Source organism: Muntiacus reevesi, chromosome 2 (genome assembly GCF_963930625.1).
Source record: "Muntiacus reevesi chromosome 2, mMunRee1.1, whole genome shotgun sequence".
Lineage (NCBI taxonomy): Eukaryota > Metazoa > Chordata > Mammalia > Artiodactyla > Cervidae > Muntiacus > Muntiacus reevesi.
This window is the reverse complement of record NC_089250.1, coordinates 246,876,665-247,008,525: the sequence shown is the minus strand read 5'-3', so window position 1 is coordinate 247,008,525 and position 131,861 is coordinate 246,876,665. Positions and strand designations below refer to the sequence as shown.

The window sequence follows — 131,861 nt, the reverse complement described above, 5'->3', positions numbered from 1 at the left end:
AACCCTAGACCCCACTTTCCTTCTTGGGTGCCCCAAACTTCTTATCAATTCTTATCAACCTATGTAGAAATTTACTCTCTGAACTCTACAGACAATTGTCCGCAAAATGATGTTTCTGTGTTGTAATACACCAATTAGGTTTGTCATAGCTTTCTTTCCAAGGAGCAAGAGTCTTTTAATTTTGTGGCTGCAGTCACCATCTGCAGTGATTTTGGAGCCCAAGAAAATAAATTCTGTCACTGTTTCCCCATCTATTTGCCATGAAATGTTGGGACCAGATGCCCTGATCTTAGTTTTTTGAATGTTGAGTTTTCAGCCAGTCTTTTCACTCTCCTCTTCCATCCTCATCAAGGGGCTCTTTAGTTCCTCTTCACTTTCTGCCTTAGAGTGGTATCATCTGCATATCTAAGGGTATTGATATTTCTCCCAGGAATCTTGATTTCAGCTTGTGATTCATCCAGCCTAGCATTTCTCATTATGTATAACTTCACATAGAAGTTAAATAATCAGGGTGACAATATATAGCCTTGTTATATTTCTTTCCCAATTTTGAACCAGTCTGTTTTTCCATGCCCGGTTCTAAACTGTTGCTTCTTATTCCAGATACAGGTTTCTCAGGAGGCAAGTAAGGTGGTCTGGTATTCCCATCTCTTTAAGAATTTTCCACAGTTTGTTGTGATCCACACAATAAAAGGCTTTACTGTAGTCAATGAAACAGAAGTAGACTTTTAAAAAATTCCTTTGCTTTTTCTGTGATCCAACAGATTTTAGCAATTTGATCTCTGGTTCCTCTGCCTTTTCTAAATCCAGTTTGTACATCTATAAGTTCTCGGTTCATATACTGCTGAAGTCTAGCTTGAAAGATTTTGAGCATTATCTTGCTAGTATGTGAAATAAGTGCAATTGTGCAGTAGTCTGAACATTCTTTGACATTGCCCTTATTTGGGATTGGAATGAAAACTGACCTTTTCCAGTCCTGTAGCCACTGCTGAGCTACACTGCTGGCATATTGAGTGCAGCACTTTCATAGCATCATCTTTTAGGATTTGAAATAGGATCTGGAATTCCATCACCTCCGCTAGCTTTGTTCATAGTAATGCTTCCGAAGGCCCACTTGACTTCACACTTCAGTATGTCTGGCTGTAGGTGAGTAACCACACCAAAATGGTTATCTGGGTCATTAAGACATTTTTTGTATAGTTCTTCTGTGTATTCTTGCCATCTCTTCTTAATCTCTTCTGCTTCTGTTAAGTCCTTGTTTCTGTCCTTTATTGTGCCCATCTTTGTGTGAAATGTTCCCTTGGTATCTCTGATTTTCTTGAAGAGATCTCTAGTCTTTCCCATTCTGTTGTTTTCCTCTGTTTCTTTGCATTGTTCAGTTCAGTTCAGTTCAGTCGCTCAGTCATGTCAGACTCTTTGCCACCCCATGGACTGCACATGAGGCCTCCCTGTCCATCACCAACTCCCGGAATTTACTAAAACATATCCATTGAGTCGATGATGCCATCCAACTGTCTCATCCTCTTTGGTTCCCTTCTCCTCCTGCCCTCAATCTTTCCCAGCATCAGGGTCTTTTCAAATGAGTCAGCTCTTGGCATCAGGTGGCCAAAGTATTGGAGTTTCAGCTTCAGCATCAGTCCTTCCAATGAATATTCAGGACTGACTTCCTTTAGGATGGACTGGTTGGATCTCCTTGCTGTAAAAGGGACTCTCAAGAGTCTTCCCCAACACCACAGTTGAAAAGCTTCAATTCTTCGATGCTCAGCTTTCTTTATAGTCCAACTCTCACATCCATACATGACTACTGGAAAGACAATAGCCTTGACTAGATGGACCTTCGTTGGCAAAGTAACATCTCTGCTTTTTAATATGCTGCTTAGGTCGGTCATAACTTTTCTTCCAAGGAGTAAGCACCTTTTTGTTTCATGACTGCGATCACCATCTGCAGTGATTTTGGAGCAGAAAAAGATAAAGTCTGACCCTGTTTCCACTGTTTCCCCATCTATTTGCCATGAAGTGATGGGACCAGATGCCATGATCTTAGTTTTCTGAATGTTGAGCTTTAAGCCAACTTTTTCACTGTCCTCTTTCACTTTCATCAAGAGGCTCTTTAGTTCTTCTTCACTTTCTACCATAAGGGTGGTGTCATCTGCATATCTGCGGTTATTGATATTTCTCCCGGCAATCTTGATTCCAGCTTGAGCTTCATCCAGCCCAGTGTTTCACGTGATGTACTCTGCATGTAAGTTAAATAAGCTTATTGTTCACTTAAGAAGGCTTATTTTTTTAATCTCTCCCTACTATTCTTTGGTACTCTGCATTCAGTTGGGTATATCTTTCTGTTTCTCCTTTGCCTTTTGCTTTTCTTCTTTTCTCAGCTATTTGTATGAGCTCCTCAGACAGCCATTTTGCCCTTTTGCATTTCCTTTTCTTGGGGGTGGTTTTAGTTCACTGTTATGAACCTCCATCCATAGTTCTCTGTCTATCAGATCTAATCCCTTGAATCTATTAGTCACCTCCACTGTATAATCATAAGGGATTTGATTTAGGTTATACCTGAATGGTCTAGTGGTTTTTCCTACTTTCTTCAATTTAAGCCTGAATTTTGCAATAAGGAGCTGATGATCTGAGCCACAGTCAGCTCTAGGTCTTGTTTTTGCTGACTGTATAGAGCTTCTCCATCTTCAATTGCAAAGAATATAATCAATCTGATTTCACTATTGACCATTTGGTGATGTCCATGTGTAGAGTTGTCTCTTGGGTTGTTGAAAGAGGGTGCTTGCTATGCCCAGTGAGTTCTCTTGGCAAAACTGTTAGCCTTTGCCTTGCTTCACATTATACTCCAAGGCCAAACTTGCCTGTCACTCCAGGTATTTCTTGACTTCCTAACTTTTGCATTACAATCCCCTATGATGAAAAGGACATCTTTTTTGGTGTTAATTCTAAAAGGTCTTGTAGGTCTTAAAACCGTTCAACTTCAGCTTCTTTGTCATTAGTGTTTGGGGCATGGATTTGGATTATTGTGATATTAGTGGTTTGCCTTGGAAATGAACTGAGATCACCCCGGCTGGTGATCCCTGACTGGGAGGGACCAGAGATGAAGCTGCACAAGCCACGAGGGGGCGTAAACACACTACAGGAAGCGCCTGAGCCTCCCACTTAGCCTAGTTGGTGGAGAGAGAATGTGTGTGTACATGCATGCATCCTTCCATAGAGCTTAGCACCAGGAACTGACAGTCAGTGGTGGAGAGGTTAAATGCCTTTTAAGGAACTTAGAGAGTGGTGCTTAGCTCTGGATGTTGGCCAATCCTGGTCCCAGCAATTCTTGCTGTGTGCCCCAGAGCAAGCGTCTTACACAGTCCTTATCCTCAGTATCTTATCTCCCAAATGAGAATAAGAATGGTCCCCACCTTGGACTTCCCTGGTGGTACAGATACTAACACTCCAATGCTCCTAATGCAGGGGACCCAGGTTCAATCCCTGGTCAGGGGAGAGGTTCTTACATGCTGCCCCCATGCCACAATTAAGACCTGGGGCAGCCAAATAAATATGAATATTTTTTTAAAAAGAAAGAATGGTGCCCATCTCAAAAGGTCTTGAGTTTAATTAAATGAGCCAGTTCATGGGTTGTGTTCACTGGTTGGTCACACCACAGGCACATGGAGCATGTTCTCAGGGGCAGCAAAGGAAGGTACTTTAAAACAACTCGTTACTTAGTGTTTTATTAAATAAAAGCATAATGGGAAAAATCAGAACTTTAACTTCTTTATTTTAGTATCAATTTAGTATCATATTGTTTTTATATCTAATTACACAGGTGCACATGTGCTTAGTCGCTCAGTAGTGTCCGACTCTTTGCAACCCATGGACCCATGCCCACCAGGCTCCTCTGTCCGTGGGATTCTCCAAGCAAGAATACTGGAGTGGATTGCCATTTCCTTCTCCAGGGGATCTTCCTGACCTGGGGACCAAACCTGGGTCTTCTGCATTGCAAGCAGATTTTTTACTGTCTGAGCCACCAGAGAAGCCCCAGTTACACAGGTGAGGGTCCTGTAATCCTTTTGATGTGTGGCTTATGTGGGTTTTTCAGCCCAGGACAGTCCCCAGAGGAGTTACTGATGATGGGGCCACCTATGTCTATTAGGGGGTTTCACTTTCTGTGAGGCCCAGAGCAGCTAAGCAGACATGCATGCAGGGCTCAGGAAAGTAGGTACTGGCAGCATCCTCTGAGGAAGGAGTGGAGATGGGTAGCAAGGTCCACATAGGTCCCCAACCCTCCATCCCCAGAGACCAGCCTGCACCAGCCCCACCTTAGGGATCCCATTGGTCCTCTCATCCCTGCCCCCACCTCCTTCAGGTCATGCCCAACATTCTACCTTGTGCTTCCCTTGCCCCTCCACCCCACCCCCATGGTTCTCTGGCCCCCAGAGGACCTCCCCATTTGTCCCCTAGACTTGTGATGCCACCTTAGAAAGCATTTGGAGAACCTGGGGGTAGTTGTCACATGGTTGAGGAGACCCTGGCTTCTGGGACAGTCAGGGTCCTAGGAGTCCTACAGGACAATTCATGCCACAGAGGACGTCTGAGCCCTGCCGCACCTTCAAACATCTCACCTAGATATTCAATCAAGTGAAGAAACTTTATCTACATCAGAGCCTACAACCTTGTACCGTTTTATTTGGAAGTTCAAAGTAAGGCTTGCACAGGTTTGATATGCAGCAAATTATCATACTTTGTGTTGTTTGTAATTTCACCAGGAGTTGTTCACTAAATAGGAAAATCTCCCCACGATGGCAATAATATCATGTTCCTCTGCTTGGAATGTGTGTGTGGCCGCCATGTACAGGGCTTCTGAATATGGACACAGACACATAGGAAAACTTCTTCACATCCTTGTGCCCCTGCATTTACATACTGACGCACATGATATTTTTATTGAAAATTACATATTTGTATATATAAATATATCTTATTATGTATTATAAATGACTGTCCTTTATATCAGTGGTCCCTAAACTTTTTGACTCCAGGCACCGGTTTTGTGGAAGACAATTTTTCCATGAACTGGGCCGGGGGATGTTTTAAGATGATTCAAGGGAGCTTACATTTATTTCTATTAATATGACATCAGGTCCACCTCAGATCATCAGGCATTAGATCCCAGAGGTCGGGGACCCCTGATTTATTTACAACTAAAGTGTTATGCTGATTTTTTTGAAATTACATGTAGATGTTACATTTTCTTCCATTTTCATTGAAGGCTCATAATGGTAAGTATGGCATTTATTATTTTAGAAAGTAGGTTCTGAGAATCTCACAAACATACTATAAGCAAAACATCCAGAAACCACAGATGTTTCTGAAATAAATGAGTTTATTTATTCAGAGCCCAAAACCAGACAAATGCAGTTTATGCTATTAGAAGTCAGAATGGTGGTTACTTTGGGGAGATAGGAACTTGATGAGGACTTGTGTCAGGAGCTGCCGGGATGCGCCCAGTCCGTGACAAGGTCACGGGACAAGAAAGGAACCTGCAAGGCAGCTCTTCCTCACACGGGGCTGCCCTGGGGGCCCAATATGTCCCCTCGGGAATCACCGGGACGTACCCAGGCCATGACAAGGTCACGGGACAAGAGAAGAACCTGCAAGGGAGTTCTTCCTCTCGAGGTTGTCCCGGGGGCCCGGTATGTCCCGTTCTTCTTTCTGTCTTACTGTTGTTGAGCTTTCTATTAATTTTTGGAAATATAATATATAGTAATAAGGCCTCCCTGGAAAAGTCCAAGCCTTTTTGGAAATGCTCATGATTGCTCTGGCTCAGGACACGACCATAAACATCAAGTCAAAAAAAAAGAAAAACGCCACAGGTATAGTTTGGCTGCTTGCTTAAAAGATTATAATGTTCCAGAATAGAAAAGAGTAGAGGCATTTAGATTTAGAAGTAGATATACTGCTTCAGTTTACTTACTCCTTGGTTGAGAGGGTTTTCATTATTGCTATTTCTTTGCTGCTATTTGTTCATTGTTTCCCTTTCTTTAAACAGCATGGGATATTATGGGTATTTTTGTAAAATTAGAAAATGGGGTACATAGGATTTCAATAGATTTATATTAACCAGCTTCACTGCCATTATCTCACTATTAATAGAGGTGTTTTGCTGCTTTAGACGTGTTTTGCCGCTTCACAGTTAATCATTGTAGACTTGGTAATTTCAGGTAAAGAAAAATATCAGGGTTTTCACATGGTACTATTCTCAGAAATGTCAAACATGTTTTTCATAACCCTTCCCATGTATTGTTTTATTACCCAAAGAATTCATACTATATCTGGAGTCTATGGAACATTGTTTTTGTTAGAGTGAAAATGTTAGACCATTGAGGCAAGAAAACTACGTACGGGACATTTAAGAAAAAGCCCTGTAATCGGAAACGTTCTGGATGAATGCATAGGGGAAAAACATGGGGAAGAAAAATATTGACAGAAGCACGAAACCAATATCTGATGTAATATGTGGTGGCTTAAGGGGGAGGTAACGTTCATTCTTTGAAAACTAAGCTGTCCTAAAAATGAAAGAAAGCTACCTCTTCTATGCAACCTTCTGTGTGTGTCTGTCTTGGCCGACGCCACTCATCCCTTGGGTATTCCTGGACCCGCTGGGGTTGGACCCCGGCAGACTTGGGGGTTTGCAGTGTTGGAAATGTATTTTTGTTGATCTGGGTGCCGTTTGCACACGTGTCTTCAGACTGTGAAAGTTCATTGGGTGTATGTACTTTTCTGTATATACCCTGCATGTATGTGTGTGTTGTTAGTCGCTCAGTCCTATTAAACTCTTTGGGACTCCATGGGATGTAGCTCTCCAGGCTCCTCTGTCCATGGGATTCTCCAGGCAAGAATACCTGGAGTGGGTTGCCATGCCCTCCTCCAAGGGATCCTCTCAACCGAGGCCTCCGAAACCAGGTCTCCTGCACTGCAGGCAGATGCTTTACTGTCTGAGCCAACAGGGAAGCCATATATACATTATGCTTCCATGAAAAAACAATAACAGAAAACAAAGTTAACATCACCAATAATGGGACAAGCTAGCAAAATCACCCTAGCAAAGCGATGCTCAAAATTCTCCAAGCCAGGCTTCAACCGTACGTGAACTGTGAACTTCCAGATATTCAAGCTGGATTTAGAAAAGGCAGAGGAACCAGAGATCAAATTGCCAACATCCGCTGGATCATTGAAAAAGCAAGTTCAATTCAGTTCAGTCGCTCAATCATGTCCGACTTCTTGAGACCCCATGAACTGCAGCACTCCAGGCCTCCCTGTCCATCACCAACTCCCAGAGTCCACCCAAACCCATGTCCGTTGAGTCGGTGATGCCATCCAACCATCTCATCCTCTGTTGTCCTCTTCTCCTCCTGCCCTCAATCTTTCACAGCATCAGGGTCTTTTCCAATGAGTCAGCTCTTTGCATCAGGTGACCAAAGTATTGGAGCTTCAGCTTCAACATCAGTCTTCCCAATGAAGGATGAAAAAGCAAGAGAGTTCTAGAAAAACATCTATTTCTGCTTTATTGACTACACCAAAGCCTTTGACTGTGTGGATCACAGCAAACTGTGGAAAATTCTTCAAAAGATGGGAATACCAGACCACTTGATCTGCCTCCTGAGAAATCTGAATGCAGGTCAAGAGGCAACAGTTAGAACTGGACATGGAACAACAGACTGGTTCCAAATCAGGAAAGGAGTAAGTCAAGTTGTATATTGTCACCCTGCTTATTTAACTTATATGCAGAGTACATCATGAGAAATGCTGGACTGGATGAAGCACGAGCTGGAATCAAGATTGCTGAGAGAAATAACAATAACCTCAGATATGCAGATGACACAACCCTTATGGTAGAAAGTGAAGAAGAACTAAAGAACCTCCTGATGAAAGTGAAAGAGGAGAGTGAAAAAGTTGGCTTATAGCTCAACATTCAGAAAACTAAGATCATGGCATCTGGTCCCATCACTTCATGACAAATAGATGGGGAAACAGTGACAGACTTTGTTTTTTGGGGCTCCAAAATCACTGCAGATGGTGACTACAGCCATGAAATTAAAAGACACTTGCTCCTTGAAAGAAATGTTATGACCAACATAGATAGCATATTAAAGAGCAGAGACATTACTTTGTCAGCAAAAGTCCATCTAGTCAAAGGTATGGTTTTTCCAGTAGTCATGTATGGATGTGAGAGTTGGACTATAAAGAAAGCTGAGCACTGAGGAACTGACGCTTTCAACTACGGTGTTGGAGAAGACTCGTGAGAGTCCCTTGGATAGCAAGGAGTTTCAACCAGTCCATCCTAAAGGAGATCAGTCCTGAATATTCATTGTTAGGACTAATGCTGAAGCTGAAACTCCAATACTTTGGCCACCTGATGCCAAGAGCTGACTCATTTGAAAAGACCCTGATGCTGGGAAAGATTGAAGGCAGGAGGAGAAGGGGATGACAGAGGATGAGATGGTTGGATGGCATCACAGACTCAATGGACTTGAGTTTTAGTAAACTCCAGGAGTTGGTGGTGGACAGGGAGGCCTGGTGTGCTGCAGTCTATGGGGTTGCAAAGGATCAGACATGACTGAGTGACTGAACTGAACTGAACTGGATGGGACAAGTCAATATCACATGCTGAAGACAATATGGGATTGATTTGTGATATTCTCATGAAAGGTATATAAGTCTCCATGAGGAAACACTTGACAAACCCTAACTGAAGGATACATCAGTATCCCTAGTAGATGTATTCCTACTACATCACTGGCCTGTGCTCTCCAACCACGGCAAGGCTGTGAAAGAAAAACATATGGGGGACTGTCCAGAGAAAAGGAGACTTAAGGGACCGGACAACTGAATACAAGGCATGGTCTGGGAATTTGGGGGGTTCACAAAGACATTATGGGGACAATGAGCAAAATCTGATTGAGGTACACTGATTAGATAACAGCAACATATCAATGTGAATTTCCTGATTTTGATTCTTGTATAGTGGTTATGTAAGAGAATGTCCTTGTTTTTAGGAAAAACTGCTAAAGTACTGAGGAGTGAAAGCGTATCATGACCAAAACTTATTCTCAAAGAGTTTTTTTAAAATGTGCATATGAAGAACGAGTGGGAGAGAGCAAATGTGACAAAACCAAGTCTGAGTGGCTAACCTATGGGTATTCAATGTATTTTTCTCAACGTTTCCATAAATCTTAAGTTATGCTGAAGTAAAACATGGGGGTTAAGGGGCTCCAGGTCTGATAGTAGAACCCTAAGCATTGGCTCTTCCTTTCTCTATTCCTATGACCACCTTCTCTATTTCCTTGCATTCTCTATTCCCAGTTCTCATGGGTGTCAGTGTGAAGAGAGGCAGAAAAAGAAAGAAGTGAAGCCTGGCATTTCCTGACACGGAGGCCAGGGCTGTGTGCCATAGGTGCTGAAGGCCCATCTCTAAATGTCCTAACCTACAGCAAAGCTTAGTGAAGTTGGCTGGGATTGGCAGTTCTTGCCAGCTGCCTGCCACCTGACTTCCCTTCCTCAGCATGACCTCTGACCTCAGGGGACACTAGGATCAAGGCAGGTGCCCCAAAGACTGTAGAGCTGGCTGCTGTGCCCTGACCCGTTCCCCCAGAGTTGCCAGAGCCACCCCCGGCTCCAGCTAAAGCAGCCAGGTTGGCACTCAGCACTCTGGACCCAGCCCAAGGTCAAAGGACGCATGTGAGCAACCCTGTACCTGGCAGACCTGAGCTGCACGGGCTGAGGAGGCCCCCAGTCTCCTTTGCTGCCCCTAGAAACCACAGGCTGAGTGTGGGGGCCAAGGCTTCTAAGGCTTAGCTGCCCCCAGATATTTTTTCAGCTCACCTGCCCCTGCCTGAAATTATACCATTAGAGCTCTGTTCTCCTAGGAGAGACCATTTCCAAACACTGACTTCTCCTAAAGTACAGACCTCGTGTTATAGGAGGTAATAGTTCATGGACTTGGGTAAACACATCAGATGCCTTTATTTTTCATAAATCAATTGAATCTACCTCTAAGCTCCCATTACATTGGGCTGGGAGGGATTTCAGCGCAGGTATTCTCCTGGGTTGATGAGCGCTGATGAGAAAAGCCCTGGGGGTTTGGGGAGGCTCTTTTGATCATCTGTCCCTGCAAGTTTTGACTCAGCACTATGTCCACTTTCAGTGTAGGGAGTGCCTAGGGCGACCCACATCCTGAAATCCAGAGCTATCTGCCCCCCAGCTCAGACACAGACTAACTCTCCCCCTGGGGACTCTGTTTTCCCTCTTCTCTCAAGCTCTAACTTAGGCCTCTTGGGCCTTTCATTGACACATTTTACAGATGCAGAGACTGAGGCCAAGTGAAGGGGTTGCAGAGCAGGCTGAGAGGAGGTGGTAGTCATTACCCCATAAAGTGTTGCTGTGTGCCCCTTCCAGGGACACTTGCCTTTCCTCAGAGGACCTTTCTCAGCTCTGAGCACTGTAGCTCAAACGGCAGGATTTCAGGCTCCACGACAGGTGTGCGTGTATCCTCAGTCAATTCAGTCATGACTGACTCTCTGCAACTCCATGGACTGCAGCCCGCCAGGCTCCTCTGTCCATGGGGGTTCTCCAAGCAAGAATACTGAAGTGTGTTACCATGCCCTTCTCCAGGGGATCTTCCCGACCCAGGGATCGAACCCACGTCTCTTATTTCTCCTGCACTGGCAGGTGAATTCTTTACCACTGTGCCACCTGGTAAGCCCCCATGACAGGCAAGCAGGAATTATTTGGCATGGGGGAGATTTTTCTGCTAGATTAGGCTCTCATGATGGGTGAAGAGCATAGCACTGGATGTCATAAATTTTAGATCTCCCACCAACTCATTTGAACAGACGCTGTTCCCTCTCTGAGCCTCAGTTGTTCTATCTGTAGAGTGGGGTCAGACCAGGAATCCTCTTGACCTGGATGCCCTAAGATTCCCTGAGCAATTTATTGATCACTGCCATGGCTTCCTCTGGCTGAAAAAGGCGTTCCCCTAAAACTCTACTCCTGAACACTCAGGAGAAGAAGCAACCACAGCAAAAATTCACACGCCCACCCCTGGTTCCCCTGGAGGCTGGAGAGACAGGGAAGTGAGCCCTCTGGGGACACCCATGCCCAGAGCAACAACTTGTCACTCAGAGCAGGTGCTGAGAGAAGGAGCAGGAGAGAGAGTCCCTTTCTGAAGATCCAAGGGATCTATGGGGGCCCAGCTGAGAGCAGGGCTCCTGTGTACCCATGCTGTCCCTGCAGGGCTTTTCCCTGGAGGGCAGCTTAGTGGGAAAGAGCCATCTGCTCACCCTCACATGCCACTAAAGACAGGTATTTGGGTTGCAGCTGGAGAGATTTAGATTAGACTCACAGACTGCCAAGCCAGGAACTGCCAGGGCATGGGCATGAGTCCATTTCCAGGAGCCAAGGAGAGGCAGCAGGAGGAGCTGATGAATCGCACCTGCCAACATTTGCACTTGAGCCTGTGTTGGAAGGTGAATTCAGGCCAAGATGCCCAGTGCTTTCTGAACCTCAGAGAGTCCTCTTCCTCCGATCTGGGAGCCCTTTAGCCCCTGCTCTAGACCTCCCAGTAGCTCCTCTTGGCCCCTGGATGTAAGGGTAGACTCCTGCCTGGCATTTGTGCCCTCCAGAGCCTGGGGACCTCTGTGTCTGCAGCCACACATCTCCCCTATGTTGATCCATGCTGGGCAAGAGCAGACCTCCCTTCTTTCTGTCTCGTAGGGCTCGCTGCTGCTGAGGCTTTTGAGCCTCCACTCGGATTCCGGATTCCGACAACTTTGCCCTGGCCCCCTCTTCCAGGAAGCCCTCCCGAACGAATCAAGTGTCCTCAACCAAGCCATGACCCTTCTCAGGGGCACTCCCACCTCCCCCCAGTCTCTTGCTATTTGTTCCTTCTTGAGGGTCTTGATCTTTTTCCCAGTGGAACAGCAAGGGTCTTGCATGGGGTGTCCTGGGACAGGGCCAGCCAGGCCGGACTGAGGAAGGAACTTAGGTGGTTTCCTAAAGGAGGGACGTCCTGACAGAGAGAGCCAAGTTGGCATCAAGTGTTCTGAGACTGCCCTTGTTGAGGATAGAGGCTTGGAGCAGATCTGACTCATGCCTGCCATTGCCTTATCTGACTCTGGGCCTGGCCAGAGGGCCTGCTTGGAGACCTTGTTAGCAGATGGCCCTGTAAAGAGTGGCATCTGTTTCGGGCTGTGCTATCCAGTATGGTGGCCGCTGGCCACATGTGGTCTTGGATACTTGAAATGTGGCCAGTCTGAGCCGAGATATGTAGAAAGATATGTAGAAAGTGTGAAATAAACACAGGTGTTCAAGAATTTAGCACCAAAAATAATGTGAACTATCTCATTAATTTTTTATATTGATGATATGTTAAAATGATAAAGTATTTTGGATATAATTGAAATATATATATTTTATTATTTTATATATATGTAAATATACATATTTATATATACATAAAATTTATATATTTTATGTATATAATATATATTGAAATACATATCTTGAAATATATTGAAATATATAAATATATATTGAAATATATATTATTATTTTATATATGTATATTTATATAAAAATTTATTTTTAAAATTTATATTAAAATTTCTATAATATATAATTTATATTAATATGTAATATATTGATATTAAATATATTATATATTAATATATTATAATTATTATATAGATTTTATAAATATATTTATATATTTTAGTGTATAATATTATATATATATTATATATATAAACATACATATTACATATAAATATACATATAAAATATATTATATAACATATCTATAATATATAATATATAAATATATATATTATATAAATTTAATATTTATATATAAATATATTTTATATATATTTATAATATATTTATATATTATATATTATATATATAACATATTTTATGACATTTTTTATAACATATTATATTTTTATAACATATTTTTTATAACATATTTTATAACATATATAACATATAATATATTTATATATTATATATATAACATTTTATAACATATAATTTATATATTGTATATATTATATATATAACATATTTATAATATATAATATATAAATATATATAATTTATATAAATTTTATATAAAATTTATAAATATATATATTTTATATAAAATTTATATTTATATATAAATGTATTTTATATATAATATATACAAATATTTAACATTTATATTAAATATAAATAATATATAAATATAAATTATATATAAAATTATAATATATAATATATGACATATTATATATAATATTATATTATTTATAATATAAATATAATATTTATACATCAAGTTTATATATTTTATACAATATATTATATATTTATATATAATTTATATTTTATATGTATAATATATATTGAAATATATATTGTTATTTTATATATAATTATATAAAATAGATATATTACATTATATATATAACTAAAATATAGTATTCAAGTTAAATACATTTTTATTTTATATAAAAATTGTATTCTTAAACTTTATTCATCTTCCAGCTTTATTGAGATATAGTTGGCACACAGCATGATATCAATTTAAGAGGTACAACATAATGATTTGACTTTATACATGAATTGATGGTCACAATAAGTTCAGGGAACATCCTTCATTTTGTGTAGATAAAAATGTAAAGAAATGGAAAAATTTTTTTTCATTGTGACAAGAGCTCTATGGATTTATTTTCTTAACAACTTTCATATATGACCTATAGCAGTGTCTTCATCCGATTCCCTCTACCCCCACACCCTGCCTCTGGTAGCCACAAGCTTGATCTCTTTTTTTGTTTATTTGTTCTTGAAGTACAACTGACCTACAACACTACATTAATTTCTGGTACCCAACATAGTGATTCCATATTTCTATACATTTCAAAATATTCACTACTATAAGTCTGGTTACAATCTGTCATCACACGAAGATATTACATAATCGTTGGCTGTTTCTCATATTGTACATCTCATACCTGTGACTTATTTATTTTGCAACTAGAAGTTTGTACCTCTTGATCTCCCTCACTGATTACTTTCTTCTCCCCACCCCCTTCCCCTCTGTCAACCATCTGTTCTCTGTATCTATAATTCTGTTTTTGTTTCTTCATATTTGTTCACTTGCTTTGCTTTCTAGATTCTACATATATGTGAAATCATACAGTATTTGTCTTTCTTGGATTTATTTCACTTATTTCATTTATTTCACTTAATACCTCTCAGCCCATATCCACATCATCACAAATCAAGACTTCATTCTTTTTTATGGCTGAGTAATATTCAATTAAATATAAACGAAGTGGTTTCTTCCATATATTGGCAGTTATAAATAATAACTAATGAACGTAGGTAGGGGTACATAAATGTTTTCTCAGTAGTAATTTTATTTTCTTCAGATAAATACCCAGAAGTGGGATTGCTGCATCAAATGGCAATTCTAGTTTTGATATTTTGAAGAATCTCCATATGGTTTTCTGTAGTGGCTGCACCAACTGACATTTCTACCAACAGTGTAGTGAAGGTTCCCTTTTCTCCACACCCTTGCTAACACTTATTAGTTGTCTTTTGATAATAGCCATTCTGACAATTGGGAGGTAATACCTCATTGTGGTTCTGATTTGCATTTCCCTGGTGATGAGTGATGTTGAGCATCTTTTCAAATGTCTCTTGAGCATCTGCCTGTCTTCTTTGGAAAAATGTCTGTTCAGATCCTCTGCCTATTTTTTATTTGGGTTATTTGGTTTTATTTTTTGTCTGTGTTGGGTCTTCTTCACTGTGCATGGGCTTTCTCTAGTTGCAGTGAGTGGGGGCCCTTCTCTAGTTGTGACCTGTGGGCTTAACTGCCTTATAACATATGGAATCGTCCCAAACCAGGGATTGAACCCATGTTCCCTGCATTGACAGGTAGATTCTTAACCACTGGGCCATCAGGGAAGTTCTATTTGTTTTTTTTTTTTGTTGTTGTTGTTGTTGTTGTTTTTGATGTTGAGTTGTATGAGTTCTTTTTACATTTTGTATCTTAACCCCTTATTGGATATATTGTTTGTAAATATCTTCTCCCATTCAGTAGGTGGCCTTCTCATTTTGTTGATATTTTCCTTCACTGTACAAAAGCTTTTTAGTTTGATGTAGTGCCATTTGTTTATTGTTGCTTTTGTTTCCCTTGACTGAGGAGACATATCCAAAAAAATATACTAAGACCAATGTTAAAGCAAGTACTGCCTCTGTTTCCTTCTAGAAATTTTAAGATTTCAGAACTTATTTTTAAATCTTTAACCCGTTTTGAGTTTATTTTTGTGCATGGTGTGAGGGTGTCATCCATTTCAGTTCTTTTCCATGTAACAATCCAGTTTTTTTAACGCTATTTATTGAAGAAATTGTCTTTTCCCCACTGTATGTTCTTGCCTCTTTTGTCATAGATTAATTGCCCATCTAAGTGTGGGTTCATTTCTGGGTTCTCTATTCTGTTCCATTGCTGTATAATCTGTTCCTGTGGCAGTATCATACTGTTCTATATGGAGTATACTGTAGCCTTGTAGTGTAGTTTGAAGTCAGGGAGTGTGATGCTCTTAACTTCTTCTTCTTTCTCAAGATTGTTTTGGCTATTTGGAAGTCTTTTGAGTTACCATACAAATCTTAGAATTATTCATTCTAGTTCTGTGAAAAATGCCACTGATAGGAGTTGCATTAAATCTGTAGATTGCTTTGGGCAGTATGGTCACCTTAACAGTATTAATTCTTCCAACCCATGAACATGGTTTATCTTTCCATCTGTTTGTGCCATCTTCAGTTTATTTCATCTGTGCCTTATAGTTTTCTGAGTACAGATCTTTTACTGCCTTAGGTTTATTCCTAGGGGTTTTATTCTTTTTGATGTGATTATAAATAAGAGTGCTTTCTTAATTTCTTCTTCTGACAGTTCATTGTTAGTGTATAAAATGCAACTGATTTCTGTATACTAATTTTGTATCCTGCAGCCTTACCGAATTTACTGATGAGTTCTAGTAGTTTTTTGGTGATGTCTTTAGGATTTTCTAAGTCAAGTATCATGTCATCTGCTATAGTGATAGGCTTATTTCTTCCTTTCCAAATTTGGATTCCTTTTATTTCTCTTTCTTTTCTGATTGCTGTACCTTGGACTTTTTTTACTTTTAAAAATAGAGCTACTAGAAAATTTTTACTTACATATGAAACTCACATTATATCATTTCCATTTTACAGAGGCGGACACAAGCATCAGAGGGCTTGAGTGACGTGTGATGCAAAGCCAAAGTGCGGAAGTCAGTGAATCTGCTTTAGAGTTTGTGAGCAGAGAGGACTCCAAAAGGACGCATTCCCTGGGCCCTTTGGCTGTGGGATAAATACTAGAACCCTCCATGCTCAGTCACATTCCCCTCCTCCTGGGAATCTTAACCAACCAGTAGTATATTCTGCCTTTGAGGGTGGGCTTGGAGTTGAAGCTGTGACCCATGGCCATGGGAGGCTCCCCAAGATGCCCAGCCTGAGCAGATACCATTAACTGACCTCCCTCCCCAGTTCCAACTGCAGCGGGCCGGCCTCTGCCCTGCCCCAGGCCCCATCAGCTTGAACCTCAGTGTGGCCCCTCCCAGACATCAACCCTATCAGCTACTCTGTCAGGTTATCTTACACCCTCTACCTCAGACCCACCTCTGTCCCTGTTCCCAAACGTTGCTCAGGCCGCAGACCACTTTCCTCACAGTTAAGCATCCTGGCTAGTTGTTGTTCCTGGCCAGTCCATAGTGGGACCCATTCCCTGGCCCCTGAGGCAACAGATGTAGAGAATGACTTTGGGTTTGGGAGCAAATTCTTGGCAGTCTGGGTCTTCACAGCCACCCCCCCCCCTCACCTCCTGAGATGGGGTGAGGCCAAGAGAAGGGAGATGCTCTGGAGCCCAGGAGGTGCTTCGGGGGGAAGATTGTGCCCCCTAACCTGGGCACAGGTTTGGCATGCTGTGGCCACTTGCCTGGGCCCTGCAGTCCAAATCTCTTAGAGGGTCAACCTGGCTACCCTGGGAAGGGGTCTCTGGGGTCTTGGGAGTAAGCAGAGCCCATCTTGTCTTGGGTACCCTAAATGTGCCCAGCAGTGCCTCCAGGAGGCAATCTTGCCACGGATGAGGATTCAGGATCCAGTCCTGTGTCCCTTGAGGTCAGGTCTGCTGGAGGCATTTGGGATCCAGCTGGGGCATCCCATTTGGATGTTAATAGGGTCAAAGCTTGCACTGTAATTATAGCAGAAGGAGGCCACTTTTGGTTTTAAAATAGTTTTAAATTTAAAAAATGAATTAAGTGGAAGGATGAAAGGCGTGAGGAATCTTGGCAGCCTTGGGATAATTATTTTAAAACCAGCTCCCATTTCTCAAGTCCTCCGCAGCACCAGGCCTGTGGTGCTGCCATCCCTGGGAGGGTGGCCAAGATCTCTGGCAGGGCCGTTGATTTCAGGCCTATTGTACCGCCTCCATGTGGCCACTGCTCTGCTCATCCCTCCTTCCCTCGGGCCCAGCTGCACTGGCAAAGAGCAAGCTGGACAAATCCAGCTTCAAATTCTGCTCGGCCACATGCCTATTTAACCTCCCCCAGCCTAATCTTTCTTATCTGTAACATGGAGGTAATGATAGCTCTTAGGTCATAGGGAGAGAGTCAGACACCTGCCCCAGGCCTCTTACCTGCCTTCAGAGGCCCATCACTAGCATCACTTCCCCCAAGCTGAGCAAATGCTATTCTCCAGACACCATCCCTTACAGTTCCGTTCAGTTCAGTCCCTTCAACCATCACCAATGTGGAGGGAGAAAATGGTCCCTAGATGAGGCCAGGAGCGCCTGCAGGAGTTAAACTGTCTGACCCTGCGCTGGAGCAGCCCTTGGCGAGGGACCCTGTGCCTCCCTATGCCCCAACCCACTGGGGAGAGGTATGCCCCGAGCTTACCTCTCGGGTGGGTATGCTCAACATACCCTCCCGAAAGGGGGATTGTCAACAGAGCAAACCTCTCCCTCCCCTGCCTCCCTGGGCTTGCAGCTAGAGGTTTGAGGCCCAATTCCACCCTCTCCTCATGGCCTCAGCCAAAGCTCAGAAGTGCCCCATGACTTTGGAGTGCCCTCCTGGTATAGTGACCGTGACAAGCTGTGGCCAAAGTGAGTAGACACAGAGGCACCCCCGGCCCCAGAGTACCTGCAGGTTGGCCTCCTTTCCAAGGATGTTCAGGCACATCCTGAACAAGCCTCCTTCCCAGGCATGCCCTGGTCCATCTCTCCACAGCCCTTGACCCTGCGTCCCCTCAGCTCTCCCTTCACAACCTCGTGCATACATTTGCTGCCCCAGTTTTACTGCCCCCCACTCCTCAGTGCCCCCACTGTCCACCATCCTCCCTGCTCTGGCTCATCTGGGGCGCAGTGATAGCTGGGTCTCCAACCCTCCTGGACTTGGGCTGGGACTACCGTGAGTCCAGCAAGGCACTTCAGGTGCACATTTAAGGAAACGGGCACTGTCAAAGTCATTCAGATGCAGAGTTGGTACCTGAGGGTGAGTGCCTCTTTAAATTTTGCAACCTGAGAGATCACTTCTCTCACCCCAGCCCCGCCCTGCGTCAGACCCTCCAACCCCCCCACACCTTTCCAAACACTCTCATTAGGTGTCTCAGACCTCACTCTGTGGCTTTCCCCCTCAGCAGCATCTCTCCAGGGTTGTGCACTGGTTCTGGGCTGGATCTCTCACTGAGTACCCTCCCCCTCCTGCCCCTCGGCCTCTCCTACCACCTTGAATGAAGATGCTCCAAACCTCCCTCCACCCTCTACCTCTCTTCTTGGCTCAGACCCCAACACCCCACTCCTTCCTAGCACTCCTCTCCAGGGCTCCACAAATGCCGTGTCCCTCCTGGTCTCCTCTTGCCCAGGCTCTCCTGTCACCTCTCTCTACCCAGGGACATACTCTGCACTCCCCCCACCCCCCTCCCTCATAGATCACTAAATGCTATCTAAATCTCCCTCATTCAGCCCCCTGCTCCCAGCCTCCACCACGCTGTATTCTTTCTCCTGGCCACTGGCCAACATCTCCCCCTGCTGCCATTCCTGCCTGCCCCCCAACACTCCCCAGGGATCTCCCCCTTTGCACATCTGGCCTCCCCTTCCTTTACTCCAGATCCTTCCTGACTCCCACTAGCCTTGGAGAGAGTTCCAGGCCCTCCCCCAGGGCCCCAGCCCCAATGGTGCTTCTCCACTCTACAGACACCCTGGGCTCTCACCTGGGAGCTGGCACCCCTGCTCTTTCTGCTCAAACACATTGTTCCCATCTCTCTGCCTTGGAACACTGGTTGGAATTTAATTCCTTCATCAGATGAAGATATCACAGTCTGAGCTCAGTGCCCATGGCCCTGAGCTTGACTCATCACCATGGCCTCTCCAATGTCCAGAACGGTACTTGATAGAACACAGGCACTCAGTGGGTATTTGCTGCATGAATGGTTGAATTTATTAATCAGTGCATGGATGGATTGTCATGTAGGTGGCTTTGGTGGCTGGGTGGGGATGAAGGGAGATACTACATAAGCTGTAGCCAGTGCCTGCCTACGGCAGCAGGTGGCTGGAAGGAGAAGGCCACGTCACCTGCAGCAGGCTGAGTCCGTTTTAATGGCCTGGCAGTGAGGTGCGTGCATGGCGGAGGCCCGCAGAAGAGGTAATGCTGAGAGGGCAGCTCTGCCCACTCTTCTAATTATTGCTTGAGTCTTTCCAGGAGTGCCAGCTGCCTGCCCCAGAGAGTTTGGTCTCATCCGTCACAGTGTGAGCTCGGGGTAGGGCTGCTGCCACTGCCGGTGGGGAAGACAAGAGGAGGTTCCCAGGGGCCTTTGGGTCTTGGAGAGCAAAGGCAGCCTCAGGCTTGGGCCACACTCGGCTCAGGTCCCTTCCTGTCCCCAGGGTGGCTGAAAGGTGTCCCCTGGCTTGAGGGTCCCGTCAAGAAGCCTTCAGCGTGGCCAAGGAGCAAGCCAGCTGAAGGAGGGTCCACAGCAACCCCAGGCAGGGAGCCTCGGATGGTTTGGTGTCTGCTGACATGGAAGCCCTTGGGAAGATGGTGCCCCGGTGACTGACTGGACAGGTAGGCAGCTCAGGCCCGGAAGGAGGCCTTGACCACACGGCCCTTCAGTGGCTGTGGCGGCCGGAAGTTGTTCACCATGTGGATCCTCTCATCCTCCTCTGAGGTGAAAAGCAGGCTCCGGAATTTCTCCATCTTAAGGCAGGAGAGATACTCAGGGCAGAATGGGGGAGCTGCGGTCCCCTCTGACCCCAGACACATCATCTGGCATACCCTGCCCAGCCAGCTCTGCCCTTCTCTCCTCCTGCCCCGAGGGCTTGTCCCTACTTCTCCCCACTCATTTCCTGTTGGGACCCCTGACCTCAGTGACTTATTCACTAAAGAGCCTCTGAACCTAGGTCCTGCTCTGTGTAGCTCCAGTTCCAATCTTCACTCCAGCTAAGAATCGTCCACAAATGCAGCATTCAGATTCTAGCACGCTAGGGGCGGTCCCAGCATCCAGGGATCTCTCCTTCTAGCCTGTGCCCAGGTCCTAATGACTAACAACCAAGCTGACCCCCACCCAAGAATCTGAACATTTATTAGCAAAACATGGGAACCTTGATGGTGGGACCGCAGGCTGTGGGCTGCTATGGTCACGCTGCCCAGGTGTCCCTGAGTGTTGCCTCCCTCCATCTGCTGCTCTGGGAGGACTCACCTGCCTCTCAGAGATACGGATGGGCTCCCGGAGCACAATCCAGGTGACGCTCTCGCTCAGCGGTGGTGTCGTTAGGGACCCGGGGTAGGTCCAGTAGTGCCGGCTGGCAGGCAGGAGGCACTTGGGGTTGAAGCAGCTGAACTGGGCCTTGGTGCCCTGGGGCAGGGTGGGGAACCCAGGAATCAGCACAAACCTCCCACCAGGATGAGAGCAGCATCCTCCCTGCCCATTTCTGTCAATAGGATTTAGGCTTATATGACCCACTGAGGCAAACTGTGGGCAAATGTCTGCGATCCCAGAGGCCATCTCCCAGCCTGGCCAGCCCTCTTTACCCATCCTTTTGCATTAGAAAGCTGTGGTTCCTAAGCTCTTGGGGCATCATGTTCTCTCCTTTGCCCTCGACAAACCTCAGTGGTGCTGCCTGTTGGAGGACCATTAAAGTGATAAGCATCTTATGAATCCTATACCAAACCAGACCGCATGCTGGGCGTACAGTGGAGCCATGGACCCTGATGACGAGGAGTCAGTCGCAGCACCCCACAGCTCCGGACCTGACCCTTCACCTCTGCAAGGGTCTGCTGCCAGGATGGAGGAGTGTGAGGGCCCACACCACAATCTAGCGTGGTCCTCCCTCCCCTCCCAGGCTGCTCTGGATCAAGGGCACCGACCCCTGGTCTCACCTTAAACCGAACCATGTAGAGCGCATCTGTCAGACGGTTCATGCTGGGGTGCTCATCCCCCGTCTGTCAGAGAGAAGGCAGCGTGAGCCCAGAATTCACTGTGTTCTGTGACTCGGGGTGGCACCAGGCCTCCCATGGCCCTCTGGGTCCCCGGGAACCCTCTCACCTCCAGGAAGACACCGACCACAGCCAGGCCATCGGGCGCCGAGGCCGCCTCCCCAAAGGTGCTGTACTTCTTGGCGTTCCAGTGAACCAGGTGCAGCTACAGGGCAACAACAGGCCTTTAGTGCCTCCCACGGTCCGTGAGAGTTCAGGGCTAGGCTTCCCTCACTCCCACAGGACTCCTGGCCCCCCTGCAGGAGGGGCTCCTCTGGGAGCCATGGGTCAAAGAGCATTTACCCTGTTCTAGGTCTGACCCTTTCCTGAGCCCCAAGGGACCAAAAAGCTCCGGCTCTGCCCTCCATGAACTATGAAATAGATAATGACCATCTAATGTGACACCTCCCTGAGGAAGTGGATCCTGCAGCTGAGGCCAGAGAATCAGAAGAGGGTTACCCGATGGAACTCTCGGGGCAAGGCATTTCAGGCAGAAAGAACAGCATAGGTGAATGCCTAGAGGCATGAAAGAGCCAAGCTTCCCAGGTGGCTCAGTGGTAAAGAATCCGCCTGCCAATGCAGGAGACACAGGAGATGGGGGTTTGATTCCTGGGTCCAGGAGATCCCCTGGAGAAGGAAATGGCAACCCATTCCAGTATCCTTGCCTGGAGAATCCCATGGACAGAGGAGCCTGGCGAATTATAGTCGATGCAGTTGCAAAAGAGTAGGACAAGACTTAGCGGCTAAACAATAACAACGGCAACATGAAAAAGGCAGGTGCAGGCAGGGATTCGTTACATGGAGGTCAGTATGAGAAGAGGTCAAGGTGAGATGAGGCCAGGCAAAGCCAGGTCATGCAGGCCCTTGAAGGCCAGGCTTAATCCTTGAAGGGTTGTTGCAAGGCTGTGATGGGACTGGATTTGCCCTTCAGAAAATTCTTTCAGGACACACAAATCAGCACAACAGTGGGCCAACTTCAGGTGGAAGACCCTGTGCTGAGGGTGGGTGGAGGTCCCCTAGGGGACTTCACTCCCTCCAGCGCCCCACACTGGGCACCTAGCAAACCCTTGGCCCCCAGTACCCCCACTCCTTCCCCCATCAGGCAGAGGAGGGTCTTACCTCGCTGGGGAATGACTTGCCATCCACCGTGTGCTCCGAGCCCACACCATGCTTCTTGCCCCAGTGGAAATGGAACTGCTTAAGCCGGTAGGGCACATCCAGGGGGCCCCCAGACACCACTGCGGGGAGAAGGGGGACCTGTAGCAAGTCGTGAGAGACCCCACACTGCCTGAAGGCAGCAGTACTAGCATCGGGGTAGTGCCCAGGAGGGGGATAAACTTTTCATTTGGAACATTCCTGGGGCTAAGTGGACTTGGATCGGTCCCCACGCAGTTCCCTTATGCCTTTGACTGGGCCAGGGCAGAAATCCTGGAGGCCTGTAGGTGGCAGAGGAGTCTGGTACTGACAGGGTACATCCTTCCATCAGGCTGTCCTCCCCACTCCTGCCCACTTTCCAGTGGAAGCTGGGACTTTGCCTCTCAGACCCTCTTTGCCACTAATGGTAGACGTCCCATGCCTGCAGCCCTGACTCAGAGCTGGGTCAAAGGATTCTCTTCTTTAGTCTTCATGGTAACACAGAAGGACAGAACCTATTATTATTCCTATTGTATAAAGGAGGAACCGAGAGACAGAGAGGGCAAGGTCTTTGTCCAAGGTCACACACAGCAAGGCACTGAGCTAAGATATAAGCCCACATCTACTTCATGTGAGTCCAGAGCCCAAGGCCCTAATCACCAGGCTGTGTTGCCTGCCCAGAAACTGGTGGCTCCCCAGGGCCTGATGTCCAGAGGCCAGCTCCTGAGGGTCCCCACTCCAAGGGTCAGGCCCCTGTCTTGATCAGAATCCCACCCTCATGGCCTCTTTGGCAGGGCCAGTTTATGCTGGTTTTGTGACTTTCCTACTCTGATACCCAGCGAGCAGAGGCCACACACAAGGCCTCCTGGGACTGATTAAATTTCTAGCTGAAATAGATCTAGCAGTGGAGGGAGCCCCCGCCAGGTCTGAATGTGAGCTCCTGGATCAGGTGACGGCCCGGGGCTCAGAGTTCCACTAGGCCCGTCCAGGATGGGTGACCGGGGCAGGGCCCTGACCCCTGTGGGCCCCTCAAGGAGGAGGATAATGGGACACCCCAGAGGCCCCGTCTCACTGTCCTGCCTCATGTGAGCAGCAGGTCTGTCCATGGCAATGCTGGGTGGTTAACTGAACCTGAAGGTTGTGGCTCTGGGTTGAGGCCCAATCAGGATGCCCCCATCCTGGGGAAGGTCTGTAGATTGAGCTTCTGATATGGACTGTGGAGGCTCACTCCTCCAAGCATGCCCCACCTGGGACTCTATAGTGTAACCTCTTAGAGAGTGACCTCCCTCCCTAACCCTTGAGCTTGGCTTCCTCAGTCTGCTCTCTGCATCCTGACCACAGAACACACTGCCATTCACGGTGTACTTATTATGTGTTCAGGCACTCTGCAGACATCAACCCCCACAGTGGCCTAGAGGGGGACACATTGTTACCTGCCCTGGCCAGATGTGGGACAGAGGCTCGGAAAGATAGGTCTTTTGCCCAAGGTCACACAGCTGGGAAGTGGCAGGGCCCCAACTCTCTCACTCCTCAGCTTACTTTCTTTCCACTGGGCCCCTTAACCCCTCAGGCCTGGGCATTCTATTAAGGGAGGGAACTCCAGCCAGGCTAGAAAGTGAGCCCCTGGATCCATGGTCCAGAAGAATGCTCACTTGGGCCTCCCCTACCAAGAGTGGCCTTCACTGAGCTCCTTATGTCTGAATTGACCCCTCAGTGTCCTCTGAAGGTTATTCAGAAGGTCCAGTCCCTTGAAACTACTCCTTCATAAACTGTGATCTTAGGTGCTTCCCTGGTGGCTTAGTGGTAAAGAATCTGCCAGTGCAGGAGATGCAGATTTGATCTCTGGGTTGGGAAGATTCCCTGGAGGAAGAAATTGCAACCCACGGCAGTATTCTTGCCTGGGAAATCCCAAAGGACAGAGGAGCCTGGCGGGCTACATTCCACAGGGTCGCCTGTGAACACCCTGTTGGACACGACTTAGTGACTAAACAACAACAATGTCATCAAGAGCCCCATGTCCCTCCCCAAAGCTCTGGGTGACAGCCTTTTACTTAGAATTCAGTACCAGGAATGCTGTGTCTCTCTTCGGAGGATCTGTTGGATTTCCTCCCTTCTGCAGCAAGAATTATAACTGATCCTCTTTCCCTTTTTTCCTAACCTAAGAGAGAACTCAGGACTAAGCAAATAAGATAATTCCTATCTGGCTTTCCTCCTCTTCTCTGCCTTTTGATTCTCTATTTGAAATCTGAGTTCCCCTGAGTACTTTCATTGCATGTATGGCAGGCAGGGGTAGGAGACAGAGGGGCAGAGTACCAGTCACTTGCTTATGTAAGAAACTTTAGCAGGTTCCCCCCCTTGTCCCACTCGACCCCCTCACAGGCTTGGTCATAAGGACAAAAATCCCTATACTAAGGAACACTCCCAAGCCTTCTGTCTAGGAATTTATCATGGAAGAATCCTCTAACCCCAGGGCAAAGAGACCCTGGAAGGAGCTGCCACAAGTTCCCACTAGGTTCTCTTTGGTCCAAGATGGTTGGGATTTGAGGCTGTAGGTGGGCTGGAGACTTCGGAGTAGGACCAGGCAGGTTCTGGTCTTCCCCAGTTCACTAAGTTTCTGCTAGCCCATCTTACAGGCAAGTTCTTGAGAGGAATGAACCAACTGCTTATGACCTTAACAAGGGGCCTGGCACGCAGAACATTTTAGCTCCGTTCTCTTTCTGCTGGGCTTAACCAGATCACACAGAGAGGAGGGCTTGGCCTTAGGCCACACAGCAGGTCAGTGATGAGGCAGGGAGTGGAAACAAACCTGACCTCAAGCACTAAATGAAAGAGAAGAAAGAGAATTAGTGTTTCTTGTGCATCTACTACATGCCAGCACTACAGACATCACTCCAGGTTTTTTCGTTTTTCCTCTCTGTGACCCCAGGGAGGGAAACAGGGTCTTAATGCCCCCATTTTATGCATCAGGAGACTGAGGCTTCACAACTGGTTAAAAGTGGAGCCTTCCTTTCCCAGCATGGTGTTCTGCCCTTCTTGAGCCTACCCCAATCAGGTTAGGATTCCAGGGAGAAGAGTGCCAGGGGCCGGCAGGGGCCACTTACCAGTTCGGTCATCACTGTCATTGAAGTCCACTTGGACAGAGTGGCCATTGTTGGCGATGCTGAGGGATGTGCAGGACTCATAGGAGATCTCCAGTGGCTTCAGGCTGGGTGAGTACACAGCCTGGCTAGATACGATATTGATTGGTGACTGGCGGTCTCCCTGGGCAATGGGATACAGCTTGTGCCAGTGTGAGGGGCCTGCAGATGGCGGGAAGAGGGCAAGGACTCAGGCCAACCCAGATCTCAGGGCTGCAGATGAGGGCATCCGTGGGGGATGGTCTCCATGCTATATACTTTCAGAGGTTAGCCCCTGCTCTGGAGTCACATGGTTTGGAGCGTCACTCCCAGCTTTGCCACTTCCCCTCTTAGCCTCCACTTTCTTGTCTGTGAAATGGCCTCCCCAAAGCTCTCTACCCATGGCTGATAGGAGATGCAGAGAGCTAATGTGCGGAAGAGAGCACACAAAAGCTACAGGCTCAGGGGCAGTCTGGGGTAGCAGGTCCTCCCCGACACCCAGGATATGTTTAGAGAGGTCCCCAAAGCCCCGAGGTCATTGACCCGACCTTACCAGGTGTCTGGCCTCTTCTTGCATCTGACCAAGTTCCAGTCAGTGTTCGTAATAATGATGACAAAAGCTCACATCAACTTCACTTTGGCTCTATGACATGCATTTGCTTCTCACAATAGCCTTGTCAAGTAGAGACAAGTGTGATTCCCATTTCACAGATGAGGGCACTGAGAGTCACTTGTGCACGTGCGCATGCACACTTGGGTACAGGAGTAAACACACAGTGTGTGCATGCCTTGCCCCCTAGCTGCCGTCCTTGGGCATGTGCAGGTCCAGGGAGATTTTCATGAGTGCAGACATATGTGCACAGTGACCTGGGCTCACCGCATCCAGAGTGGGCAGGCCCAGTAACACATGTGTACAAATGTGCAGCTCTTCCAAGTATCTCTGACACACATATATGCACCCTCACATGTAGATACCCCCTGTTGCAAATCCAGGTCTGCACTAACAGACTACAGCAAAACACATGCTCATGCACATACATGCACACCTGTGTGCACACCCACGAGCACCCACCACCTGCCTCCCAGAGATTCCATCTGCAGCCGAGAGGCTCGGCATCTCCCTGGGGAACATCCTGAGATGCAGCCTATTTTTAGAGCCACTGCCGGCTGGTGCTTCTCCCCGTTTTTGGCTTCTTAAGTTTTCCTGAGAAAACAGCAGCAGGTGCCGACAGAACTGTGTCCCCAGCGGATGACTCAGAAGCGTGGCCCAGACCCACTGTGGGTTATTTTTGAAGTCCTGTGAGCATGCCGCATGCCGGCACCTCCATCCTCTGTCCTTCCCACCCTCACTGTCCCTTGGCTGCGTGACCCAGGACTGGGTGAGGCACAGCAGCTTCAGGGAGGCCAGCTACAGGGCAGACCTAATGCAATACTGGACATTCAGTGCTGGTGGTCAGGACTAGCAAGAAGGCTAAAGTCAGGGGACTTGGACTCTGGGGGAGGCACCCAGAAGCTGGCTGGAAGCAGGAGCTGGGGATGGGGGGAGAGAATCTTCTAGGAGGGTCCTGTCAACCTGCCCCTTCTCTGCCTCTCTCTGCATCTCTGTGGATCTCTGTTGCCTTTTTCTGAAAATCTCTTTCTAGCTTTTGCATGTCCAAACAGGGTTTTCCCCTTCAAAATATGCTCCTCTGTGCTTGGGACCTCAGAGCGGGGGCAAAGACCCCACAACACCTCCCTAACTCTCTCTGACCCAATTGTAAGCCCCAGACCCCCAGACTTGGTATCCAGGACCCCCATCCACCTCTCACAGAGTGCCTGCCTCTCTGCAGATAAGTAGGGATGGGGTTGTTCCTCCCACCAGCACTCCCCTTCTCCCACCCCCACCTGCCTTGCCTTGGTTTCCTCTGGATCTTGGTTCCTCGGGGAAAGCTAAGAACTCTTATCCCACATCCCCATCCCAGCTTGGTAAGAAATAGCCTCAAAGGAACTGCCCTGCCGCAGACCCACACTCAAGTGGTCTGGCTCTCACCTTCTGCCTCTTCTCCCTTCTTCTGCATTTTAAGAAAATTGAGGCAGGATCGAAGAGCTATTCTCCGGGTCAGACCAGGAGGCTGATGTGGGCCACCGGCTCCCTTGTCTCACACTGGGACGTGCTCAGACATCCTGCCAGAGGCAGACACGCAGACACATCCGTGCGCCCTTAGATGCTCCCTTCCTTCACATACCTGCCAACTCGAAAGCTTGGACACTTCGACGGGCAAACTCTGCCAGGGACACCGCGCCCTTGCCCACGCGGAGCCCAGCTCCCGGGAGGTCACCGCACACCAGCCGTGCGCGCTCCCCGCACAGACACCGCGCAGCGCGCTGCGTTCGGACCGCCCCCAGCTGCCCTGGGCTACCTCCACCCGCTGCGCACTCCGGCGGGCATGAGTGAGTGAGTGTCCGGCCAGGGTCCCAGCGAGCTGGGTCGTCAGGGGCTGCGCGGAGGAGGAGGCAGGACGCGCTTGGCTCGCTGGCGGCGGGGCCGGACGGAGAGCAGCGCGCACTTTGCGCCAGGTGCGGGGGAGTCAGGGCTCTGACCCAGCGGGTGGGCCGGGCTCTGGGGGGTGGATGGGAGAAGGGTCCCCATCTCGCCTGGAGGATAGGGGGCTTTCAGGTCCCGCTGGGTGGGAGGGTCAGGGACGAGTCCCAGTGGATGGGGGCCGGCTGGGGTCTGTGCCTACCGTCGTTCTGGCCGTAGCCCCAGCCGTGGTGGCCGGTCATGCCGCTGCCGTCACCTGCCGGCTCGGCTCAGTTCTGCTCGCTCGGGCTGCGGCTCCGGCCCCGCTCGCTGCTGCGGAGCAGCCTCTTAAAGCGGCGGCAGGCGGGAGGAGCGGTTCCCAGGGGACCCGCCCCCCCCACCCCCTAGTAGGGCGAGAGAGGCTGGCCCTGCCCCGCCCTGCCCTCTCCCACCCACCCCGCAAGCCAGTTGAGCCCTGAGTTGAGATGCGGGCTGTGTGGGGGGTGTCAAGGGGACCTAAACCCCACCCCCACCCTGACCCTGGCCGAGCCCTATTCCTCCTTCCCTCCAGCACGTGTACAGCCTCTGGGGCAGGAGAAGCCACCCATCGAGGGCCGCCTCCGTTTCTCCACACCCCGTCCGTCCCCCAGGCTTGTCCCTGGGAGGTACGTTCCACCACCGGAGACCTGGGCTCTGGGTTCCGAGTCCTCTTGGACTGGGGCCCCTTGAAACTGCAAATTGCACTGACCATCAAGTGTCCAGGAATGAAGTTTCCCCTGTTTGGGGAAGGATCCAGGTGCTGGGCCAAGCTTTGGATCCTTCCTGTTTCCTAACCCCCCTCGGCTTTCCTACAGCAAAGGGTGGTATACTTCCACTAGCCTGATTGCATAGAGCAGGAGACTGAGGCCCAGAGAGGTGAAGTGACTTCTCGCTGCAGATCTTCTAGCTAGAGACTGAGGGCTTTACTCCCCATTGTCTCACTCCTGGATTCTTGGGCTCTTTCCTACTTTCCCCTGGTGTCAGGGTTGGGCGGGCGGGGGCGGGCAAAGGAGTCCTGTGGTTGTGGGGGTCTGGGAGCCCTGGGGTAGGAGGAGGGCTTAGGCAGTACCAGGGTCTCATAATGGGAGTGGGGAGTTTGGACTTTAACCACTGGGCATTAAGGCAGACAGACCCCAGGGAACTTCCCTGGTGGTCCAGAAGCTGAGACTGCGCTCCCAATGCAGGAGGCCAGGGTTCAGTGGATCCCTGGTCAGGGAACTAGATTCCACACACCACAACTCAGGATCCCACATGGCGCAATGAAAACTCGGCACAGCCAAATAAATACTTAAAAAGACAGGCCCACAGAACACCAGCTGGCTCACCCCATGGAACTAAGTATGAGGCCCTACCTCCACCCTCTCCTTCTCTCCCTTGCTTCCTCCACTGTCCCGGTCTCTTTGCCTATTTCTTTACAGCCCACTGTTTGTCCCTCCTTTCCTTGCCTCCCCATGACCTTCGGCATACCTGCTGGGAGCTCAGGCCCTCCACCCTGCACTCAATCTCAGTATCTGCCCTGGCCCAACATTTTCCCATCCACAAGCCCTGGTCCTTGCTGTGCCCTCCGCCTGGGATGTCCTCTGTCTTCCACCCACTGGCTCCAACCGGCCCAATCTGATTCATCTGAGGATGTGGCCTTATGCCAAGGATAGGGCTTGTCTCTGGCTAGGCCTCAGCAGGCACTTTTGGTAAGACAAACAGATGGGTGGATGGAAGGAGAGACAAATGATCCCACCCAGGGATTTGTACCCAACCAGAGTTGAAGGACCATTTGTGAAATCTCTGCTGGTCTGACCTCTACCAGAGGGAGACTATTTCAGACCCTTTTGTTGGCTGACCTTGTGAGGGAATCTGCCATCTTGTCTGCCAGGCTCCCCTATATCTGTGTGGCTGTCTTGGTTTCCCTCTCTTAGGCCCTGAACCCCTCAGGTCCCCGAGTGGAGCTTTGGAGATTAAGTGACAACTGGTTGGCTGGGCCAAGGTCAGTCAGTGACCTCCTAGCACTGCCTAGACGCCTCTCCTTGACCCAGGAGCTGAAGGGGCCCTTAATAAAAATCTGACTCTAAGACAGGGGGCAGGGGATCATAACAGACATGCAGAGGGTAGCCCCCAAGACTGCCTCTGTTTATCTCCCAGAAGAGCCAGCCACCTTTCTCCTGGGGGAGCTGCAACACTCTCAGGGCCTGGGGTTGGGCCCAAATGTGTCTACTTCATTGACCTACTTCCCCCTCGCTGTGACCCAGACATTTCCATATTTATAGTACTAAAAAAAATGGAATTACTTATAAAGCGTTGAATCAAGCTTCATTCTCACAGTAGCCCCACTTTGTAGATGAGGAAAGCAGGGCTCAGAGGAGTGGAGTTAGGGTGCACTGTGAGTGACAGAGCTAAGATAAAAATCCAGGGCTCTGAGTCCCTCCTTTGACATGTCTAAAATCACCAGGAGAGGGGAGGAAGTGGATTTGAAATTTGATTGTCATTTGTGTAGACAGGTAAGACTTCCTCCACAGTGACTGAAGAGAAGCTAGGGAGAGTGTTTGCCTCCTGGGTGGAGACTGGGAGCCCGGAAGGGCAGGAGAGGGTGCAGAATGGGAGTGGGAGGGACACCCTTTACTGCTCACTCCTTCAGAAAGAATTAAAATATTGCCTCTTTAACAACCAAATAAAAGCTGATCCAATTCTTTCCTTCCTGCATCCTGTCTTTAGCAGTTTTCTCTAGGTGCTGGAGAGCTGGGAACTCAGGTAGGTGAGAGGAGCTGATAGAGCCTGCCTGTCTGAGGTGAAGCCTCAGTTGCCCCTGTAGCCCACTCAGGTCAACTTGGGAACGACTGTGCCATTCAGGCACATCCTGTCTCAATTACACGCTGTCTTTAAAACGGAACTGGGGACTTCCCTGGCAGTCTAGTGGTTAAGACTGTTCTCCCAATGCAGGGGGCATGGGTTCGATCCCTGGTCAGGGAACTAAGATCCCACTTGCCATACAACTCAGCCAAAAAAAATTAAAGAAAAAGTGGAATAAAAAAAAGAATTGATTTCACTTCTCTGGAGCTTATTCTTTGGTCTCATTGGTGTCAGTGGCCTCCTGGATTTCGCTCTTTCTAGGGGAGAGGAAGTATAGGGATGTGAGAGCTATGAAGAAGGGCTGGGGGAGGGTTGTATAGCCACACCTCATTCATCCTGACCTTGACCAGATCTCACTTCCCCTCTCAAAGATACAAGTGTCTTTGCTCTACAGTAACGAGGTGATTAGGGCATCATCCCTGCCCTACCCAAACTCATGGGATCCCTGTGAGTTTCAGTTGAGACAAGAGTTGTCCAGTGCTGCACCAACAGGCAGAATCATGCCTGCTCTTCACTGTGTGTTGTGTCCAGGGCCAACAGGCCAGACTGGAAGCCCTGTGACCTTGAGACTCTAAGATCAAAATTACAGCTTCTTAGGTTTTTTTCAAAAAATGTCCACTCCAAGTATATAGAAACAATGGAAACGGTGAGATGTTAGTTTCTTGGGCTCCAAAATCACTGTGGATGGTCACTGCAGCCATGAAATTAAAAGACGCTTAATCCTTGAAAGAAAAGCAATTACAAACTTAGTGTATTAAAAAGCAGAGACATTACTTTGCCTCCAATGATCCATATAGTCAAAGCTATGGTTTTTCCAGTAGTCATGTATGGATGTGAGAGCTGGACAATAAAAAAGGCCGAGCCCCGAAGAACTGATGCCTCCGAACTGTGGTGCTGGAGAAGACTCTTGAGAGTCCTTGGACAGCAAGAAGATCCAACCAGTCAATCCAAAAGAAAATCAACCCTGAATATTCATTGGAAGAACTGATTCCAAAAGAAAATCAACCCTGAATATTCATTGGAAGAACTGATGCTGAAGCTGAAGTTCCAATACTCTGGCCACCTGATGCGAAGAGCCGACTCATTGGAAAAGGCCCTGATGTTGGGAAAGATTGAAGGCAAGAGAAGGGGGTGACAAAGGGTGAGATGGTTGGAATGGCATCACTGACTCAGTGGACATGAGCTTGAGCAAATTCCTGGAGAGGGTGAAGAACAGGGAAGCCTGGTGTGCTGCAGTCCATGGGCTCGCAAAGAGTCAGACGCGACTGAGTGACTGAATAACAGCAACAAGTATGTATGTGTGTGCACTCACATGTGGAATGAATCTGGGCTGTGAACTCAGCCAGACGTGGTCCTGGCTCCCAGCATCACTAGCTGTGTGATCTGGAGCAAGTTGCTTCTCCTCTCAGCCTGTTTTCTGATCTGTCAGATGCGAACAGAGAGTCAAGAGGGCCAATAGGATGGTTGGGTGAGCATATCTGTGAGACTCCTAGAACAAAGTATGTACTCCTCAGACCTCTGTTCTTTCCCCTTTTCCTTAGCTTTTCAGGGAAATTTAAAACCCCAAATATTCATTTTCCAGTTACAGTAGTAGTACCTATAGAAAATTCAGGAGAATCAGAAAAGCATAGTAAAGAAAATTCACTGGTCATATTACCACCCAAGAATCACTAGTGTAAACACTGTAGTGACCATCCTGCCAGGCTTTTTCAATATGTATTGTGCTCAGTCATGCAGTCATATCTGACTCTTTGAGACCCTATGGACTGTAGCCCACCAGGCTCCTCTGTCCATGGGATTCTCCAGGCAAGAATACTGGCATGGGTTGCCATTTCCTCCTCCAGGGGATCTTCCTGACCCAGTGGGTCGAACCCATGTCTCCTGTGTCTCCTGCATTGGCAGACAAGTTCTTTACCACTAGCACTACCTGGGAAGACAATATATATTAGTAGTACTTAAAAAACAATCAGAACCATATGTGGAGTTTTGTGACCAGGTATTTGTCACTTAATGCCCTATGGTAAGCATTTCCCTGCTTCATCAGTCTTGGAGAACTTAACACTTAATAACTGCACAGTACTCTAGTATGTGGATTTTTCCATTTTTCACTATTGTAAGTGTACTGCAGTGGACAGCCTTAATTATACATCTTTGTGTGGGTGGCTGATGATTTCCCTGAGAAAGTGGATTAACCAAATCAGATGATAAACACATTGCTGGTAAGACATTTTAAAATGTAGAAGGCATACTTCCCTGGTGATCCAGTGGTTAAGAATCCACCTTGCAATGGAGGGGACGTGGGTTTGATCCCTGGCTGGGGAACTAAGATCCTGCAAGCCATGGAGCAGCTAAACCCGAGCACTGCAACTAGTGAGCCTGCACATCACAAATAGAGATTCGATACACCAAAATGAAAGATCTTGCCTGAGTCAACTAAGATCCAACACAGCACCCTGGGAGCGTGTCCAACATTGTGATTCATTCTTCCTGGCTGGTTTCCCACAGATTATAACCTCTTCTAGGGCAGACCCTGATGCTGGGAAACACTGAGGGCAAGAGGAGAAGGGGGCCACAGAGGATGAGATGGTTGGATAGCATCACCAACTCAACAGACAAGAGTTTGTGCAAACTCAGCAAGATGTTGAAGGACAGGGAAGCCTGGTGTGCTGCAGTCCATGGGGTCGCAAAGAGCTGGACATGACTGAGTGACCAAACAACATGAAGGGCAGAGCTAGCCCCACACTTCCTGGCAGCTCAAGGATCTGGCCTCCTCCAGCTGAGACCAACCAGGATGGGTAACACAATAGACTTGAATTGGGGTCTGGCCAGATCTGTAGTGTATTTGTTTCTAATCCCTGTGCCACCTTTTAATAGCTGTGAGAGTTTGGAATTTTACTCACCTCTCTAAGCCTCTACTCTCTTAGGTATAAAATGGGGTGAATAGTAGTATCTATTGCATTGGGTGAATACAGTGAGCACAAAATGGTGATGTGTGTCAAGGGTCTACCTGGCTCAGAGTCTCAGTAAATGGGGGTGGTGTATGGGGTTTAGGGCTCAGTTTTCCCACCTGTTCAGTGGGAGATTGGCATAGGTCAGTGGTTCTCAAACTTGAGCATGAATCAGAGTCACCAAGAGTCTTATTAAAAGTTTCCTAGGCCTCACCCCAGAGTTTCTGTTTCAGCAGGTCTGGAATGGGACCTGAGAATTTGCCTTTCTAACAGTCTCCCAGGTGATGTTGATACTGCTGGTTCAGGATCACCTTTAAAAAACCAGTGGTCTAAATCAATGAAGCCATGCTTTCCTGGTCTGATACCTTTGATTTCCTGTCTTCTACAAAAGGAAAAACCTGTGAGGAGCCCTGAGTTCCCAGGTGGTAGGGCTTGTATTGGGTCATCCCTGCATATGGCTCCAGCACAGCACTTTTTACACGCTGTTATGGCTTGAACTAGATGCCCCGCCGAAAGTTGTTAAAGTCCTAACATCCAGGACCTTTGAGTGTAATCTTATTTGGAAACATGGTTTTTGAAGCTTTAATCAAGTTAAGATGAGGTCATGGGTTTCCCTGCTGGTTCAGTGGTGAAGAATTTGTCTGCCAATGCAGGGAACATGGGTTCAATCCCTGGTCCAGAAAGATGCCACATTCCAAGGGAAAACTAAGCCCGTGCACTTAGAGCCTGTTCTCCACAACAAGAGAAACCATTGCAATGAGAAGCTTGTGCATCTTATCTACAGAGTAGATGCAACTAGAGAAATCTTGCAAGCAGCAACAAAGACCCAGTGCAGCCATAAATAAATCTTTCAAAAAAAGATGCAGTCTTTAGGGTGGGCCCTAATCCAATGTGACTTAGAAGAGAAGAAATACAGAGACATGAGGAGAGAATACCATATGATGATACAGGTGGAAACTGAAGTGCTACATATGGCTGTGAGCCAAGGATTACTAGCCAACCACCAGAAGCTAGGAAGACCAGGCCAGGTTCTTCCCTTAAAGGTAACTTAAAGTTCAGAGGGAGCACAGTGCACACACTTTAATTTTGAACTTCCAGCTTTCACAACTGTGAGGCAATGAATTTCTGTAGTTTGTAGAAGTTTGTGGAACTTTGTTATAGCAACTCCAGGAAATTAATACACTGAAGTATCTTCTTTTACAGGTTGCCACCAACACAAACCTTTTTCAAAATCATGTATATCTTCATAGTCAGTATGACTCCCCTCCGCCAAACTTGGGGATGTTTCTATTCATGCAGTCCATGATTACACTGAACTCTCACCTGTCATCTTTTGACCTTCCCACATTCCCTGGGTGTATTTTATTATCTGTTATATTTCACCTGTCCAATTGGAGGGCATGTGACAGAAAAAGCACATGACAAGCTGGGAGAGTCTCCTGCCTCTGTTTCCCATCAGTTGTGTTCCATGGTGCTATGCAGGGGCCAGGGAAGTCACGAGAGGGTGTGCCCCAACCTGATCCTGCAGACAGCACCCAGGGGGAATTTTATCCATCATTGCTACATCGTTACTGTCAACTGTGCCCCTTACCCAGTTCCCATCCCAGGGTGGGTTGGGGTGGAGATCCGTGCTCACTTTCACCTTATTTGAGGTAATCATTAACCTGAAGATGCCTGTAGTGTCTGTGAAATAGGAAGGAATCCTCATGATCCTCCAGTCCGCTCTCTCCCCACCTTCCTCATGGAGTAGCACCGTTCCTTGGCAGCCATCCCCACAGGGATGGTTCTTTTCAGGAAGTGCAGAGCTTTAAATTCCTCCTTGATTTTATGTTCTCAGTCTTCACAACCTGGCTCCTACCACCTCTGAAACTTCCTCTGACCACTCCCTGTTGTTGTTTGGTTGCTAAGTCGTGTCCAACTCTTTTGCAACCCCGTGGTCTGTAGCCCCACCAGGTTCCTCTGTCCATGGGATTTCCCAGGGGATCCAGGGGATCTTCTCCACCCAGGGGTCGAACCCGGACCTCCTGCATTGGCTGGCAGATTCTTCACCACTGAACCACCTGGGTGATCACTCCCTACCCTTCACCTAACTACACCACACCAAACTTCCTTTAGTGCCTCAGCCTGTCATGCCTTACCTCCCAGGGATGACATCTGCTGTTCCTTCTGCTTAATACATTCTATATTGCCCATATCATGTGAAACGTTCCTGGAAGAGGGGGAGTAAGTAGAGCTCCTCTGCTCACCTCTCAGGTCCTCAACTTCCCTCTACCTATGGGAGGCTCATATTGTCTAGGGAGTACTCGTTTACTGTCTCTCTCTTCTTGGGACATTGAACTCCCCAAGAACCGAGTCCCGGACTTATTCCTCTTTGCATCTGAAGCCAGGAGCAGCTAGCTTTGTGGTTGGAAACAGGCGCTCACTGTGGGCTTCTTGCCTGAGAGGATGGAAGAAATGGGTGAATAATAATGAACATAATAATGAAAGTTCTTCTTCCGATAGGATTTTTTTGTGAGTCCTGTGTGTTCAAAATCTCACTTAAGGTTAACAGAACTCTGTGACAGAGGCTCATGTATCCCCATGACACAGAGAGAAAAAAAACAGGATTTGAGAGGTAAAGAGCATATTTCACAACCAGTGAGTGGTGAAAATCTAAATCTGCCTGATTCCAAAGCCCAAGTTCCCCACAACTACCGAGCGTGCCAAGTCACGTATTGGTCGACCAGAAGGACTGCTGCACGCGTAAGGCGCGACCACCGCCCCCGTGGTCACTAGACCCATTTCTGAGCTTTGGCCGCAGACGCCCGGGTGTACCCGCGACGCGTGCGCAGTGCAGTGGAGGCGCCCCCTGCCGGCCGCGCGCAGGAGACGGCAGCGGCAAAGGGCCGCTCAGTGCGCCTGCGCGCTCGCGGAGGTGGTGGCAGTTTTCGGTAGTGGCCCGGCGGTTCTCCGTGGGGCGGGCTCGGCCATGGCGCAGCCGGGGAAGCTGCTTAAGGAGCAGAAGTACGACCGGCAGCTGAGGTGAGCCAGGGCTCACCGGTTCGGGCGGGCCAGCGGGTTCCTCTGCATCCGGGCCGGGCCTAAGCGAGCGGGCGGCGCGGTTGGGCCTCTCTCGGGCCTCCCGCCGGGCTGGGCCGGGCCGTGCGTCCCGTGCCCAGGGTTCCGGCCTGGGGCCCCGGTGCTTCTCGGGGGCCGGCACTCGCCTTCCCCGAGGGGCGCGCCCGCCCGCTCGCCACGCGGTGTGCAGGTCGAGGTGCACCGCCCCCAGCGCCCGCCGAGTCACCGCGGCGGCTGCCGGTTCCGCCTCGCTCTGCTCCTGGTTTTGCGGAATGAGGGGCTCGGGACTGCCCCATCTGGGCCGCCGAGGGCAGCCCCGAACGTTAGGTATTGTTCTAAGTCGGCGCTGTCCAGTAGAAATAGAATGCCAGTCTCATGTGAACCACACACGTAGTTATATATGTGTGTCTATGTATATGATACATAATATTTATATTTGTAGTCACATTAAAAAAGGAAAAAGAAACAGGCAAAAATAATTTTAATCATTCAGTTTATTTTGTTTAACCCAGTATGTGCAAAATATTACTATTTCAGCGCATAATCAGATAAAAAGTTATTAGAGATATTTTACCATTTTTTCATTCTGTCCTCAGAATCCAACATTTTACACTTCTGGTGCATCTCAGATTGGACTAACCTTATTTCTAGTGCCCAGTAGCCACATGTGGCTAATGGACTAATGGATATCTACTTAATGGACTACAGGTCTAAACCATCGGGCTAGTCCTGGACTACTTCCTCTCCCATGCCTTTTCTCCTAACACTCCCCATTCCTTACTTATTGAGTATTTTCTATGTGGTTAAAGGGCTTCCATGGTGGCTCAGCCGTAAAACATTCACCTGCAGTGCAGGAGACCATCTACAAAGCAGGAGATGTGGGTTTCATCCCTGCATTGAGAAGATCCCCTGGAGAAGGAAATGACAACCAATTCCAATATTCTTGCCTGGGAAATCCCATGGACAGAGAAGCCTGGCGGACTGTCGTCTCTGGGATCACAAAAGAGTCGGGCATGACTTAAGAGACTAAACCACCACCAAAGGCAGCAGAAATAGCACCACTGTGTGGCCCCTCTCCTTTCTGAAGACCCGCAAGCCAGACGTTCCAGCATGTCCCTAAGGACTGGAACTCCTTTGCACCTCTGGGTTAATGCTTTAGGGGCTTTATGCACTCAATTGTGAGAGCAGTCTTGAAGGCAGATATTCTCTCTGCTTTATAGATGGGAAAACTGAATTTTAAAAGTTTGATAACCTGCTCTGAGTCTCCCATGTGTTTGAACCAAGATGTAAATTGGAGACCTTCTGGCTTTTCCAGAGCTGGTACTCTCTGCTCCCTGGGGAAAGGGAAAGGAAAGTTTCCGGGGAAAGAAGCAAGGTGGTGGAGACAGTAACCAGCTTGTGTTCTCTTGTAAATGCTTGGAGATCCTTGTGTTTTGAAGCAGAGGTAACCATACATGACAGAGCTGACAAAATATTTTAGATTACTAAGTAACTGTGACAAAAGAGAGTTTTTGCTGAATCCAGTCCATTTAAGGAACAAACAGTGAGAACTGTTTATTGGTTTTGAAGTGTCAGAGGGAAGCAGTTACAAGCAAGATTGTACCTCCAGCTAGCAGTCAGCCCGCCCTGCCTTCCTTAGCCAGCAAGAGAATGGAGAGGATTGATTTTTGTTTGTGCCATTTCTTGAAACATATTACCTAGAGATGCACCAATATTCTCTTAGGCTCTTTCTCCAGCTACCCAAGATCCACCAGCCAAATATGCCAAGTGTCTTCTGTGTGCCCTACTTTCATAGGAAAAAAACAGGTTTCCAGTCTATCTGGTTCTTCTAGACTCATCCTCCATGCATTTGACAGCTATTCAATGATTATTTATCCTGGGCAAGGCACTGTGTCAAGCACTGGGGCTTCAGTGGTGAACGTAGGGAGTGGTTTGTGCCCTTACAGAATTTAGAGTGGAATGGAGAGATGGATGTTCAGCAGATAAAACACCAGATGAGGCAGTTATCGTTGTGATTTGCTCTGGAGGACGTACAGGCTACATAATAGGAAAGGATCTGCTTTAGACAACGGACAGGAAGCAGCTTAAAGTCTCTCAGTCCTCCAGGCTACGACATTTTTTCTAATGATTTGGGCTTCTCCTGTGTTTCCTATACTTGCAAAAAAAGATACATTAGGCTTTCTGGGCAAAGGTAGCTACGTTAGCCTGGCTGTCATGATGCCTGTTTGGTCACATATCTTACCCTGTTAATGATATGCTGGTGTGACAAGATGTAACATATATTTCAGGTTATAACACATTTCTAATCCTTATTACATCTTTTTGTTTGTTAATACATGCATTTACGCGTCATGCTGTTAGAATTGGGAATAACATTTTAAAGCACTCCTGTAGTCAGTGTGAAGGCTTTTCAAGATGGTACTTCAGTTTTCTTGGTAAAGCTTTTCTCACTCTTGAAAGTGTCATGGTGGATCAGTCTTATGTTAAGATCTTAAATTATACTGGATCCCTGTAACTCAAGGAGAAATAAACTAGAGGGTGCATGTGTGCTCAGTCGCTTCAGTCGTGTCCGACTCTTTGCGACCCTGTGGACTGTAACCCTCCAGGCTCCTCTGTCCATGGGATTCTCCAGGCAAGAATACTGGAGTGGGTTGCCATGTACTCTTCCAGGGAATCTTTGCGACCCAGGGATCGAACCTGTGTCTCCCGAGTCTCGTGCCCGGCAGGCATATTCTTTACCCGTTGAGCCACCTGGGAAACCCAAAATAGAGAATGTTGTTCAGTCACTCAGTCGTGTCTGACTCTCTGCGACCCCATGGACTGCAGCACACTAGGCTTCTCTGTCCTTCACCATCTCCTGGAGCTTGCTCAAACACCAGTCCACTGAGTCAGTGATGTCATCCAACCATCTCATTCTCTGTCGTCCCCTTCTCCTCCTGCCTTCAGTCTTTCCCAGCATCAGGGTCTTTTCCAATGAGTTGGCTCTTTACAGGTGGCCAAAGTATTGGAGCTTCAGCATAAGCACTTCCAATGAATATTCAGGATTGATTTCCTTTAGGATTGACTGGTTTGATCTCCTTCCAGTCCAAGGGACACTCAAGAGTCTTCTCCAGCACCACAGTTCAAAAGCACCAATTCTTCGGTACTCAGCCTTCTGAGAATAATAGGTTTTAATAATAACAGAGAATAATAGATTTTAAATCTAAGGTACTTCTGTAATGTTAATGAATATAAAGACTTTCTGTTCTGTTAGTTGTCTGACTTGAAAAGAGTAATGGACTAAGAGCTGAAAGACCAAGTGTCTAGTTCTAATTTGACCCCGCCTTTAACCATGACAGGCTCAAGCTAAGTCTCAGGTTACTCAGCTGTGAGATTCCCATAACACCTCCTGCTGCTCCTGTCTCACATGTGTGCCGTGCTGGTCTCATCAGTTGTTCGATGCAAGAACACTTGAACGATCACCTTTCAAATAAAGTTGTATTTTCATGGAAGTTTTTAAAATGTTAAATTTGTGTCTTCTTTTGTAGATTGTGGGGTGATCATGGCCAGGAGGCTCTAGAATCTGCTCATGTTTGCCTAATAAACGCAACAGCCACAGGAACTGAAATCCTTAAAAATTTGGTGCTACCAGGTATGATAGTTTTATTGTTGTAAATTTACTTCTTTAAGGTTTTTAACTGGAAACATATGTTCTTGACGGACTCTGTTTTGTTTCCCAGGTATCGGTTCATTTACAATTATTGATGGAAATCAGGTCAGCGGAGAAGATGCTGGAAATAAGTATGTTCTATTCTTTTCAAATAGATGCATTAGGGAAGGCAGTGCATTGTCATGGAGAGCAAGGCCTAAATCCCAGCTTCACCTCCTCAGTCAGGGTGACTTGACTTTCAGGTGGAAAGTCAAGTCAACTCTGTGTTTAGGATTACAGCAAGGATTGAGTGAGTTAATATAGGTAAAGTGCTAGCAAGGTGTCTGGCAAATAGGCTGTTAGTAAAAGATAGTCATCATTACTGTCTTTATTGATGTTATTAATGCAAAGAGTACTCGTTATTCCTTAAGTTGTGAAATCTGTGTCCTTCCTAAGTCCTTGCCTTGATTCCTAGGTATTTGTATGTAATTAGCAGTAATTATATTTTGGGATTATAAGAACAATAAAAACTGCCTTTTATTTGTGGTGTCTTCTAAACTTGGTCCAGGTATATCTCCTTCTACACTATATTGTCTCTATAAAAATGCCATTTTAAAGTTGGCTTGTATATCATTCTTTAAAGATGATCATATATAGCCTCTCAGGGCATTCCCAAATTTGGACTTCAGGCTTCCCTTTTCAGGAACTTGGAATCTGGGTTCTCTTATATTTGTCAAAAATCAACAACAATGAGTAAATACAAGGGAAATCAGATTTTGGTTCATATTGAGCTTGGTTATCCTCTCTTTGGGTAGAGTACCCTGACTCTGAGAAGCAGACTCAGATCTGGGCCTTAGGACATGATAAGGGTATGTGTGGGGGGGAAGCCCGAATAAATCTGTTATAGTTACCTACAAGAGCAGACTGTTCATTCTGGCATTTCCCAAGGGTGGGTCTGTGGAAGTTTGGTTCTAGGAAACATTTATAGTTGTTAAACGGGCGTATGGATTCCATGGTCAAATTATAAAGTATTTCCTTAGTATAAGATTTTAATATTGTGTATTATGTATACTATTAATTTCCAAGAGAGGATATAACACATGGTATTTCCCAAACTTTTTAAAGCCAGGGAACCCTTTTTTTCTCAGAGCATTTCAACATTTGAAATGCTATGAAATTCATATTCTATGGCACACACTTTGGGAAACATTGATTTATTAGCCTGTCTTTGGTTATAAGTTTTCACTCAGCTTTCTTCCTCTAGGAAGTCTATTACAGTCTAAAATTAAAATATAGTTTGTTTTAAACTATGAATGAAGTGCACAGGGTATTACACGTAACCTTCCCTTTATAGTCAAGCCATTAAAATTTTTTTTTATTCTATTTTAGTTTTTTCCTTCAGAGAAGCAGTATTGGCAAGGTAAAAAATCAGTTTGTAATAGAATATAGTTGTATTTGAACACCTAGTGATGTCACTATGTTTTGATTGCTTGAAAAGCTTTACTTTGAAGGAGGTTAACTGTTAAATTGTATTAAAATCATTATAACCTGTTTTTAAAAAAGATTATTTCTCTGAGAAAAAATTTAATTATCTCATTTCTTTCTGATCTTATAAAGATTTATGTGCTTGGTAGCTTAAGAACTTAGAAGTTTTAGATTGTATCCTATATTAAAGCTAAATACTGAGTAATGTTAATGGTCAGAAGTTGGGGTATTTGGTTAAGATTTTTGCATGAGTTAGAATGTGTCTTATTTTTGTATTTTATATTAAAAATCTTACAAAACCATATGGTCAACTTATGTATATTATGTACTACATAATGTATTATATAGTATTATGTATGTAGTTTCCTTAATGACTGACCTCTCTTATACCGGATTGTAAATGTGGAAGGTCAGCATAAGTCTAAACATGACTTAGAATATCCTTGCCTGCTACCCAGAGTTTTCTGGTCATTTGCCTAATCAGAAAAGTAGAGTGCAAATCATGTAGTCATGTAAGAATTCTGAATAATGATGGTTTAGCTCTGTTTTAAATAATATTATGGTTTAATCTCAGTTTTTAAACACTATGAAAAGCGGACGTTTCATGTCTATACATGAAATTTGGGTTGTTTTACAGTCTGTTTGCCTGATCTGTAAATTAGGGAGTTACATTTTAACCAAATTTTTTTCTAATTGAAGTCAAATGCTTTGTTTTTTAAAGAACCGAGCTCAAGCTGCCATGGAATTCTTACAAGAATTAAATAATGATGTCTCTGGGAGTTTTGTGGAAGAGGTATATATGTATATATGTTATTATTTCTGTACAGAAATATAATTTTTTAGTAATTCGGAGCCCTAGGAATTTAGAATTTTTCATCTTTATATTTTTATGTTGAAAGTTGAATTATTTTAACATTGGAGTCTAGCATTTGCCTCACTTGTTCTAAAAAAGCTTAACCATTTCTGTCATGTTTAATATGATTGTGAAATTGTTGGATTTTCTTTCCCCTGTCCTATTTAGAGTCCAGAAAACCTTCTAGACAATGATCCTTCATTTTTCTGTAGGTTTACTGTTGTGGTTGCAACTCAGCTTTCTGAAAGGTAAATGTTTAAATTAATTTGTTTTTAATTTAACATCTTATTAGATTTGCATAGTTTGTTTTCTCTGCAGAGTCTATAGTCTTTAAATTCTTCAATTCCATAGAAACCTTTAATTAGAAGTGGTCTAATTAAAATCTCCAGCATTAAAAAGATAAAGAAGAGAAAAACACTGAGATGTGAAACTTAGAACAGTTAAATTGAACGCTGGTTATTTTTTTAGTGGAAAAAAAACCAGAATTAATTATAGGGAGTACTTGGGGATAGATAAATAGGTTTTATAAATATTTTCTTCTTTATTATAGAAATGTTTTTCAGTAACATTCTCCCTAATACAAAAGACAAGGCTTTCATATCTCTCTAGTCCAAAAGATATACTTACTTTGCAACTGCTGCCTTGTGGAATTGCTTGGTTTTCAGCCTATCTTTATGTAAATATGCTATTGATGTGAATGCAATAGATGTATCTTTGCATTTATTATTTAGTAAGGAAGTTGCTTCATTTTAAGGCATTTTCATGTTGGGCATATATCCATTTGTTTATGTTCGTGTCTATTATGCCTTCTTTTACAGTACGTTACTACGTTTAGCAGATGTCCTCTGGAATTCCCAAATCCCTCTTTTGATCTGTAGGACATATGGACTCGTTGGTTATATGAGGATCATTATAAAAGAACATCCAGGTAAAATTGTTGCACATATGGGGCTTCCTGTTGGTTGTTTTAGCTGTAATTTTAGGAACTTGATAATTTAGAAAGTCAGCTTGAAATCACGAAGTTAATTTATAGCAGCACAACCCTGGTTACAGGTTCAAAGTGCTAATCAGAATCAGTAGGCTTTTACCTTCCTATTTCCTTTACTAAGCATTATAGAAGAATACAAAGCAGGAGATAAAATAGGTGCAGCTTCTTCATTTTGTTAGGAGGCTTGGCAGCTATGCATGTACCTAGCTTTTTCTGCCTCTTAACTTACATAGGGCATATATGACTGTCACAGGCAAGAGCCAAGGTATGTGGGTCACACTGATACAGAGAGGTTACACTACCTTTTCCCCACCAGTTTTCTATTCTATTCTTACATAGGCCTCAGGCTCCCCCAGTTCAGGTGTAATTCCACACAACAATCAAGGCATTTGATTAACTACTGTTCCAAGGAAACTGTTAGTAGTAGACTAAAGTCATTCAAAGGCAGGCTTGCATCAATTCAAGTCCCTTACTTACACAATTTTGATCTTAAATCATCGTAAGATTTTCACTCAGGACTCATGCATTACTGTAAGCCAGCTTGTCTGTTAGTGCAGTGATAGTCATCACTGAAGAATGATGTCTGCTTGGGAAGCTAGGGAGTAGCTTTTGGGGATAAGCTTTTGGCAGTGGGGTTGGGTCATTTTAAGAGTTGTGGGAAGAGTGATAAGGTAAACATTCTGTTTTAAATGGGTCACTCTGAAGCCCGGTGGAGAATGAATGGGTTTGGAGGGACAAAGGCTGGAGGCAAGGATTGCTTTTAGGAGATTTTCAGTGGTCTAGGTCTGAGAAAGAGAGACAAAAACAGAGAGAGCGTCCTTGACTGAGGGCAGATGTTATGAGGATAGGGAAGAGGGGAGAGATGATAGTGAAGTTTAAGCTTGCTAGCTGTGTGCTGGCCTTTGTGTGGGTTTCATTTACTCTTTTCCAAATCCTTATAAAGTAGATACTATTGTATCTGCTTTTTGCAGATAAGGATGCTGAGGCATACAGAATTTAAGTTATTTGCCTAAGGTCATACAGCTAGCAAGTGACAGCACTGAGCCTCGCTCTAAACACTCACTGAAATTACACACTTCCCCGTACTCTCCTATATGGAGGGCTATGTACGAAGTGACATCAGGATGTGGGGAATGACAGATAACTGGGCCATAGGAGCTCGAAGTCAGGGAAGACCATCACATTCCTAAGGAAGAGGTATAGGTACATGGTGATGCTGTCTGTTGAAAACCACAGGAGGAAGAAGAGTAGGTTTTTGGGTGCCATCTGAACACATTTTCATCTTTTCCAATTATAATAACAAGAAAATTCTGCACTAAAGGACTCTTGGTTTTATTTTTATTAATACTGTAGTCCACTTATGATTTGTGCATTTAGTAAAATATGTTTATATGTATATGTAAATTAAACTCAGTAATGAACAAAACAATGAGAAAAACCTGTAGGCCCTATGTCCATTTAAAAATTTCAGATTTTGTGCATTTAGTAAAATATGTTTATATGTATATGTAAATTAAACTCAGTAATGAACAAAACAATAAGAAAAACCTGTAGGCCCTATGTCCATTTAAAAATTCCAGATTTCCTAAGTTCCTGTAGTATAGATGTTGCCAGCAATACTGCTAAGGAAATAAGTTTATCTTTCGGGATTATTTGGTTCACAGTAATAGAATCTCATCCAGATAATGCGTTAGAGGATCTACGACTGGATAAGCCATTTCCTGAACTGAGAGAACATTTTCAGTCTTATGATTTGGATCATATGGAAAAAAAGGTTGGTAGTGTGTGTGACTTTTCATTTATAAGTATACTGGAAACCTTTTTTTTTAACCTAAGGTTTTTGAATTACAAAGTGAGAAAATATAAACCTCATCCAAGTCACACAGTAACAACATTGTACCTGATTTATTTTAAATAAATCTATCTTTCCCCCAAATTTAAAAACTTTTTTATTGAAGAAAAGGACATTAACTGGACACATCTGTGTAATCAACACTCAGGTTGAGAAATTGGACTCTGTGTGTGTGTGTGTGTATTTGCCTGCCATGCCGCACGCAGGATCCTAGTTCCCTGGCCAAGGGCTGAACCTGTGCGCCTGCAGTGGAAGCATGGAGTTCTAACCATGGGACTGGACACTGACATGTACCAGAAGCCCTCTTCATGGTTCTTTTCTCCTAAACAATGAGATGTACTTTTTAAAATAGTTTGAATGTGAGGTGGGTGTTTGTTGAAATTGACTCCTGTTGAAACTTATTTTTAGAGTTCGAGAATTACCAAGGCAACTGCATATTTCATTATAGAAATAATGATATTTATAACAGGCCATGTAATTTAAGGCATGTATATGTATTTTCCTACCTACACACTAATTAAAATGCAGGTATTTGGTTCATCAGCAAACACAGAAAAGATCCCTTGTCCTTAGTCTAGGCTTGTTGTCTGAAATCCAGATGTGAAAGTGAAAGTTGCTCAGTCATGTCTGACTCTTTGCAATCCCATGGATGATACAGTCATGGAATTCTCAAGGCAAGAATACTGGAGTGGGTAGCCTACCCCTTCTCCAGGGGATCTTCCCAACCCAGGAATCGAACCAGGGTCTCCTGCATTGCAGGAGGATTCTTTACCAACTGAGCTATCAGCGAAGCTCTACTTGAGCTTTATTTCTGAGTGGCAGTCTCTGAGACTGTTTGCTGAATGGTAAAAGGGGACAGTCGTAGTATATACCTGCCTTACTAGTATTAAATTGGACACTGCCTCGAAAAGCTTTGTTAAGCAATTTTTATTAACCCAGCTCATTTTTCCTCCATTCATTATTCCACATATACTGAGAGATGCAAACATGGTGGAATAATTGCATAAAATATTGTTGAATTGAAAATGATACGGTGTAGTGAAAAATAAATGTTAACTAATACTGATATTTTCTTTGATTGTTTTATTTTTAGGACCATAGCCACACTCCATGGATTGTGATTGTAGCTAAATACTTAGCACAGTGGTATAGTGAAGTATGTCCTTTCTTTCTTTTTTTTTTTTTTTCCTAAGGTTTATTTATTTATTTGACCGTATTGGGTCTTAGTTGTGGCATGTGGGATCTTTGTTGGCACACGGGACTTCTTGTTGCTTAAACACAGGCTTCTTTAGCTGTGGCATGGGCTTAGTTGTCCCACGGCATGTGAGATCTTAGTTCCCTGACCAGGGATCGAACCCACATCCCCTGCATTGGAAGGCGGATTCTTAGCCACTGGACCAGCAGGGAAGTCCCAGTATTTAATTTTTTGAGAAAGGACATTCCATATGTGACTGTATTTTTTCCATTTATTAAAAAGAATTTCATTGGAGGGGATGGGAGACTGATATTTTTTCCTTGTGGGGTTATAGGAAAGGTTGGTGTTTTTCAGTTTGAATCTAGCATTTTCTCTTTTGATACTGACATTTTTATTAACAAAATGAAATTTGAACAAATGTCATTCTGAAACTGGCAGTGAGGAATGAATGTAGAGAAATGGCCCACACTTTTCGTTTTTTATCAAGTCAGCTGGTTTCACTGAGGTATCAATTTGCTGATGCAGTCTCATGTGGATGGGAAGATGGGGGGAACTGGACTTTTAATTTCCATATCTTGAGTTTTTACAACTATATTTAAATTTATTTAACCCAATTTAGACCAATGGACGAATACCTAAAACATATAAAGAAAAAGAAGACTTCAGAGATTTGATTAGACAAGGTAATTTGGGATTTGATTAAACCTCATATAAAGTTTAAAAAGATTGCTTGAAGCTAATTTTACTGGATTTCTGTCAGCACTTTTGTTGAATGATGCCATCCTGAGCTTTTATTTTCCTCAGGGGAGGTTAAGGAACCACTCCTTGTGTAATTTTAAGAATGACTAATGATAAGCTGTATTCCTTCTTAAGGTTCAGTATCCAATCCTCCCTTCCGAATCTGACAAGGTTATTTCCTTAATGTTGGGGAAAGAGAAGGAATGAAAAGAAAAGAGCTGTCCTTTGCTAATCAGTTTCTATTTTAATAGGAATTTTAAAGAATGAAAATGGGACTCCAGAAGATGAAGAGAATTTTGAAGAAGCTATTAAAAATGTGAATACAGCACTAAATACAACTCAGGTATTAAGAGCTACTGAATTATTCACCAGTGAAAGCTGTTTTCTGAAGTCCTCATAGGTGAAATAGTTGATTTTAGGTTTAATTTAATATTTCTTACATTGTATAGTTGGTTAGAAATTAATATTATAATACAGCTTTAATCTTCTTTTATTAGATTCTGTATTGTCCTTGTTAAAATGGACGTCAGAGCTTCAGCATATAATATTTATGCAGTGATTTACATAAATTAATTGTTTGAAGTACATGATTTGTGAGTAGTAAGGTTTAGGGGTAGGAATTATATAATGAAGGTGTTATTTTGCTGGTCCAAATAGTGTTGCCTGAAAAGCTAAATCTTATTCTGCATTTGCTTTTATTTTTTTGCATTTGCTTCTAACAGTAATTATTTGAATACATTGGAAGATGTTCTTAATGATATCATATACCTTAAAAATTACTTTGAGGACTTTATTGTTGAAGTCTGACCAGTGAAGTTTTGGGGGAACTTGGGAATAACACAATTGATAGTTTAAGTTAGAATTTTCTTATCGTTTAAAACAGCAAAAAACACTACCTTTCAAGTTAGGAAAGCACTTAAGGTGTCATTACAGACTTTCTGGAGACAGTGAGGTAGTGTTGCTGAGTGATTAAAAGTATGTGCTCTGTGAATCACACAGTTTTCTGGGGTGATGGAAATTTTCTAATGTCTCAATTGGAGTGATGGTTAAAACTGTATGTATAGTTACAAGAAAGCATCAAATTGTCATTTAAGATTTATACATTTCACTGGATGTATAATTTACCCCAATTGAAAAAAGCCAAACAAGGTTCTGTGGTTGGGGGACAGTGAGCTAAGCAAACAGACATATGTACTAGGTGCTATGAACAAAATTAGAGCAGAACAAAGGGGTAGAGCATGAGGGGAAGGAGGAGGCCTGGGATCGGGAGGGACCAGGGAGACTTGAAGGAGATGTGTTTAAGCAGAAGCCTAAGTGAGGTGTGACATGCAGAGGTCTGGAAGGAGAGCTTTTCAGACTGAGGAAGCACAAGTACAAAGGCCCAGAAGTGGGATGACGCCTGGCATTTGTTCAAGGATGGGTATGAAAGCCGCTGTGTTTGGAACAAAGTGAACAAGGGAGAAGGTGGTGGGAGGAATTTAAGTTTGGAGAGGCAGAAAGGGCCCCATCATAAAGGCAGTGCAGGCCACTGAAGTGTTTTGAGCAGAGGAATGAAGTGACCTGATTTATATTTCTAAAAATGTTATTCTGGCTCTTTTGAGGACAAAAGACTAGAGGACTGGGAGTGGAAGCAGAGAGACCAGTTAGGAGTTTCCAGTAAGAAATTTCTTTTTTCCACATAACAGTAGAACCAAAGCCTACAATTTCTATAGTTTTTATAACATATGATATTCTTGCTTGCATTAAAAGTTCTTAATTTAACTGTCTTGCTTTTTTCAGAGTGCTTGTCTCCTTCCACCATCACTAGTTAGGGTATACAGGTTTCAGATTTTTTACAAGCTGAAAAAACATGGAAGGATTACAAATCTAGCTTGGGATTAATGTCTGTTTTCTTCATTCTGTCCTCAAATATAACTGTAAAAAGATTTACTCAGGCTCCATCTTCACTCCATATATGATGTAAGAATATAGGTCAGTCTTTAAATGCTAACCGGAGTGGGCAGGAGGGGACTTTCTTCCGTTCTCTCTTTCCCCAACAAATCTCCATCTGGTGATAATTCTGAATAAAAGTCCAAACAAATCAGAAGTTTGTATTTGAACTTGTTTGGAAGATTACAGTTAAAATAAAGGTGGGCAAATTCTTAGTATAGGTAAATGTTTTGTGTTTCTTTATTAGATCCCAAGCAGTATTGAAGATATATTTAATGATGATCGCTGCATAAATATCACCAAACAGGTAACAACAAAAAAGTAAAATTAATGCCCCTTAACCTTCAGGTCATATTGAAATGTCAGTTAATATAAATTTTTTTTTCTTTTTTTTAGACTCCGACATTTTGGATTTTAGCTCGTGCCTTAAAGGAATTTGTGGCCAAAGAGGGTCAAGGAAATCTACCTGTTCGAGGCACAATTCCTGATATGATTGCAGATTCAGGCAAATATATAAAACTTCAAAATGTGTAAGTCACCGGTCTTCAAGCTATGTAAGAGAAAAGTCCAAATCTGTTTATATTAGAGAAGAACATGTTTTATCAGTCTACCAGAAATCAGAAATCAAATGAAAGTTTGTTATAATCTCATTGCTTTAAAAATAAGCTAAAAAACTTAGAGGGCAGATGTTTTTAAAAATTTATTTTATTTTTAAGAATAATTTTAGGTTCACAGCAAAATTGGGCAGAAAGTATAGAGAGTTCCCACTTGCTTTCTGGGCATCAGACTTTTTCTTGCATATTTCAAGATAAAGTCTAACATTTGAACACTTAACTCTGTGCTATGAACTGTTCTATGTATTAACTAATTTAATATTCACAAAAATCCTATGAGAGAGATACTGTTATTGTTCCAATTTTACAGGTGAGGAAACTAAGGCATAGAAGAGATAATTTATTCAGGGCAGGACAACTGGTAAATGGTAAAGCCAGGATTTGAATTCATTAAACCCAGATCTGTACTCATAACCATGGCCCTATACTCTTTTATCTGTAATTTAAAGCTTTCAATATTTTAGTTTTTGATGAATTTTTTGTCATTAATGTTTCATAATTTAAAGAGTTCATGACTATAGACAGACATGTGCTATCCAGTGTCATAAGGATGGGTCTCAATAGATATTACCCTTGTGTATCTTTGGGCATGCTGCGGATAAATGCAGGGCCACTGGCCTGGCTTCTTCAAGGGCCAGATGATGTCACACAGAGAAGGTCTCTATTCCATAGACAGATTGCACTTTTCATCTCAGTCTTTCTCTTAACAAATCTTTGTTGCCCTAGCCTAAAAGTTCAACTACTTAAAACTTGGGAAAGTCAGTTGAGAGAAAGAAGTATGACCTCATCAGAGGTGATCAGCTAAATGTTGATCTCTAAGGGTGACCATCTCAAGTTTTGCATGCATTTGCTAGATGGCCGGTTTTGAGTGGTTTAACTTTCCTTGGACTCGACTTCAAGGAGATTGGAAAAGTGAAAGTGAAGTCTCTCAGTCGTGTCTGACTCTTTGCAACCCCATGGACTGAAGCCTGCCAGGCTCCTGCATCTATGGAATTCTCCAGGCAAGAATACTGGAGTGGATTGCCATTTCCTTCTCCAGGATATCTTCCCAACCCAGGGATTGAACCCGGGTCTCCCGCATTGCAGGCAGACTCTTTATCATCTGAGCCACGAGGGAGCTTAAGCATGTTCTTTTGCAGCATATTTTGTTAGGTCCTCTATCAGAGAAGCATGGGTCATGGACTTCTCCAGGAGGGCAGGTTTTAAGTTAGGTGCTGTTAATTACTCAGAGAGCCTAGGTATTAGTGAAGTCCCAGAGTCCATCACCACCCACTAATAGGTGCTACTGGTAGCATTTCCATGGCATTGTCACATTTCATATGTTGCCAGATCAGTATTTTTTTCATGAAAGGGAAAGCCATTTTTTTGTTTGCTTCATGGTGCTATTTAAATCTGGCAATTTAAATATTTTTTAATAGTAGTTTTTTGTTGTTCTTTTCCAGTTACCGTGAAAAAGCAAAGAAAGATGCTGCTGCTGTGGGTAATCATGTTGCCAAATTGCTTCAGTCTGTAGGCCAGGTAAGCTGCTGGGCGCAGTGCCTTTAGCAGACAGTGCAGCTCCACATGGGCCAGATTGCATTGCATAAACCCAGCCAGGAAGGGCTCAGAGAGAGGGCGTGGCACTGGCTCAGACCGCCTGCAGAGGGTCTTTTCACTCGCCTGCCTAATGAGCAGGCCTGTCATAGTGACTGGCTTTGTGCTGCACCCTCTGTTGATCTTTTACACTGGAGCAAAATCTGCATTTATCTCTTTACAGGCACCAGAGTCCATTTCAGAGAAAGAATTAAAATTACTCTGTAAGTCACCTTGACTTAAATTTCCTTATTTTGTTTGATAAAAAATGTGACATGGGAAATGTTCCCAGCAATTTTAAATGGTTGAAATTAAAATTTTTCCATGGTCTCAGTGGTATCGATATAGGTAATTATTGGGTAAGGTTTTTTTCTCTCTCTCATAATGAAAGAAGAGGGTATTCTAAGACTGGTCAGAGACAGATCATATCTATATCGATACATTGAAAATTATCAGTAGTGCAGAATTGTTTTCTGCTTATTAATTTTAACTAACTTGGAAAAGTCTTATCTGAAGAGTTTGGGTATCAAGTCTTGAGTCACATGTACGTTGACAAGATTGGTTTAAATACTAATTTTGATCAGTATTTGATCAGACTGTGATAGAATTAGGAATTTTGCCATTTAGTTTCAGAGTGGCTAGGCTCCTCGGGTCTTTTTGGTAACTCTTGAGTAGGCCCAGAGTATTTAAGAGTTAGTTTAAGAATAATAAAGTCTGTTTCATATGCCATCTGAGAATTTTTCCCTGTAGCTATGACCTCCCGTTTCTGGAAAAGCATGTTTTGTGTGTTACCCATTCTTAAAATATATGTATCCAAATTATCCATTTTAAGATTCTTTAGCAATGTTTGTTTAGGCTTAGATTTAATGTTTTGTTCCACTACTAATCTTGCACCTCGTTTATGCATTAGTGTTTGTTCTACTACATTATATACCAGATTAAAAGCTGGATACTGGGTATTTGAGAGTATTTGAAGGTATTTGGTATTATTTTGGTCTCTACTGGAATATGTTTGAAAATTCTCATAATACAAAGATTTTTGTTTTTAAAGCCTTAACATATACTCAGAGCACACTATATATACCACTCTCCTTCAGGACTGCTTATCCAGAATAATAGTGAAAATTACTGTTCATTGAGCCCTGTCAGGCTTTCTGCTAGGTATATACTTTATACAGTTGCCATTCTGATCCACAGAACAACTCAAAGTTTAAAAATATATTTCTATTTTACAAATGAAAACTGAGGCTCAGACAAGGACCGTCACCCACGTACTCAGTGCTGAACTGATTGTAACGCCAAGAACATGAATTTAAGATGGCTTGCGTTGTAGTGCCATTTCTGCTAACATTAGAGCCACTTCATATTTCTATGTCTGTAAAGAGGATACACAAAATTTTCTGTTCTTAATCAGGATATTAGTGTATCTTAACCATTTACTTCCATCATACCTTTCCTGTGTTCAGGCAGCAATTCAGCATTTCTTCGAGTGGTGAGATGTCGATCCTTAGCTGAAGAATACAGCTTGGATACAGTTAACAGGGATGAAATTAGTGAGTAATAACCTTTTGATGCTAGGTTATTAATTAATTTTAAGGATATGATAAGAGTGTATGATGATAATATAAAGGATAATATAAATATTTACTCTAAATTTTATTCTATAAGCCTGTCCAAGTGGTTGTAATTTCAAAATAGAAAACTCAATGTGCTATGTGGTGCTTAGTCGCTCAGTTGTGTCAGACTCTTGTGTCTGACTCTCTGCGACCCCATGGACTGTAGCCCACCAGACTCCTCTGCCATGGGGATTCTCCAGGCCAGAATACTGGAGTGGATTGCCATACCCTCCTCCTGGGGGTCTGCCCAACCCAGGGATTGAACCCAGGTCTCCCACATTGCAGGTCGATTCTTTACCATCTGAGCCATCAGTGAAGCCTATAAAACTTAATGTATCTATATATAATCATATTTATGTCACTGAGTAAGTGGTGTTATATGTAGAAGAGCTAAATTTAGCATTTTACTACTATATTAAGAGATTATGTGACCATAACTATCTATAATACCACTGGGTTTTATTTTAATGTTTCCCTTTATTTTACTATTATGTATCATTTTCTATTTTATTATCACAAAATATTTAAATTTTGCAATAGAATTACCTTGTATTCTGGAACTTGAGTATATAGTAAATTCAGTTTTTCCTTGTTTTTAAATCATGAATTACCCAAATTATACTGAAATGTTTTTCCTTTCAGTTTCCAGCATGGACAATCCAGATAATGAGATAGTATTATACTTAATGTTACGGGCTGTTGATAGATTTCATAAACAGCATGGTAGATATCCAGGTAAGGATAGCAATTAAATTGTCAAATACAGTGAAAATATTTTTTTTGGCTTCACAGCATGGTTTGCGGGATCTTAATTCTACCAGGGATTGAACCCAGGCCAGAGCAGTGAAAGCTCCAAATCCTAACCATTGGACTGCCAGGGAGTTCCCAATAAAATCTTAAATAAATACTTAAATGGAATGAAATCTTAAAGGGATCTTGGGGTATTTACAGTAGTACGATGCTTGAATTCACACTGTAAACAGTTTACACATGGGTAATCTCGGTGAGGCCAAACGTAACCAACTGCAAATAGCATTTGATTCTGAACTATTACAGGAGACTGTTGGTTGGTTGCGTATGGGATAAAACTTTTTTCTGCTAGTTTCTGTAGTTGACTTCTGAGATTCACACTGAGTTTGATTTGGTAGAATGGGAAAATCACAAGTATGCCAGTGACTTCTGAACTCAAAACTCTAAAGATGTTTCTTTGCTCAGTAGCTATTTTTTGTTATCTATAAATGTAGTAATTGGGGTATTGGCATATGCTCAAAGGTCTTCAGTTGTCCAGGACATCTTTATGAAGATGATAGTTTTAATTGTGCAGGATTATTGCATAGCAGCACCTTCTGGGTGTGTCATAAAGTCTGTTGCCCCAGCCGATGTAGTATACCCAACGAGTTATAATCTTAATGGGCACGCTTACCAGAAAAGGAAAAAGAATAAAACACCAAATAAATGTACTGCTTTATTTGTATTGTTTGCTTAGAATGTATTTTTTGTTATCTTCTGCATAACAGACCATCCCCAAATTTAGTAGCTTAAAACAATCCATTATTGTGTCTGTGACTTAGAGGATTGGCTGGGCTCAGTTAGATAGTTCTCACTGGGGAAAGGGGATCCCATGGAGATGCATGATGCCTAGGGCTGGAGTCATCCAAGAATGGAGGTGCAGGACACCTGGGGCTGGAGTCGTCCAAGAAGATGTACTCACTCACACGTGTGGCACTTCAGCCAGGATATCTGGAACTGCTGGGGGCTGCTCAGGTACCTCTCACCCCGTGGCTCATTGGGGCTTCCATTCAGCATGGCAGTTTGAGATTTCTGACATAGTGGCTGCCTTCCCCAGAGTTAACAATTCAAAAGACCCAGCTCGATAGCACAGAGCTTTTTATGACGTGGCTTTCAAGCATCACTTATGTCCTATTGGCTTCGCAGAGTCAGCTTAGATTGAGTGGAAGGGGGACCACATGAGGGCATGAAGAGGTGTTCACTGGGGAGCCATCTTGGGGAATTAGCTATTACATAGAGCTGACTTTGGAGTTAAACCTAGGTTCAAATCACTTCTTGGCTTCTTGATCTTGGGTGAGTCATTATTTCCTTCCAAGTCTCAGTTCTCTCAGTATGGAATGGTGACAATAATAACTACTCTGTTGTTAGATTGTTAGGGTTAGGTACATGATGTATGAAAATCACTTAACACACTGCCTAGCTGTTTATAAGTACTTAATAAAGGGTAGATGCTGCTATTTTGAGGACAACGAATAATGATAGTTTTTAAACTAGAGGGGTTAAAAGCTAAACTAGAGGGATTTAACAGTACTTGGATATTATGGCAATTACATTTTTCCTTCCAGTAGTAATAACAACAGCTTCCCTTTGGCGACATCATAGTTTGATCATTAAGAACTGTCTGGGCTCATATCGTACTTTTGCTACTTATGAGCCAAGTAACTCAGGCAAATAACCTGATCTCTCTGTGCCTCAGTTTTCCCATCTGTAAAATTAAGAGAATAATAGTGTCTGTTTCACAGGGTTGTTGTGAGGAATAAATGAGTAATATATAGATGGTATTTAAAACAATGTCCAGCATCTATTAATGCTCCATAAGTGTTACTTATTATTATAGCTTTATGTCCTTAGTGTCATTTAATCTCCTGGAAAGGGTAATAAACACCAGAATTTTTATAAAGGGTGTGTGTGTGTGTGTATGTGTGTGTATATATATATATTACTTTCTCATTCATTCAATTCTATCAAACAATTATTGAGCACCAACTATGTGTTAGATAGTCTTCTAGATACTGGGTATAGAGCACTGAATAAAGCAGATCTGTGAAACTCAAATGTTTAATAGGTTTTTAGATGGTTTCTTTGTTACAGGTTTGTGATAGTTGCAGTTATTGGTCTCATACTTTGCATTATTTTTGTTCTTATTTCAGATTTATAGTTTTGACTAAACAGCTAAAACTGGATTAAATAGAAGAAGCAGTCAACAATTTTGAATCATGTATTTATTTCAATGAAAATTAATTTTTTTATATATATATATTTTAGGGGTGTCTAACTATCAAGTTGAAGAAGATATAGGAAAGTTGAAATCTTGTCTCACTGGCTTCCTTCAGGAATATGGATTATCTGTAATGGTGAAAGACGATTATGTCCATGAATTGTGAGTACTTTTTTTTTAGGGAATTTAAGAGACAATACTGTTGTGTCATATGGTTAATCTGTGTTCCTGTCTCCATTCTTTCCTGTAGCTGCCGATACGGAGCTGCTGAACCACACACCACTGCTGCATTCTTAGGGGGTAAGTTCCAGAGATGAGAAGACTGTCACCTGTTGTTATATGGTACACTTGTGAAGTTTTGTTTTCCTAGGAGGTCAGTGTAGCACAGTTGGTTTCCCTGCTTTCCATCTCTCCCACTGCTGTCCTGAAGCGCAATTAATCTTTCTGAGGCATAGATCTGATTGTTTCTCTCACTTAATGAACCTTCTGACCTGCCAGTACACACATACACACTATAGTAGTCCTTGGAAAACAAATCCAGAGTCCTTCATGCTGTGTTCTGGTTTTACCCAGCCTTTCTTTCCTTGTTTTTTTCAAGTTACTTGCTTTCCCCCTAGACATGCCCTTTGATTTCCTGCTTCTTGAATCTTTACCCCTCTCTGGACCCATTTGCCCTAAATCTCCCTATTTCTTCCATGTCTAAAATCTACCTGCTTTTCATGACCCAACTCAACAACACCTTCTCTTTCATAAGATTCCTTGGAGTCTGGAAGTTTGAGATCGGGGCCAGTATAATTGGTTTCTGGTGAGGCCTCTCTTCGTCTCTTCATGGCCTGTAGGCAGTCACCATCTTGCTGGGTGCCATAACCTCTTTTCTGTGCAGGAAGGTGAGGGTGGGTGGAACACAAGCTCTCTAAGTGTCTCTTCTTAGAAGACCCCTCCCCATTACCTTAGTTACCTAATTACCTCCCAAAGACTATCTCCAAATATGGTCACATTGAGGGTTAAGGCTTTAACATACAAATTTGGGGTACATGCCTTTGGTCTACAACACGTGCATCATATTATCATTCTGCACGAGTCACTTCTTTGGGGTCTTTGTTTAAATATTATCTTCTCTGTGAGGCCATTCCTGATTCCCTGATTTAAAATAGTCCCTCCTCTTGCCCTCATATCCACCCCCCTCCTTGCTTTTTCTCCTTAGCTCCTAGTCACTTGACATTTTCCTTGTTTGTAAATTCTCTCTCCCTCACTACTGAAAAATAAGATCCATGAGGACAAGAATTTTTGTCTTTTGTTCCCTGCTGTATCCCTAGTGCTTAAGACAGTATCTGGTACAGAGGATTTTATTGAATGAATGAATGTGAAAGCAGAAGCTTCAGATTATAAAAGATGAAAAATTGTTTTCTTAGTTGTTTTTTGTTGTTTCTTTGTTTTCTATTTTTTTTTTTTAATGTGCATGCCTACCAGTTGTGTTTGACTCTTTGTGACCCCATGGACTATAGCCTGCCAGGCTCCTCTGTCCATAGAATTTTCCAGGCAATAATACTGGAGCGGGTTGCCATTTGCTTGTCCAGATCTTCCTGACCCAGGGATAGAACCCAAGTCTCCTGTGTCTCCTGCGTTGCAGGTACCTGGGAAGCCAGGTTGTTTGAACAGTAACTTTAAAACTTGTTACTATCTCTATATACTCAGACTGTTACTGAGTAAAGCAGTCTAGCAGTATTTAATATAGATCTTTCCCAAATTATAAATATTCCTTTAACCCCTTTTTATTTTAAAACATGCACAGGGTAAAATTCAAATGCAACAGAAGGGTATCCTTTGAGAATCTTTTCTGTCTTTAAAAAAGCCTTTTTAAAAAACAGCAGTAATTTATAATACTGTTTGACTTTTTCTTGCAGCATATATTTTGCCAATATTTTTAAACCACCATAATTTTAAAAACTTCTTTCTTTTAAACTATCGCATATTATTTCAAGGTGTGAATGTATAGAACAAAATTTTTATTTCCTTTAATAACATAGTTATAAAAGCTTATAGTCCCTTGTTTTGATATGACTCAGTAAGTTATGTCTGTTTTGGGTTACTGTTAAACATCTTTGGTTTTGGAAAGGAAAGGTTTTCTTTACAGAATTGAGTATTTTTATATTTATATAATTTTTAAGATTTACCTTTTTCAAAGATTTGCTTTTCTCCTTTTTCCTTGCAGGAGCTGCTGCTCAAGAGGTTATCAAAATAATCACCAAACAATTTGTAATTTTTAATAATACTTACATTTATAGTGGCATGTCACAAACGTCAGCAACTTTTCAGTTGTAGAATAAGTACCCTGTAGTGTGTTAATGACTGAAACTGTAATTGTTTTCAGGTTGTGCCCTAGTCTGTCAAGTTCTGCTGGGGAGAATTGTTAAATTGTTTCCTTAATAAACATTTTTCTCATTTGTAATAATGTAATCTTGTTCTTTGGGGGGTTGGGGAGCTGAGGTGGAGAGGAAGGAAACAATTTTCTCAGAATAAAAGTTATCCATTCCTAATTGAGTTCATTATTTCTGGCTTGCTATTTCAAAATTACTTATAGAAATGTGTTAACATTAGAAACAGCTTAAAATACTTTTTTCTTAGGCTTAAATAATGAATTTAAGGCATGTGCAGATTTAAGCTGTGGAGATCTTAGTACTCATCACTATTTGCTAAAACTAATACAATTTAAAGAAAACAAGTATTTCAAATGTATAGTTTTATCAGAAAACAAAAACAGGCTACAAAAGGGAGGGAGAGGGAAGATTGGAAGAGAGGAATGAAGGCAGGGCTTGGGGCTCCTAGGGCCTAGTCTTCGTCCCCACGTCTGCATACATCTGCCCCAAGGCCTCAGCGACTCTACAGCCAGTTCTGAGTCCTTGAGGCAGACGGCCCTTTAAGATAAGAAAGCCCTTTACATGGAGAGCGGCGAGGTTAGAGGAGTTCCCATTTCACGTTGTGACTTTCCACCACTTAAACAGGCGCACACTTACTAAACCCCGGCCCTTTGGAATGCTGGTGACCGGCTGCGCGCGTTTGACTCCGAGTAGGGGCGGAGTGGCCGGAAGTCCCGCCCTGCGGAAGTGCGCCCGCCCTCTCGGCGGGAAACCGGGTCCGGCGTCGAACTAGGCGCACGTCGAGGGAGAAAGGGCGAAACCCAACGCGCTGCGACTTAAGGGTAAAGGCCACGGCCTCCACTCTCTGCGCCTTGGGGCTCTTAGCTCCTCCTGGGAACCCGCCCGTCGCTTCCTGTGGAATGTCTGGGGTGCGGCACACCTCTCCTTAACCTTAACAGACCCACAAGGGGGGATGGAATGAGTTGGCGGGAAGGGGCCTTCCTGAGGACGCGGCCTTCCCCGGCTGCGGCCCCCACAGGGAAAAAGAACTGTCACGTACCACTTAGGAGGCTAGACCCTGGTAGTTTTCCGCCCGATAGTACTTCAGAATCCCCGAGCGTCTCCCCAGGTTATTCTGATATATGAAGGAGGTGTACGCTGCTGCGGAGGTCGTTTCTCCGGTCGGCTGTGGGTCCCTGTGTCCTACATCACTTGAGGGGAAGGCATGTTAAAGGGGCTGATTTTCGGACCTACCCACTATCCTATGGGTGAATCGCAAGTGGTGGGGCTGGCCTCAGGTCGCTAACCGGCGCCCCGCTCACTGCAGGAATTGGAGAATCCTGTTCTAAGAGGGGCAGGCCCGAGGGACCACCTATGCTCTTCAAAAGGAGTTCCTCCGGTTATTTAGGTGAGCCAGGCCAGCGGGGGTTAAGGAGCGCCAATTGACGGAACAGGGTGGAGTTTACCCTCCCTCCTGGGAGAGACGTCTATCAGTTACCCGTGGAAACTGGGATGAGGTGTTGCGGGTGGATACCGACAGGTGGCTCCAGGCGCCTGAGGCTGGGAGTGCTGATGTTGTAGTGAAGTGGCTTCTGGTTCTGGCGCCCTGTTTCTGGACCGGATCGATTGTTATTTCTCAACCTAAACTATTGTAAGGGAAGGTTTAACATTAGTTGCATATTGGCCCTTTCTCCCCTGCCTCGCCTGCTTTAGAGGAATGTTTCTACGCGGGATGAGTCCAAGCTGGGGATCCACTGTAGCTACTTAGTGGTGGCATTTATTGTGGGATTTTCACCCCTGCCAGCCTTATCCACAGAATGATGTCATTTATCTTTCTAATATTTTGGGGGTACTATTTAGATTTCAAAAAGCTTTTCATGTTAACATATTCTGGACCACATAAATAAGTAATGTTCAGCTCCTTTACTTGCTTAAATTTTAATTCGAGTTTGGGGAATTGAGTGAAACCTGTAAGTAGGATAGTTTCTTTCTGGTACCTGGGGAGTGAGGGGGGTGATCCGGGGAGGAATCCCTTTTTTCCTCTTGTGAGAATACAGTAAATAATTTTGAAATCTTGTTCATGACAGTTTGCATCTATTCACTAAGTTCTGAAAATAGTTAACAATATGCTTTATTGGGGCAGGTGCTTTTGTTCTTGGGAATATACTGTATTTTATACTTTAAAATTAATTTATAATTATTAATCACTTGAAAGTTATAACTTATCCTTTGCTGTGGGTGTTTTTAAGTATATAGCAAGTAAATATAATGACTTGTTTTTAATGTTACTAGATATTTGGCAAACTTTATCTTATTTTACTGTGTAACTTTATTAAAAATGGTATAAAAAAGACAGGGGAATAGAAGGTAGTTTGTGTTGTTAGTTTCAATTTAAAAGTTATATCCCTCTTTAATAATGAAAATCTTATTAAAAAGCAGATTGACTAATTAAAATGAAGGAATGAGTCCTTAAACTCTCACAAAGCAAAAACCTCCATGTATGATACAATGGACTATTTTTTTAGCAGAAGTATATTTAATTGGAAGATAATTACTTTACAATGCTGTGTTGGTTTCTGTCATAGGATAGCATGAATCAGTCATAAATATACATATGTCCTCCCTTTTGAACCTCTCTCTCACCCCTACTCCATCCCACCCTTCTAGGTTGTCACAGAGCACCTGGTTGAGCTCCTTGTACTTTGCAGCATCTTTCCACTAGCTTTCTGTTTTACACATGGTAATGTATATGTTTCAGTGTTACTCTCTCAATTCATCCCACCTTCTCCTTCCCCACTGAATAGACTAATTTTTCAACAGATTGTTTTTTAATCTAGTGTTTTTCCAAATCTTAACCCATTTGCTCATAGGCAATTCAACATTTAGAAAAGAATGAAAATTTTCCTGTATACTTTTATGTATATATAGTATGTCTGTTTATAACATGTCTCCAAATTATATGCAGGAACAGAGTAACAGAGGATAAGAGTGTAGCCCTTACCTCAGTTTTCTTGATTCTCATTTCAGCTCTGTCACTTACTAGCTCTTTGAACTTAGACAAATTGTTTACTTTCTCCTCGTCTATCTTTATCCTTGTAGCTCCCTTGCAGGGTTGCTGTAAAGACTAAAAATAATAATATTTATAAGATTTATAGGGGTTTACAGGGCCTGACCTACCATTGGGCTTGCTGAACATTAGAAGCTTCTCTTACAAAACCTGTGAAAAATGAAAAATAATGCAATAAAACACTAACAGCTAAAGACAAGAAGTGTTAATATGTTGCTGTTTTCCATCAAATTTTATGTTTGCCTCTAGATAATTGGGGTCATACTGTAGATAAAATTTTGAGTCTTGCTCTTTTTGATTATATTGTAACATAAGCATTTTTCCATGTTATCAAACATTTCAAGTAAATGTCAATATTCTTGTAACAATATCATATCCTGTGGATATACTATGGTGTACCTACCCATTCCTTTTTTAATGAAATATTTAGGTTAAGAAACTGGCAAAACTAGTAAATGTCTGTGTACTTGTATACTAAGTCACTTTAGTCACGTCCAACTCTGTGTGACCTTGTGGACTGTAGCATGCCAGGCTCCCCTGTCCATGGGATTCTCCAGGCAAAAATACTGGAGTGGATCACCATGCCCTCTTCCAGGTGGTCTTCCTGACCCAGGGATTGAACCCATGTCTCTTACATCTCCTGCATTGGCAGGCGTGGGGTCCATGGGGTCACAAAGAGCTGGACATGACTGAGCAACTGAACTGATTGGCAGGCAGGTTCTTTACTGCTAGCACCACCTGGGAAGCCCCCAGTAAATATGTGTTTATTATTTTGTAAAAGATTTGCATATTTATCATTAAATTTGTTGTTGTGAATTTTAATTTTGAGAGTAAGAATGAACAATAGAATAATTGTCTCCCTTTAACTACATAGTATTGGGGTAAATAAGAATTTTTGAGTTCTGTGAGTCCTGATTTATTGTTCTAAGAAGTTGACTTGACTCTGATATATTTTTCTAAAAAAATCAGCTTAGCATTTAAAAAAAAAAAATCAGCTTAGCATTTTAAAGTAAAGAATGTGAGAGGCCATATTAGGGTTTCCAGTTATTTTTAAAATTCTTCTAATGAATGATGTATAAACAAAGATTTAAGCTTGAAAGAAAGCAAAAGTTGTTAGAAAAAAATTTTAGTATTAAGCTAAGCTTGTGAAGAGAAACGCACATCTAAAGAGTGTGTGTGAAACCTCTGATTCATGGAGGGTGCCCAATCTGAAATGATGGGATGAAAATTTACAGAAAAGAAAATAAGGAAGGAGCAGAGCAGTTAGATTCAATCAATAATTCATGTGTTTGTTTAATAAAACCTATTGAATGCCTGTAGTATTTAAGAATGTGAGGTGCATTCGCGTATGTTTTCAATTTTAATTCTTGTAACAGCTCTATGAAGTTGGAAATTTCTATTTTATAGATGAGGAAACTGAGCCACAGAGAACTTAAGTCTAATATCTAGTAAGTTTCAGGGGCTTCCCTAGTGGCTCAGTGGTAAAGAATCTGCCCTGCCAATTCAGGAGATGTGGGTTTGATCCCTGGGTCAGGAAGATCTGCTGGAGAAGGAAATGGCAACCCAATCCAGTATTCTTGCCTGGGAAATCCCATGGACGGAGAAGCCTGGCAGGCTCCAGTTCATGGGGTTGCAAAGACAGACACTACTGAGCACATGTGTTCTTTTCCTACTCCTTTGCATACTATACTTCTGGAATTCTCAAAATAGACTTAAACTGAGAGAATACCTTTATCTTATAGATGAAATATAAGGAAAAAGAATGCAGACAAGCATGGAAAGTGAGGACACAAAGAAAACACAAGGTGAGAAATTTATGGATCATGTATCTGGGATTTGTTTTTTAGTCTGTTTGTGGAATACACCACAGATTATCTGACAGGCTCCAGGAATTGAAAGAATTATTCACTAATTTACATAAGTATTTATTAAACATCTAGTCTGTACCAGTCACACTGACTTTAGGAAACTGACATTCTAATGGGAGATGGCATGCTGATTATTAGAATACCATATGATAGCTGATTCAATGGAGGTGTATGTAAGAACAGTGGAAACCTGAGAGGACCACCAGCAAATTTCAGAGCTGTCTTCAGAAAAATGGAAATTTAATTCATGGACATGGAGGAGGTTAACCAGAGAGGAAATACTAAAATATAATAGGATGGGAAATAGTACTCCCTGATGGACCCCATCACATCAGGATTTGGCTGAGGAAGAAGACCCCCCCACCCCCCAAAAAAAAGACTAAGAAAAACATTTCAGAAAGGTAAAGAGACAGGAATGTGGTATTTTGGAAATTAGCCTTATGAGAATGCTTTGAGAAAGGCATTCTCATTACCCTCATTACCCAAGAGGCTCAGTCTTAAATGTCACAGATGATGACTGAAGTATCCACTGGCCTTTTCATTTGTTTTGTTAATAGTAAACTTAATAGATTTCAGCCAGATTGCAGTATATTGAGGTCTGGGTGGGAAATAATCTGGAGACAGTATGAATAGCTTGGTGGTGGTTGTTTAGTTGCTAAGTCATGTCCAACTCTTTGCAACCCCATGAACTGTAGCCTGCCAGGCTCCTCTGTCTGTGGGATTTCCCAGGCAAGAATACTGGAGTGGGTTGCCATTTGCTCCTCTAGAGGATCTTCCTGACCCACGGATCAAACTCACGTCTCCTACATTGCAGGCGGGTTCTTTACTGTTGAGGCACCAGAGATTCCCATGAATAGCTTGCTCTTCTTCAGAGCTTATCTGAAGATATATGGCAGTAACTAGAGGGAGGTTATAATGTTAAGGATCTTATAAGAGGTACAGAGATAAGAGAATTTGTGAAGGGACTTTCCTGGTGGTCTAATGGTTAAGACTTCACACTTCCACTCTAGGGGGCCTGGGTTCTCTCCCTAGTCAGGGAACTAGATTCTACATGCTGCACTAAGAGTTTGCATGCCACAACTAACAAGATCCTGCATGCTGCACCTGAAAAGACCCCTCATACTCCAACTAAAAGATTCCACATTCCAAATGAAGGTAGGAGATCCTTCATGCCCCAACTAAGATGTGGCACAGCTGAATATGTATATATATATATATATATATATATATATATATATATATATATATATATAATGCTGCACCTGAAAAGACCCCTCATACTCCAACTAAAAGATTCCACATTCCAAATGAAGGTAGGAGATCCTTCATGCCACAACTAAGATGTGGCACAGCTGAATATATATATATGTATATTTTAAGTTTTATAGTTTCAGATTTTACATTTAGAACTACAATCTATTTTAAATTAGTTTTTGTATACAGTGTGAATAATGGATTCAAGTTTTGTTTTATTGTCTTTTTGAATATGATTATCCAGTTGTTCCAACACCATTTGTTGAAAAGGCTATGCTTTCTTCTCTACATTGCCTTTGTAAAAAAAAAAACAGCCACTCATATATATGGGTTTATTTTTGTACTATATTCTGTTTCATTTATCTGTTGATGCCATACTATACTCTTGATTACTATAGGTTTGTATTAAGTCTTGAAATTAAAGAGAGTTGAGTCTTCCATCTTTACTCTTCTCTTTCAGAATTGTTTGGCTGTTCTAGGTCCTTTGCCTTTCCGTATGAATTTAAATCAGCTTGTCAATTTGTACCAAAATAGCCTGTTGGGATTGCATTGAATCTCTAGATCAATTTGGGGGAGAATTGACATCTTAACAGTATTTAATCTTCTGACACATGAACAAGGTGTATCACTTCTTTATTTCCATCTTCTTTAATACTTCACAGTATTTTTTAGTTTTTAGTGTGTATGTAATTCACATCTTTTGCTAGTAAAATTTCTTTTTCTTTGGCCACACCTTGTGCAGGATCCTAGTTCCCTAACCAGAGATTGAATCTGTGCCACCTGCAGTGCAAGCACAGAGCCTTAACCCCCGTACCACCAGGGAACCTCCAGTATTTCATATTTTTTATGCCATTTTAATTGACATTGGTTTTGAATTTCAATTTCTAATTATTTATTGCTGGTATATAGAAATGTTACTGATTTTTGGATGTTAGATGGATATTCTGAAACCTTACTATACTCACTTATTAGTTCAGTAGCTATTTTGTAGATTCCATCAGATTATCTACATAGAAGGCCATGTCGTATGTGAATACTGATAGTTTTATTACTTCCTTCCCAATTTGGATGCCTTTTCTTTTTTCTTACCTGATGGCACTGGCTTGGCTTTCTAGTGCAATGATAAATGGAATGTTAAATAGAATGACACTGGCTAGCTTCTCCAGTACAATGCTAAACATCTCTGTCTTGTTCCTTAGGGAGAAAAAATTCATTCTTTCTCTGCTAAGTATGGTATTTACTGTAGGGTTTTTGGTAGATATACTTCATCAGGTTGAGGAGGTTCCTTTCTCTTTCAAGTTTGCTGAATTTTTTTTTAGATCAGAAATGAAATTTTATTTTATCAAATGCTTTTTTCGCATATACTGAGATGACGTATTCTGTTTTAGTTTGTTGTGTTACATTGACTGATTTTTAAAATCATAAACTAATCCTGCATTCCTGGGATAAACTCACTGGGTCATGATGCATTATAATTTTAATTTACTTTTGAATTCAATTTGTTAAAATTGTTTAGACATTTTTTGCATGTATGTTTGTGAGAGATATTGGTCTGTAGTTTTCTTTTTTCCTTTCTAATGACTTAGTTTTAATATTAGAATGAAGAACTAATACTTTCCAAAAATAGGTGGGGAAACAGTGGAAACAGTGCTGACTTTATTTTTCTGGGCTCCAAAATCACTGCAGATGGTGATTGCAGCCATGAAATTAAAAGACGCTTACTCCTTGGAAGGAAAGTTATGACCAACCTAGATAGCATATTAAAAAGCAGAGACATTACTTTGCCAACAAAGGTCCATCTAGTCAAAGATATGGTTTTTCCAGTGGTCATGTATGGATGTGAGAGTTGGACTATAAAGAAAGCTGAGCACCGAAGAATTAATGCTTTTGAACTGTGGTGTTGGAGAAGACTCTTGAGAGTCCCTTGGACTGCAAGGAGATCCAACCAGTCCATCCTAAAGGAGATCAGTCCTGGGTGTTCATTGGAAGGGCTGATGCTGAAGCTGAAACTCCAGTACTTTGGCCACCTGATGCGAAGAGCTGACTCATTTGAAAAGACCCCGATGCTGGGAAAGATTGAGGGGAGGAGCAGAAGGGAACGACAGAGGATGAGATGGTTGGATGGCATCACCGACTCAATGGACATGGGTTTGGGTGGACTCCGGGAGTTGGTGATGGACAGGGAGGCCTGGCGTGCTGTGGTTCATGGGGTCACAAAGAGTCGGACACGACTGAGCGACTGAACTGAACTGAACTGAAAATAAGTTGTAAAGTATTATTTCTCTTGAAACTTTTTGGAAAACTTTGTGTAGAATTGACATTATTTCTTCCTTAAATGTTGGGAAGAATTTGCAGATGAAGCCATCTGAACCTGGGGTTTTCTTTATAGAAAGGTTTTAAACTATGATTTCAATCTATTTCACACACACACACACACACACACATAATATTTATTTCTTCTTGGGCGAATTTTGGTTAATTTGTTTCTTTGAAGCAACTTGTCCATTCACCTAAATCATTGAATCTGTAGGTATGAAGTTGTACATGACCATTATTATCTTTTGAATATCTTTAGAATCTATGTTGATGCATCTGTCTTAGTCTGATATTGGTGATTTTTGTCTTTGCTCTTTTTTTTCCCTTATCAGTTTGTCTAGGGGTTTGTTGGTTTTACTGATCTCCTCAAAGACCCAGCTCTGTAGTTCAGCTTGGATCTTTATGATTTCCTTCCTTCTGCTTATGCTTGTTTAATTTACTCTTTCGCTAGTTTCCTTAAGGTGGAAGCTGAGATCATTAATATGTGACTTTCTTCTTTTATAATGTAGACATTTAGCATTACACATTTCTCCTAAACACTGATTTAGTAGCATCACACAAATCATTTTTTTGGAGGGGTGTATGCTGCATGGCTTATGGGATCTTAGTTCCCCAACCAGGGATCAAACCCAGGCCCCAGCACTGAAAGTGCTAAGTCTTAACTACTGAACCACCAGGCAATTAGTACATCCCACCAATTCTAATATACTGTATTTCATTTTCATTCTGTTCATTCTAAATAAATATTTAAACCAAAGTAGCTTTAATTCAAGAGAATAATGCTTGTATTTTCTTTTCCTATATTTTGTGTGTGGAGAAAATCAAATAATTATAAGAAGCTAATTTCAAGTTATTTTATTTAAGGAGCATCTTTCTTTACATATTTTTATTCCTTGTTAGATTTTTTTAAAGTAATATATGTTATTTAGAAAACAAAAATATGTATTTTGAGGGTGAAACTTAAGTGATTAGTTTTTTAAAGGAAATGTTTAAAATAATGAAATTTTTGTTCTTTAGAAGTGAAGACTGACCTGAACTTATTATTGGAGTGTCTGAAGTATCAAATGGACAATGCTTTTTCACAAAAGGAAGCTTTGGTCACTATTCATTCAATTTGCCAACAAAACAGTAAGACATGATAGTGAAATTTTGTTTGTGATTCTTTTTAGTATTGTGATGTATGCTTTGTTCTTTCAATGCATATTATGAAGTATGCATTGTTCTTTCTCTTCTATTCAGTTACTTTATATATTATTATGTTCGTGTGATTTATTGTCCTTAAAAGAATAATTATAATAAATATCCTTCTTTGTTTTGTCTGCACATTTTATAGGTAATGCAGGTCTTTATTTTCGGGAAATTGGTGGTTTGATGTTTGTAAAAAATCTTGCAAAGTCAAGTGAACATAGTATGGTAAAAGAAGCAGCCTTATATACATTAGGAGCTGTTGCAGAACAAAATGGTAAAATATGAAAACTTTATTTCACTGTCCTAAGCATTGTGTTTTACTTTAACAAACTATTGAAATATAATTTTAGAATTAAATTTTTTACATGTCTGGATAGTTTTATCCAAGTGTTTTATTTAAATTAATGCATGGCAAAGATTTTATTTAACTTTTTAACTAATGAGGGAAGCAGTAAAATGTTATAGCTGCTTCAAAAGTAATGGCAAAAAACAGTGCTGTAGGCATTTGAGAAAGCTGAATTTTATGAACAGGTACATAACTAGTCAGTGTCTGCAGGTCAAAGATCATTTGTATTCTACTGGTCAAAATGTTTTGCATTTCTGTGGACAAGAATAACTTGTGTCACTATCAGTTTTCTAGAGTTATGAATTAGCCCAAAGACTGTAAAAGGCACAAATAATCTAGAAAGAAGGCTAGACAGGATGTTCAGTACTTGTTATCATCCATTTCGAAATTTTTCACAGTTTTTTTCTTGCCATTAGTTGGAAACATTTTTTTAACTTTGTCTTTTACTATACGTATCCTTTTTTTTTTTTGGCCATACAAAAGTTTTTTTATTTTTATAAAAATAAATTCATCATTCTTTTCCTTTCTTGTTTCTGAATTTTGAATCAGAGGAAGTTTTCCCATATTCCCAGGTTATAGAGGAATCCACCCACATTTTCTTTTGGTACTTGTATGACTTTATTTTTTACTTTTGCATGTTTTATTCTTTTTGAATTTTCCTGGGGTATGAAATGATGTATGGTTCCAGTTTTATGTGGCAATCCAGCTATCGCAACACTTTCTATTGTAAAGTAGACTTTTTCACATTGATTTGAGATGCAGCCACTATCCCTTAATTAGTCTATCTCTAGTTTTTCTATTCTGGTCACTGACTGTATATCCGGGTACTTGAATCAGAATATTAAGGTAACCCACAGCCATCTTGTATGTGGATAAAGATGTTTTGGGTGGTTGGCCGCTCAGTTGTGTCCAACTCTTTGCAACCCCATGGATTGTTTCCTGCCAACTGCTCTGTCCATGGGATTCTCCAGGCAAGAACACTGGAATGGGTTGCCATTTTCTTCTCCATGTTTTGGGTGTGGCTGACAAAAATATTTTTTCTGTAGTGTACCTGAAATGAAGTTAAATCTAAATCATGTTTATCAAATAACTTTATATTCTTATATTTTCATCCATTAACTTCATCACTTGTTTTGAGAATAAGTTATGCTCTAGGCACTGGGGTTAAATAAGACATTGTCTTTGCCTTTGAGAGTGTCTAAAAACTGTTCTAGACCCTGGATATATGTGTTCAAATTATTTTTTACAATTCTGCTTATTGCATGATTATCACCAAAGAACCCCTCCTTATCAGGTAGGTATCATTTTTGCTTTTTGAAAAGATATTTTTATATCTAGAAGAGTCTTTAAAAATAGCACAACTATCATTTACCCCTCTTTTCTAAAGGAGGTTTCTGAATTTTCTTAAATTTTTCTTTGGCTACATTTTGTTACTTATCCTCAAATTTTTCGGTCATGTTTTATCCCAAATTTTTGTTAGGTTTAATTTTGAAGTTTAGTTACTGAAAATTCTATGAGATTGCAATATGTGCTTTAGAACTAGGTCAAGTACTTCTGATTAAGATACTGCTTCTTTGGTCTGTTAATTGAGTAAGCACTTAAATTTGTCAGAATTTGCTATATGACTGATGAATGTCAGTGAAATGAGACTTGGTTGAGAACCATCCATAATGGCAATTTTATATTTTGTTCAGCATATTTTAAAACTTGTTTGTGCTAATACATAGAAATTAAAATTATATTTTCATGTTTCAGTTTACTGTCAGCAGACTTTGTGTACTTCAGAATTGTTTGAAGACTTAATTTGGTTCTTATCTAACAGTGATTCAAACACAAATCTGAAAAGAATGTCTGTCTATGTTATTTTGGTTCTGGTTTCAAATAACAGTAAGTACATTCTCTTATGTTATAGAAGTATTTTTAAAAATAATAAATTGGAACAGACATTATTAATCATTTTATTCTAGTTAGTGCCTTTTAAAACTTTACTAACTTCTTAGAACTACTGGCTCTAAAGACAGTATAGCATGATTTTAATTATTTGATATTTATTAATTTAAAAAATAGTAAAGTGATTTATATTTAACTAGCATTGCAAAGGAATGGCATTAAAAGCAAAAGAGAAGCATTTGATGAATTATTGTTGTTTTGACACTAAGTAATGTCCAACTCTTTTGTGACCCCATGGACTGTAGCCTACCAGGCTCCTCTGTCCAGGGGATTTCCCAGGCAAGAATACTGTAGTGGGTTGCCATTTCCTTCTCCAGATCTTCCTGACCCAGGGATCAAACCCACGTCTCCTGCATTGGCAGGCAGATTCTTTACTGCTGAGCCACCAGGGAAGCCCCATTTAGTTTGGTTGATTTTCCATTGAATTAGCCATTCAGTTATCATCATATTTAAGGTCATTTTATCAGTCAGCAATGACCTTAAATTTCATGTAGCTCTTGGCTAAAGTTTTACTTTGCTTTTGTTGTTTTAGTTTTTATTTTGGAATAATCTTAGCTTCACAAAAAAGTTTCAAAGATAGTATATAGAGTGTTCCTGTATACCCCTTGCTCAGGCTAAAGGCTCTTTTTTTGTTGCTTTATTTAGATCTTCAAATTGTTAGAAATTTTATATGCATTTAAATGCTTCTAGATTTTATTTTTTCGGTTTTTAATATTTAAAATTTTTTTCTATTTTGGAGCATATTTTGGTACTATAACACAGAACTATGCAAAATGTTTTGTGATTTTTAGAGGAAATTTGAATACTGTCATTCTCTAAGCATAAGTAATATATTTTCCATAATAATCTTGATTATAAATTTTTACCTACTGTAATTCTGTATTGTACTTTATAATACTTTAAAGTGACTGAAAGTTATTTATTAAAAGTACTGCTTAAATGTTGTTTTCCATTTGTGCAAAATTATTTTCTAAACAGAAGTCTTTCATGTAATACATGGCAATTTTTTTAAGGGACTGGACAGACACTTGTGAGAGAAACAGGATGTATTTCAGTTCTATCACAGTTGTTCAAGTAAGTAAAAAGATGTTTCTTATTATTAATTATTCATAACTTAATACCTTAACACATTTGTATTAATTACTTTCTTTACTCTTTAACCTGATAGGACTGTTCTTTCAAAATATGAGTTGAATTTGTCAGATGAAAGTGCTTTGCAGAGTTATCAGTTGTGGTCTTCAGTGTGTAGTACTCTGTGTGTCTGTGTCAACAATCCTCAAAATGGTAATTATCTCAAATATTTAAATACTAAAAAAAGACTAAAAACAAATAAAAAGCTGATATTTTCCGAGTATACTAAAATATGATTGCCTTTATCCCTTTCAGATGAAAATCAAATGCTTTGCTGCTCACTTTTTACGCATGCTAATGACTGGCTGATAAATTGCATGAAAGCTGAGATAATTCGCCCTATTTGCTCATTTGTTGGACTCACTCTTGCAAATAACAGTAAGTATTTATTATTCTCCAGGCTTTATTTGAGATAACCTATTGAATTTCAAAGCATAACCTATTGAATTAATTAATGAATTCCAGTAAATTGGGTCATTTTGGATACATTTTACTATTGTATAAGTTAAAATCTTATACATAGAAAAACTATAAAAACCCACATAGAGTGTTATCTGAAAAAATTAGAAATTAATCAAAATAAAACATCTAGAAAAGTCCCTAATATCTAGAAATTAAGCAACAAAATACTAAAAACCCACATCAAAACAAAAACACAAACCTATGAGTCAAAAAAATTACAAAGGAAATTAGAAATGTTTTTAACTTAATGATGATGAAAACATAATGTTTTTAGATGGAAATTTATAGCAGTAAGGCTTGCATAGGAAAGAAGAAAGGTCCCAAAGCAATTATATTAGTTTCCACCTAAGAAACGAAATAATAAAACAAGTTAAAGTCAATGTAAGCATAACAAAGTGAATAATAAAGAGAAGATTAGCAATCAATGAAATATAAAAAGAACAGAATAGAGAAATCAATTAAACCAAGAACTAGATCTTTGAAAAGATCAGTAAAATGGATCCTTTACCCAGACTAATCACGAAATAGAGAGAATGCCCAAATTATGAGGAATATAGTTTTATGCCACTAAATTAGATAACGTAAATGAACTGGACAAATTCTTTGAAAGACAAGCTACAAAAGCTCACTCAAGAAGAAGTATATAACCTGAGTATTCAGTATCTAACAGAAAAATTGAATTCGTAGTTTAAAACCTTAACACAGAGGAAATTCTAGGTTATAAAGGCTTCACTGGTAAATTCTACCAAACATTTAAGGAAAAAGAGTTCTACATAAATTATTCCAAGAAGTAGAAGTAGAAGAAACACTTCCCAACAAACTTTTAAGGCCAGCGTTATTTCCATACTAAAGCTTGAAAAAGGCATTATAAGAAAACTATATGCCAATATCCTACATATATACAGGTGTAAACATCCTTAACAAGATATTAACAAATCAATCCAGCAAAATATAGAAAGGATGATGTATTCTGCTTAGGTGACATTCATTTTAGGAATGCAAGGTTGGCTTAACATTAGGAAATTCACAATATTCATAGACTAGAAAAGAAAAACTATATGATCTTCAGAGATGTAGGAAAAGCTTTTCATGTAATTTAACATACATTCATGACAAAAGATTTTGGTGAGCTAGGAACAGAAGGGAACTTTCTCAATGTGCTAAAGGGCCTCTACAAAATATTATAGCTAATACTTAAATGTTGAAGGACTTAATGCTTTTCCCCTAAGATTGGAAAGAAGACAAGGATGGCCACTCTCTTTATTTAACTGGACATCCAAGTCAGTGCAATAAGGCAAGAAAATGAAATAAAAGACATAGAGATTGAAAAGGAAGAAGAAAATATAGTACTTATTCATAGATGACCTGATTGTGTAAAGAATCAACAAAAAGCTACAAAACTAGTAAGTGATTTTAGCAAAGTTGCAGGATACAAGGTCATATGGAGACAATTAGGAACTTTAAGTGACTACCATGTATGGTAATATAAAAAACTCAAAATACTTAGGGATATATTTATTGATATATGTGGAATGTCTGTATGCTGAAAACTATAAAACATTGCTGAGATTAAAAAAAATTAAAACTTAATGGGAGAGATATCATACTCATGGATTGTAAGATTCAATATTGTCATAATGTCACTTGTTAAATTTGTCTCTAAATTCATAGCATTCCCTATCAAAATCTCAGCAGGCTTTTCTATAGAAATTGACAAGTTGACTCTAAAATTTACATGGAAATGCAAAGGGGCTAGGATAGTAAAATTTATTTGAAAAAGGACAAAATTGTAGAATTTATGTTATCTGATTTCAATATGTACTATACAGTAATCAACAGTGTAGTACTGGTGTAAGTGTAGGTATAGATCAATGGGATAAAATAGAGAGCCTAAAAATAGACACACACACACACACACACACACACACACACACACACACACACACGGTTGATTTTCTACAAAGGTGCCATCACACACACACACACGGTTGATTTTCTACAGAGGTGCCATGGTAACTCTGTGTTGGAAAATGTAGTATTTAAAAAAAATGATGCTGGTAAAAGTATTTACCTATCTGTGAAATATGAATATCAACCCTTACCTTAAACAGTATGAAGTGTTAGTTGCTCAATCGTTTCTGATTCTTTGCGACTCCATTGACTGTAGCCCGCCAGGCTCCTCTGTCCATAGAATTCTCCAGGCAAGGATGCTGGAGTGGGTTGCCATTCCCTTCTCCAGGGAATCTTCCCAATTTGAGGATTGAACCTGGGTCTCCTGCATTGCAGGCAGATTCTTTACCATCTGAGCCACTAGGGAAGCTGGTATACAAAATTAACATAATATACAAAAATTAAATGATCCATATACCTCAATATAAGAAATAAACTATAAAACTTCTAGACAAAAACAGGAGCAAATCTTTATAATTTGGGAGTAGACACACATTTCTTAGGACACAAAAAACATGAGCCACCAAAGAAAAAATTATCATTTGGAGTTCACTGAAATAAAAATGTTTTATTCTTCAGAAGTTCCTGTTAAGGCGAAAAGGCAAGCCATTGACTGGGAGAAAATATTTGTGAAATGTACATCTGATAAAGAATTTGTGCCCAGGAAAACCCCAAGGAAATATCACTATACACCCATTAGCATGACTAAAAGTAAAAAGGCTAGTGACATTAAATATTGAGGTTGTAGAACAACTAGAACTTTCTCACACATTGCTGGTGGTATATCTATATTCAGATATTTAAAGCAAATAGTTGTCTTTCACATGCTCATGTGCAAAGGAACATATCTATATAATTTCAAAAATTGAAACCTATTTCCGTGATGCTTTGACATTTCCTCTTTCTTTAAATACCAACTTAAATGAATAATACATATAGGACCTTATTACTCTCAGCAGACTGGTATGAAATAGATTAGAGGCATCATCAACTTAATAGACATGAGTCTGAGCAAACTCTGGGAGATAGTGAAGGACAGGTAAGCATGGCGTGCTGCGGTCTATGGGGTCGCAAAGAGTTGGACATGACTTAGTGACTGAACAACAATTTTAAATACTCTGTACAAGTGTAGACTAGGATGTTCTGTTTATAAGTCTGATTTTTCATTACACAGAATATAATTGAAAATACTTTTTAGTAAAGAAACCTATTTTGGCGTCCCTGTAATACTGAAAATGTTTGAATGAATGAATGAAAGCTGGTTAATCGTGTCCAACTCTTTGCCACCAGTCATGTCTGACTCTTTGCAGGATTATAGCCTACCAGGCTTCTCTGTCCATGGAATTTTCCAGGCAAGAATACTGGAGTGGGTTGCCATTTCCTTTTCCAGGGAATCTTCCTGACTCAGGGATAGAACCCAGGTCTCCCACACTGCAGGCAGATTCTTTACTATCTAAGCCACAGGGAAACTGGAGAAACTAAAAATGTTTACATATCCTTAAATAACATTTTCTAACAGTCTGTTCCCAGATGTAGAAATTTTTGAACATGATTTTTTTTAGATTAAGAGCTTTGTATTTTATTAAACAATTTTAATATAAAAAGTACTTTTTATGTTTAAATCATCCTGGCTCAATTTGTGGTTCTAGGGTAGACCAGGAAGAAGGTTTATCACAGAATTATAATCATTAGCCCATATATCCATTTGTTATATGTCCCCTGCTGGGATAGGGGCTATAGAGACTATTGAATGCACAGACCCATGGGGTACTTTCCCATCAGAATCATTTTCAACAGGGGAATAAAAGACTGAAGGCTTTTAAAAAATATATCTGTCATTGAATCTTTGCTTGGAATAGTTGTTATGACTCTCAGTAATATGTTATACTCTTATGCTCTAAGAAGTAAAAGAATTAGGCTTACTTAAATAAGATGGATGAAATATGTGAGTTTTTTTGAAACAGTTATATTACCTTTTTGTTGATTTAGCCAATCTGAGGAATGAGTTATTTTGGAATTCAGAAAATAGGCAACTTGCTAGTTGTAATACCAAGCTAAATGAATGAATCTATAGCTCTTGTAGGACTTGAGTTTAATACCATTCTTGCAAAATTTACCAGTTCTTGATCAATGAAATGAGATGTCTAACATACAAGAGAGAAGTACTGTACTATACATATGGTTGTACTATGTTGAAATGAGTTTCTTATATAAGTAAATAGAATCAATCTTGTGATTATGTATATGCACAGGTAAGGATTAGATTTTTCATTCTATAATTTTGGGATTTTTAGTAAGTATTTTTAAAAGTCAAGTTAATATTATATTTAGTACAAGTTAATTTAATGAAACCATATCCTTGTCTTATTTGAAGTATTAATAGTTCTGCTACTTTATTCCTTAAGCTTGTGTACAGAAATACTTTATATCTGTGGGTGGACTGGATGTATTGTCTCAAGTTCTTGTGCAACTGGAATCTGATTCACACAAGACTCCTTTTAGTGCTAAGCTTGCGGTGGTGGTGACAAAGACAGTGGATGCATGCATTGCTGATAATCGTGAGTGAAAATGCTTAGTAATTTTTCCACAGTTGCATTTTGTTTGAATTTAGCATGGCGAGTGTTGAAATGGTAGATTGAACACAAGCATGGATTGGACTTCTAGTTTCACATAAGTGGGAGAGAAACCTAGAAATTATCTAGTCCAACTCCTCATTTTCTCATGGAGGTTATGACGTCCCTAAGGATTCAAATCTAGGTCTTCTGATTTCAGGTTTGATGACAGAATCAAGAGAAAAGCCTGTCAGTCCTAAATCTTTGTTTCACTTAAAAAGCAGCATTAAATGAAAAAGATTAGATGAGAAATCAAGGGACATTTTGGAGACATAGGGAATGGAAAGCCTAATTTATAGATTTTAAAAAATGAAATAAAGAATTAAGGTATGCCTCTATCCAGTAAGTATGAGATGGACTTATCCTACCACAACTAGTGAGTGGCTGAACCAGACTAGAACTCATGGCTATAGATTTTTAAAAATGACATAAAGAATTAAGGTATGCCTCTTATCTGGTAAGTATGAGTTGGACTTATCCTACCCTAATGAGCGAGTGGCCGAACCAGACTAGAACTCATGGCTATAGATTTTTAAAAATGACATAAAGAATTAAGGTATGCCTCTTATCTGGTAAGTATGAGTTGGACTTATCCTACCCTAATGAGCGAGTGGCCGAACCAGACTAGAACTCATGGCTGTTTCTCACATGTACAAATACTGAAGAATGATAGTCCACAAATCTTTGTAATAAGCAGTTCTTGACATTCATGAATAACTGAAAAAACATGGTAGATCATTTTTTAAAAATTCAGTTATGTGCTAGGCTCTATGTAAGCTCTAGAGGTAAAAAAATGATTATGACATAGTCCTCTGAGGAATTCACAACCCTTTTGTTGCTATCAGGACTGTTAGACTCTGAACTCTGTTTTTAAAAACTGCAAAAAAAACCCCATGAGAAGTGTAGTTTAAAATGGTAGACTCCCTGAATTTTTCACATCTCAGTATAGATTCAAGTATGCTTCACTGCATCATTAACATCAATAGAACCATGACCAGTTAGTAGTGTATTTCAATGACAGGCAGGAATTGATTACATAGGAAGATCTATACTGTCAGTCTAGATAAGACAAGGTATGTAAGATGAGAGCAAGCAGCTTTTAGGGAAGGTAGTATTATTACTTCATATTCATAACACTATATAGGACAACTTAGCAGAAAGCATTCTTCAAAAAATTTGCTTTAGTATAATGTCTTTAGTATGGGAAGAGGAATTAATGAGAGCTTTATAAGCCTCCATGTTATTATAATGCATTTGTTTATAGTCATACATATATATTGCATGTTATATGAGATGTGAATTTTAGATACTACATAATATCATTCTCCCAGGATAAGATCTGAAAAATAGTATATGTAATATCTGGAAAATATGTATAGGTAGGGATAAGTTGTAAGTTTGTACTTGTTCTTTTTTTTCCCCTTTTTAAGCTACTTTTGGTGTTGTATTATCCAAGTACCACATTGTTTCAAAACTTCTGGCATTGCTGCTTCTTGACAGTCTGGATTCAGGAGAAAAATTTAGTGTCATACTTACTCTTGGTCATTGTACAGAGGATTGTGGTAAGTACTGGATTTACTTAGCATGTTTATTAAAACAGTAGAGTGGAAATACACTGTTATTTCCTCCCAGCTTAAAAGTACTGTTGCCTTTCTCCTAGTCCCTCAGCCAATCATTGGGCCTCATTCTTCTTCATCCATGGTATTCAGTCAGTCACTAAGACCTGTGGTTCTACTAATACATCTGTTTATCCTTCCTTAGCATCTTCTGCTCAATTCCAGTGCTACTTTCCCAATTTACGCCCTCAGCCCCTCAACATCTTTCATCAGTGTTTTTGCAAGAGTCGTCCTTGTGTCCTCTTCCTTCTGTCTCCGTTTTTTCATTCTACTCCTCAGATTGCTGCACAGATATGATCCTGTTCTCCCTTGTTGAAAGCCTTCAAAAGTTCTATCTTTCTTTCGCTACTTTTCATTCTCTCCTATTTTTCTCTTCCCCTTTCATTTTTTCCCTCTCTAGTTTCCTGCCATTGTTCCCCTGTTCACTTGCCTCCTTTCTAACCTTCTTTACTTTTCTCTCTCTCCTCCTCCCATGTTTCCACTTCCCTTTCTTCGTGCTTTCTTGCTTCTCTCTCTTCCCTCATTTTCCATTCTCTCCATTCATTTATTTCTCTATACTTTCTCTTCACCTGTATATAATTTAGGGTTTACTATACCTTTAAAATTCTTAATTTTTATTTTTTAATTGCGGTATAATTGGCAACTAACCCTTTTTTTAAACCAAGTGAGGACAGTTCATTTACTCTTATGAGATATGACACTACTCTGTGGCTGTATTTCACAGATTATAACTTATGAGACTTAGGTATCTTATGTAAGTAGATTATTTTCTAGATTGAAAATACTTTTGAAACTTTGTTTTTCTGTATTTTTAAATTTGAACTATGTTCATAATTATCACAAGAAAGAATTATGACCTCATGCATATAGTTTAAGATAAAATAACTCTCAGAATTTCATGGTGGTCTTGGGTTAGGACTTGGCACTTTCACTATCAGTTCGATCTCTGGTTGGGGAACCAAGATCTCGTAAGCCCCATGGTATGGCCAAAAAAAAGATGAAATAACTATTTTCTACTTTAATTTTTGATGTGTTTTCCAGAGGAAAATCAGTATGATTTTTTTAAAAACAATGGCCTTCCACTCATGATACAAGCCTTAACTGAATCTCAGAGTGAGGAACTAAACAAAGCTGCCACTTTCGTGCTTCACAACTGCAAAAAAATTAGTAAGTTTACTATTACTTAAAAAAAAAACCTACCAAAGTTTTTGAAAGGGAATTTATATCTGCTTTGATGAACCAAGCCCCTTTAGCTCCCAGCCTCTTCTTACATTTGAAAAGTAGACTATATAATTTTGACATGACAACTAGAGTATTACAGCATATAAAAAACTTCTATGGAAGGGAGCAGCAGTATAGATAATTCACTTATTTAATGCACTGTGGACAGATTTAGTTCTAGAACTTAAATCTGAGGGCTACAGGTGACTTAGGATTAAATCATAATATAAAGTATGTTCATTTATTTATTTAAAAAATATTTGAGTGCCTCTTATTTGCCAGGCACTGTGCTAGGCTTAAGGGAGACAGTGATAAGATATAGCAGTCTATGTGCTCATAGAACTTAGTTTAACTAGAGAAATATGAAGTAAATGAATATATTATTATAAATTAATGCAAAGGTTAAGAGTGGATGGAGCACAGATCCTAACCTGTAATAAAAGACGCTGACCTAGACTTGGAGCAGAACAGGCTTTGGGAGGAAGTGATTCTTCACCTGAGATCTGAATGTAGAGTTAATTAGGTGAAAAGAAGGGAGTTTGTCTTGGTCCAGTGTCTCAAGCATAAGCAAGTGAGGCCCAAAGGTCCTGTGAGAGGAAAGAACCTGGTGCATCCAAGAATTGATGGCTGGAGCATTGAGGAAATAGCCATGAAAAGGAGTTTGGTCTTTTGAAAGAAAAATTGCAGCCACAATATGTAAAAAAATTTTTAAATTATAGGAAGGAACCTATAATCCACATGTGTTAAAAAAAATACTTTAAAACCAGTATCCATAAACTTGAGCATGTTTATATGTCTGGTATAACATATTTTCATGCTATTTTTTCCCTATAATTCCGAAAAGTAAAGTCTATTTTATGACTCTTCGGGTCCTCAACTTCTGCCAAGCACTTTCTTTCCACTTATTTTCAGTACCAATTAGGCAGTTAAGATGGTTTGGATGTGCAAAATTTAGAGAAGGGGTTGTGGGATATGAGTTTGTCCTTATTTAAAGTGTTCAAATAACATTTCTAGTAATGGATAAACTCACTATTTTTTTTCCATTTTACAAAGCTGAGAAGTTATCTCTAAGTCTAGGAGAATATTCTTTTGATAAAAATGAAGAGCATTTAAAGGACATAAATATGAAAGAGAAGAATCTTGAAGATTACTGGAAGAAAGCAAAGGAAATTTTACACAGAATAGAAGAACTTGAAACAGAAGGAAATGAGGTTGGCTTTTTTGTTTCAAATAATACAGAACTTTTTTCAAAATTTTTTTAATAATAGAGGTTGGAGGGTAAAACATTTTTCATACATATTTACTTTTTATTTTTATGGTTTTAAATTTAAAATTCAATAGTAATACTTGAGGAATCATCCTTGAACACAGAAAAAAAATATTTTTAAAAAGTGAAAATGAAGGACTTCCCTGGTGGTCCATTGGTTAAGAGTCCGCCTTCCAATGCAATGGATGCAGGTTCGATTCCTGGTTAGAGAACTAAGATCCCATATTCCGTGGGGGCATTAAGCCTGGCCTTCACGTCTAGAGAGCCTTCCTGCTGCAGATGGCAGAGCCCAGGCACTCCAGAACCTTGCTCTCTACAGCTTCAGAGAAGCCTAGGTGCCACAACCGTAAAGCAGCTTAAAATAGATGTTTAAAAAGGTGGAAATAATGACTCAAAAAATAAGAGACATGGAAGATAGAGTCACGAGATCTATCATTTATATAGTAAGGGTTTGAGAAAGAGAAAAAATGGAGAAGTAATAGTTGTCCCTTGAACAACAGGTGTTTGAACTGCTTGAATCTATTCATACATAGCTTATTTTGACTTTATTTTTGTGTAAATCGTGAGATATATGTTCCCATCTGACTACCCAAAAGTCCCCAAATCATTTAATAAATATTCTCCCCTTTCTCCCTAATGTAAACTTCATCTTTTATAATGTATTATTCTATTGACAGTCATAAACTTTTTATGCATTATTTAAAGGGAGTGTAATTTGGATTATAAAACATGATTATTTTGAAGTTATTTACTTATTTCTATATTATAGGAAAATGTACAAGGAGAGAATTATAAGAATAATGTTTCATCTATGAACATAAATATTCAAGATACACTGAAACACCTCCACGCGGATAGCAGCGGTGGTGTTCCCAAAGCAGAAGATAAAGATAAAAGCCAGGCTAGAAAGCTGCATGGTTCTAAGTCCCATAAAGTCCTGTCTAAAGCATGTACAAATGATGATCAAGTGAAGGTGGTGTTAAGGAGTGCAAATCCAGTTAATGCTTGTTATAGGGAGAGTGGTCAAAATAAGAATTTATGTACAGCCAATTCAAGCTGCAAACAAAACCTATGTGAAGAAACAACTTCTGAAAAAAATAACTTTGTTTCTCAGTCAAGGTATAATTTAATAATTGTTTCTAACTTTTATTTTACTTATTTATTCAGCATTTGTGTGTGTGTGTGCGTGTAGTAGTACAATGTGCTATACTCCTAAGCACTGGGATATAGAAATGATAAAACATGGTTTTGGGAAGGAACCTAATGTAGGAAGTTTTGGGAAAAGGGTTTGGACGGGACAGTCTTGGCCAGTTCATCTAGGGTCTAGCATGTCATACTCAAGATTTTCTCTTTTAACTTATAAGGTATAAGGAGCCATTGATAATTTTAAATCAAATGGCATAACCAGATTTGAATTTTAGAAGGGATACTCAGAAAACTTAAACTGAATGTCTATAGCTGAAATAATGATACACATATTGATAATCAATCAGCAATTTGGCAAAAGCCAGTTTGTAAGTTTAATTTGATAAATGGCGGTGAGGTGTGATTAAGATCTGGTTTGGGCTTACATTTTCATTTGTCCCCTGTACCGCCTCTCCAGTACATGTTCTTTCTCCCTCACGGGTAGCCTACGGGACTGGACCTGGAATCACAACCTTTCTTCCTAGAACCTTTCTTGTGTTCTGCTCTTCTGATAGTTACTGGACTATGAGGGAGACTGAAGAGGATGCTGCTATGTTTTGGGAGGTTGCAGGGTAAAACAAGTGTTAGAAAGATGGATTATATCATCACATTCCCTTTTTCCTTTTCCAAACCATGTACTTTTAACTTGATTTCTTAGGGATGTAGAATTGGGAATTAGTGAGATATGCTCTTGGGCCAGCCTTCTTGCCCTCTGGCCCACTGAATTTGTTATTTCCTCTTTTTTTGCTTTTCTTCTTTCTTATTTTCCTCTTTTCCCCCCCATGTTTCTGCTGATATCAGTATTGTTGCTGTTTGGAGTCTTGTTTAACTCTCACTTTTTTTTAAATTGAAGTAGAGTTGATGTTGTAGTTACTGTGTTTCAGCTGCACAGCAGTGATTACTTACTGTTCTTTTTCCGATTCTTTTCCATTACGTATTACTACAAGATATTGAATATAGTTCCCCATTCTATACTGTAGGCCCTTATCATCTATTTATATATAATAGTTAACTCCACTTTTAGAAACAAGGTTGTATGTAACTGCTGCGTACCATACTTTGGCAGAATTTGGTGGGTTTCAGTAGATCCTGGTTCCAGCTCCTTCTGTCTGCCAAACTCTGCTTATATAGAAACATTTGTTCACACACCAATGTTTACTTATAGTAATCTTGTGTCTATTTTCTTTTAGAGACCAACTTTTTAAACACCCAACTCCTATTGCCAAAAACACAAAGCAGCAATTACCAGTAACAGGTATGACTAAAAATGTTTCTTCTTTGATTGTTGAACATATTCAGGTGATTAATATAGCTAAAAATGTACATTGGTGTATCTTCTCTCTAACATACAAGCCATGCCTTTACCTCTCTTTCTAAACGAAGTGCTTCAGTCACCTTTTGTTAATATCCAGAACCTTTCTGTTTATCCACTAGGATGACTGGATGTGTAGTCCTGGGCTACAGTTTATGAAAATTTTCAGAATTAATAAATCTTGTAAATGTCACATACTTTTTACTAATCAAAAATACCTTGCATTTTGCAATTTTTTCTCCAGATCCATTTACATTATGTTCAGATATAATAAATAAAGAAGTCATCAGTTTTCTAGAAACAGACAATTGTTCCAAAATGTTGAGGTATAGATGCTCAGGTAAGTATTTTTTTAATTGTAATTGTTTCATAATTAAAGTTTATATGACATAAGTTAACCAGAATTTGTAATAGTTCTACCAGTGTGATTTAGACTTCATTCCCTTTGGAGAAATAACAATCTTGGGTGTCATAAAAAACTCAAATTAATACGTTTTATCTACAGTAGCCTGTGTTCCCAATATTTGTTCATATGAGTCAACACAGCTAATAGTTTTTAAAAATTACCTTGTTCTCTTTTTGTCACCATCTATAAGTTTAGCTTTACTGAGTAAGGTAAACATTTTTTGTATTTTCAAAGAGTCAATAAATAGGTATATATTCTGGATTATGTTCTGAAAATCATAGGCATTAATTGTCTATTTTTATATTTATAGTAAATTTATAAGTTTTTCTAGTATTCCATGTCCCATTATTTCTTTTTTCTTCAGGGTCCTCAGTGCTTACTCCATCCTTTCTTCTCCTTCATATCCAAGTATTTGCTCTTTGTTTACTCTTATTGTTGCACTCTACCCTTTGGAGAAAATTGAAGCTATTCCACAGTAGGCTCAAAATACTACTATTCTTCTGTCTTCCGCCAGTCGTGCCCAACTCTTTGCAGGATTATAGCCTGCTAGGCTCCTCAGTCCATGGAATTTCCTATGCAAGAATACTGGAGTGGGATGCCATTTCCTCCAGGGGATCTTCCTAACCAGGGATTGAACCTATGTCTGTGTCTCCTGCATTGGCAGGCAGATTCTCTACTACTGAGCCATCTGTTATTCCTTGACCTTTCTCTTCCTGCCAAATTTCTGCAGATATTTTCCCCACTAAAATAATCTACAGCACTTACTCAACTCTGCTGCAACATATACTTCTGTGGTATCATCTCTCATTTTACCAATGATTTTCAAATCTGTATCTCCACACTTCACTTGTACCTTGGGTTAGAGCCACATTCTGCCATTTCCAGCTGTATCCGGGACATACTCACTTTAATATCTTGTTATTTCAAGTTTAATATATTAAAAACACAACAACTTTCTCCCTCTTAAACTTCCCTCCCTCCAGCGTCTTCATTTTTATTAATATTGTCACTATTCTTCTGGCCCCCCAGATATCAAACATTGAGTCATCTATAACTATCTTTTCTCCTTACATCCCCTATTTCCAGTCTATCAGATTTGGTTCTTTCTTTCTTTCCCACACAGGCCTCTTTTCCTTCATGCCTCAATTACTCCAGCAACTCTAGCTGTCTTTCAGTCTCAAGTCTCACCAACCCCCAAGTCATGCATATTGCTATTAACTTCTCTTCTTCATGTGCTTTTTATCATGTTACCAGGGTAAAGAACCCTCAGTGCTTCTCTGTAACTCACCAAATCAAACTTTCTGCCTGGCTTTCAAAATTGTGTGGAATTTTGTTCTGCTTCCACTTGTAAAATTTTACTGCACATTTGTTCTACCAGAAATGTGCTGTGTTTATTCCAGACCCTACCATTCGATCCATCACAATTGCGCGTTGTCCTAAACGTCTGTCTTACCCTAATAGCTCATTATTCATCAATTTTACCTCAGAAATCTCTGCCTTCTCTCAGCAAATGTTGTATTTCAGAATCCCCTCATTTGTTTTCTGGACTATTTAAGTTACCCCTCAACTGATTCTCTTACTTTCAGCTGAGCTTTCTCTTAGACAAATTACATCATATCCCTGCTTGGTAAATATCCGTCAGTTCTCCCATTGACTTGAAGATGGCTAAAAATCCTTAGGATGGTTCTCAAGACTCTTGTTGATTGACCCTTGGCAACCCTTATCAGCCTCAACTTTTCTCCCACACTTCTCTCATACCTTATACTCCAGTCACACACGACACCTATGATTGTCTGAACACACTACACTTTCTCACTCTTCTGTGCTTTTGCACGTGTTCTTTGTGCTTAAAATGTCCTCATCCCTGCCAACTTTCTGTCTGGCTAACTTTTCCTTTAGGCAACAGGCAGATAGAGTACCTTATAATGTATGGATGTGGCTAACATTACCTGAAGCTACTGATCAATGTTAACGTTTTAAAAAAGATAGACTTTATGTGTCTGTTAATACGATACAGTTAGAAGTCCACACTACTGCCTGTGAGGAATTCTACTAAAAACAACTTAATCTGAATCTGATCAGTCATCTAGATCTAATTAACAGTTTCTTGGGCACATAGGAACATTTTAAAGGATACAACTAGGATGTAATCAGCAAAACCCCAATTTTGGGAAATTGCACATTACAAATGACCTGGTGTCTCCAATAGGCAAATGACAAAGAGTAAGAGAGGAGAAGTGATAGATTAAAAGAAACTCAAGAGACATATCAGCTGAATGTAATGGTCAACCTTGTTTGAATCATGATTCAAATAAACTGACCATAAAGAGAAAGTTTTAAAATGATGGGGAAATTTGGGCACTGACTGGATATTAGATTATATTAAGCATAATTTTCTTAGGTGTGATAGTGGTTTTTCCATTTAAAGAAATAAGACAAAATAAGTACTTTTTTAAAAGAGTTCTTATCTGTTAAGAATGAATATGAAATAATACTCAAATGCAACTTCCAGGCTTCATAATCCAGTGTGTACAGGAAGGCAGAGCTGAGTAGGTAGGAGATAAAATATGATTGGCCTTGAGTTAAGAATAGTTGAAGCTAGATGCTAGTTACATGGTGGTTCATTATTCTTTTCCATTGATTCTCATGTATTTGAAGTGTTCCATAATATTTAAAAAAAAAAAGATGACTGAGCTTAAAGGTCATTTCTTTTGGATATCTTCCCTGACAGTGGTTCCTGCTCAGAATTAGACCAAGCTAGACGCCCCTTTCCTATATCACCATAAGTGTTTACACCTCTGTGGCAACACTCGTTTCCCTGTATTGTATATGTTGTCTTTACTCTTTCATATGATGTGGCTTTGAGTTTCGTAATGTATTTATAATTAATTTTCTGATTTCACTTCAGTTACCATCATAAAGATATTTGCTTTCATAAATTTGTTATTAAATTTTTTATAACATCTATGCATCATTTTAATTTGTTTTCTTTTAGGTTGCATAGCAGTAGGAAAATCTCTGAATAGTCGAAATTTTAGCAAGCTCTTGCGCTGTTGCCCATACCAATGTGATCGTCACAAAGTCATTGTGGAAGCTGAAGACAGATATAAAAGTGAACTAAGGAAATCACTTATCTGTAACAAAAGTAATTAATTCAGCAGTTTTAAAACTGTAATTAATGACTGTACCTTCTGAACTATGATCTAGAACGTTAAATATATTAAAAGCTAAAGGGTACAAAAAGTGTTGAAAAGAAAATCTGTCTCTGAGCAGCTATGATTTAAAATGTTCCCAGGGAGTAGATTTAGTCTCTGGTGGTTTAGAAATTCTTCCTAATCCACCTAAGGATTCCCATTAGAAGGGGAAAAAAGGAAATATCATACTAATGGAATTGATGTGATACTACTCAGATTAATATTCTAAGTAGGCTAAATGTTTTCGTATTTTTCAGAAATTCTGCTGACCCCACGTAGAAGACATCAACTCAGTAGTGAATCTACTACCCCTGGAAGAATAAGTGAATATACTTAATTTTTAAATAAATATAAATTTAATATATTCCTGAAACGGAACAGTTCAATGTTTGTTCTCAGTCACATCATTAATGGCTTCTAAATAATAACCCTTGGCTCTGATAAGAGTCATATTTCCTGAGAAAAGAGGTTTCCCTCCTCCCTTCCTCATGCCACTCGCTCATCTCTTGCTTTCTAGTTGGGGAAGGAGCAGGAGAAAACAACATTTATTAAGAACTCATTATGTATTAGGTGTTTTACGGATATTATTTCCTTTATTTCATAAAATAAAATTGTAAGATAAGGTATTATTTTATTTCCACTTTACTTTCTTTTCTTTTAGGTTGCATAACAATAGGAAAAGCCCTGAATAGCCAAAATTTGCCAGTGAGCAAATGGCAGAACTTAGATTCAAATGCAAGTTTGTCTTTCTCCAGAACCCCCAGTTCATTCCTCTGGATCACATTTTTGTTTTAAGAATAAAGTTATTCTCCTATGCACAAGTGCTTCAGAAAGGTTTTGCAGAAGATTTTGGTTTACATCTATAAACCAAAACCATCTATTATTTGATTACTTCAAATAATCAAAATTGAAAGACAAATAGTATAAAGCTTAGATCCCTGCTTAAAAATTAATATACTTCTCAGACTATGAGTTAACTTATAGGAGGTTTTATTAAACTACAGGGTTGACAGTTCAGGTTTATCACCATTTCAAATTTATCATGAGACTTAAAGAACGTTACCATTTTCTTCTGTTTGTTTGGAATTAGTACCTGCAGAATAAGAGTAAGCAATTGAGTATATTACTTGTCAAAGTAACCTAGAAATTAATAGCCATTAGTAACTATAGAGCCACTCTGTTATTTATTGTGAAGAGGTCTGGACTTGATCCATCTAGGAAACATTTTGCCACTCACTTTTGTTTGGCCATTTTCACTGCCAAAATCTTGAAAGAAATTTCAAATTTACTTTTTATAACTGGGCCTTTTTCAAGATTAAAATTTCTGCATATAAATTAAGTGCAGTACCAGTATAGGGTAACCCACTTTTTGAAGTAATATTTTCTGTAGAAAGTGTTAGAAAATAGATATTTTTCCATAGAAATGTTGCAGTTGGAAATCTTGTCTTTGACAAGGAGTTGGCATCAAATTAACAACAGAATTTCTTCACCAACATGTCTTAAAAGCAAATATAAAACAACTAAAAAATATTTGATAATCATTTTTCATAGTAAAGTCATTTGCAGAACCTCATGAAATATACATAATTATTCCTATATATTGATTATACAGAGGGATCCTAAATACTGTTAGGATCATTTTCAACTCATAAACACCTACATCTTTTTTGTCGGTTAGAACTGCTTAGTTAAATAATAAGTTGGCCTGCTGTTTTTCAAATTTAGGCATCTTGAGGAGGTGGTGATTAGATTGGTCTTATATCTCTTATAGGGCTTCCCAGGTGGCACTAGTGGTAAAGAACCTGCCTGCCAAGGCAGGAGATGTGGGTCAGGAAGATCCTCTGGAGGAGGGCATGGCGACCCTCTCCAATAATCTTGCTTGGAGAATCCCATGGACAAAGGAACCTGGCAGACTACAGTCCATGGGATCACAAAGAGTGGGACACGACTGAAGCGACTTAGTATGCATCCATATCTCTTTTACAGGCAGGCCAGGAATATTTGATGTACTGTTTTCTCCTGTTAATAAATTTCCCTTTCATACTAGAGACATTCATTACCTTTCATTTGGTTATAGGTTACACTCAAATTTGAGACTATTCTTTTGAGAAGGGACCATTGCAGCATCTAAGTATTTAAGAGTCTTGGGGACAAGGCTTTTTTAGGATGGATTGAAAAATAAGTCTAAAACTGAGTCTTCTTGCCTACTTTTCCCTACTATTTTCTTCCCCTTGCTTTCTTCTAATGCCCAATCAGTATAAAAAAGAGCACTAAAGAAGCCACAGAAGGGAGTCTTGTGGTGTAGAGAGCTGTTTCCCCTTCTAGGCTGCCCACTGCTCTGCTGCGGAAACCTTTGAGGAGTTGGGCACAGATGTTAATTTAAGTTAGAAGTCAGTGAAATGGCAACTGCAGTGGAAAAGTGGGGATGGGCTCTACATGAACAACCCCAAGACCCAATATCCTGAATGATATAATAACCCATCTAGTTCTGATTATAGAGTTTTGAGATCATTTAGCAAGTGAAATTGAAATCATCTATTTCTCGGAGAACTACAGTTTCCCAGTAAACCTAAAAGAAGTAACTTCATTGATGAGATTTTTTAAAATTTATATGTATATATATAAATTTTATATTTAAAATATATTTAATATATTAAATATGTATTATTTTATTTTTGGTTGCTCTTCATCTTTGTTGCTGTGTGCAGGCACTCTAGTTGTGCGGAGAGCGGGATCTACTCCATTGCAATACATGGGCTTCTCATTGAGGTGGCTTCTCTTGGGGAACACAGAGTCTAGGCACACAGGCTTCAGTGGTTGCAGCATGCGAGCTCAGCAGCTGTGGCACACTGGCTTAGTTGCGCTGAGGCATGTGGGATCTACCCGGACCACAGATCGAGCCCGTGTCCCCTGCCCTGGCAGGTGGATTCCTATCCACTGTACCACCAGGGAAGTCCCAGTGATAAATTTTTTAAAAGTTTTTACCAGTAGTAACTTTTTTTTCTGTCAACAAATATTTATTGATCACCTCCCGTGTGTCTGACACAATTTTAGGCACTGGGGACATAATGGTGATTGAAACAGACAAAAATCCCAGTCTTCATGGATCTCGCATTCTAAGCAATACCGTTCGGTAATAATTAGACATTATTTCATTGATTTCTTGGCCTTCTGCTGCTAAGACTTTTCTCTTCTGATTTAAGAGATCTGAACTGTGGCTCCTGTCTTAGGAGAGATGGACTAACAGTCCTGACCTGCAAGGGCAAGATTTTCTAAGGTTGTCCCAGCTGTTATTCCAGGTCCTACTAGAGTGAATAGCAGCCTTAATTGGAAATACAAAAACTCCTCCTCATCAGCATTCACAATGGAATGAAAACCTTAAGGAGGACTACTTCCTGGTAGTCATGACTAGAAAATACTTGTTTACGGATATCACCTGTGTATTCTTTCTGTTGGAGGAATTACCCCTAAAAACCAGATAAAACTTCCTCCTTGTATAGCCCATTTTTTTTTTTTTTGAGTTTTAATCAAGCTAGCCCTCATATAGGTGATGAATATGTTCCTTAAGTCAAATTTCAAAAAAGACCCTTAATCCTTTAAAAATATTAATCAAGCATGATAATTAAAGTAACAAGTATTGATATCCTTTTCTATGAAGTTATGGAGCCCTTTGGGAAGACTGTAGCTGTAAGACAGGTAAGTGGTTAACTGTCCTCACAGGAATGTTGAAAGAGTTAACAACCAAATGTTTATAAAATTTTGTGTTTCTTATCATAAGATTAAGTTACAGTTATTAGAGATCACAGTGATAGCATCTAGGTTGATAGTAGGCACTCAGAGATTGTTTGTTTGTTTTCATTTGAAGTGTATTTTCATATGATGAGTAGCCCAGGCATGAAGTTTTCTCACTGTATAATCCATATCCTTAGAATAAGTTTTTATTTGATTCTCAAGAAGATCTCTTTTTTTTTAGCAAGTACTAATATATTCTACAATTCTCATTAATTACAGAGAAAAGAAGAATTCGTAAAAACTTTACCAAAGAAGAAATAAATTACCTTTTCAATGGAGTTAAGAAAATGGGAAATCACTGGAATTTAATTTTGTGGTCTTTCCCCTTTCAGCAAGGACGGAAGGCTGTGGACCTTGCTCACAAATATCACAAGCTGACCAAATGCCCCAAGTTTGTGGCTCCTTGATTGGAAGAAGACTTGTCAGTTGTTAGTTTGACACCTTGAAAAACAGTGTGTTAAAAATACAAAATTTTAAATATTCTTAGACACTCTCATGAGACAGGAAATGCGGCAATGGGGATACTGTTTTAATTATTTTTTGTGATGCTGTAGCTCATCAGACTATTAAAATAACTTATAAGGACTTCCCTGGTGGTCGAGTGTCTAAGACTCCGTGCTCTCAATGCAGGGATCCTGGATTCAGTTCTTGGTCAGGGAATTAGATCCCATAAGTTGCAACTAAAAATCCCCTGCAACTAAGACCCAGTGCAGCCAAATAAAATTATTTTTTTAATTATAAAACAAGTACATTTTCTTCTAACAATTTTATTTTATCATATCTTTGGCTGCGCTAGTTGTGATGTGTGGGCTTCTCTCTAGTTCTGGTACGAGAGCTCTCTAGTTGTAGCATGCAGCCTTAGTTGCCTGATAGCATGTGGGATCTTAGTTCCCTGACCAGAGATTGAACCCATGTTCCATGCATTGGAAGGCAGATTCTTAACCACTGGACCATCAGAGAAGTCCCTAAAACAAATACATTTTCAATGTGTAGATTGGTAGGACAAAATTCCATATGAGGTGAAACACATGTTTAGGATTATGCTTTTTTTCCCTTAAGCTCAACCTAGGTCAGAGAAAAAAAATTATTGGCCTTTAAACATTATTTGACATTATATACTATATGAGACACTGGATTTAGTATTTTTACCCAGTGAAAGTCCCTCCCTGGAACTTAGTTTCCCAAGTTGTTCAAATTATGTTGCCACACACTAATGTTTCTCCTTCTAAAGGCAATTGTGCAGTTGCTCCAAATACTCCAAATTCTGTTGTCAGGTTCACTTCTTTTTGGTGCATATTTATTTGCTTCTGCATTTTCAAAGTTTGAAATAATTTTTGATTGTTTGCTTTTAAGTTTTCTTCTAGTTGGAAACCAAACTATTAAATCTCAAACTTCTATTTTTCTTACTCTTTTTATATTCCATCACACCACTACATTCTTCATTATACTTAAAATACTGTGGCAGTGATCAAGTATCAAGGCCTGAAAGCTCAGTTGCACTTCTGTACACATTGGCTCACTGTTTGATGTCATTCTTACAAATACTGAAGGGTATTTTCCTATAAGCATGTATTCTTGGATCCTTTCAGATCATGAGTATGTCTACTTAGATAAAGCAGAATTTTTATTAATTTCTGTTCTACAATGAAAATACCGGAGGGTCAATAAGCAGAAAAGCCAAAAGGTCCTTTAGGCCTAAGAATAATTTACAGTTAGGAAAATCCTTTGCATCATTTAAAGTGTGAGTGAATTTAGTCCATTATCAGTCTTTCCTAAGCTCTATGGAGGTGATTTAAATGGTCTGCTGGGCTACTGTGATGTGGAATTCTCAAGATGTATGAATGTTGTTTTAGGTCAACAGGGAAAACATTTTGTTGCCTCAACCTTGCTGGCAATAGTTTTTTTTGTTTGTTTGTTTTTTGTTTTAATTGGAAATTATCTGTAACAGAAAATCAAATACTACTTACATCCCCAAGAGTATGACACACTGTAACTTGGAAGATGTTTTATATCCGTCACTGACACTTTATTTAAAATAACTTACGTTGCCTTCTGAAACCTTCTTGAAATTTTATCCTAACCTTTGGCTAACTTGGTTAAGATGAACTGCTTTTTTTCCCCTCAAATGGAATTTGATAGTAAATAAATACACATCAAAAGGAAAGCCAAAGAATGATCACATATTAGAGGACTGTTTGGTTTTAGGAACCCAAACCCGACCAGTTCCACAGGCAACAAGAAGTCAGACCCTTGGAGTTGGAGCTTACCTCAGTTATAGCTCCTTGCCAGAGGCATGAACTAACTGCTGTACAACAATCCGGACATTGGTGACTGTCTAGTTTTGCCTATATGCTCAGAAACCTGGAATTTACTGTTTCACAGGGTGAAAACTGATGGTCAGTTCTTCCTTATGCCAAAATGAAATATGCTTTTCTGGAGTACCTCCTGCAGAACCACAAAAGTTGAATCTCTTTTCCACATACCAGCCCTTTAGAGAGTTAAAGATAGATGTTCATCAGTTTCCCCTCTACATCCTTTATCTTCCATGCTGCTGAATCTTAGCTACTTCCTGCTTTAGCGAACAGTGTCATGTCCCCTTATGAACTTAGTCACTGACCACTGGGCACCTTTTTGCTTATAGACTGTCCACCCAAAAATGTGGACTGACTGGCAGAGTATAAGGACCAGTTTCTTTGCTATCCCAAAGGTTTTATAAGAGCAAGTGAGCATGGACTCAATTCAGTGAGTCTTGTGTGCTAAGTCATGTTCAACTCTTTGCAGCCCCATAGACTACAGCCCGCCAGGCTCCTCTGTCCATAGAATTATCCTGGCAAGGATACTGGAGTAGGTTGCCATTTCCATCTCCAGGAGATCTTCCCAACCCAGGGATCGAAACTGTGTCTCTTGTGTCTCCTGCATTGACAGGTGGATTCTTTACTACTAGTGCCACCTGGGAAGCACCAAAGGTTTTATGGACCTTACCTAACATGCTTCTTGGCATTCTACATGACCAACTCTCCAATTATAATTGATAGAGTTAAGACATGATTTTTTTTTTAACTAATTCTTACCTTGTTCTTATTTTAACTCCACTACAAGACTTCAGTGTTTGTATGTGTTAGTCAGTTGTGTCCAACTCTTTGTAATCCCATGGATTATAGCCCGCCAGGCTCCTCTGTCCATGGAATTCTCCAGGCAAGAATATTGGAATAGGTAGCTATTTCCTTCTCCAGGGGATCTTCGCAATCCAGGGATCAAACCTGGGTCTTCTGCATTGCACGCAGATTATTTACCATCTGAGCCACCAGTGAAGGCCCACAAGACTTCAGTGGTCCCTGTTAAATTGAATTTTAGATTTATTCTGTAATCATTTGTCATCCAGTGTGTTAGGCCTCCCTGCTTCAGGTCATCCACAACTTCTATGAATGTGTGGCTGCATTCTCATCCAAGTCACGAATGGTATACCCTGAATTGACTGGGCCAAGGCAGGAGATTGGAGCAGGCTCCTAGCAGCCTTCTCAGGGGTGGAGGGGAGGGGGGGTGCTGGGCCTGGTCTTTACAAGCCTGGATACCATCATCCAGCCTACATTTCACTTTCTCGTTTACGATGTGCATTGGCAAATGTACTGTTGAAATCTGAATTTGCTATGTCTGCAGCATCCTCCTACTTGGTATTCCTGCAAAAAAAAACAAAAAAAATCTGGTGCTATCTTTTCCTTTTCCAACTGGCCACATTTCACCTAGGGGTGATGAATTTCACTGGCCTGTAGTTTTCAACTCCATCTTTTGTCCTGTGAAAATTCTGATACTACTTATGATTTACAACACTTTCTCTGCTTTTCCTAGACTTCCAGAGGTATAATTCTCAATAAGTTTTCACTCCCATTGTCTTGTTTGAACCTTACATTCAGGTTGGCATATATGCTGATTTGTTAGATCCTTTAATTCATGCTGCCAAAATGTTGGCAGAGCCAGGATCAGAGTCCTACTCATCTGAAACCCACATACTTGATTGCTTTTCTGCTATATCCTACTTCCTTGTGATATTTAGAAATGCCTTGTAAAATGCCTCTGCGTCCACAGAGCCCTCAGGTAGCAGTCACACCTAAAGTGAAACTGGACAGGTGAAATGTATTTTTTCTTTCCTTTTCTTTCCATTACCCTCTTGCTCCCCTTTCCTCCCCTGCCCCTTCTCCTTTCACATCTATTCCTTTTTCTTTCTTTTCCTGAGGAGAGGAAATTAAAGCCTAGTATTTTTGGTGTCAAACGGTGGCTCCCAGAAAAAAAAAAAAAAAGCCCTGTTATTAACATCAAAAGTGTATTATTCATTGCGGTAAAAATCACTGCCTCGTGGTCTTAATAGGGCCAAGGAAGAACGACGTGAAAAGCAGGATATTTGTATTTGGGAAGTCTCGCATAAGGCCGATCTTTAAACTCGTGGCTAGACTAGGATTAGGCAGAGTTCATGGTATATATAATAGGTTAAAACTGGTGAGTAAGACTGGAAGTACCAGGATGCTATCAAAAGATAGCTGGAAAGCATTGAGTCCTCGGTCAGGTTTCTTAAGATTTCTGAGCTTCAGGTTCCTCACCGTTAAAGAGTTTGACGAGATTTAGTGAGATAACGTGGGACTCTGGCACACGATAAGCGCTCGACAAACGGCGCTATCCTGTATTGTTCTCATTCCAAAGCCTGAGGTTTTCGCTTCAGCGCCTCCGTCCGGTGCCTCGGTCCTCGGACAGCGCAGCCCGAGCGGCCACTGGACGGAAGACCGGGAACCGGGGGTGCTGTTGCCCTCTTCGGCCGGCAGAGGCCGCCAGCGCGACCTCCGCCCGGGCGGCTCCCGCTCGCACCGCCGCCTCCCTGAGCAGGGCTGCCCAGGCAGCTGCCTGACCACCGCTCACCTGCCACCACCGCGGTGGCCTCACGACCCTGTAGGAGCCCGCGGACTTCGCAAGCCCGGCGGAGCGCGGCGAGCGGCGCGGACCGTGCGGGCGGGCGGCGCGGGGTGCGGCGGGCGCGGGCGGCCCGGCGGGGTCCTCGCGGGTCCTCGGCGGGCCCGGGGGAGGGCCCTCTTTGTGGCTGCAGTTGGCAAGATGGCGCCGGTGGGGGTGGAGAAGAAGCTGCTGCTGGGCCCCAACGGGCCCGCGGTGGCGGCCGCCGGCGACCTGACCAGTGAAGAGGAGGAGGGCCAGAGTCTATGGTGAGACTGCGAGGCGACCGGGCTAGGGCAGCCGGTCCGGGGAGGGTGCGACCGGGCGGGGCGGACCGTCGGAAGGACTGACGGGCAGTCGCGGACCGGTCAGTTTCAGGCTGGCCCCGGGGCCGACCGCTCTGCCATTTCCTCACAGGTCCTCGATCCTGAGCGAGGTGTCCACCCGCGCCAGATCCAAGCTACCGTCCGGCAAGAACATTCTGGTCTTCGGTGAGCGCCGCCGGCGGGGCGTTGTCCGGGGAGCTGGGGTGGGCGAGGCGGGGCGCCCTCTCCCTGGGCCCTGCCTTCCTCTCCTCTGCCGCCTGCCTGCTCGGGAGGGCCTGGAGACCCTGGCTGGACAGTCCTAGTGTGGCCGAGTCACCACGGCCGAGGTCGGGACGCTGCCCCTTTTCGAGAGCCCAGGGATGCTGGCAAGTGCTTCTCGGCACATTCCTTAGTCGCTTGGCCGCAATATTAGCTTTGCTTTAAATGTCCCTGACTTCCTCTGCTCATAGCCTCGAAGTTCACCAAACTGGGCATAAAGAGGGGAGGGACTGGATGAGGAGGTTAGCGGAGGAGGCGGGGGGAACGAGGTGAACTGGGGGTCGTCGTTCTAGGAGGAGATGCCACAGGAGCCATTTCTCGATCTTGATAAAGCAGTGTAAGGTGAGAGGGACGCCGCAAAGGGCAGCAGGCTTTGGAGTCCCCACCAGGGACTTTTCCTGCATTGTTTAAGGCTTTACTGCTGGGTTACCTGGCTTAGGTCCCTCAACATCTCTGTCGAGTGACAGGCTTTGGCCGGGTTCATTCATACAGCCAATACCTATTTGTTGAGTGAGTCATGTACTGCCCAGGTTGGGCCTTGGGACTATGCAGACATCCCGCAGACACTACACAAGAATCTCAGTCTAGTGAGAGGGGGATAGATGTCCTGGGCATAGGCAGATGATTCTGGAGCATCAGCCATGGCTTGCTGCTGTTTGGAGGTAGGTATTTTGAAAGATAAGTGTCAACATGCAGGGCCGCAGAGGGTTAGTGTTCTCAGGAACACAGAGGTGAGGAGGATGGAGGAGAGTGGAAGCTAGCACAGCCTCCTTGTGGAAGGTGACTGATGAGGTAAGGTGGAGGTACACTGTGGAAGGCTGAAGAGTCGTTGCTTTTTCCTGAAGTCGCTAGATTCTTGGGGGCTTTTTATTTCACCTCTTCGGTCTGATTCTCATGCGAATCACTTGGAGGGTGGTTTTCCCACTGTTTTTGAGGAGAATGGATGGCCCTCTTTAGTTGATGACCACTGCAGCAGGTAATGAAAGACCCTTAGAGGTCTTCACAAATTGGGGGATCTGGGGCACCAGATCTATGTTTAGAAAGGGGACTCTGGCAGAGAGCGGCAGGTGGCCTGAAGTCAGGCTGAGTGCTCACTGTCCAGATGGGATGCGGAGGGCCTGAGTGAGAGTGGCGTTGGGGGCGGAGAGGAGAACTTGGATCTGTGGATTGCCTTTCAGTGTTCTTGGTCCATGATTCTGGGTATTAAATCCCAGGAGTGCCAGCAGTGTTTCTTGGTGGTGGTTCCTTCCGATGTTTAAGGTTTCTTTTGATGCTGGGGGAGGGGAGTTGTTCGCTGGGTGGAGGGGGACGAGGAGAGGCTTGGTAATTACTAAGGTTGAGCTTTAAGAGTTTTGCTTAAGTCTGTGATTATTTTCATTGGTTTCCTGGCCTTCAGGGTGCTTATGAAGGAAATGTATGAAAACTGAAAGTGAAAAGCATCCCCATCATTCATGGTTATGAGGCAGGGTTAGAGTTTTTTTCATTAAGGTTGATTTGCTTTTGAAGATTTGCTTTTCTTGGGGTAGAAGTTTATTTTGTGAGACACTGGCCCCACCTTTTACTTTCACTTCTCCATTTGCGTGTCTTATAAATTGTAGATAGGGTCTGTGGACCTGCCTTCTTCCTTTCCTTGGGAGGTAAGGATGGCTGCAGTAGATTGTCTTTTGAGATCTTGGAAATTGCCACCTCTCCCCACCCTGACTACTCTTGCAGCAGGTCCTGCTTTGTTTATGAATGCAGATGAGATCTCTGTAGCAAGCTCCGAATGAAAGTTCCTTGTGTGACTGCAGACTCCCCATCCTTGCCTAGAATAAACAGTACACTTTGTCTTCTTACGTTCATCACTTGCAGGTGAAGATGGTTCTGGTAAAACAACCCTCATGACTAAACTTCAAGGAGCTGAGCACGGCAAAAAAGGAAGAGGCCTAGAGTATCTCTACCTCAGCGTCCATGATGAGGACCGAGATGGTGAGTGAAGCATTGATACCCATGCAGGTGTCTGAGTCCTTGGTTACTACTCCTGCAACATGGCTAGGCATTCTCAATTTTCTGTTTAGTTCTAAGAGAATTAGTCACAGGAGAAGAGATGAAGTGTGTGTTTTTGTAGGACTTTACCTACTTCTCTTTATATAGAGTATGGTAGCAAAATGGGGAATGGGCCTGTTAGCTGGCTGGCCCCATTTAAAAGGAGATACTGAGGGTAAAGTTTCAGATGCACATAAATGTAAGAAACTAAGAAATTTTTAAGTGCCTTAGACTTTTGTTTGAGAGAAATGCTTGGCTCGCTGATCTGGGCACTATTGTTACTCTGTCTGGTTCTAGTGGAAAATCTGAAAATAGTGTAATTCAAAATGTACCTGCTTAACAGATATTCACAAGAGAATTTGGAGGTGTTTTTTTTTTTGCGATAGTGTAGAAATGCTGATTTCCTGGGGGATATTTGTTTAGTATTTTTTGTTTTTCCCAAGTGGAGAGAATAGAGACTCAGAGGCAATAATGTTCTCTTTTAATTCACATTTGTAGAATGTGGATAGTAATTGTTTTCTACCTTCTGGGTATTTGGGATGATTAAAAGTGCATGGTAAACTCTCTTATAAGGATTAGATATCATTTACAAGTTTTTTCTTATGAGTCCAGTAGGAATAATGGTTTTTGGTTACCACTAGTCAGTATTGCCTCCTTTCTAAACTTTCAGATTTTATGTTAGATCTTGAATGACTCTAGAATAAATAATTGTTAGTGCTTAGGTCTTTTAATTTGTAGGAAAGTTATCTATGTAGCCTAAGGATGAAATATCTTCATTAAATTACTTTCTTTAAAATTGCCTTTACCCATTTAAACAGTAGGAATCACCATGTAACAGTGATTTTACAAGGGGACAAATTCCACCATCTCTAGTCCCTCATTTCTTTATTGCTGAAATGAAGAAGCTGATCTCAGATGGTTCCTTCTACCTTAATTCTTCAAGTTCCAAGAATCATATAAATAAAGGGGAAAAAACCCTTTAATCTTAACTTTATGGTCATCTTAGAACCCCGAGGACTTTTTTCCTGCTCCTCCTTCCTTGGCTTCCTTTGCCTTAGTGAACATTCCCTGTGTTCATTGTGAAAGAGAGGTGGAAGGTGCTGAGAACTCTCCTTGTCTAAGGAGAGCAGAGGCTTTCCAGTGCCTGCCTAGGCCCACTGGGGTTTGTGTAGGTAGTAGGGTTGGGACTCAGGGGTCACTGAGCTAGACTAGGGGGCCTTACATGTCTGAGTCTTTTGATTCCTGTCTTTGATGATTATTGTGGAAATAAGTTGGGCATTGTAGCCAGGCAGAACTGGTTTAGATCCCACTCCTATAGTCACTAGTTGTAACTGACTTAAGCACTCTGTTCCTCAGTTTCCTCATTAGTAATATTGGGCAATGAAACTAGTTTGTAAGTTGACAGAATGAGAGGTGGCATGTGTTAAGTGTGGCTGAGTGCTTGAAACACAGTGGTAGGTCTAGTACCCATTTTTCCCCCCCAAAAAACTTTATAAACTTTTTATTTTGTATTGGGATATAGCTGATTAACAATGTTGTTAATGTTAGTTTCAGGGGAACAGCAAAGTGATCTAGTAACTTTTTGAAAGTATATGAAACATCATGTATATACTCTTGACATGTCTACAGATGCTTGTTTCAAAGGGCATAAACATACCTCATCCCAGCCTCAAAGTAACCATGTTCACTTGCCTTTGAGTTGAAGTACATGTTAATTTTTATGTCAGATTCCTTAAACTTGCCTTAAAAACTTCTTGACCTCTGCATTTACAGGATTTTTTTAGGCCTCCTACTTGCAAGTTCCTCTTTGATGAAAGAGTTGTCCTTACCTATGGTTAATTATACATCTTTCAGCCTCCCTTTTTTTAATTGTGTGTTATGACTGGGTTATAAATATACATTTTGCAGGCAATCACCTAGGTAGAGAATGTAGGATCTGGTTTGTCCTTCATTTGTGGTAGGACTTGACATATCAAAGGACCTCTGCCTTCAGGGTTTGGGGTATCCATTTGATACCACTTGCAGTGTGTGTAATCTCCATGCACACGGGTGAGTTATATGTAGTGGGCAGTGGGAAGAAAGGAGCTATGTTTTGTGAGGAGCAGGCATTAAAATCTGCAGACTTCAGGTATAGTGCAGCATTTTTGAAGGCATTCGTAGAATCCAAATCAAAACTGCTATCTGAAATGTGTTAAGAGTTTTGAAAGCATAGTTGGATGTAGATACCTTTCTTGTCCTGTTGAAAGAAAGTCATGAATATAAAATTTTTTACAGCCTGTAAATGAATTGATTATATCAGAAAAAGGTATAGGTTTGTTGTTTTTTTTTTTAAAGCAAGAGACCTCATTGGGGAGGGGCCCCCAGGTGGGGCACAGGATGGTAAGGGAACCCAGGAGAAATGCTTTGCCATTTCTCAGATTTCGTGGCTCGAATTCTCGGATTTTATGGTGATAGGATTAGTTTCCGGTTTGTCTCTGGCCAGTCACTCTGACTCAGGGTCCTTCCTGGTAGCACACGCATTGCTCAGTCAAAATGGTTTCCAATGAGGAGGGTTCTGGGAGGTCAGTAGGACATCTAGAATCTCCTTTTGACCTTTCCTGAATTTGAAGACAGGTTTTTTAAAGTATAAGTTGGAATTTATTGGGGAAGAAGTTAATAAAATTCTATTTTGATAGTAGGATGGCTCCCTTGAGGTGCTTATATTTAAAAAAAAATTTTTCTTGAAAAAGATATTTTAAAAACTTTATGTATATTATTAATTTGGAGAATTCTACGGTTTGATTATTTAGGTATAATTTTAGAATCATGCTTCATTAAAAGTCAGCACTTGCACATTGGTGCAAATGCGTTTTTAACTTTACAGGGGAAAACCAAGCTACCTAAAGCACAGACTAGTTTGATGAGCCCCAGTATATCTATCCCCTGCCTTCAGGTTACCAGTTCTTGGTGTGTTACGTCAGCTATACTTTACACCCTCTTTTTACTCCACATTGGATTATTTTCAAGCAAACTTCACAGACATTATGTCTTTTTATCTGTGACTACTTCCAAATGTATCTCTAAAAGATTAGGGCTTTTGAAAATGTAATTATATTATACCCAAAATAAGTGTAATTCCTTAATATCATCAGGCATCCCATAATCCATATCTGAGTTATGTAAGTAATGAGTTTATCTCAGCGTTTAATTACAAAGGTCCTGTTTCTTTGCACCCTTTGTGGTATGTGAGCTCACTGTTTAGTGTGACTGACAGAAGAAGAGCTTGTTTAACCACAGGCTCTTGGCCACACAGCTTGCTGCCTCACAGATTGCTGATATCTTAGAATGGATTATTTAGACTATGGCACAGTTGTCCAGGGAACTTTTGTAGCTTTTATTCATATTTCCTGATTCTTACTGAAAGCTAAAATGTCCTTTATTCTTTGGTCTTCAGACGTTGCAGCAATTCTCTTAGATGTGGGCACAGTATATTATGGTTGTTAAAGAAATTTTATAGTTTGGACAGTTCACAGGACATCTTGATGAAGCGTTGTTGTGTTTTCTGGTTAGGATTTTTTTGTGTTCTGTGTGAAATTCTGTGGCTCTCATCTTCAAATTTATTCCTATTGTGACTCTCCTTTTCAGCTGTGCTGATGGTCATCGTCAGTAACTTCACTTCGCTTCTTTTCTTAGATCACACACGCTGCAATGTGTGGATTCTGGATGGAGATCTATACCACAAAGGCCTGCTGAAATTTGCAGTTTCTGCTGAATCCTTGCCGGAGACCCTGGTCATCTTTGTTGCAGATATGTCTAGGCCTTGGACTGTGATGGAATCACTACAGAAATGGGCTAGTGTTTTACGTGAGCACATTGATAAAATGAAAATTCCACCAGAAGAAATGAGGGAGCTGGAACGGAAGTGTAAGTAATGTAGGGTTTTCTTAATTGGAAAGTTCCCTGGTCACTTTGGATGATTCCAACCACCTTCCTTTTCACAGGATCAAGAGGCTGCAAAGCTCCCCTTTGAGAGTGTTTATTTGCACCATTTATTTCAGAGTTGCTTTTGTCGATTCAGTAGTCAGAAAGTCTTCAAAGCAGGGAATTTCCTGGCTGTCCAGTGGCTGGGACTCAGTGCTTCCCCTGCAGGGATACAGGTTCCATCCCTGGTTGGGGAAGTAAGATCCCGCAAGCTGTGTGGCATGGCCAAAAAAAAGTCTTCAAGGCAGTCTTTGTCTCAGCTGTCACAGTTGAAGAAAATACATGAATCAGTGTTACTTATTGTCATTGGTTTTCTTTTATAATAAGTGTTCTTGTCTCATCCCCTAAAATGTGATCAGTTCTATAAATCTTTTTCCTCTTCTGTTTACCCCTTGTCTGCTGAGTTCACATCTGTGGGTTTGGAGATTTATTGTGATTTCTGTAGCGAGTTCATTGCCCTGGATGTCATTGAGGTTCTATGGACCCTTTCGTTTGCAGGTTTAAAGGAAGCCTCACAAAAGATAAATCTTTCGGCTCTTACCTTAGTTCATTTTGCCATCCAGCAAATACGATTTTAGTAAGAAATAGGAAGTTCTTTTTTTTTTTTTTTTTGTCATTAAAATGAAAGGATATTTTAAGACTCAAGATAACCAAGGCCTTTTGAAAACAAACTTTAAAGGAAGTTCGTTTTTGTTTTTCCTTTTTGTGATTCAGAAGCTTGTTTTTCGTTTTCTTTGCTTCTGTGCAGTTACATCAGCTTCTGTCCACTTGCCAGGGGAATGGGAGGGGCAGGGGCTGGAGCTGTGGCAGCGGCAGCAGCGCTCTCTTGGCCAGGGCAGTCTTGGCTCCGCCTGGCTTATTTCCACAGGATGACATCATTCCCTTTAGTGAGTTAACGAGGGCTGCTGGGGCATGGCACACGGGACCTTCATACTTACTGGCAGAGACACATCGGGACTCTCGATGTGCTTTTCAAATCAGATTTCTTGCTGAGTGTCTTCCCGTCATAACTTCAGCTTGGCCCTGTCTCAGATTAGCTAAAACGAGTTTAACGGGTGATTGTTTAGTTTGCCATGTGCATATGTTTCCTGGGACACCCGCCTGTGTGCTGCGGTGATTGTTATGCAGCTCAGCTCATCTGTCCTCAAACACTGATCTTTCTAGATAAAGCCGATCTTGCCCCTGAAATAGAGACCTTGAAGACAACTTCTGAGAAGACTTCTGAGGCTGAAGAGCCATTTTCCTTTTCGCTGCACATTTACCATCGTACCCAGGTTAATGGCACAAGGAATTTCAGTCTCTGAACCTGTTTTCTTAAAGAGTTATAAACCTTGTAAAAGCTTGTTAAAACAGATAAAAAAGGAAGAGATTGGGCCAAGGATATTTTTACTTCCCAGAGAGGGAAAGTGTCTGCCTGGGACCAGGTCTGTTCTAGGTGTTGGGATACATACAGCAGACAGGGTGCCCAATCCTTGGGAGCTTGTGTTCCCATGACACACAGAATTCATTTTGTGGTCTTAGTCATTGATGTCTGTGTCTTTTAGGATTAGATTGAGCTGCATGTGACACAAGCCCCAAAATAACAGGGGCCTAAACAAGACTGGGTTTTATTACTCACTCCTGCAAGTGAAATCCAGAAGTGGTTGGTAAGTTCAGGCCTGGAAAGCGGCTCAAGGAAGACAAGTCAAGGACCCAGGCTCCTTTTTGCTTACTACTTGGTCATCTCTAGGGTGTGGTTCACTTCTTGGCACCTAGAGCTCCAGCCTTCACATCTGTGTTGCAGGCAGCCGGATGGAGGAAAAGCAAAGGACTGAAGGGCGTGTGCCCATGGTCTTCCTAAGAAGACATTTCCCTAGGAAATGTAGTCGGTGTGGCCGTGTGTTCCAAGTATCACAGTTCTGTTTGGTTGTAAGGAAGGAGAGGAGGACACTAGAGGGCAGCTAGAGATTGCTGGCACCGCATTCATGCCTCATGACTCTGGTTAACCTGAGGGCCTCTCTTGTTCTCACTGCCCTTCATCTGAGATGTTTGGAATGGTATTCACACGCCTTTGTGTTACCCGTTGAAGGAGTGCCTTTGTTAGTGCTGGTTTTAGGTTACATTTTAATAAAGCGGTTGGCCATCTTTTCGCTTGAAGGACTCCCACTTTCCAGATTAATTGCGCTCTAGGTATTGCATTGAATAAGCAAAAGGCTGTCGCCCATCCTGCTTTCAGTCTCCAGTCGGCTGAGTTTGGAAGGCTGCTCCCTGGCCAGTCGCTGTTTCTGGATTAGGGTCCCCAGGGGTCCTGAATCCGTTGCAGCTGTTTGGCAGCAGGATTGATGAGGGAGGATAGAGCAGTCCCTGAAGCTGCCAGAAGGTGGTGCTTGTGTGTAGGTTGGTCTTCTCTTTCCAGCTTTGTGTCTGGGGCTTCCCTTGCTTATCAGGTAGAGGAAAACAGTTAGGTACTGTCTCTTGATTCTTCTCAGAACTATGGAACCAACAGGTGATCAGTGAGATAGGAGGGAAAAGAACAGAAGGAGGTGGCAGCAGTAGGGTAGAGCGCTGCTCCTTCCTGTACCAATTCCCATCTGACGCCCCAGGTGGGCGGATGGCTCCTGCTGTGAAATCCTGGCCATCCCACCTGCTGGAGAGAAACTGTTAATCCTATAGTATGTGTGCACTTGGGCTTCCCTGGGTTCAGTGGTAGAGAATCTGCATGTCAATGCAGGAGACACAGGTTCGATCCCTGGGTCAGGAAGATCCGCTGAAGGAGGAAATGGCAACCCACTGCAGTATTCTTGCCTGGAGAATCCCATGGACAGAGGAGCCTGGCGGGCTACAGTCTATGGTGTCGCAAGGAGTCAGCCACCACCTAGTGACTAAACAACAACAAATTTGTGTGCCTTAAGTGAAATGTACATTTTATTATTCAGATTACACAGTCCTCACTTTATTTTTATCATTCCTTTTCGTCACCTCTGTTAGGAATATCTGCTCTGTCTTCCAACTTATTTTTTTAAATGCTGGATTATTAAAAACATGTGTGCGTTTCCTACTGTTTTTGGATAGCAGTAGTTAAGCCAGTCCTTCAGAGAATAAGGAGCCCAGCCCAGGGTTTCCCACCCACATTCATGTCATGGCATGTATAGAATACAACAGAGTTGATACAGCATGCTGGGAGTGGAGGTTCATGGAGCAGACTGCTGGAGCTGCCCGCCCCTGCCTGCCCTCCTGCAGTCACCTAGCTCACCTGTAACCTGTTCCAGGCTCTGCCGTGCTCACTGTCTTGCGGCCTGTTTGAGTGCTGCATGTGACCTTGGGGAGTTACAGATACTACCAAGTTAAGCCATTGTATTTTTCCTTGACCTGGAGATCTGTTAAAATGCTTTTAAAGAGAAAATGTGGGAAGACTAAAAAGAGAACATATTCTCAGTTACATTTATATATAATTCTAGAAAATGCAAACTAATCTGTATTGAAAGAAGGTGGATCAGTGACTGCATGGATTTAGGGGTGGTGTTGAGGAGAGGTGGAGAGAACAGATTACCAAAAGGTGTTAGATACATGCACCATCTTGATTGTGGTACTGACTCAGGGGTGTATTCATAATGTCAGAAATACCAAATTTAGGGAGTTCCTTGGTGGCCTGGTAGTTAGGATCCCAGGCTCTTACTGCTGTGGCCTGGATTCAATTCCTGGTCAGGAAACTGAGTTCCCGCAAAACACCAGTCAGGCTCCCCCCGCCCCCCAAATCAAATTTACATTTTATTTTTTATATTTTTAATTTTTTTTTCAAATTTACATTTTAAACATGTGCAGTTTGTTGTGTGTCAGTCTTGGCTCCATAAAGCTAAAATAAAGCAGATTTAAAAAAAATAAGTGGGAACCTATGATTGCTTCAAGATCCTTCAGCAGTTATCAAAAAACCCTTCTCTGTTTTTCTCCAAAGTGCAATGTAGTGAAGATCTCTTCAGTCAGTTGTTTATATTGGCAATGGAATTATATGAATGAGCTTAATTAAAGAGAAGTTGTAGAGATGAAATATTACATCTACACTTTTGGGGTTAATCTGGTTTTCAATTTGTGTGAAAGACAGTGTGTCCCCAGATAATTCCAGAAGCTTGGATAATGATACCCTAAACTCTGTAAATTGCCCGTCTGTTCCTCCGGCTCGAAGTAGCTTTAATCACCATGTCCTTATTCTCTGGCTTGGCATGTGACTTTGAAGCACCAAGAAAAAGGTGCAGGTCTGTGGGCTTTGCCTGAAGCAAGGCCATAGACCGCTCTCAGCTTGAAGGCGCTCCTGTGGGGTTGCATCCTTGGCCGGAGTAGTGGCTGTGTGTGCCAGGGGGTGAATGTGGTACAACTGACCCCTCCTAGTGTTAGGTAGGGACAGGCCCATGGCACACACACCTCAGGATCTCTTAAAAGTGAACGTCCGCAAGAGTGAGGATGACGAAGAGATGCAGGTGGTGCTGGGCAGGTGCAGCCTCACTCTTTACCAGGGACACACCTCCTCTGCGTGAAAACAGCATGTTTTTCTGTAGATCAAGTGGTTTTAACTATTTCTGATGAGAAAACTGGGGAGTTTTATAAGTTATAACCTATTTCTAGTGGTTGCCTCTGTTGAATTAACATAGTTCAACTATCCTAATATTTTAAAAGTGTAAAACATATAAGAAAATCGTTGGGAATTCCCTGGTGGTCCCATGGCTGGGACTCAGCACTTTCACTGCCGTGACCTGGGGTCAATCCCTGATTGGGGAACTAAGATCCTGCAAGCCTCCCTGTGTGGACAAAAAAAAAAAAAGTGTTTGTTTTTTGTTTTCATAGTAGGAACTATTGAAGCCTTAGATTTTTTAAAACCTGTTTAATTGTTAAGAGCTGGATACAGTGAAGATGACCAGGGCAATATCTTTGCTGCTCAGACTGAATATGTCAGAATTGAGATTTTTGCATCAGTACCCCTAAATCCCTAATACTGCAGTGAAGTCGGATGCAGTTAGGAAGTTTGTCACAACTGTTAAGGTTTTGTGCTTATTACTCCCTCTTTCAGTCTTCTAAAGCTGGCTTGTGCGTTTTTTATTGTGTGAGTGCGTGTGTGATTTTCTTTTCCTTCTTCACCTGTAGTTGTGAAAGATTTTCAAGACTATGTCGAGCCTGAGGAAGGTTGTCAAGGTTCCCCACAAAGAAGAGGACCTCTGACCTCAGGTCCTGATGAAGAAAATGTTGCCCTGCCTCTCGGTGACAACATGCTGACTCATAACCTCGGGATCCCAGTGCTGGTGGTGTGCACAAAGGTGGGAGTCATAAGCTTGGCTGGGTTTGGTCAGTGAACACGTCACCATCTGTAAGAAACTTTGAGAAGCTCTAATTAGGTGTCTTCCCAAGGGGATGTTGGGCTAATTCAGGATTCATTAAGGTACACTGAATATATTAGTATAGAAAATATCATCATTTTACCTTGTTGCTAGAAATGTGACATTTACTTATAGCTTGAGTTAATCTCCTCATGGAGCACTGTCAACTTTATAGAGGGACTCAGATTCAGAAATGAAAGTAGTTTTCTTAAGGCTGTGTAAACCAGTTCGATTAGATCAAACTAGTGGTGCAAAAGGAACACAGAAGGGCAGAATTCTTTTGTCCTTTAGCCTCTAAAGTCTATCGGGCTTGTTTTCAGAAAGGAACATAGCAACCCTCGAAAAAGAAGAATGGGGATTCAGGGTTTGTAAGATAATGAGGTAGGAATAGAAATTAAGGGTAGTCATAGAGACATAAAGTTGTGTCTCTTAGAAATGAAAAGGAAATAGCTGTAAAAACACTCTGGGTTTCAGACGTTCTGTGATCTTATTCGGAGCCGGTAGGTTGCCCAAGTGCAGCATGAGCTGTTCACACCATACTCTGAGAATGGAGCCCTCGGAGTGTGCGGTGCGTGGTCACCTGCCTGTTCCCTGATGTGACCTTGTTTGAGTCTTGGAACAACTGTGAGATGATCAGGGCTGTTTTATCCCACTTTACAGATGTGGAAGCTAAGGCCCAGGATGAAGGGGGAAATCTCCAGTTGCTCTTCATTCTTGTCTATTTAGTTCATTAATGCTTGGACTCTGGGCTGTGGCTTCCTTCTTTGAAGCTGTGATAATTTTATTTCTGAAGCAGCCAGTGGTCCTCACCTTAGCAGGCAGAGAGGCAGAAAGGTGACTGCCTTCTCTTTCTATCTTCCCTGCAGTGTGATGCAGTGAGTGTCCTGGAGAAGGAGCATGATTACAGGGACGAGCACTTTGACTTCATCCAGTCACACCTACGGAGGTTCTGCCTTCAGTGTATCCTTGGGGCGCTGAGCTGGGGCCCAGGGGCACAGGCTTCCCTCTGTGTGTTGATCCAGTCTTGCTCCAGATGGGGCATCTTCAAAGAGATGAAATACTTCCTGAACCCAGAATAGTCTCATGCTGGGATGAAACTGTATACATGTTTTTACTTTTTAAAATTTAACAGTGTTGGTATTTGAGACTTAATTTCTGCCTATTTTTGATTGCTTTCTATTTTTAATGGTGTACATGTGATAGGCTTTCAAACTAAGAAGAAAGCTGATACGTGATAATTTTATTACAAATTATCTTTATTGTATCTTGGAAATCTTTCTAAACTTCACTTTTTTTTTTGTTTTTAGAAAAGGTTAAGTACCCAAATGACAATGTTTTAGATGCTTCAGGGTTTCCTAGATGCTTTGTCAACAGTCTTTTGAGTCTTATTTCTGTGAAAATCCAGTAACCCCACTTCCTGGGCTGGGGAGGGTAAGGATGGGTTCCACTGCTTCCTTTGGGCTCTTCAACTTGTCCGGCTCAGCGGTGAGGGCAGTGACATGGTGGAACCCATCTCTCTTGTGCTTAATGGCACACTTGATCACATGTGGGCATCTGTCTGGGAAAGAGCCTGTGTGCCTGGGCGGTGTTCAGGGTTTTCCCAAGCTAGCCTTAGAACCAGTGACTTGACTGCTTGGGACACAGCCTAGTGGGTCAGAAGATGGCAGTTTACATGTTTTAAAAAAAAAGACCTACGTGGCCCACTATCATCGACATGCTCTATGCTTTCGACTTCCTTCCTCTGCTACTATTCCCTTTTTTGTTAAAATTTTAGCACTTTCTGTTAATCGTATATTGATCAAAAACTGAGCAACCTGTGATTAATACTTTGAGGATTGTTCTTGTGTTTGTTTTTGCCTCCTCCTGCAGTGAATTTGTTTTCCTTAAGCAGATTGATCAGATGGAGCGGCTTTGATATACACATCAGTGAAGGAAGAGAAGAACCTCGACTTGTTGTATAAGTACATTGTTCATAAAACATACGGTTTCCACTTTACCACGCCTGCCTTAGTTGTGGAAAAAGAAGCAGTTTTTATGTGAGTTCTTTATAGGTGATGCGCGTGCACGCGCGCGTGTGTGTATGTGTGTGTGTGTGTGTGTGTGTGTAGCAGAGTTTTATTATAGTGAAAAAGGGACAGAAGAAGTTTCTGACAGAGACATCTGAAGAGGGCAGAGTGGTGCTTTTGAACGCTTCTCTTTATGATACATTTGCTCTTTACATTTTATCCTTCCAAGTGAGGTGCCTCTGTTTCTCTCTCATACAGCCAGCTTGCTTGGCAAAGTTCTTGGAGTTGGACCTCCTGGGGCATAGATACACCCAACTTTACCTCTCTGCTCCTTTCCAGATTACTTGTCGTTGCCTCCTGTCTGAAGGAAGTGGATGGAGTGAGGTCAGGTGTGCTGCCTCTCTTCATTGAAAGCAAGTTGACAAAACATTTTTGCCACTTACTGTCAACTCTGGTAAAATTCTGGCTGAGCAAAGGAGTGCCAGCATAGGGAATTGGCACTTTGGGGATCCTGGACATTTTCTGTTGCAGTGTCTGGTTTACTGGCATCTATTGGCAGGATGACTGCCTGCGCCCTCCCTGGCACCTCATCAGCTTGGGCTTTGGCTATACTGAATGCCTGTTGTGTTTCTGGCTTTTCACACTTGGGAGCCACTGGGGCCGACTGTCCGGGCAGAGACTTGGGACCTGTGTCATTTTCTCACTGGAGAATGAGAAGTATGGTGGATGCATAACTAAATGTTGGAGGTGTGGTCTCTGAGAGGACTCATGCGTTTTTAGGCTTAGATGTCCTCTTGACTTAAAAAAGAATGGCAGCTCATCCAGCAAACACTGAGTACCTCCTAGGTGACCACGTTTTTTTGCTGAGGACGCAGAAATGAATGAGATGTGGTCCCTGTATGTGGCCTGTAAGAGACACAGCGGAGGGGGGAGAGGTCACTGGTGGGGTAGGAGAGGTGGTGCCACAGGGAGAGCAGAGGAGAGACGCTGGGAGGGTGAGTGGTGTGTGCAAGCCAGAAGGAATGGAAGGGCAGGAGGGACAGTGGGGGAGACGACTGAAGGTGTGGAAGCCCAGAGTGCTCAGGGCACCGAACAGGCTGACTGCCTATTTAGGGAGAGCTTCACTCAGGAGATTCCCAGACAGCAAACTTAGAGACGTGGACTGATATCAGAGAACCGTTGTCCAGGGCAGTCAGGCTGGCACCAAAGCCACAAGCGCGCAATGAGTGGTATGCTTTTGGAGTCAGTCAATACCCAAGTCACTTAAGATCTCAGGAGGAGGAGACACAGGGAGACTGGTCGTGTTCAGCAATCTGGAGTGGAGAAGAAGCTCAGAGCTTCTGAGGGTGACATAGGTCATGCAGTGTCTCTGGCACCTGGGGTACTGTTGGTCGTTGCCCATTGAGGAACTGGTGAAGTCAGCAAAGCCATTTTGGGGAGCGCCCTGACTAAGCACCTCTATAGAGCTGTTGAGCTGGAGTTGGATGGAGAATGAGAAGCCTAGAGGAAAGTTTGTCGTGTAGGGCGTTCTACAGTTGCTCCTTGCCTTAGGCTGCAGCTTAACTTAACGGAACCTGGGTGCCATCTTGCCCTGCGATGTTGAGCTGGGCAGCACCCATTTAGGACCCTCAAAAACTCCTCTGTTCCTCTGTTTTGAGGCCCAGGGAAGTGCAGATCCTACCACTCCCCTTTGCTCCAGGGTACATATTCACACATCGTAAAATTAGTCCAGCCATAAAAAAACCATTGTCAGAAAGAGGTTTCAGATGACTCACGGGGGTCTCCGTGCCAGAGTCCAAGAGAAACAGTCTCACCCTGAGCTGTCTGTTGCTCTGTATTCTCCCCTCTGTCAGAACAGGGCCCCGCGGTGTCCTAGTTCTTCTGGGCAGAGTTGTGGGAAAGCTCTGAACACTTGCTGTGGATCAGTCAGCATGTACAGTCAGATCTTTTGCTGGTTCCTTAGGCCTTGGCCATGTGACCTCAGTATGGAACTGGACCTGCAGTGAATATTGGCTTCTCTGCCAGAGGCTACCAGCCGGCCCAGCAACTGTGTATCAGAACTTGGGGGTAAAGGGTATCAGCTGGGGGTCCTCTCTAACCCGGAGTGTGTGGCGTGTTCTCTAATTCAGTCTAAGGAGAAGCAAGTCAGTCTCTGTCTCTTTGCCTTTAGACCTGCAGGCTGGGACAATGAAAAGAAAATAGCTATTTTACATGAAAATTTCACAACTGTTAAGCCAGAAGATGCATATGAAGACTTTATTGTGAAACCTCCTGTGAGAAAGGTACCCGAATCAATCATTTTAAGAGTTGTAGGTGGTTTTGTGTTTTTTTTAATGTATAAAGATACAAGTCTTACACATTGAACCACTTAGGGAGTAAAAAAATAGATAATAATTCAAGGGCCTTTAAAAAGGCTTTAGATGAAATCTGGTGTTATGTAATTGACTCTAGGTGGTACGGCATGAGGGACAGAGTGCCTCCACTGCCTCTGGGTTACTGTTCGTAGATGCCCTTTGCTCCTGAGATCACCTGCAGACCCTGAGCTGGGAGGTATTGTTTAGAACCTGCCAGATTTAAAATATCATTTGCCCACATGCCAAGGCTGGCCTTGAAACAGGGTCTTTGCTAGGCTAGAAAAACCTACCTCTGCAGAGACTCCCAAAACCCATGTTGAGACATGAACCCAAGATTCTCCTTTCATTGTGAATTTTGACAAGTAGTTGGGGTGTTCTTGGCCTGTGACTGCAAATGAGCGTGTCGCTTCACTTCACAGCTGGTCCACGACAAAGAGTTGGCAGCGGAGGATGAGCAGGTGTTTCTAATGAAGCAACAGGTAAGAAGACCAGTGAGACTGGAGCAGAGGCTTTCTCGTGAGTGGAAGGCCAGCTCCCTGGGGCAAGGCTAGAGGATACCACAAAGAGCCTGCAGCAACAAAGGGGTTGTTACCAGTTCTCGTCATGCCCTCTCGTTTGTCAGATCAGTACAAGGTACCTGCCTTGCAGATTATCTTACAGCAGTAGTCTTACTGCCTTATTAAGTGCCTTCTTTTGGGGGGTTTTTTTGGCCGTGCTGAGTGGCATGTGGGATCTTAGCTCTCTCACCAGGATTTGAACCTGTGCACTCTGCATTGGGAGCTCAGAGTCTTAACCACTGGACCACCGGGGAAGTCCCTTAAGTACCTGTTCTGTCTGTAAATGTACATTTTCTGACATAGCGTTTTCCATGTTAACAGTTTACCAAATGCCCTGACCTTACCTCCAGTTTGTCACATAGCCCCCACACAGCCCTGTGTGTGAAGGAGGTGAGCCAATACACACACTTTGTAGGTGAGGGGAGTAAAGCCAAGCTGATCGGTTCAGATTGCAGACCCAGTCCCACCTCTCTGTTTCACTGAGACTGTTGTTAGACCCCATGGTGCAGGCAGGTCAGCAGAGGGAGTCGATAGTTCCTCTGCCAGCTTTTCCTCCCTTCTGTGCTCTGTTTACTTCTGTAGCTTTAAAACTGGTTCCTGGAAGTATTTTTTTTCCCCACCATTTATCAAATTGCTCGATTAAACTGTTTGCATTTATAGTGTAGACCCTATGACTTGCGTGTTGTTAAGGGTGCCCTCTAGTGGAATACTCAGGGGTTTCTCCAGACCCGCGCACTGCAGGCGTGTTAATGGCAGCGTGTCCCTCTCTTGCAGTCACTCCTTGCCAAGCAGCCAGCCACGCCCACTAGAGCCTCCGTAAGTACCTTAAATTAAGCTGACGGTCAAGGGCCAGGGTCATGGGTGTCCAAGCTTTGTACCATTATTTTGAGAACTTATATTTGTGTGGGCTTTTATATTTTCAGAGGGAATGTTGTCCCCCTAAAAGCCCAGGGCCAGAAACATGGTAGAAAATCAGAAAATGTCTGATGAAGGAATACAGAGCTCTAGGCATTAGAGTGAACAGGCTTTGTTATCTTGATATTTCTCTCAGGAGAAACTGGGATCTAAAAAGAAACTGAGCTGAGCACGAGCTCCCCATTCCTGCCACCTGTCTCCCTAGACTGTGAAAAATACCCCGCAGAGGCATGTCCTTGTTTTTAGAATATATATTTTCTGTTATTTTGATGCCTGTGTGCGACTCGACCTGGTTTTGGACTTAGGAATCCCCTGCAAGAGGACCCTCCGGCTCTCCGAGAACGCAGGGCCGGGGAGGGCCAGCCAGTGTGCCCAGCGCCTCCCCAGGCACGTCCGTAAAGAAGCCGGACCCGAACATCAAAAGTATGTGTCCTGTCTCCTTGGAGGGTCCTTGGCCCTTTCCTGCTTTAGGGGCTGAGTTGGTGGGTTTGGTAGGTGGAATCTTAAGGCAGCTGAGCTATTTTCTTCCCCACAAGGGCTATTTTCCACTTCCTGTCTTAGAGAGAGAGAGCTCATGGGTTGATAGAGACCAAGACCTGTTCCGTCGCTGGAATTGGTGGCCCCTCACGCCTGGCTTTGTAAAGGCCTTGGTTAGGCCTCTCTGTATTCAGAGAAGAATACAGCATAAGAAGTCATTTTAAAATGTATATTTTGAATCCTTGGTTTTGTTTCTTAATAGGTATATATTTTTACCAATTATGAATTGTCACTTTTGTCAAGCTCAATCGCTTACTAGTTTGGCCCTCATCCCAGTGACTTAGTAAACATCCCAAGATACTGACTTTAGTAAAATGCTCAAATTGTATTTAGTTCTTGCATGTTTGGTGCCTGTATTCTGAATGAGAGTTTTTCACAGCACCTTTGGAATGTCATGGGCTTATAAAACTTCTGCCTCATGGACAAGGAGATGATTTGGAGTACAGGTTCCCCGGTGAGAAATATAAACAAGTTTCATTTAATTATGCTAACATCTAATCAGCCTTAGCAGTAGCTGTATATAAGGCATAATAGTGAAGGAATGTGCTCCATATCAAAGATCATAACCACAAGTGGATAATTCTAAGCTGAAAAATAGTTTGGTGTTTAATTGAGTCATCCAGTTTGTATGATGCTTTTTTCTTTAATGTTTCCTTAGATAATGCAGCAAGTGAAGGGGTGTTGGCCAGCTTCTTCAATAGTCTATTGAGTAAAAAAACAGGCTCTCCTGGAAGTCCTGGTGCTGGTGGGGTGCAGAGCACATCCAAGAAGTCAGGTACTGAAGGGCCCCAAAGATTTATGACCCTTGTGATAGAGGGGTGCTGGAAGATGAGGTGGTAGACAGGAGTGTCTGTTTCCACTGACCTGCAGACCCTCGATGTTCTGAACAGGTGTTTGGTTTATACTGAGCAGTATACTTTACAACAGAATTACCATATTAACATGCTTGTTTCTTGGCACATTTGAGGTGGGTTTTTTTGTTTGTTTTTTTAATGTGGGTTTTATGTATATTTGGTTCTCAGGAACTGAGTACTGGGTGAATTGAGGTAGATCCTAAACATATGGCTCTGTCCGTTGGAAGTGTGGTCTAGAGTGTACTGTTGACATTCTATTTACTTTTTAATTTTCTATGTTGCTTTATAAGGGTTTTGTTCACTCTGCTGCCCCCCCAGTCACGGCATCAGCTGCCTGTGAAGTTTGCAGGCATTCTCCTCCGTGACGCTCCCTGTCTCGTCACACATAGACAGCTCTGTGACCGCCCACTCATCTGTTCTTCCAGATGGGCAGGTGGGGCAAGTCTATGACTTGGAGGTCTCTGAAACAAAAGAACTAGCTTCCTCAAAGATTACGTGTTTTCTTAGGAAGCTTGAGGCCATTTCAGAAGGGTTTTAATTTTCCATTAGCTATAAGAAATATTAATTAATACAGTGTTTTCCTTCATTGGTATTTTCTGATCAAAGCCCTCAGGAAATTACTGTATCCTCAAGTCAGCCTGGGCCTTCAGGGGCTCTTGTGTCCTTGGAGACTCAGGAGTCTGGTCTGGTGACCCAGGCTATAAGCTGGTATTCCCTGGGAGGAAATAGAGGTCATTTCTAGGCCCCAGTTAGTATTCAATAATGTGTGCGCCAACTTTGTGCAAGGTTGAAATTGTCAGCCTTAGTCTAATATTCTTATTGAAATATGGTGATTCCAGGATTCCATATGAGTCCACTGTATTAGAAACAAAACATAAACATCTGTCTGAGGCACAGAGAGTAGTTTGCTGCATGCCAGAAACTCAAATACCACCTCTCGGAAGATGGTCATGAGAGTGCATAGGGCTCAGAGGGTTTTCAGAAAGGCCTTTGTTTTTGGCACAAAGGCATCCCCAGGCAGGGGGCAGTAATGTAGTCCGGGAGCCCAGACCTGTGGCATTTGGAATAAAGAAGGGCTGAATTAGGGTCTGTCTCCTTATAATCAGTACAATGAAAAAAGACTTTTCTCATTCTTACTGGAATTATCACCAGAAATGATTATAGAAATTTGTATTATTTTAAATGTTCCTTTAAAAAAAATTTCTTTTTCTGGTCTCTCATCATTGCTGCTTTTTTTTTTTTTTTAAAGGACAAAAGACTGTGTTGACAAATGTTCAGGAAGAACTGGATAGAATGACTCGAAAGCCAGACTCCATGGTAACAAACTCTTCAACAGAAAATGAAGCCTGATCCTCCTTAAAAAGTGCATATGTAAAATGACCAAATAACTATGTATATTGATCTTCTCTAAGACCAGGATTTTTCTGATATGGCACATGCTATCAGTTTTTGGGGGCAGGGGAGATGAACTTAAAAAAAAAAACTTCAGTGGCTGTCCGAGTGTGAAATGCACCTTTAGGAAGGTTGTGTGTCAGACCCGTTTGTGATGGATAACCCTTGGACTCTCAGGCGTGTGGTTCTCTTGTGGGCAGCAAGTACAGCAGGGCCTCTTGTGGAAGGGAAGATAGATGGAGAGAAAGAGGGCCCACTTTCTTTTAGGGTGGAGCCAATGAGACCGAGAAGTCATTGATCAGATGGTGGCTAGTCCAACCAATTGCATGTTAACAGATTCACTTCTTCATGGGAAGCAGATTAAGTAGCAGAAAGTCCAGGGAAGAGAAAGACTGGAAGAAAGAATGAGAAAAGTGTTGGGGAAGCTGAACGTTGCAGGAGGCGGAGGAGGAGATGAGCAATGTTAGTAAATACCGTGTGTTCAGTAGAAGTCAAATCATTTTTAAAACTTAAAAATCAGAAGCATTTCCAAACTAAACACTAAGCAGAATAGGAATTGGACTTGTTCTGAATGCATCTTTACCTTACGGAAGATGTGTTGGTGTGGGGACGCCTGAGTCAGGTAGAGCTGATGTGGGGGTGGGGAAGATGCAGCTGCCCAGGGCTCATGTGTGTGGCTCAGGCCATGTCCTCGTGGGAGGTGTTGGGCTCCACACATGTGCATCGTGGGGCAGTCAGTCACTGTGGGGCGTGTTTAAAGTCAGCAGTTACAACATTAGTTTACCTTGAATTGTGTGTTCTGAATAGCTTCTGCTTTGTCATTTTTTTTATTTTATTTTTTTTACTATCACAGCCTGGCCTATTAGTAGAGAATGGGTGACCAACCTCTCATTTTACCATAATGCAGTGTGCTACAGAAAGTATGAGAGAGGTTTTAATGTAATTGCACTCTGATTAATTGGCTCACACTGTCCCTGCCTTAAGGTCATTGGAAACTTTCATGGAGTTCCACTGATGCAAAAGGATTTTGTCCTAGCTCCCTGATCTGATCAGTGCTATCAGATAAACAAATTAGTATGAATGTTTTGTACTGAGGATGGAAATGATGCATTTCTCTTGTTTTATGTCTTTCATAAACTAGCATTTTTTTTTCTTATGGAAATAAGTGTTTCAGGTGTTTCCATTTAGGGCAAATTCATGCACATTGTCGTGTCACATCATCCTGGAAGTGACTTCTGTGGATTTAAAACAGCACTTTTAATTTTATACATGACACAGAACGTTGAAATGCAAACACTACCATTAATTTAATGTATAAAACCTTTGTTGTCAAACCAAGGGAAAACCACAGTTCACTTCTGTGGAGTTTACTTTTTTTATATGAATGTTTGTTGTACTGTTTCTGAGCATAACTTCCCTAATATCATTACTTTTACATACCAGATTTGACTGACCACTAACTGTACTGGGTATAACTTAATATCCTGTGTTATATAACAAGACTCTAAGACTGTCTTGAATTGCTTTTTTGTAAAGGTCTGAACACTGTTAAGGAGAAAGCTGAGTATTTACTTACCTTTCTGACAAACATAAAAATATGTTTCTCGTGCCAGTTTTATTGTTGAAAATACACTTTTACCCCCCTTTTTTAATTGTTTTTTTTTTTTTTTTTTTTTTTAATGTATTGTGGCTTCCAGTTACCAGATTGTCCAGGTGATGACAGTAAACTGACTTGGAATGATAGTTGTGGTATAATGACCCATAGATGCCAAACAGCTTGCGGCCACACGAATGATGGGGTCACTTTATCCCTCTCTAGCATCTGGCAGGGGCGGGCTGGGGGCACAAAATAAGTGACCTCAGAAATAAAACAAAATTCTTTGAAAGGCCACATATCCAGGAGGGATACAGTGTGATTTAAAATTTTAATGCAAGACTTTACTTTTATCACTTAAACTGATAAGCACTTTTTGTGTCAGTATAAAGTGTACTAAAACCGAAGAAATGCCAAGAGACCTGTCTTGTGAAGGAGGATTTCTTGGCAATTACTTTTAGTTTCCTGGGACAAGTGGCTACTCCTAGGATCAGAAGAAGCTGATGTATAGTGTCATGTGCTCAGTGGTTGCCAAAGTCTACCAACTTTGGGGAGCTGCAGGGTTCTTTTTAGGGGGGGTGGGAGGAGGGGGCATATTTTTTGTTATTTTGGGGGTCTTCAAGCATTGGAACCAAAGGCCAAACAATAAACAGCCTTTACTTTTTAAAGTAAAATTCATTTTATTTGCAGAATACACATGTACGGTAGACTGTTAAAGATAATTTTATGACTATTTATATACATTGTAGTGGCTACATCTGCTGCAGTTCGTCTTCAAAATGGAAAAATCAAAGAAACAAGCCCAACCTTAAAGATATGGCCATGATAAAGGCCATGAATTGGTCTTTCCTAAAAATGCAACGGGTATGCTGCTAGAATTATTTAATTTCATTTGCACTTTTTTTTTTTTTTTGATTGGCATTTTTAAACCAGTATTTAAACTGAAGATGTGTTTTATTAGTTAATTGAAAGTGACTGCTCTGTACATCATGACCTTAACAATGTTGATGCTGTAAGTGAAAGTTCACTGTTGTCTCTATACTAAGTTTATTGGTATTTTTAACTTAAAGGTTAGGACTGCAGCTATATTCCCCAGCCAGCCTTAGTCCGGGGGTGACTCTGTCTGGATGCAGTATGCAGTCATGTGGAACTTGCTTTCTAGTGCTGGAAAGAAGATGTCTCTAATTACTGGCTTCAATAAACACGAATCCAGACTGCTTACAATTTTTGGTGACTTTATTTGTGATAAATCATCCCGCTGGAGATACATGGAGTTGTCCACTAGTCATATATGGGGTGTCTGCCATGTAGCTGAAAATCTCTCACTTGAAAATATCAGAAATTCTATTAAGGAACATTTTAAAGCCATATTCTGAGGTATGTGGAATTCCAGGCTGTGGGTAAAGTGCAAGGGTTGTGAGTTGTCCAGCATAGTTTCTTGCCTCTTAGGTAAATTTTTGATTGTCAGAATTGGGCTAAGAAATTTTCGCTTAACTTTTTTAGAAACCTTGAGGATTCGTAGAGGAATTTCAGAGCAATTAAACCATAATGTTTCTCACTTACTGAAATGGGCAACAGTAAAGTATGTTTAAGAAAATCAGATACTTTATGTTAGAGAGGAATTGTGTTTCTGATTATTACACTTTTAAGCATGTTGAATTTTCTGTTCTTTTAAAGCTGATTACACAAAATTTCTCCCCAACTTTTTATTTTGAAAAAAATTTTCAACAGAAGTTGAAAGAGGAATATATTGAATACCTGTGTTCTTTTACATAGATTCACCAGTAATTGACTTTTTGCCATATTTTTTTTCTCCTTCCCTCTTTCCCTCTCTTCCTCTCTCCCTCCTTCCTTATATCTATCTCACTTTTTTTTCCCCCCAAGCGATTTAAAATCAGTTTTAAACACCAGGATATTTCACCTCTAAATATATTAGCTGGATCAAGGCCAGTTGTCTTGTGAGAATATCCCACAGTCTGGATTTGTCTTAGTGTTTCCTCATGATTTCATTTAGGTTAAACAGTTTTTGTAAGAACGCTACATGAGTGAAGTCGAATGTGCTCCAGTATGGCACATCAGGTTTATTTCTGTGTTGGTGATGCTTTGGTGAAGGTATGTCCTCCATGTCTGTCAAACTGGGGTGATACCCTTGAAGATCTTGGCTCTCAGCCACCTTTTACACATCATTTGTAGCATCCACTGGTGATCCTTTCCTAAACCAGTTACCACACGAGAAATTCTTAAATGGTAATTTTCTTATCCCATCATCCCCTGCTTGTATCAGCTGGCATTCATCTATAAAAAAGTTTTCGTCCCTCTACTCTTCTTGTTTTCACTATGAATTTAGTCTTGTTTTTTAAATTCGAACTGTTGTAATCTAATAGCTTGCTCTTTTTGATGCTCAGATGGCTCCAGATTTGATGAGTGGGAACTTCTTCAACCAGCTGTGTCCTTTTTTCCCTTTTATTGAGATAAAATTCATCATTTTAGAATATTCAGGGGGTTTTAGTATGTATATTCATTATATTGTGCACCTATTGCCATCATCAAACTTAATACCCTAAAAAGGAACTCCATGCCTGCTAGTCCCACTTCTTTTTCCCCATTCCTAGCAACCACAGATCTAACTACGGATTTGCCTATCCTGGATATTTTACATGGTTGGACTCTTTCAACATGTGGCCTTTTTGTATCTGGTTTATTTCATTCTAGCATGTTTTCTAAGTTCATCCATGTTGTAACATTGTATCATTCCTTTTATGACTAAATGATGTCCCATTACATGGAAGACCATATTTTATCCATTCATAACTTGATGCACATTCAGTTTATTTCAAGTTGTTGGTTAGTATGAATAAGGCTACTGTGAAGATTCATGTGTGAGTTTTTATGTAAGCATATGTTCTTTAGGCAGATACTTACAAGTGGAAGGGCTAAATTGGTAATTCTGTTTTAGCAGAGAATCCCCAAACTTTTCCATAGCAACTGAACCACTTTATATTCCTGCTATCAGTGTATAATGTTCTTTCTCCGTATCTTGGCCAAGACTTGCTTTCTGGGAGTTTTTTGTTTGCTTTGACTGTAGCTCTCCTAGTGAGTGAAATGGTATCTCAATGACTAATGATGTTGAGCATCTTTTCATCTGCTTGTTTGTTGGCCATTTACATAGCCTCTTAGGAGAGGTGTGTGTTCAAATCCTTTGCCCACTTTAAAACTATTTGTCTTACTGTTGAATGGTAAGAGTTCTTTATATATTCTGGATAGTAGACTCTCCCAGATAGAGCTGTGTCCTTTTGACTCCATCATTGTTCTTTGAGCATTTCTCTAGTTTCTGCCACAAAAAGGTGTTCCAAGCTCACCTTGTCTTTCCCCTGGTTCCTTTAGGGAGGGTTGGTATTTAGAAACCAAGATCTAGACTGTGGGCATGCTTCATGTTATGGATGCTGTTGCCTCTAGGCCCTTTCAGTGGACATACAATGTGTACTTTTTCACCTAAAAGTTGCCTAAAAGTTGTTTATATATATATCAGTTCAGTTTATTATTGTTGTTTATGGCTCCACAGTACTTGATTATGTGGATGTACTGTGGTTTATTGAACCAGTCTCTTGCAGATAGGCATTTGGGACATTTCCAGTCATTTTGTTTTTAGGTAATGCTGCAGTGAGTAGCCTTGTGCATGTGTTGCTTTTATTTGTGGAGATGCATCTTCAGGGTAAATTCCTAGTTGTGGCTCTTCCTCGTTAAAAGGCAAATGTAGTTTGTTTTGTTTTTAAATTTCCTGTGACGTCCTTTACTGCGTTACTCGTGTGTTTTTTTTTGTTTTTTTTTTTGGCCGACCACACTGAGGCTTGTGGGTTCCTAGTTCCCCAGCCAGCGATCGAACCCAGGCCCTTGCCAGTGAGAGCTCAGAGTCCTAACCCCTGGGCTGTCAGGAAATCCCCAAGTAAATGTAGTTTTTGTTAAATGTCTCAGTGTCCCTTTCATAAAGTTCACATCATTCTGTACAGCTGTCAGCAGTTGTGGAAATTATTAACTTGTTACATTTTGGCTTAAAATTTAGTTTAGGAAGTTTTGTGAGTAAATAGAGCTTACTTTATTTGATGATACCAGTGATTCCTTTAGATGTTTTATGTAAATTGATTTAATCTTTACAAAAACTCTGTAGAGGCAAACTAAACATGGACAGGTTAGACAGCTACCAGGGTCAGAGCCAGAATTTGAACCCAGTCAGCGGAGCTACGCTTGAATTCATTGTGCTCATTTTTGAAGCAAATGGGGAAAATAAAAGCAATTGAGAGTGTTTTCATCTGTCATCGTAAGCATGCATGGTACTCCTCTACAGCCTTTCCCCTTTTCTGTTGGGGATGAAGGAGTCCTTGTTAGGTGGGGAAAAACATGGCAGAGAATGCACCCAAAAGAAAAGTATACAGTACACCTATGCAAAAGGAGATAGGATTGCAGTCAGTACTTTCCTGAGAAAGGCAGGTTGAAATGCCTGCCACTCCCCTTGGAAGGATCTCTGCCCCTTAGGTATGAGTGATTTGGTGGGTCACAAGTGGTAAGGGCTCCTGGCGGGCCCTGAGATGTAGACCTGCATCAGTACAGATACTCTTGAATGTATGTGAGAGGCCAGCCTGCCTGTCCCCCTGCCTGGTGGCCTTCACACACACTGCGCCCCACCACCACCACCCCCCATTCCCTTTCCGGCCACCTGTGGACTGGGGACAGCACGTGGACTGAGGCAGCTAGAATGTTGGGGAGTAGGTTCCAATCCTGGTGCTTCCTCTGACTTTTAGTCTCATTACTTTTGAATCAGGCAAGTAACAGTTTAGGCAGATGAGAAATTGATCAAGAAGTAGAACAAGAAAACAATGAGGCTTGGGGAACTTCACCCCTCTTAGGCCTCCTTTCATAGTAAAGTGGGGATAAAGTTTCTTCCCAGTCGTTGTGAACATTAGAGGAGGCACACAAGTGCCCGGTATGTGGTAGGTCCTCAGTGTGATGGTTGACCCTGAAAATACCTCTAGGAACCTCTCCAGTGAATATTGTTCCAGCAACCCCATTTGTATACCTGTAGAATCTACCCTATCCATTTGTGGGATTTCACAGTTAGTAGTCTAAAGATCGTCTCATCTCTGAAGAAAATAGAGGTTGGAGGGATGGATATCCTGTAACTGTTTGGTACTGTACCCATGGGATCCCACACCAGAGCCTTGGATTCTGAAGGCAAGGACAGTGCTTGTTACTTCGTGCTGTGTGCCTTACCCTGTGAAGGCCTGCAGATGACCGTGAGGATGCAGAGTGCTGTTTGGATGCACTTTCTGACTTGCTGGGGGAGGCACAGATGGTGAGTTCTGACTAGGAGGAGACGGAGATGACAGGCCTGTTGCAGGGTTGTTGGGAGCAGGAGGAAGAAGCCAAAACTCCCACTGTGGGTGGACATTGCTTTCTGCTGGTACACGGAGCCAGACTCCGGTTGAGGCATAGCCCAGAAGTCTCTCCCTAGGCTCTGACTGAGGGACTCACAGCTTGATGGGGGAGGAGACACTGCTGAGGTCCCAGGGGGTAGAGAGGCCAGGATGGGGGGAGGGGCGGTCACCCTGGGAACCAGGGTGCTGTGTGGGAGGGTTGAGAAGTCACAAGGCCCTTTCCCCAGCACTGGCCAGCATTTCAGACAAGAAGAACCTAACCTTTGAAGTGTTTCTAATCTTGTGAAGAAATTTCTATGTGGGTAAAGTTAAAATTAACTTTTGTGTTCCATCTTGATTGTTCTCATCAAGCAACTCAGGATAAATCACAGGAGCGATGTGAGATGTTTTCATTACGTTTTTCATTTATGATTTATTCATTTATGTCAAAGATGTTTTCCTGGAACATTTAATTGAACTGACTTTTTGGGTGTAGGACTGAGTTAACATTCCTAAATGATGGTCAGCCTTCACCATCTTCCTCAGCCTGCCTCCCCACAAACCCACCTCACCCAATCAGCTACTCTGTGGAACTATCTATTTTAAAGTCCTTGAAAGGCAAACATGATGTGAACCTCAGATTTTAAGCATCTTAAGTTTCGTGTGGGGAAGAATTTAACAATTTAAACTATGTCCCTGTTGAATGCAGCAATTTATTTTAAAGAGTGGGGGGTGCTTTGGCACATCTGTCAGCAGCTTGTGGCATGTTACATCTGTCCTTGATACTTAAAATATTTGGCACCATTTTACTGTGAATCCATTTCTGACCTACTCAGAATCATCTAACAAATGCTGGCCTGGAATGAATCCTTGGCGTCCATGGGAAACGAAACACTGTCATTGTTTAAACTGTGTATACAGACGATATATGTGTGGTGAGGAGATATTTCCAAGGTTCCAATTAGCACCAGGTGGCTTTGCGCCCTGCAGGCCCGCCTGAGCAGATCTGTTCTCTGTTCCAGCAGAGCTGCGGGAGGCTAGCAGACGCCAAGGCTTTGCTCTGTAATAAAGCGACTTCGGGGGCGGGGACTAAAAAAAATAAATAAAGCGACTGCGCTGGTACAGCCCCGAGTTGTGGTACTGACTTGTGGTCCCCTCTCGGGCAGCCTTGCTCTTAACATTGCTCTTTGCATTTGTGAAGGCCTAAATCTAGGTTTCCCAGAGTGTCCTCTGGCCATGTCATAGTATAGGCAGTCAAGAAGGATTGGAAGACTCAAGGTTTAACTCGGTGGAAACAGGTTTTCAGTCTTGATTTGTTTTACAGGGGACTGGGTACGTGTGACTCTTCAGAAAGGCTCAAGTGTGGGCGTTCTCAGCTGAGCATGACTATGGACAAACCTCCAGGTTCCACAGAATGCCCTTTGAGAACATCCACATGAAGGGTTTGTAAGGCTGGGTCAAGGTCCATGTTTTCATGACTCATGGAATTTGGACGCTTGTGATCTTTGCTTGTGGCTTCTTCGCATCCTCTTTCCTGCCCCACCTTCTCTTCCCTCTCACTGCCCCAGGGGGGGATCAGCTTCCGTAGACTGGTGAGTTCATCATAACCAGGACAACTCCTGGGAGGTTTTGCCCCTGGGAGCACGTTTCTCCAGTGGCTCTCACAGCCATCGTGGTCCTAGGCACAAAAGGAGTACAACAGACACAGCTGGCTGTGGGTCCTTAAGGGGGAGCATCACCAGCACAGCCTCAGACCAGCCACTCTGCCCACACTTGGAACCAGAAGTGTTTCTGGCGTTGAGCTGAACTGGAGCTGCCCTGACAGACAAGGAAAACCACGGCCCACAGTTCCAGCCTGGACGGTCTCAGCTGCGAACCCTGAGTCAGGTGGACTTGGGTGACAAGTCACTTAACCCCTCTGAGTCTCAGTGTCTTCATCTGGAAAGCGGTGAGCAGATTCTCACCTGCCTCACAGGGAGGCTGGATGCATTGGAATGGACATGCAGCAGAGCACCTGGTGTGCAGACCGTCCTGAAACAGCCAACCCTGTCCCAGCTGTGAGAGACACACCTTAGTTTTTGAAAGGGTCTTAGAAATCGCCACTTTCAAGGAGGGGAAATAAGGCCAGGGAGGAAAAGACGTGTCCAGGTCACACAGAAGAGCAGAGTTGTGACTGAGGGTCCAAGAGTCATTGCTGCCCCGTCCCTGCCTTCCCCTACCCAAGGCCTCTTCCCCACCCAGTCGAGCTAAACACCAGGTCTTAAATCCCAAGAAATAAATTGCTAGTTTAGACTATGAGCAAGAGAGCTATTTTAGGGCAGGCACACTTTCAGCACACCATAAATTCCATCACCTGGGCAACTGCCTGATTTCTTGGGCAAGGCAGCGCTCCACCATCTGCGCGCGTGGGCACCTGAATACATGGTGAGGTATGGGGTCTCCTGGGGCCTCCTCCCTGCTCCTCAGCTACCACTGCCCTCTCCCAGGAAAGCATGGGCAAGAGAGGGTGACTCAAGATGCTAGTGATGGAGGTGAACCTTCCCCACAGGGCTTAAAGTCTGCTGGGAGCAACAGACACCTGCCGTCTCTACCACCACAGTCCGCTCTCTGCTCCAAATAAACACTGAGGTCTTTGTGGTCTTCCTGTTCCCCACCGACTTGCCCCTACAGCCTTTAGGTGGGCAGAACTTGGTAGGTCAGGGTGTGGTGGGGTGGTGACCCCGGGCTGGGCTTTGGAAACTGAGAGTGTCCCTGTGGGTGGGGATGAGGGAATGGCCCAGCATGGGGCGTTAACCTGAGCAGGGTGAGGAGGGCAGCTTCCTGTCCAGGGCAGGGCTTGGGCGGGACACCAGTGTCGGAGCCCAAGTCAGGTGAGGAGAGCAAGCCCGCCAGAGGGAGGGTGGCGTGGAGCTGACCTGGCTCAGGCTGTCCGCGTGGGTGGGGTGAGGCGAGCATCCACAGGAGGTGTCAGAACCTGAGGCAGGTGAAGGGAGCCTCCACAGGAGAGGGGTGGCCTGGTGTGGGGCCACGTGGTAGAAGTGCATCTGGGTAGGGGTGGGAGTGATGTGGGGATGGATGAACACAGAGGCATGGATTAAGCAAATTACCAAATGAAAGAGTCACCAGTGTCCTCACCCCTGGAGAAGAGAGTTACAAAGAATGAAGAGAGAAAACTAGAATGTTGAATTGGAGTTGGATATAGCGTTATGAACTCATTTTCACACTGAGAGAGAACCGATAATATAGCTGTAAGTATGTGCATGTATATGTGTGTGTTTATATACATACACATTCCCTAGATGGTTGCACTGATAGCTCAGGCCTGGGAGCAGCAACAGCCTACTGAACATACCTCAGGTCCAGACTCATTTTTGAGGTACCCCTTTCCAAAAAAAGAAGTCAGGGCTGGGATAGGGAAAGTATAAGTGAGCTTGGACATCTATGCCAGACAGAAAGGGCTCAGAGCAATGGAGATGTGTCAAAAAAAAAAACAAAAAAAAAAAACAGCAGTCCAGTGGCCAGGTTTGAGGGACAATTTGAGCATTAAAAAAACAAAATTTGTAATGGATTACAAGCCATTAAAAAAAAAAAGGAAGTCAGCCTATATTTATATAAATTAATTCAAAGTTTAATAAGAAACAACATTCTCTCAAAATTTCAATGGATGTGATTTCTTTGGTGAGTTACAATTCATTACAGTCAGTACTTAATTTGATTGCTTACAGATTTATTCATTACAAGAGGGGCGCAGGGAAGAGTAACAGTGGAGGACAAGCCTGGGAGACCCAAGCCTAATCCCTAGAAGTAAACACCATTAGTAATATAAGTGTCAGTATCAGTTCAGTCACTCAGTCATGTCCAACTCTGCGACCCCATGGACTGCAGTACTCCAGGCTCCTGTGTCCATCACCATCTCCTGGAGCCTGCTCAAACTCATGTCCATTGAATTGATGATGTCCCCTTCTCCTCCTGCCTTCAATCTTTCCCAGCATCAGGGTTTTTTCTAATGGGTCAGTTTTTCATATCAGGTGGCCAAAATGTTGGAGCTTCAGCTTCAGCATCAGTTCTTCCAATGAATGTCCTTTAGGATTGACTGGTTTAATCTTGCAGTCCAAGGGACTCTCAAGAGTCTTCTCCAGCGCCACAGTTCAAAGCCATCAATTCTTTGGCCTCAGCCTTTATTATTGCCCGGCTTATGTCCCTACATGACTACTGGAAAAACCGTAGCTTTGCCTATTCAGACCTTTGTAGGCAAAGTAATGTCATTGACAGTTGGATGGTAGTAATGTATCTTGAGTAACTTTCAGGTTTTGATGGTTGTATTCTGGTAAAGGAGGAAAACATCCCTGTATGTAGTATTTGAGGTGATGTGGTGTTAGGTTGGCAACTTATTCTCAAATAGTTTGGGGTGGGGGGAAGTTCTTTGTTCTGTACTTAAAACTTTTCTGGAGACTGTTTTCAAATACATTTAATTCAAACAAACCACCTTTGAGTCTGCCCATGTGTGTGGACTGAAGAATCAGGTGGTGTGACATTCAGGCCATTCATAGTAACTCCTAAAACCTTTCCACTTCTTTGTGGTTTTTTCAGCTCATATTTCATTCTTCCTCCCCAAGTCTCCTGATTTTCCACACTTTGCCCTTGGCATGTCCTACCATCATCCTTTCCTGCCCACTCTGATCGTTACCTAAGTCCCGTCTGTTTTCCTGCCCATGGGTCCAGGGGCCTCCATGCCCCTTCTAAGAACCAGGTCAAAGAACTCCTGGAGCATTTCTGGCTGCCCCCTGGCTTTCCCTGAGTAGGTCTGGGGACCCCCTAGGCATCCAGAGAAGTATTCTTAGGGGCCTCTGAGACCTTTCTTCTTTCAAAGAGCTCTGTACATTTTTCAGGATAACAAGCTCTAGTGCCCATTTGATACAGCAGAGATAGGACTTTAAATTATTCATCGGTACTTCATTTTCACCCATATCCAATCACGTCAGCTCCCTGCTTAAAGAGCACAGCGCTGCTCCGATGGCTCCCCTGACTGCAGGGGCCTGCAGTATCTGCACTTGTCCCTGCCCTTCACATACCTTTTAACCCCTTTCTATCTGAACAAGAACCCAGACTGCTCCCCTCTTTCTGAACCGCTACAGCCTTTCCATCAGGGCCTTTTCTTAGGCTGGGTCCTCTTTCCAGAATGCCTTGCTTGTTCAGAATGGTGACAGCAACAATAATGAGTAAACATTTGCTGAGTGTCTCCTTTGTCTCAGACACGATACTAGAGCCTTTACAAGGTAAAGATGAGGAGACTGAGGCTCACAGATGTTCACGACTTGTCTGAGGTCATGCAGCCAGTGAATACAATCCTGTGTTCCACAAATGCTTCTTTGCACATCCACCCCATGTCTGGCCCTGAGCCAGACCAGAGGATACAACAGAGAGGCCTTTGCCCTCTTGGAGCTCATGGTCAGAGACCGATGGGTAAACAGTGAGTCATAACACAGTGTTACAAACACTTTGATCCTAGGAGCCGTGGAAGCCGGAGCCGGAGCACCTGACCCAGCCTGGGAATGCAGGAAGGTGTTCCTGATATGCAGGACGTAGTCCTCTGCTGTCTCGAGGTTTAAATGCTTTAATATGTGAGAACAAGTAGAGCAGTGTCTGGCATGTAGAAAGCATGGTAAGAGGGTCACCTCCACCTTCCCCTCCTCTTCTTCCTCTTCCTCTTGGCCTTATAAAGGAATGGCTGTTTTTAATGTGGAAGGGGGCACAGCAGGTGAGATTATGAGTTACATTCTGGCCTGATGGAATTCAGGACACCCAAGGGTGACTTCTAGAGGGAGAAAGGTCATAGGAAAGAGGATGAAGCTAGCACCCTGAAGAACATGGAGTACTAGGAGCTAAACCCATAAAGATGACTGACGAGAGCCACCAGAGAGATGGGAGGAAAATCAGGAGAGCCTGGGGCCATCTGTGCCACGCAGGGAGATTGTCACAAGAAGGCAGAAGCAGTTGGCAGGATCACGTGCTGCTTGGTGAACTCCTCCTTAGCTTTCGAGACGCAGAGTAACTCTGCAAAGCTTTCTCTTCCTCTCTCACCCTGGGCGACTGTACTGGCCTTGTAGTCCTGCATATATGGTAGCAGCAGATTCCTGTCCCCCACCTTAGGGCCTAAGCATCAGACTCTTGGGGGAGGTCCTGAAAATCCACCCCTTGAGTGAATCCTGTGCACATTAAAGTCTGCAGAAGCCTGCTTTCTAGAGACAAAAATCCCAGGGTAGAATTCTCATTGGTCCCAGGCCCACCCTGAAGGGAACTCTTATTGGTCATTCTTGGGTCAGGTGCCGACTCTTCCCAGGTGGGCATGGTGGGAGGTGGGAGGTGGATGCTGGAGTAGAAGAGGAATGGCCCCGGAACGGGAGAGCTGCTGTTACTAGAAGCAGGGATCATGCTGGACAGACAGATGTCCTCTATGCTTCCACAGTTCTTTTCAGAGAGCCTCCAAGCTCCAGCATGTGGTTCGGGCACCGGGGGAGGGCCGTCAGCGAATATTTACTTTATGTGCCTTGACTCCTGGCTAACCTGGGCAGCTCCTGGAGGCTCATAGGCTAGTTTAGCCAGCCCAGGCCGGTGGGGGCCACAGGTATCGGAGGTAAGTGTAGGCAGTGTCCCCTTTCCCTTGTAGCCACACTTTCCTCTTTCTTCCCCAGAAAACCTTTCCCCTGTGCCTGCCCTGGGAAGAGAACGGGATGGGGGAAGGCAGCTAGGGAGAAGCCAGGCAACTGCTGAGCGGGCCAATCTTCCCCTGAATCCCTGAATCGTCAGGTGCCAGCAGGGTGTGGAGGTGGCAGGAACCACAAACTGGGGTCCCACGGAGGCTGGGATTCCACTGGAGGCCCCCATGAGGGGCACAGATGGTTTGGCCCGGGCTGTCCTTGGTCATAGGAACTGAAGGAATGTCAAACTGGAAAATCCCGGCGAGCACTATTTTTAGAGGAGACTTGGAGAGCATTTTTCCGGCTGAAGGGACAAGTTCTTTCAGAAGCAGCAGTTAACTCTAACCCCTGAACCGCTCCCGCCTGGAATCGGCCCAGGCCCTCCAGGCTCATGGGAACACTCGAGGTCGGGGAGGGGGGTGGGGTGTTTGATGGGGGAGGGGGTTATCGGCTCCTTTCAAACATGGAAAGAGGTTGTTTGTTTATTTTTACATCTTTGAGTTGAATCCTTCTAACATTAGGAATTTATACTGGTACCTTTCTTTAAAAGTAGAGAATCATTTCAGGCCAAGTTCATAGTCTGGAAACATTAAACATGATTTTCTTGGTTGTTCAGATCATGCTTAATATTAATAATTGTTCATGATCAACTTTGTCTTCCCACTAGCTGCTTTATGCTTGCAGTGTTCTACTTAACTACCATTGTCTTTGTTTTTCTGTTTGAGGTGGAAGTCTCTAGGGATCCTGCTAATTATTGAGCTTATTAAAAGTGGTAGATTAGATCTACTGCTTAATTGAAGTCACAGGAAAAGCTACCCCAGCCCCCAACACTCAGGGGGTTGCCCTGGGGAGGGGCCTCAGTAAGAAACAAAGTGAAATTGGAAGCCCTTCTCATCATCATCAGGCAATGCCTTCAGGGACAGGGACCCCAGTTGGGGAAGGTTTTGCTCCCAGCCTTTTACGGAGTTTAGAATCTAAAGCCCTTGTAGTACCAATGCTTTTGAGGTTAGTACTCTCCAAGGAATCCATATGCTTGGGGGGGAGGGCTAGAGTAAGGAGTCCCCCAGACTTGGAGGTGGTTACCTTTGGGCTGAATGAGAAGCTGAGAGACTTGGCAAGAGGTCAGGCCCGATGCAGGTAATGCAATGGATACTGGGGCATAACGTGCACCTTCAGAGGTTAAAGAGTTCATTCCAGTACCCTTTCTTTGGAAAAGCCCCTGATGCTGGGAAAGATTGAGCGCAGGGAGAGAAAGGGACATCAGAGGACGAGAGGGTTGGATGGCATCAACAACTCAATGGATATGAGTTCAATCAAACTCCAAGAGATAGTGAAGGACAGGGAAGCCTGGCGTGCTGCAGTCCATGGGGTCGCAAAGAGTCAGACACAACTGAGCAACTGAACAACAAAGGATGATGTGCTTTGAGCAGCTCTTTCACAGTGAGTTCAGGGACTGAGCTAAGAATCAGCATTATATTTGCTGGCAGAGGCTATCCACTGGCAGCAATGAGTA

The 131,861-nt window shown here is 42.2% G+C and overlaps 4 protein-coding genes across 6 annotated transcripts; 3 read left to right on the top strand and 1 right to left on the bottom strand.

The window, feature by feature from the left end:
• Window positions 1-20,180: 20,180 nt before the first annotated feature.
• Window positions 20,181-28,594, bottom strand: CA7 (carbonic anhydrase 7). The gene is made up of 7 exons (XM_065920518.1): window positions 28,555-28,594; window positions 25,817-26,014; window positions 22,701-22,819; window positions 21,652-21,747; window positions 21,486-21,548; window positions 20,806-20,961; window positions 20,181-20,303 (listed from the first exon to the last, which is right to left on the bottom strand). The coding sequence occupies exons 1-7, from the start codon at window positions 28,592-28,594 to the stop codon at window positions 20,181-20,183; spliced, it is 795 nt and encodes a 264-aa protein (XP_065776590.1).
• Window positions 28,595-37,067: 8,473 nt separating this feature from the next.
• On the top strand, window positions 37,068-59,145 carry NAE1 (NEDD8 activating enzyme E1 subunit 1). The gene is made up of 20 exons (XM_065925473.1): window positions 37,068-37,180; window positions 40,744-40,847; window positions 40,936-40,996; window positions 42,234-42,264; window positions 43,051-43,122; window positions 43,351-43,430; window positions 44,001-44,110; window positions 45,835-45,944; window positions 47,116-47,178; window positions 47,837-47,900; window positions 48,207-48,298; window positions 50,132-50,191; window positions 50,281-50,414; window positions 51,941-52,016; window positions 52,255-52,294; window positions 53,537-53,623; window positions 54,329-54,421; window positions 56,741-56,855; window positions 56,944-56,993; window positions 58,906-59,145. The coding sequence occupies exons 1-20, from the start codon at window positions 37,128-37,130 to the stop codon at window positions 59,013-59,015; spliced, it is 1,605 nt and encodes a 534-aa protein (XP_065781545.1). The 5' UTR covers window positions 37,068-37,127; the 3' UTR covers window positions 59,016-59,145.
• A 336-nt stretch (window positions 59,146-59,481) lies between these two features.
• TERB1 (telomere repeat binding bouquet formation protein 1) lies at window positions 59,482-92,011 on the top strand. 3 transcript variants are annotated; one of them, XM_065925469.1, is made up of 19 exons: window positions 59,482-59,892; window positions 61,718-61,790; window positions 63,860-63,922; window positions 68,573-68,683; window positions 68,889-69,017; window positions 70,845-70,976; window positions 72,053-72,113; window positions 72,208-72,323; window positions 72,426-72,548; window positions 76,988-77,140; window positions 78,625-78,756; window positions 79,852-79,977; window positions 81,085-81,242; window positions 82,068-82,417; window positions 83,674-83,738; window positions 84,040-84,135; window positions 87,197-87,346; window positions 87,653-87,718; window positions 91,407-92,011. In XM_065925469.1, the coding sequence occupies exons 3-19, from the start codon at window positions 63,880-63,882 to the stop codon at window positions 91,592-91,594; spliced, it is 2,199 nt and encodes a 732-aa protein (XP_065781541.1). In that variant the 5' UTR covers window positions 59,482-59,892; window positions 61,718-61,790; window positions 63,860-63,879; the 3' UTR covers window positions 91,595-92,011. The 3 variants fall into 3 exon arrangements, with proteins under 3 accessions (XP_065781541.1, XP_065781542.1, XP_065781543.1); XM_065925470.1 differs by lacking the exon at window positions 79,852-79,977; XM_065925471.1 differs by lacking the exon at window positions 87,197-87,346.
• A 4,224-nt stretch (window positions 92,012-96,235) lies between these two features.
• On the top strand, window positions 96,236-119,466 carry DYNC1LI2 (dynein cytoplasmic 1 light intermediate chain 2). The gene is made up of 13 exons (XM_065925468.1): window positions 96,236-96,391; window positions 96,540-96,613; window positions 98,558-98,674; window positions 102,404-102,634; window positions 107,804-107,973; window positions 108,900-108,993; window positions 109,934-110,069; window positions 112,210-112,321; window positions 112,813-112,872; window positions 113,725-113,766; window positions 114,171-114,288; window positions 115,061-115,177; window positions 116,506-119,466. The coding sequence occupies exons 1-13, from the start codon at window positions 96,285-96,287 to the stop codon at window positions 116,604-116,606; spliced, it is 1,479 nt and encodes a 492-aa protein (XP_065781540.1). The 5' UTR covers window positions 96,236-96,284; the 3' UTR covers window positions 116,607-119,466.
• The last annotated feature ends 12,395 nt before the right edge of the window (window positions 119,467-131,861 follow it).

Bases quoted from the DNA above. Each gene is read 5' to 3' on its own strand.
- CA7 (XM_065920518.1), bottom strand. From the start codon at position 28,594: ATGACCGGCCACCACGGCTGGGGCTACGGCCAGAACGACG. The intron at 26,015-28,554 runs GTAGGCACAGAC...CGCCATCTGCAG, and splicing joins GGGCTACGGCCAGAACGACG to GCCCCTCACACTGGCACAAG. The intron at 21,549-21,651 runs GTGAGAGGGTTC...TCTCTCTGACAG, and splicing joins TGGTCGGTGTCTTCCTGGAG to ACGGGGGATGAGCACCCCAG.
- NAE1 (XM_065925473.1), top strand. From the start codon at position 37,128: ATGGCGCAGCCGGGGAAGCTGCTTAAGGAGCAGAAGTACGACCGGCAG. The intron at 54,422-56,740 runs GTAAGGATAGCA...TATATATTTTAG, and splicing joins ACAGCATGGTAGATATCCAG to GGGTGTCTAACTATCAAGTT. The intron at 56,856-56,943 runs GTGAGTACTTTT...TCTTTCCTGTAG, and splicing joins GACGATTATGTCCATGAATT to CTGCCGATACGGAGCTGCTG.
- TERB1 (XM_065925469.1), top strand. From the start codon at position 63,880: ATGCAGACAAGCATGGAAAGTGAGGACACAAAGAAAACACAAG. The intron at 72,324-72,425 runs GTAATTATCTCA...TATCCCTTTCAG, and splicing joins TGTCAACAATCCTCAAAATG to ATGAAAATCAAATGCTTTGC. The intron at 77,141-78,624 runs GTGAGTGAAAAT...CCCCTTTTTAAG, and splicing joins TGCATGCATTGCTGATAATC to CTACTTTTGGTGTTGTATTA.
- DYNC1LI2 (XM_065925468.1), top strand. From the start codon at position 96,285: ATGGCGCCGGTGGGGGTGGAGAAGAAGCTGCTGCTGGGCCCCAACGGG. The intron at 96,614-98,557 runs GTGAGCGCCGCC...CATCACTTGCAG, and splicing joins CAAGAACATTCTGGTCTTCG to GTGAAGATGGTTCTGGTAAA. The intron at 112,322-112,812 runs GTACCCGAATCA...TTCACTTCACAG, and splicing joins TGAAACCTCCTGTGAGAAAG to CTGGTCCACGACAAAGAGTT.